Source organism: Danio rerio, chromosome 4 (genome assembly GCF_049306965.1).
Source record: "Danio rerio strain Tuebingen ecotype United States chromosome 4, GRCz12tu, whole genome shotgun sequence".
In the NCBI taxonomy this organism is placed as follows: Eukaryota; Metazoa; Chordata; class Actinopteri; order Cypriniformes; family Danionidae; genus Danio; species Danio rerio.
The window spans coordinates 69,884,476-70,028,654 of NC_133179.1; the positions used below are offsets into that span (position 1 = coordinate 69,884,476).

A 144,179-nucleotide genomic window follows, 5' to 3' on the forward strand; every position below is an offset into this window, starting at 1 on the left:
GAAACTCAAAATATGCACACGTCTATTTGCGCACGAATAGCGCAATTTATTTGCATCCGCGTCTTGTGTGAACACTGCATCAGAAGCACTAAGAAGCTGTTTACACTGCCAGTTAAATGTGACCCAATTCCGATGTTTTGCTCATATGTGACACCAATCGGATCTGTTCTATGACTGTGTAAACACACACAAAAAAAAAAAAACGCAAACATTTGGATATTCAGAGATTGGGCCTTCTTCATATGACGAAATTAATAGGATATATGACAATGCGACTCATATAAACAGGCAGATCAGATTTATTCATGGAATTACATTTCGTACGTTAATTAACTTGCGACAATGAGGTGCTTCTCTGCAGTTTAATGGCATAGGAGGAAGAGCATGTGTGGAGACGCAGACGCGGTAAACAACAAGAGAAAACACGGAGGAGGAAAGCGGTCAGTCGCCATAATTTGCTCCCACCAGACCTGACTTCTCTCTCATACCCCCAGATTCCTCTGAATGGTGGAGGTCATCATATTTAAACCATGAGCACAAGCTGCGATAACCCCTCTTTCCCTCCTACTCTGCCTCAAAATCATTTTAAAGTTGGGCGATCTTCGCATATTTCGCAGAGCTGAAAGCAAGACAATTTCCTCCATCGTGGCTAGAGTGTGGATGCTAGAACCTGCTTTTACGCATGCGCGATGCCATAAATTGTATGGCAAGTGTAAACGCATGAATCAGATATGGGTCACAATTAGAAGAACGTGTAAACAGACTGGCAAAAAAAAAAAAAAAAACGATAAAGGCAACAAATCGGAATTGGGCTTCAAGACCTGACAGTGTAAACGGGGCCTAAAGCCGGGTTTATACTTCTGCGTCAAGTGATCGGCGTGACCCACGGAGCAAGCCTTGCGTGTTGCCGTGCATTTATACTTCTTCACAATGGAATTTAATGCAGAGCTTCTTGTCCGGTCTGAGACCCACTTTGTATAGTATATCAATCAGGCAGTGAAGATCAGATTAAAAAAAAAAAAAAACAGATCTTAAACATGACCATTTTATAATGGAAAGCGCTGAGCCTGGCTGGCTGAAATTAAAAGTCTGTGTGCATATACCCCATTAGCATGTTGTACATGGGAAAAAAAAAAATTTAATTTAATTGTAATACACACACCGCTGTTTTGTTACACTGAAATATTCACATTTTGGTGTTTCTCAGTAGCAGAAGACGTCGTAGCTGGGTAAACTCAGTGCGCAGTGAATGGGAGAGTACAACTAACCGTACGTTCACACCGAAAGCGGCGAGAGCGTCAAAGTAGCTGGAAGTCATTCATTTTTAATGAGAGCCGGCGGCGAGGAGCAGCGCGGTGCGTCTTTGCTGGCGTGAGCGTCGAGGAGAGTTGAAATGAAGTCAACTTTATGGTAATGAGCTATGACGCGGTTCAGTGGCAAGCAATCAGAATGAAGACGTCCACCGCTTGATAGCAGTTCAGAGAACACAGACCTGTGAACTTTGGTTCCGACCACAGTTGTTCCCAAGGGTTTGATTATTGCGGTCGCCGGATTTCCAATTATTTACAATGTTTGCCTACAGGAACATACATTGAATAAGTTACTGGCGAGTTACTGATGTGCATTAATGTTTTATATATTTATCTTAAAAAAGCGGGAATCTCACGCGATACGACAGTACAAAACAGTACTGCTGCTTCAGGATATATCAGACATATGGACACATATTGGATAAATAGAGCAAAGCCACACCACACGCAACTTGATCTTCCATTGTTATATGAATTTGATAAGAAGTGCGCAACATTTTCACGCTAGAAACATGTTTAATGCAGGAATGTAACTGATATGCTGCAACGGCTCCTTTAAAAACGAGATTAATGTAGCGAGTTTTGACGCTCTCGCCGCCGGAGCTGAAGGCAGACAGCGTTGTCGCCGGAGCGACCTTGGACGCTCTCGCCGCTTTCGGTGTGAACGTGCGGTAATAATATTTAACAATCCTATGTGCTGAAATAATAAAAGAAAAACTCCACGATGGTGTTATCGAGACCTTTAGAAAAAGGAAAAAAAATTGTTCCAGACTGCTTACCGCAGCCAGAAGACAGATTACATCAATTTGACTCTCAGCCCCATGGACGCTGCATTAGAAACACCACACATAAGTGGTAATTGTTTTTGTAATTTGACGCAAAGATGGGATAATGCATTCATAAACGCATATAAATGTTCGTACGTTTTTTTAAAAAGCTAAATATTAAAAACTTAAGGATTTAAGATTATTAACAGCGATTAATAGCAGGCTTGTGAAAAGAGTAGGGATGTAACGATATCAGAATTTCAAGGTACGATAATACCTCGGTATGAATGGCACGGCACGGTATTTATTGAATCATTTACAGAAAAAAACAGAACTAATGAAAAGACTCGAAAAAAAATGCCAAAAGTGTTTATTTACCTTAGCGCTGAACATATCAATGACATACAAATTAGCCATCTATCTGTAAATTTTGAAACAGGAACTTCAATTTTTCAATTTTAATAACAAAAAAATTATTAAACCATGTAAAAAAATAAAGTGTCAATTTAGTATTGTTGAAAACTCATCACATTCAACATTTAATCACGCACTCACTTAGATAGGGATGGGTTTTTAAGGAAAATTATCATATAACTATAATCTGGTAAAAGCTGGGATCTCTGGGCATGTCCCCTGCAACAGAAAAACCCCTCTCATTTGGGACTGAGGTTTCTGGGACAGAGATATGATTCAGCCAAGGTTGACCGCAGTGGGTAACGCTGTTCATTGACTTTCCACCACTTGAGAGCCATGAGTGAGATAGAGATCTCTTTACGATACAAGTCAATGTCTGCATCAATCTAACAAGTGTGCTGTGTTCTGCAGACCCCATGACTGTTATTAGTCGTAATCCCCAACTTATATTTCACCACAGTCTGGCAGTGCCTGCATACTGTTTGTTTTTTTGTCACCTTTTCTCCTTTTTCGTATCTTTTTAGAAAGAAACCAAAATGCTTCCACACATCCGATTTAAAACCCACTTTAGGTCCGATCATTTCCAGCTCTTTTTCTTCACCGCTACTAGCAGCACACTCCATTTCCGCATTACTGGATCTGTAGTGACAACAGACCGCAAAGGATGATGGCCACGCCTAGGCTGATGGAAATTGTAGTTCCCGCTACCTCCCGTTCGCTTCATTCGCCTGAGCAAACTTTTCTCAGAAATATAGTTTTATTGAGTCATGCGCCTACGGTAATATTGAAAAAAATTACTATTGCGGTATGACGGTATTTACAATATTGTTACATCCCTAGAAAAGAGTTATATGGTTGATTAATTTTGTGGAAACCCTTTCACTCGTTGTGTTGCATCACACTAGGCATGTGACGATAACCGTTTTCAAGGTATATTGGAAAAGTCAAGGTTTTAATCATTTTCCGCTTTACTGTACCAGAGGTATGGGTAAGATTTTTTATTTACATTTTTTCCCCAGTTTTTTAGGCAAACAGTATCGCCTGCAGCAAAAAATATCCAAGATGCTATTATAAATTAACAAATCTGTGTTTGTAAGACTAATGAAGACAGCAGCCTGACATGTTTTCTGTAGGGCTGGGCGATTTGGCAAAAAAAAAAAAAATCTAGGTTTTTTTATAAAGTTCGACCGATTCACGATTTCGATTTTTTTTTATTGTGTCACTAGTCTTCTCAAAACATTACAACAACATGACGGAAGTAACACTCTCTTTAAAAGTAACTTGAAAAAGCATCTGGTTGAGGAACTTTGTATTTTTAATGGCCATGTCATACAAAAATCGGTCAAGATTTAAACAAATGTAAAACAAATTCACGAGTTAAATAGCGTTGCTGAAGATCTGAATAAGAAATCTTTGTGTAAATATTGCAGTTGCAGGAATACAGAGGTATTTTTTTGCAAGTTTTGCTGAGCCTGGGAAAGATTGGCCTTTTTCTTAAAAAGATACAGTGGAAGAAAAGGACTGAACATGGAAACTGTAAAGCCTAATTTAACCCAATGTGTGAAGTTGTGGACGTATAGCAGGAGCAAATACAAGCACCAGATGTGTGTCTGATATAAATTAATATATTTAATCTATTTTTCTTTTTTCCCCTTTTAAACACCGATAATTTGATGCGCTTTGCTCCACTCTCTATTATGCTGGCTGATCTGGCTGGTTTTCAACTAGGTCCGCTAAATGACGTCATGGGGGTGGGTACTTCCATTTTCACTGCTACAGTCCCTCACCTCTTCTCGTGTTCAAACCAAAAGATCGGCGCGTTTTTTCACATGGCAGGCTTTTACGTCCTTCATACATGTTGAGATCGAGTGAAAGAAATATCCATGCAGTCACTCTTCAAATACTCTGTTTTCTAACTGTGTCTTATCTTATTGTAAGTTGACCCTGTACTAAACGCCTTGACGTTGCGCCTTGACATTCTTGAGCAATGGATAAAATTGTTCTGCCTAACTGAGCTGAATATTTGCACGTATTCATAGCCCATGTAACCCTGAGTATGATGTATAAAAGCTGGGAATACCCCAGACTTCTTTAGAAGAGAGCAATAAACTGTTGGATTCACATCTCTCAGTTGTTGTTGCCTTCCTGGAGCTCCAGCTTACTGAGGAAATACACAGACGATCTGCAATTTATCCCAACAACTTGGTGACCCCCGACGTGATGAAGCTGATCAGGTAAGACATGAATTTGGCTTTGACTACCTGATAAGCTTCATTACTGAACTGAGTAATCCTTGGCTGGGATTTTCCCTGAAAAGCCAAGAAGAGCGCGCTATACAAAAGTAAAACGATCATTCTGTGTGTTTTCTAGTAAGTATTTACTAACATGGGTGGTTCATACACCAAGCCTGAGATAGGGGAAGGCCCTAAAGATTGGATGTATCGATGTGGGTGGGGATATTACACTAATCCATGGTTAGATAATCTAGCAGGGTGGACTGAGGCACAAGCGATGCGTCCCTACCCTAGAGGTGGGTCATTTGACCCCCATGTGCTAAAACGGGCTCACAAATTAATTTATGAAAGTGAAGGAGATACCGAATGGGACCATGATTACATGAGAAAGGGTTATGAAATCTGGATGACGATGATGAGTGTGTGGAGTGTGAGTTATCGACTTGATGCGGGAATGTCTTGACAATCCACGCAGACGTGACTCAGACTAATGCAACAAGTAAAATCCTACATGACTTCACGCTTTAACAGACAGTTAAGCAGGTCGCACACCAGAAGCGCCGCGATACAGCGCACATGACAGTTTAAACTATCACACACCAAACGCGCACATTCGCATGATATTTAACATGAAACTAATCAGATGGCGCTCTGTGGCGCGGCTGACATATGAACTGCGTCGTGACTCGTGGCTGGGCGGCGCCAGTGTGTTTAGAACCTGTTTAGAATTCTAAAATCCATGGCGCTGTGTGGTGCTGCGCGGCGCCGAGAGGCGCTTCTGGTGTGCTTCCTGCTTCAGAGTGAACCAAAGCGCATTGGTGCCATTATAAAGTATTAAATATATATATATTTAAAAATCACGATTTCTCGATTTGATTCAAAATTAAATCGTCTTAAAATGTAAACTCGAATTAATCGAAAAAATCGCCCAGCCCTAGTTAACTGCTCCACAATATTCCTGTTTCTATAAATAAAATATATTGTGGGAAAAACGTTTTCGTTTTTTTTTCAGGGTGTCCGCAGGGTCTTAAATTTTACAAACTAAATTGAAGGCCTTACCATAAAGACAAAAATAAAAATAATTCACATAAATATGCTGTTGTGGGTCTTAAATAATTTTAAACAGGTCCTATATTTTCACTAATTCTGAATGTAAAGCTATAGTCAATCAGTACAACCAACAAATCCATCTAAAAAAAACGTTTAACAACATTGACATTTTATTAACGATTTAGCAATATGGTTTCGTTGTCTTCCTTACATGCTTACAAAAACATTTGTTTAAAAGTTCTCCGTGTTTTCATGCATACATTTATGTTGTGCGTAAATGTTGTTTATTACAGCTTTGAAAACTTTGAGACATTCTGATGGTCTTTAATATTGTTTACGCTGCATTGCGCTCATGAGAAATAATCTGTTTGGCTTTGATTTTCAGAAGACCTTTAGATTTGTCTCATTGTGAGTGTCGATTAAATAAATGACAGCAAAAACATCGTTTTTTATGTAGCATTTTAAAATAATCTAGAAGTTAAAGGTAAAGTTACCCTCAAAATAAGTCTTAACCCTAATTTAGACCTCAGAATTCTGAAAATATTTTACTGAACAGGAGAAAAAATTACTTCTGCATTGTTTTGCATGAATTTTGTTGGTTATAGCTTTTAAAACCTTTTTAAAGAAAGGTTGTGCTGATAAAAAATATATGTACTGTATATAACTGGAGTTTGCTTGTTTTGACACGTTATTTAAAATATGTGGCAAAGAAATAACTGAGTTTTAATTTTAATAGGGCAAGTAAAACAATTTCACTGATTATTACAGAAAATGATTAGCGTTTTGCCCTCTGATAGTCTGAAATTTCATTGATAACGGTGTTAAAAATTTGACGTGATGAAACCTGTAGAAACCCTGACATTTAAAAAGAATGTATTTCAGAGCAGTAATCAAGATACCGTCGAACATCATTAGTTTATTTTCTCTTTTCCTCTATCTCCCCTTCTACTTACTACTACTATTATTTGTTATTATTATTATATATTATTATTATTACTTGTCCTCTCCCTGATTTCCCATCCTCCCCTCTCCTCGACACCTTTGTCATAAATGGTATTACTTTTATTTTTTGAAATCATTATTATTATTATTATTACTGTTCTGACTTGTCCTGTTATCTTTCCATTATCATTATTACAAGTATTTATACCATTATCATTATTAAGGTTGCAGTTGTAGCGGTAGTAGTTGTAGTAGTAGTAGTTGTAGTTGAAGTAGTAGACAGTGTAATAGTATCGATTGTTATTGAGTAATTGTTACGGAGATTTTTGAAGTAGTAGTTCATGTAAGTAGTAGCAGAAGTAGTAATGGTGTGGTAGTTACAGTAGTAGTAGTAGTAGTTGTTGGTGTAGTAAATATCAGTAGTAGATGTTGTTGATGTAGAGGTAGTGGAAGTGATTGTGGTGGTGGTAGTAGCAGTAGTAGTAGTAGTAGTAGTAGCAGTAGACGTTGTTGTATTAGTTGTAGCAAACGCTATAGTAGTATCAGTAGTGGTAGTCGTTGTAGTAGTATCAGTATTAGTAGACTTTGTAGTAGTAGTAGTCGTGGTTGTGGCTGTAGTAGAAGCAGTAGTAGTTGTAATATAAGTAACTTTTTGTAGTAGTAGTTGGTGTAGCACTTGTGATTTATTATTATTGTTGTCAGTTATTACTGTTGTCCTTTCTTTCTTTTTACTCAAATTTCTACTATCATACATTAATAAGCATTGTTGTTACTCCCTACCTCTGACTGGTTTCTTTCTGTATGTTTTATCTATATCTGTGACACTTGCTTCATTTATTGACTGTTATTGTTCCTTATGTATGTACTCTGACCTGTCCACCAAGTTACCTTTACATGCATACACACGCTCACACACACACACATACCAGTACATGACTATATTGTTGTTGTTTTTGTTTTGTTTCGTTGCTTTGTATTTGTTGACGTTTTCTTGTATTTGTATGATTTTTGCATATTCTAAAAAAATAAAATAAAAAAAAGATACCGTCGAACAGTGATATTTTTATCCAAGGATATCATACCTTCAGAATCTTATACCGGCCCATGCCAACATCACACTGCATCAATGCAGACCCAAATCACTGAATATGGTGAATTTGATCAGCATTCAATAGAGACGTCAAATGTTTTTCACAACAGCAACTATTTTCACCTTTTTTTTCTCTAATTCACCATGTGACCTGCTGCAAAAGCAGACATTTCATCAAATGTTGATCTTTGAGAAAGAAAACCAACCTGTTTGTTCCTCTGGATCTTCATGTTTGACTGTGAATGTGTCTTCAATCTTCAGGTCTTCACTCTCCTCTTTAATAAACGCCATCTTTATAACAGTGTGGAGATCAGTCGCTTCAGCAGGAGTTTTCCTCTGTGTTTGAACACTTTGTCCTGTATAAAATGAGAACAATGTACAGAAATAAAATAGATACACACTTAATCTGCTGTCTGGTTTACTATTCAGTGCACTACTGAGGGAGTCAGACTGAGGGAGAGACGATTGACTTAAATCACCCGAGTAGATTAAACAAACACATAGAGAATACAAATTACACTTAAGTACATCAGCACCAAACAATTGTATAAAATGGAAACGACTCGAAGTTTGTAAAGCTCCGTTTTCCTCATCTCCACTCGTCAGTGACTGAATGTTTACTAACAGATTCAAGACCGACAAATGAGACGCGCCCCTTTTGAGTGTGCTTCTAAGGTAAACGTTAGATAAACTATTGCATTTTAATGAAGGTTATTGTTTTAGCATTTATTGTTGAAGCGAGTATAACTTGAATATATATTTGTTTCACGCACAAACCTTTTGTTTTGTTGGACCGCTAAGCGGTATTACGGCGCGATTGTATGACGGCACACACCCACACCAAAATAAAAGTCTTACACGCTATAAAGACATTTATGGAAGCCCGTTCCCACCACTGAATAAAAACATACAATGTAAAAAAAAAAATAAGAAAGTCGGAGTTCTGAGTTGTAAAGTCAGAAATCTGAGCTAAAGTCAGAATTGCCAGTTATAAAGTCAAATGTGAGTTATGAAGTAAGAATTGTGAGTTATAATGTCAGAATTCTAAGATATAAAGTCACAATTCGGAGTTACAAAATCAGAATTCAGAGTTATTAAGTCAGAATTGCGAGTTATTAAGTCAGAATTCAAAGTTATTAAGTCAGAATGCAGAGTAAAGTCAGATTTGCGAGTTATAGTCAGAATTGCATGTTATTAAGTCAGAATTGCATGTTTTTAAGTCAGAATTCAGAGTTATTAAGTCAAAATTCAGATTTATTAAGTCAGAATTGCATGTTATTAAGTCAGAATTCAGAGTTATTAAGTCAAAATTCAGAGTTAAGTCAGAGTTCAGAGTTATAAAGTCAGAATTGCGTGTTATTAAGTCAGAATCCAGAGTTAAGTCAGATTTGCGAGTTATAAAGTCAGAATTGCGATTTATTAAGTCAGAATTGCGAGTTATGGGCCCAGTTTCACAAACAGGGCTTAGGTTAAGCCAGTTAAGCTAGGCCTTAGTTAAATTAGGCTATTTAAGACACATTTATTAAAATGGCCATAGAAAAATAATACTAGTGTGCACCTGGAGACAAAAAAATGACACTGACAAATTTTAAGACACCTCTCCGCAAGTTAATTGAGTTGAGACAGCTCAAACATGCAATTTTATCTTGACTAGCCTATAACCTTGTTTGTGAAACCGGGGTATAAAGTCAGAATTGCGAGTTATAACGGCAGTATTCAGAGTTATTACGTCAAAATTGCAAACTTAATAACTTGACTTAATAACTCTGAATTCTGACTTAATGATTTAACTTGCAATTCTGACTTTATAATTTTTTTTGTATTAATTTATTTTATTCAGTGGCGAGTACAGGCTTCCATAGGATATTCGAGTGAAAGAAAAAAACTACAAATAATGAGATGACAGAATTATATTGGGAGATAAATTATAGATTTCCAAAGTCACCAATATCAATTTTTTACTACCAAACTTTAACTAAACGTAAATGTGTAATTTTGATGTATTAAATAAAAAAATTTCAATGAATCGGTTTACAAAAAGAATGAAAAAAGTGAAGAATGGAAATAACTTATTTTAAATTTAAAATATATTTTTTGTTGTTGCAGAAATAAATGCTTTATTTAAATAATGAACTCTTAAATTTATCAGTGTATAAACCTTATTCAATTTGTTTATAACAAAAAGGCAAACAAAAAAAAAGGAGGAAAGATTAAAAACAAAAATCCATTAAAAAAAACAAAGACCATAAATTGATATTGTCTGAATGGATAACATGTAAATGCCTAAAAAAAAATCATTTTTATGGAGGAAAGTTACATCTTTAAAGTTTTACTTCATACAACTGGCAAAATAAAATATAACATAAATAATTTAAATATTAAGGTCTCAGATGTCCTTTAGTGGAAACTGCTAAAAAAAATATTGTTTTCCTCCCCATAAATGTCCTCTAAAAAAGAAACATAAACATACTGCCTTTAACTTTATTGATTTCAGCGTTGTTGCACTTTATATAAGGAAATAAAACACCATTTTATTTTACACTATAAAGAAACAATCATTAAACGTAAGATTTTTTTAAATAAATGTTTTTAATAACAAGTATTACTCTTAAACTATACATTTTAACAGTGAATTTATGTCTGAAGTATATCAGTCACCACTGTACAGAAAAATCAATAAATAGAAATATCCATAAATAAAAGCCAGAGTTAAAGGAGTTAAAGGAATATAAGCCAGAGTGTTCAGGAGTTTCAATGAAGTAAAGAGCAGGGCTTGGCTGAATGTTGGCCGAGATGAACTGCAGTCTTAAGGCCGTGGCCGTCACTGACGTGCACCTCTCAAAAATTGTAACTACACGTCGCAACGACACGTAGCGTAAGCTCTGTGATTGGTCGGCTTGGTAGCGCTGACGAGTCTGGGCGGGACCGAGAGCCGCGCGAATAGCGCGAGCGATTGTTTACAAGTGTGGAGTCCCGTGAAGGAGCTCCTGATGGAAAGTTTTGTTTTGTGTTTACCTCATAGTTAAAGTTGTTGCACGTCCGCCGGTTCCTGCCTCAAAATGAGCGAGTTTGAGCCACTTGTACATCCCGGAAGTGTTCAGGAAAAGCAAAAAAGCAGCGAAGGAACTCGACACAGAGGAACATTTACACCTCACTGCCAACTAGCGTTTCGGAAGTGTTAATGCAGACCGACAGAGACAGCGCGCAGAAGTATAAATGCACAGCCACGCGCGTTGCATGCACCGTGGGTTACGCCGCTCACTTGATGCAGAAGTATAAATCAGGCTTTAGGCCCAATCCCAAATCTATTTTTTTACCCCAACCCTTTCCCCTTGGCCCTTAAAACAGAGTGTGAAGTGGAAGGGCTTCAAAATTTACACCTAAGATTTGGGACAGCACACGTCATCATATGTCATCGTGAGCTCTTGCTTCATATGAGATCAGACGATCGCGACTGCTGTAGTTATTCCAGTTGTGTTATTTCTTGGTATTTATCTTCAGGAAATCACTGAAGCCATATATTATGTTATCATAACGATATCATGTGGCAATAAGATCGTGACTGTACTGTGTTTTTACACAGTGGCCATATTCATCTATGTAAACACACGAATACAACACTAACATTATAGCAGACACTGTAAAAAGCTCATTCTCAGCTACCAGACTTTTCTGACAGGGTATTCGTGTTTCATCGAGTGTCAGAATGTTGTGGGACTGCTATACAGGGGTTATGATTAGGAATTATAGATCGCAAAATTGTGCTTTTTTTTTTTAAAAAGCATGATGGTAAAACATGAACGCACTTATAAATATATTAAAACATATGTTTATTTGTCGTAAAACTTCATAATAATGACAAAATAAATACTAATTTGTGGATCTCCTTACTTCTGGGTTCAGCCATGCTGCCGTTGTGGCTGGTGTATTCTTGGAAATTTTCTTACCCCTTGGTTTCAAGTGTGGTCCTGAAAAATTTTTGTTCAAAGGGCTATTCACCCCTTAGCCCTACGCCTTCAAGCTAAAAAGAATTGGGACACCCCTACCCCTTAACGTGAATGCGCAAAACGAGGGGTAAGGGGAAGGGCTAAGGGGTAGAATTAGGATTGGGCCTTAAAGTCAATTACTGAAGTTTAGACAGAACCGCACATTCGTTGAATAATTTTATTCCAATTATAGAGATCATTCTTTGAATATGTAGGATGATGTTGACATTTATGCTCACCTTCGCTTCAAAAAATAGGGATAATACTATAGTAATATATAGTAATAACGAAAATACTGCGCATACCAGACTTGATATTCAACTTGAAACTGCGCTCGCGCTCCTCGAGTCTACAAATGTGCAATGCTTTACGTTTTTTTGCAACAACTTAATTGGCCATGGCATACAGATCATACGGATGTCAGACCTGGCAGTGTCTCTGAGGAAATGGTGCGGGTGCATTGGAAAGGTGCTACTCAAACCTTCACAAAAGGTCTCAATCCTGAAGCAATTTTTCATCCCGTGGCTCTTCTACTTGGTTTATCACTGCGAAGCCGGTGACGTACTCCGGAGCCTGGCTGGTGACTTGGAATTGGCTGCTGTACGCCAGAAACAGCAATGGCGGTCTCTGTATCTCTTCGCTCACACGGCACATCCCATCATTCCAGGTAAGATGAATCTTCCGCCAAGCTAACTCTTCAGATCCGCTTGTGAGAGTCAAGGTGGCCAGCGATAGGCTCAAGAAGCAGGCAGGGAAGCAGGCACTACATCACTGGGCTACATTTATGCAAGGGCGTTTACCCTACCCTTGTGTTCCAATGTAGGGGTAGGAGCAAAAAAGTTGCAGCCTGCCGGCGTTGCTCATGAAGGATGGAATCTGTCCCCACATGCTCAGTCAATGTCCGGCGGTGCAAGTGACCAGAATCAACTGGCAAAACAAGCTGTGTAACCACCTCAGGGATGGACATTGAGGACTGCGACAACTTGAACTGGTGCTCTTCCATGATTCCGAAGCCCATGTGATGGTACAGTACGAGAGATGGTCAATTACTTTGGCCTACACAAAGATACGATCGTTTGGGAGCTGGGCGTGAGTAAGCTTGAGATGCACAATTTCCATTGGGTGCACGTGGACAGGCAAATTGTTTGGATGAACTAAAATTGGACGTAGGGTGGGAATGGGAGAGTGTGTTAAGTGTTTCGCAGCTCAGAGAGTACGAGTCTCAGTGCTGGGTTGTAGCTGGAAGGGCATCCACTGTGTGAAATATATGGCCAGAAATTGAGGATTTATTCCCTAATAAGCCAAATAGGAACAAGCCGAAGGACAGTAAATGAACGATCTGTTACCTCACATTGTTTTAATCCAAGTACACTCTTTAATCATGCAGGCAGCAAGTGCACCCAAACGGAAGATGTGACAATGTCTGACTTTCAGTTGTCAAGAAAGATTTCTATTATTGTAGCTACTGAGTGTGTGAGACACTAGACGGGGTGAAAGAGCGCTCAACAGTTTTTAGCTGTAGCGATGCGAGAGCTACAATCACTCCTTGTGTCTCACACACAATAAAATCCCTACTTTTGATGCGTCTCTATTGACAGTCACATCCAGAATATAAAGAGTTTTACTATAAAGCTACCACTGGGTTCAGATATGAGTAGTGTGTACATGGCAACAGTATAACACCTGCGTCAATGTCATGAAACAATTGACTGTTTACTTTACCTAAAGTATTTATTTATATATGCAACGCATTCTCATAGGCGAAGGGTAATCAGGTACATGCAGAGGCGGGGTGCACTTGAAACCTGTTACTTGAGCACCTGCACCTTCCCCCCCCACTTTTCACTTGGCAATCTCCCCTCGAAAGGTCTCTGCGCGGCCCTGAGGGTAATCATCACTTGAGTGTCATATATTGGAAGCAAAGCTAGACCAGGCAAAGGTCCTAGCAGATAAAATGCCAACTTCCATTTGCCATGCAGCTCTAAAGTGCAACCAGTTCTCGAAACCGAACTCTATTGATCAAATATAAACGGCTCTTTTCCAGCGTGAGTCCTCAAGTGGGAATCAAGGTTGCCTTTCTGTGAAAAACTCCTTCCACATTGAGAGCAAATGTACGGTCTCTCTCCAGTGTGTACTCTCATGTGGATTTCAAGGCATTTCTTTTGACTGAAGCCCTTTCCACACTGTTGGCAGTGGAAAGGTCTCTCTCCAGTGTGAGTCCTCATGTGGTAATCAAGGTTGGCTTTCTGTGTAAAACTCTTCCCACATTGTGAGCAAGTGTAAGGTCTCTCTCCTGTGTGAAGTCTCATGTGGTAATCAAGTTTGCTTTTCTGTGTAAAGCTCCTTTCGCATTGAGAGCAAGTGTAAGGTTTCTCTCCAGTGTGAACTCTCATGTGGATTTTAAGGGTACCCTTTTGAGCAAAACGTTTTCCACATTGCTGGCAAAGGAAAGACTTTATCGTCTCGATGTCTTTATTGTGAACCTTCATGTGCGTTTCAAGTCTTTGTTTTTGAACGAAGCTCATTCCACACTGAGGGCAGGCATAAGGCTTCTCTCCGGTGTGAAGTTTGATGTGATTTTTAAGGATTTGAATTTGCCTGAATCTCTTTCCGCACTGTTGGCAGGCGTAAGGCCTCTCCCTCGTGTGAGTGCTCGTATGAATATCAAGTCTTGATTTTTGTCTGAAACTCTTTCCACACTGATCACATGAGAAAGGCTTCTCTCCGGTGTGAATTCTCATGTGAATTGCAATATTATGCTTTTGTTTGAAACTCTTTCCACACTCGGGACATGAGTAAGGCCTCTCTCTGATGTGAGTACTCATGTGCGATACGAGTCTTGACTTTCCAATGAAACTCTTTCCACACTGATCGCATGAGAAAGGCTTCTCTCCAGTGTGAATTCTATTATGGACTATAAGGTTGTGTCTTTGAGTAAATCTTTTTCCACATTGACTGCAGGTAAATCTACCATTAGATTTGGTTTCCTGAGCTCTTTTATGAGGTGAAGTCTTTTTTGTCTTGGTAGATTTTTCATCAGTCATTACATCTTGGTGTTCCTCAAACTGATCTTTCTCTTCCATTTCTTCCGTCTCTTCTTTCATCACCATCAGCTCTAAAGAGAAAAATACAACAGGTTAACTCAAATTCTTTAATTTTTATTAAAGTATTAAAACCAATAACAAGAACAAGTAAGGTCTTATCATCGCTAAGAGATGCTGAAAGAGGTCTAACTATCTCAGAGTGTTTTGATACTGAGTGGCCACGGATCCCTCAAAAGTCTTGAATTCAGATTCAATAGGTCTTGCATATGAAAAGTGAAAGTATGACATGAGGCTAAGTTTGATGTGACCCATACTCGGAATTTGTGCTCAGCATTTAACCCATTCAGTTGCACACACTGCAGTGAACACACATTGCTGTGGTGCCCGGGGAGAAGTAAGGGGATTGTGCCCACTATCACTGGTAACTACTATGTCGGGCTGTAGCAGGTTCACGCTTTTAGAATAAAGTTGTCAATCAAAATGTCGGGCTCGGACCATGTCAGGCTTAACTCCTAAGGCCTGATTAAAGCTCTAATAAAGGGGTCACCAATCTTTGTCCTGGAGGGCCGGTGTCCCTGCAGGGTTTAGCTCCAACTTGCCTTGACACACCTGCCTGGGTGTTTCAAGTATACCTAGTAAGATCTGATTAGCACGTTAACGTGTGTTTGATTAACGTTGGAGCTAAAATCTGCAGACACTGACCCTCCAGGAACAAGTTTAGGGTGCTTTCACATCTGTAGTTCGCTTCGTTTGGTCCGGACCAAGGGTAATAAATGAAACATTGTTGCATCTTCTGCCGTCTTTGGGTCGTTTTCACACCACACTGCTGGCTTTGGTCCGAACCAGTTGAAACAAACCAAAATGCAGTCATCTGACAAAATCCACATCTCTCATTGGCCAGATGTTGTTGAACATATTTCCTAAACTGCATATTGATTGGTCAGAATTCACGTGCGGGAAAATGCCAGTGAACTCCCGCAGGTAAACAAAACCTACTCTGGAGGAACGACTGCGCTGGCTGATTGTATCCCTACTTTAGACAAACTACACATTACGAGAATGAAGCGCAACCGCGGCTGGAAAACAGTGTTTAATGCATCGCTCGTCACTTCAGGAGGAGCCGTGAATTAATTTAGCTAAACTGCGACATGGTCATCTTGCGGAAATATAACCAACAATCCATCAGGTAATGTTTTCCCCTCTCTCTCTCTCTCTCTGTTGGTAAAGCGCTGTCAACAAATATTTTCCCTCCATATCCCATAATGCACAGCGCATCGGCGTACGGCAGCTGGATTAGTCCAAAACACGCAGTACTTTTTGCGGTTGGACCTGTTTTAGTACGGATCATATTCTCACCACAAACGAACCGCTCCAGGGTTCGTTTGAAAGCGTACCGAGACCATCTCTTCAAGCAGGTCTCAGTACGCTTATTTGGTCCACTTTTGGTGCGCACTCGAGTGCGATTGCTGCATTCTCACCTGCCCAAACGAACCGCACCAAAAGGGGAAACGAACTCTAGTGCGATTCAATCGAACTAAATAAGGCAGGTGTGAAAGCACCCTTAGTGACCCTCGCTCTAATACTTATCACCTTCTACAAGGGAACCATCGAGTATGTGCTGACCAGTTATATATCTGTCTCATATGGAACGGCATTTCCAATCGGCATCTGCGTGATATTCTGTGACTTGAACCAAAAATATCCCTGTCCTGTCTGGAATAGACCTTTTAAAATTCCATGATATTCCAGATATTCCATGACCCATGGGACCCTGGAGTGCAGTGGTTCTCAATTTCAGTCCTCAGGCCCCCTACCCTGCACTTTTTGTATGTTTCCTTAGCTTAACACACCTGATTCAGATCATTAGCTGGTTAATAGACAAATCTATGAACTGATCCTTGTGTGTCAAATAAAAGAGACATACAAATTGTGCAGGGTGGAGGCTTGAGGATGGAAATTAAGAACCACTGCTGTAGTGCTTGTGTAAGGCAGTGGTGTCCAAACTAGGTCCTGGAGACCCGGTGTCCAGCATATTTTAGTTCCAACCCCAATTAATCACACCTGAACCGGCTAATCAAGCTCTTTCTAGGTATACTACACTTCCAGGCAGGTGTGTTGGAGGAAGCTGGAGCTAAACTATGCAGGACACCGGCCCTCCAGGACCAAGTCTGGACACCCCTGGTGCAAGGTTTTCGAGAAGCCATTGTGCTTACGCCAAGGTTTTTGATATTTGCCTCATAAATGTGGACCTTCGTGTGAGATCTGAAGCTGCTTCTGTGATAGAAACTCTTTCCACACTGACCACACATGTACGGCTCCTCTCCAGTGTGAATCCTCATGTGAGTATTAACACAGTTAAGGCTTCTCTCTGGTGTAAGTTCTAATATGGACTATTAGGTTATTTTGAGTAAAAATTTTCCCTCATTGACAGCAGGTAAAAATCACCATTACCTCTGGCTTTCTGAGCTCTTTTATGAGGTGAAGTCTTTTTCGTCTGAGTAGATTTCTCATCAGTCATTAAGTCTTGGTTGTTATCAAACTGATCTTTCTCCTCCATTTCATTCAGTTCTTCAGTCTCTTCTTTCAGCAGCATCAGCTCTAAAGAGAAAAATAAAACAAGCTAAACTCAATTACTTCAGGACGCATTAATGCCGCTCTGAAGGTCTAATCGCTGTTTTAAGTTATCCAGAGCTGGATGAATGTACAAATCATGAATACCACAATAGTATTAAATATTACAATTACAACAACACAGACAGCAACACTTTTGCACAATCGATACCCAGCTGATTCAGTCGTTTCATGAGAGGACCGCGCCTCTTTTTTTCCTCCTTGTCAACATAAAGGCAGTGAGGTGTGCCTTGTATTCGGCCCCTTGTTTAACTGCAAGGCATACTTATTTCGCGGGACGATAACGTGTAACCCGTGACTACAGACACATTTGCTAAAGAAGAAAAATGGAAGAAGAATATTGCTGTTTAATACAGACGTGTTGATGCTGCAGCGCTTATGTTGACCTGGATCTGTGTAATAAACGCAACAAATAGGCTTTACCTTTTATTTTACAGCTTATAAAGCATGTATGCACATTAATGCAATATCATATTTTAACAACAAAACTGTTTACAAAAAGTCTACATATGCGCGCGTGTTGTTGTCTTTTCATCAGGCAGCGCGCGCACTTGAACCACGAGGGAGAGAGAGGAAACCATAGGCTATATCAGGACATAATCTTTAAAATAATGATTTCTATTAAAAATGTAAAAGGTTTTGTGATTATAATAATAACAGCGGGGGATTAAATAAATGCATATTTACCGTGAAGCGGGCAATTTGAGGAAGTCTGCGATTTTTATTTGACGGAAGAAAAAACATGATTGGAAAAAAAAGCCTATGCCGGATATTAAAAAGAATCAGTATTTTCGTTTTGTAATATAAATTAATTATTTAAGTGAAAATAATTTAGGGCAGTCCTATTTATTTTATTCATTTTATTTAGATTGCTCTTCTGTGCTAAACACTGCAGGTGCGTGAAGATCCTCTGTTGTTATGTTCTATTATTAATATGCTAACATATAAAAATAAATTAGTATTTTAAAATGCAATATTTAATGTGTCAGACACAAAATAGACACGTCAATTTGTTTAATGTAAAATTAATAGTAATCTGACCAGTTAACCGTTAATAACCGATTAATGAGCGGCGGTTGTCGGTTAGCAAAATTAACCGAAATGAGCATCCCTAGTAGCCATTTAATTTACTTTTTCTATGTAAGAGAACTTGATTGAAAAAGAATTTTCAACATGCTTGAACCATCTACACAATGGAGTTTAGTTCTGTTTGGTTTTTCAACAGTATTTTGTTACAAAGAAAACAAAAGTGATATAGCTTTGGCTATTTAATTATTTTATATATGGCTATTTATGTTGTTAATAACTTGCATAGGTAATATTGTTCTTTGATTTAGTTTATAAAGATTTTTCAAATGTTATTTAATAAAAAAAAGTTTTAAAAATCTTTTTTTTCCCCACCCCACAAAAAAATAAAAAGAAATAAAATAAAGTAAAAATCGTGATACGAACCGAATCGTGGGTTTGGTGTATCGTTACAGCCCTAATTAAGATGTATCAATTTATGTGTTTTAAGCAGCAAAAAATGAACCAAATTTGCTGCAAATTTTGTGAAACAGCTCACTTTTGTGAAATTTGGAGATTTCCCTTCACATACAAAATAAAAGCTCTTCATAATGTGTGGTCAACCCCAACAGAAGACCTGCAATGAACTGCTGAGCTGATGGATGGAGATCTAAAAGCATTCAGGATTTAATGGCATGCTGTAAAAGCAGACATTTAATGAAATGAGTGATCTTCGAGAAAGAAAACTAACCTGTTTGTTCCTCAGAATCTTCATGTTTGATCGTGAATGTGTCTTCAATCTTCAGGTCTTCACTCTCCTCTTTAATAAACGCCATCTTTGCTTCAGCAGGAGTTTTTCTCTGTGTTTGGACACTTCGTCCTGTTTAAAATGAGAACAATGAACAGAAACAAAAGAAATCCACACTCAAACAATGACGTTAAATCATCCGAGTAGATAAAAATACTCAAAACTAGTTTTACAAAGGTATGAAATATTACAAAATATAGTTATACACTCAATATTAGCTATATAATTTCTATATATGATGTTTTTCCTCGAACAAACATTAACATTTGGTCAGTAAAACTTGTCTCTCCACATCAGTTGTGGATTAACATTTTAAATGAATGTTAAAAATTGCTAAAAGTAGCCAAATGAAGGTTAAAATTGCTAAAAGCAGCCAAATGAAGGCTAACAATTGCTAAAAGTAGCCAAACGAATGTTAAACATTGCTAAAAGTAGCCAGACTAATGTTAAACATTGCTAAAAGTAGCCAGACTAATGTTAAACATTGCTAAAAGTAGCCAGACTAATGTTAAACATTGCTAAAAGTAGCCAAATGAAGGGTAGAAATGGCTAAATTTGTTGCTAGGTGCTTATTGAAAAAAAAAAGTTGCTAGAGTAGTAAAGTTGCTAAATCTAGCAACAAAATTGCTAATTTGGCAACACTGCGTCAGCGTGCGGTGATGCGACTCAAAAATGATTCATTTTGAGGACAAGGTTGATTCAAATGACTCGGAGTCTACCCGCCCGTGCCTGAACTCATGTTTACTAACAGATTGACGATACGGAGAGAGAAATCAGACGCAGCTTTTCCGTTATCAAGTATATAAATTGTTGCGTTACATTTTCTGTCAAGTTATTGTTTTATAGCATCGACTGGAAACACAAAGTAGCTAACGAATATATGTTTTTTATTAAACCTTAAAATCCTTAAAGCACAAACCTTTCGTTGGACAACAGAGACAGGAGTATGTCGCAGTCTATCGCCTCACACGCTCACAACCAAAATAAAAGTCTTATCACAATGAATAATATCAAAATCAACATTTCTAAAAGGATAAAAAGATATTACAAAATTTAAAATTAATTGGTTGCTTAGAAACGTATTTTATTATTTTAACTATTTATTAATTGTTCAACTTAAAAGCTACCACAGTAAATGCATCATACTCAATTTCTCACAAGAATATGAAGGGAAATGAAAAATAAAAAAATAGAAAGTGTATTACATAAAATGACCATTAATTTTGTCTTCAATATAATAAATACTTTAAAAGCAACCTTTACATTTGCATGTTTACTTCTCAGGTTACCTTTATAAAAACTGATTTAAAACTGCTAGTTTTAAACTGCTAGTTTAAAACTTTATAAAAACTGATTTAAAACTGCTAGAATTTAGTGGAAACAGAAAACATTATTTTAGTCCCCATCAACCTCCTCTAAAAGAGAAAACGCACAATGAAAAGTCAAAATAAACATTCTGTCATTGACAGGATTTCAGTGGTGAAGCTTTTTTTATATATAAGGAATTGTGTAATAACAATTGATTAATCATTTAAAACCAGAAAGCAGTTATAGGATGGCATGTTTAAATCAATTATTCATCTGACTTCATTAAAGTTGTTTATCATCATTGATAAAAATAAATATTATCAACGCCTTAAAGCAGGCAAAGTTGTTTATCAAGTTTGACATTTAGATATACAGACAGTAGAATTAAACAAACTTACATACTGTATAGAGAAACTGTACTGTAACATATGCACTGTTGTGCAACAAAGACATTGGCTGCGCCCGAAACCGCATACTTCCATACTATATAGTACGCTAAAATCAGTATGCGAGCGGAGAAAATCAGTATGCGAGAAGAACCCGGATGACTTACTACTTCCGGCGAGATTCTGGAGTGCGTATCCCATGCACGCTGCACTATCCCATGATGCCCCGCAAGCAAATTCATGAATGGGAGTAAAGCGACACAACTGACGCAAGTGGGTCCCGTGACCATGACAAAATAGCGGATGTACTGTATACTGCATAGAACGTACTTTTCTAACGGATGAGTAGTACGTTTAAATTCAAATACAGTACCTACTGAGTAGTAGGCAGTTTTGAACACAGCCATTGATTCTTAAAGTAGGCTGCCTATTTCTTTATGGCCCATTTCCACTAAGTGGTACAGTATGGTACGGGTCACTTTTATTAGGTTTGCGTTTCCACTGCAAAAAGGGTACCAATTGGCGAGTTGTAAGACAGAACATTTCAGTCACCGTCATTCTTACTCGAGAGGATGTCTCATCATGCACATATCATATGAGAAGCACTTCTCACAAAACAGGCTTTGTGGCTGTTCATCAAGACGGCGACGAGGTTTTGTTTGAGCTCGGGTTGACCATGGCTTGTTATTATATGTATATATTATTACAGTGTAATGTCTAGGCTGTGTATTTAAAAAAGGCTTCCTTTGTTTTCATTCTCTAAGCTTGTGCATGTGCTAGCGACGTATCTCTGTAAAACAATTGAGTTCAACTGTGCGTCTATCTCCACCTTTTGGTACCTTTTTGCCATGCTAGGTACCCTTTGGGAGGAGCACAACGTATCTGAAGAGCTGGGGGGGCGGGGGGGGGGGGGGGGGGGGGGGGTCTGCGCGACGTATTTGAGCGGAGGCAGGGAGTGGTAGTGATGGGGTTGCGCACGACATATCTGAATAGCAGGGAGGGATGCATTGGAGAAGGGAGCGACGTATTTGAGGACCGGGGAGGAGACGCGTGATTTCCAGGAGATTATCATTCCTTTGCGGGAATCTGGGAGTCCCTATTTATATGTGGGTGACTCCCGACTTGGGATGTCTGCATAGTTCGATTAACGTCACCACGCTGGTTTCCTCCAGAGCAGGGGTCACCAAACTTGTTCCTGGAGGGCCGGTGTCCTGCAGATTTTAACTCCAACCCGAATCAAACACACCTGAACAAGCTAATCAAGGTCTTACTTGAAAGGTCATACTTGAAACATCCAGGCAGGTTTGTTGAGGCAAGTTGGAGCTAAACCCAGGTGGGCAAACAAACAAGCCACCTCTGCCATTTAATTCACTAACGTGTTATTCATGCCTCATGTGTGTTGGATACCATCATTTATTACCATAGTTAAAGAAACCAGGATCCTCTATTCAATATTTCTTAGTCAGAGTTTTGTTTAGGACTTTTGTTTAGGAGGGTGATTTATTTACAACATTTCCAGAAGGTAATTGTAGATGAAAGGCAAGTAGTGCTTGGAGAAAGACTTCTGGATGGCGAGTAGGGTGAATCGGGAGTTTGTAGCTAACTGAAGCTCTGGTGCCGTCTGCTTATGTACTCTCCCTCTGATTGGCTGCAGGTGCTGGTGATGAGTGCTGATGGGACCAGGTGACTGGGATATCTCTAGCGATATCAGAGAGGAGTACCCGCCACAGTGTAGGGCGGGGGTCACCAATCTCGGTCCTGGAGGGCCGGTGTCCCTGCAGGGTTTAGCTCCAACTTGCCTCAACAAACCTGCCTGGATGTTTCAAGAATACCTAGTAAGACCTTGATTAGCTTGTTCAGGTGTGTTTGATTAGGGATGGAGCTAAAATCTGCAGGACACCGGACCTCCAGGAACAAGTTTGGTGACCCCTGGTGTAGGGTGTGGACGGGGGAATGTGTGAGTGTTTTCTAGTTCTGAGAGTACAAGTCTCAGTGTTGGGTTGTAGCTGGAAGGGCATCCACTGTGTGAAAAAAAACTGGTGGTTCGTCCCACTGTAGCGTACCCTGACGTAGCAAGGAATAAGCCGAAGGAAAGTGAGTGAACAATGTTTCCTTTTCAAGGGTTCACCCTTAGTTAATGATTGATAATAAAGCGTATTGGGCATGCTGTCCCAGAAGAGAACCCTGAGCTCAAAAGATCCTCGATCCTGGGGCTCTCTCCCGATAGAAGGGTGAGAGGGTAGTTTGAGCTCGAGTAGATCTCAAGAACTCCCCCGCTTATGAATGGCAAATTATGGATTGCTATGGAAATATACTGCTGACTAGACCTCTTCTATAGTCCTAATTTGTTGGTTTGGTCAATTCACCTATGTCGCATGTCTTTGGACTGTGGGAGGAAACCTGGGGGAGACTCATGCGAGCACAGGGAGAACATGTAAACTTCGCACTCTTCCCCCCGCTCTTCCCTTTGCGATCGATCTCCCCTTTAAAGGTATCTGCACGGCCCTGAGGGTAATCATCACTTGAGTGTCATATTTTGGGGGCAAAATTTAACCTTACAAAGGTCCTGGCAGATAGTTACAGCTGTAAAATGACAACTGCCATTTGCCATGCATGTCTGAAACGGAAACAGTACTCGATGCAGAACTCTACTGACCAAATATAAACGGCTTCTCTCCAGCGTGAGTCCTCATGTGAGAATCAAGGTTGCCTTTCTGTGAAAAACTCCTTCCGCATTGACAGCAAATGTACGGTCTCTCTCCAGTGTGAACTCTCATGTGGATTTCAAGGCATTTCTTTTGACTGAAACTCTTTCCACACTGTTGGCAGAGGAAAGGTTTCTTTTCAGCGTGAGTCCTCATGTGAGAATTAAGGTTGCCTTTCTGAGTAAAACTCTTTCCACATTGAGAGCAAGTGTAAGGTCTCTCTCCATTGTGAAGTCTCATGTGGATTTCAAGGCATTTCTTTTGACTGAAACTATTTCCACACTGTTGGCAAGGGAAAGGTTTCTCTCCAGTGTGAGTTACCATGTGGTATTTAAGGTTGCTTTTCTGTGTAAAACTCTTCCCGCATTGTGAGCAAGTGTACGGTTTCTCTCCAGTGTGAACTCTCATGTGGATTTTAAGGGTACCCTTTTGAACAAAACCTTTTCCACATTGCTGGCAAAGGAAAGGCTTTATCGCCTCTATGGCTTTATTGTGAACCTTCATGTGCGTTTCAAGCCTTTGTTTATGAATGAATCTCATTCCACACTGAGGGCAGGCACAAGGCTTCTCTCCAGTGTGAAGTTTGATGTGATTTCTGAGGATTTTAATTTGCCTGAATCTCTTTCCACACTGTTGGCAGGCGTAAGGTTTCTCGTTGGAGTGAACGTTCATGTGAGCCTTAAGGTAATGTGCTTGACTGAAACTCATGTCACACTGATCACACGAGAAAGGCTTCTCTCCAGTGTGAGTTCTCATGTGAATTGCAAGATTTTGCTTTTGTTTGAAACCTTTTCCACACTCGGGACATGAGTGAGGCCTTACATTGGTATGAGTACTCATGTGGGATACAAGTTTTGATTTTTCAATGAATCTCTTTCCACACTGTTCACACGAGTAAGGCTTCTCTCCAGTGTGAACTCGAATGTGAACTCTAAGCTTGTATTTTTGAGTAAAACTTTTTCCACACTGACTGCAGGTGAAGTTACCAACAGGTTTGATTTCCTGGTCTCTTTTCCGAGGTGAAGTCTTTTTTGTCATGGTGGACATTTCAGCAGTCATTAAGTCTTGGTTTTTTTCTTCCATTTCCTTCAGTTCTTGAGTCTCTTCTTTCATCACCATCGGCTCTAAAGAGAAATATAAAACAGGTTAACTCACATTTAAAGCACAAAGGAACATGAGAAAAGCAAAATAAACAACAACAACAACATGTAAGATCTTATAAGTACTAAGTTGCGGAAAGTGGTGGGTCCAATAACTGGACAGACCAGCACAGTTTTTCCCTGCAATATTTACAACTTTATCAGAGAGAACTGAGGTAGCAGAAGTGATGTGATCCACAGTTTTCTAAAAGATCTTGCAGAGCTTCCTCACAAGCAGATCTGTTTCCCTCTCGCAGAAGCCATCTACCATGTGTGGATTCATGCATGAACTTGGTTTTGTTTTTCATGGACTAGAGTGGAGGCAAGTTAGCATTTTAAGATTTCATCATTCCAAGGTCAATGGATTATTTAAGTGGGATTTAAGTTAAAGTGCTTAAAGTTTGTGGATAGCATAAACACAAGGCACTTTCAGGTTTAATTGTACAACAGGGGTCACCAAACCTGTTCCTGGGACAGTGGTGGTGTCTTTCAGAGTTTAGCGCCATCCCTAATCAAACACACCTGAGCAAACTAATCAAGGACTTAAGCTGTGGTCACACTAGAGCAGTGGTCACCAAACTTGTTCCTGGAGGTCCGGTGTCCTGCAGATTTTAGCTCCAACCCTTATCAAACACACCTGAACAAGCTAATCAAGGGCTGTTTCTCAATATGCGTTCTTCAGCGGTCTTGCGTTCTCGTGTAACGTCATCATCAGCTGCCTAAGTTCAGTTCCAATACTCAAGACCGCAAGTACGGAGGACGCGTGAAACTTCCCGGATGTGTTCTTGATATCGAGGACGCACCGATGCAGACTTGAGCACCGAACTCGCTCTGGAAGTCCCAGACGTCATTGCGACTGGAGGTGGGAAGCGCTGCATTTTATTTAGATTTATTATTAAAGTTCAGAGATATCACTTATTTACCTCAGGAGTTTCCCTAAATATAACGGTGGAAGTAAACATTAACATGAATATCTTAATAAAGGAATAAATGCATTAAGGATTGTTTGTTTGTTGAAATTCGTATTAAAATTTGTTTTATTTATAGTGTGCAGAGTATATTTATAATGTTTTTATGCAAAGTATATATTTTGAAGAAGGGGGAAACAATAAATCGTTGTATGTGTGCTTTAATGTTTAAATAATTTCCATTTAAAACACGTGAAGGTCACATGACCATCAGGAAGAACGCAGCATCCCATTTCTCAAAGGACGCATTCTCTGCCCTCGCGGTCTCCTGAGTTCGTTCTTCCGAGGACACCTGGCAAGACCGGTCTCCACAAGGACGCAAGTCCATTCTCTGCGTTCTTGGAATTGAGAAACAGCCAGAGTCTTACTAGGTATACTTAAAACACCCAGACAGGTGTGTTGAGGCAAGTTGGAGCTAAACCCTGCAGGGACACCGGCCCTCCAGGATCAAGATTGGTGACCCCTGCACTAGAGTTTGAGCTTGCGAAAAGGGGCGGGATTAAACAAGATGATTAGACCTTTAAAAAAGCAAACGATTGGTCCATATTTAAGATTTCTGTCCATTTATGTGCGCGAATGAGGTGGTGCGGATCGAGTGGTTTGCGCGTGAATCCCTCAAGTTGCAAAATCTGAACTTTAAGTCTTCAGAAATCTTTAGAAAACTTTAGAAATCTTCATGCCAACACCAGACAACAGCTCATCAAACCGGGCTCGTCTTAATCTGAAGCACCGCTGAAAGCTTCAATCACCCAGGTATAGTTTCTGGAGGAGCTGATGAACTCAGAGCTGGGTGCACCTCTGAATGGATCTAGTGGACTTAGACAAGGCGCTGAACAAATCTACACTGTTTATCAGCCTTCCTAAAGCACAAAGCACAGCTACTCTCTCAGCAAACTCCATGTTAGCCATTTTAGCATCAAAGTGTCACAGGGCAGACAGAAGCCCTGCCCATGAATCTGCGTCTATTGTGAAGTGAGTGTGACGGGTTAGGAATGAAGCGAGTAAACTCAAAAGCTTTTAAAGCTTGCGTTGTTGTGTTATTAGGTTTGTAGATTTGACTGTTTTTCAAGTATTTTCAAAACTACTTTGTAGCATTTTCTAATTGCGCATTCACATTGTGGGTGGGTCGCAATCATCAGTCATTAAATCTTGGTGTCCCTCAAACTGACCTTTCTCTTCTATTCCATTCAGTTCTTCAGTCTCTTCTTTCAGCACCATCAGCTCTACAGAGAAAAATAAGACAAGACTCAATTTACAGGCACAAAAAACAACATCTAATACACAACATGAAAGAATTATGTATTAAATCTAAAAACGTGACTAAACGTATAGGCCAGAGGTGTCAAACTCAATTCCTGGAGGGCCGTAGCCCAGTAAAGTTTAGTTGCAACCCTGCTCCAAAACACGTACCTGTATGTTTCAAACAAGCCTGAAGAACTCAATTAGTTTCATCAGATGTGTTTAATTAGGTGTAATGAAGTTCACGGCCCTTTGGCCACCGGGAAGGAGGCGGCGGAGAACCGACGCAGTTTTAAAATGATTTATTAATAACAGGGTTGTGGGGTTTTGGCGCCACAGCACCCGCGAGACCTATATGAGACAGGCCGAGAGAAAAGGAGAAGGAAAAAAAGGAGGAAAGACAGAGTAGACCGAGAAAGGGAAGAGAAGAAAAAGAAAAAAAATTGGGGTTCGGTTCTCCAGACACGCTGCCACTCGGTCCTCCACCAGCTGAGAGATGCGACGACGTGCTGGGAGCCCTGTGGAGGAATCTATCCACCCGTCCGTCTTCTGGCGTCCGGCGGCGGTTCTCCTGGCTGGCTGGCGGCATCTCTGGTCTCCTGCTCCGCTCCCGCTTCGTTGGATGGATGCAGGCTCTGGCATCATAGCGGATCGCGGCGACTCCCCCGGGTTCTGTGGGATGGCTCCCTTCAGCACTTTCCCCTCCGGTGGTGAGCCCCGCGTCCCCTGCTCCTCCCCATGCTGGGAGACAGCAGCAGGCAGATCCTTTCCTCGCAAGCCTCAGGCCACCCTGGCACTCTGGGCAGACGAACGGGTTTCTCCCCCACTCGGGTTAACTCCCAAACACTCGCCCCCTCTCCCGGGCTTCGGCACCACTGTAATGAAGTTCACGGCCCTTTGGCCCCCGGGAAGGAGGAGGCGAAGAACCGACGCAGTTTTAAAATGATTTATTAATAACAGGGACGGCAGCTCCTCACGGAGACTGCCGTCAAACTGAAAGCAAACGTAAAACAATATGCCCGAGCCCGGTCCTCTCTCGGCTTCCTCTGCCATCAGTCCTCCTTTTATGGTCCAGAGCTCCTTCCGTGGGATTCGAGGCAGGTGCGCACCGCAGGTGTATCCACTTACGCGGTGATCTCACTTCGTTCCCACGGCTCTCGGCCACGCCCCCTCGCCACATTAGGGTTGGAACTAAACTGTGCAGAGCTGCGGCCCTCCAGGAACTGAGTTTGACACCTGTGTTATAAGCATTAAGATGCTAAATATGAATTTCATGTAATCTCAGCATGTTTTCATATTTTAAACTCGTTATTTAAGATACAAGATCGTATAGTTGTCAAACCCATTATCACCGAAAACAGGATAACTGGTTAATTACTGGTTAATAACTGGACACAGAATAACACAAATAATAAATCAGGACTATAAAAAAATATAAAAATGTAGAACTTTACTTTTTATTTATTAACCCATTACATCTAACTGTTGAGGGGACAATAGATTTTTTTGAAGGGCGCACAAACAATTTAGCTAAAACTGCATGTATGTTAGGCTGCGTTCACACCAGATGAAGCATCAAGCGCGAGTGATTTACATGTTGAGTCAACGCAAAGATGCGAATAGACATCCTGCAGCGCCATTCGCACAAATGAAACGGCGCGAGTTGAGAATTTTACACGTTTGACGCTCGTATCACGTGAATCGCTCAAGTTGAAAAATCTACTTCATCGGACATTCGCGCCACGTTTCCCAATTATGAGCTTTCTTTTGAACAGGCTTGATGATGATAATGATGAAGAGTCTGTTGTTGGTCTCCCGAGGGGAAATCCTCTTTATATTATTTTAATATAGTCATTCGTGAACTGAGGTGGGCCGGTCTAAAGCTTGAAACTCCAGGGCTGAAAAGGAGTCCCACTCCGGCCCTGTGCCGTGCGGTATAAATTCCATTAAAACAACACTCTTCCAGCAGTTGTCACATGCATGAAATGTTCCTGAATTAAAGTAAAAGTGCCAAACTGCAGTTAAAGTCGACAAATTAAAAATGAAACACCCGAAATAACATGAAACTCCAGAGGAAATGTGGATAGCGCGGTGACACAACAACGTAAATCAGAATATGTACTATAACAACGTAAAACGTGATCATGAAAGGAACATTCAAATAGCAACTCATGTAAACACGATCATCATATTATTGTCTTATTCAGATTTACGTAAATAATCTGATTCCTGATGTCCATATAAACATAGTCAGCGTTTGCTTTACAAAACGTACTAAGATCAATGTTTCTCGAGGTTAAACATTTGATAGACATTTTCAAGTAGCAAAACAATAGACTGATTTCACGCGGCCGCCATTTTTAAAAGCGAAATCGAGGCTGCTGTGGGAAGAAACCCGGAAGTATCGCTTGGAGTTACATATGAAAGTTGTGTACGTGGTTGTATACCTTATCAGCGAAGAAAATGGGACACAAATTTATTATTTAATCGCCTTCCGAGTGACCCGAAGGTCCGTTCTGAATGAATGGTGAAAATAAAAAGAGATGTCAGAGCTCATTTTCAGCTAAGGGAAGTGGCGCTAGTTAGCTAACGTTTTCTTTTCCGAACCCACATTTTAGATGCCAATTAAACTCGAGTTAATGAACTGTTTCTTACACAATATTAAGCGTATAAAATGTATTAGCCAGAGCGATTTAGAGCAACTTGAGATTTCCCTTCACATATAAAATAAACAAACTCACTGGAGACCTAAAGGCATTCAGGAATTACCGAGTGACCTGCTGTAAAAGCAGACATTCAATTAAAGGTTGACCTTACCTGTTTGTTCGGGATCTTCCTGTTTGACTGTGAATGTGTTTTCAATCTTCAGGTCTTCACTCTCCTCTTTAATAAACGCCATCTTTATAACAGTGTGGAGATCAGTCGCTTCAGCAGGAGTTTTCCTCTGTGTTTGGACACTTTGTCCTGTTTAAAATGAGAATAATGAACGGAAAATAAAAGAAATACACACTCAATCAGCTCACTAGCTCAGTGCACTGCTGAGGGACTCAGATAAAACTAGAGTAAATTGAGTAGCTCTCAAATTTTATTATAATATTACAATATATACATACTCGTACAATTAGTTATAGACTTTCACTATGTGATCTATAATGTTCTGTGTTAGTTTTCCATGAAGACACTCGCAGTTGGTCAGTAAAAGTCTCTCAACATTTCTGTTGTTTTTGTTTAACACTATTTTAATCAGCAGCTTTGACAGAATTAATCATTCTAAACGATTTAATTGACTCGGAGTTTTGTAAATCTCCCTTTTCCCTCATCTCCACTCGCCAGTGACTGAATTCATGTTTACTAAACAGAGTCACGATACAGAAATGAGACGCGCCTGTTCTGCTAACGTTACTCTCGCTTGCACAAATAAGTTATGATTAAAGTCCTTAAAGATTATGTCAGGTAGCGAATATCATTCAAGATTTCCTGACGAATGTTAAATTTGGCGTCGTTTATGTAAAAAAATCTACAACGTCGACTGTTTGTTCCGATATTTAAACCTTTAAAGCACAAACCTTTCGTTGCACTGAAGACTCGGGAGCGCAGTCATATGACGTCACAGAACTACGCCAAAATAAAAGCCTGGCATGCTATAACACAATTCACAAACACTAGTTAGTGAAACAGCAGATTATTATTAGGGAATAAACCAGATTCCCAAGGACATAAATTTCTAGTTTCCAGGCTTTATGTAAAAAATAAACATGTAAAGTTAAAGTGCGCTATATTAAGAGAAGTGACCATAAATGTATACAATCCAAATGAAAAACAATATTAAAAATGGTCAAATATTTTGGCGCATTAAAAAAAATCTTTACATTTCCAAGTTAATTATTAAGCTTTATTTTACTTTAAAGTTTTTAGTTCACTAACAAAACATCCTCTAAAATAAGATCTGACAAATATGTATATGTATGTATGTGTGTGTGTGTGTGTGTATATACCTATATCTATCTATCTATCTATCTATCTATCTATCTATCTATCTATCTATCTATCTATCTATCTCTCTCTCTCTCTCTCTCTCTCTCTCTCTCTCTCTCTCTCTCTCTATATATATATATATATATATATATATATATATATATATATATATAGATAGATAGATAGAATATATATATATATATATATATATATATATATATATATATATATATATATATATATACACATACATACATACACACACACACACACACACACACAAATACATTTTAGAATAAAAACTGTTGCTAGAATAAGATATATTAGATCTCTATAACTATCTGGAAAGTTTAACTTCGACCATCAACCAGCTGTAATGGAGAACATTGGACGATGGAAATAAAGGATCCATGTGCAGTTTATTTTGAGCTTAGTCAATTAGGCAAAAGTCAGAACAGAAGCAAACAGGAGCATGAGGGTTATCCAAAGAGTGAACGTTATAAACAGGCAGATGGTCAGAACAGGCGGCAAAGAATCAACAAATGGTAAATTTGGCAAAGATCAAAAGACAAGGGAGGACAAACAGGAAAATACAGATTTAATTGCTTAACTAGAAAAACAAGACTCAGCAATGTGTGTGAGAGGGGTGAATTTAAAGTCCAGCTAATCAGTCAGGGATGAGTTACTAGCTGTGTGGGTGTAATCAGAGGCAAACAGGAACCGGTGTGTGCAAGGTGCATGCTGGAAGCTGTAGTTCGTTACTGTGCCATGTGTGTAGTTCTCCAGCAATCTGCAACTGCAGATCGCTGGCGATCACAACACCAGCACATGAGTAATGATTAACATTAATTATATTGTTAAACCTTTTAGCAATGTGAACAATACGTCATGGGCAGCAATTGGTAATCATTGGCACCTCACAGGAAAAGTTAGCTGGTCCGAGTCCTGGCTGGAGGAGGTCTTTCTGCATTGAGTTTGCATGTTCTCACTGTGCCTACGTGTATTTCCATCTGGTGCTCCAGTTTCCCCCAAAGACAAGCAAATTGTTTGGATAAACTAAAATTGGACATAGGGTGTAAATGGGAGAGTGTGTGTGTGTTGCCCAGCTCCTAAAGTACAAGCCTCAGTGCGGGGTGGTAGCTAAAAGGGCATCCACTGTTTGAAATTTATGGCCAGAAACTAGGGGTTTATTCCATTACGGTGACCCCTGACGTGGACGAAAGTGAAGAGGGGGGGGAGGGTTTTGTGGGGCGGTCGTGGGCCCCTAATAATATCTCTGAGGGCCCCCTAAATGTGTGGGCCCTTAGAATTGGTCTAACCAAGGTGAAAGATAATCAGGCACGTGCAGAGGCGGGTTGCTTTTAAAACTTGTTCCTTGAGGACCTGTACTCCTCCTTATTTTTCGGATGTTTCTGTGCAGGCACACAACCTGACGTGTAGCTTGTCTACCTTGCTACGGATGACGACTATAAATCGGTGTGATTTTGTATGTACGGCGCTTCTGACTGCCTGAAATCTGAAAAAGCTTTATTCACTTGATAAGTGAATAAAGCTTTATTCACTTGACTGCCTCCGGCTAACTTAAAGGGCCATGACACCCCCCACTTTCGGTTAAAGTCTACTTCAGAAATTTTTTTAAAAGATGCATGAATAATGGGCGTGGAGCTCTGCGAGCATCGGGCAGGAGTGGGCGTGGCCAGCGGGGGAAGGGGAGCGAACAACTGTTGTTGTCAGTGGGCTCACAAATTGAGACAAACCGTGAGGAGACGCATGAGTTTATAGTTTACAAAGTTAAAATGCAAAGAAACAGTGATTTAATGCCCTGCTACATTTGTTATTCCTAATTTCATATACAGACAACCACAATTTATATCATTATAAAGATAAGTGTGTTCATATAAACACTATAAATGAGAACTTCTCCCTCAATCCCTGGGTCTGAATCATAGATCTGAATGCAGACTCAGTGCAGCAGGTCTCCTGACCTGTCTATTTTAACCATTAGTCCTGCTGGTAATCTGGAGGATTTAGGCAAACACAGCAGCACGGCGATGTATCTATATGTTAATGAACTCCTGATACAAGACAACATCCACCGTTCTCCAATTCGCGTGCTGCTCTCCCGACAAAAATGCTTGCATCAAACACACAGCTTTTCTGTATGATCGGCCCTGACAGGATCGCGGGGAAAAACATGCAACAAACCCGTGGATCATGGAAACAAACACATACAAGCCTTCATAAACGGCTACTGCGTGCCGTGGGTCCGTGTCTCACAGCTTGAGCTTGGCACTGCCTGGCAGGTCTGCATCTGCCTTGCCTTTGGAAAGCATGTGCTGAATAATTAAGCAGCCGGCTCTTCTCATAGGATAGGGAAACTCCGCTTTGAATATTAATGAGAAACCGACGCGTCATCATTGCACTTGCAGTACTTCGCTACGTCGCCGACTATGATCCCTCCCCAAAAATCATTTTAAACCCAGAAGCTGAAATTAGCTGACAAAAGCTCAAAATTATCCAGTTTTCCCCACAATTAAAGCTGACAGGTGCTAACATTGTCTTAACTGATGCTCAACATACACAAATCTGTTAATATATTTAAAAAAAAGTTCTTCAGTGTGTCCTGAACCTTTAATCAGCATACGGAGAACTTGGGGAAAGTCCAATACTTTGCACGGCCCTGAGGGTAATTATCACTTGAGTGTCATATTTTGGGAGCAAATCTTAACCGGTCAAAGGTCCTGGCAGATAGATACGGCTGTAAAATGCCAACTGCCATGCAGTTCTAAAACGGAGCCAGTTCTCGAAACTGAACTCTACTGGCCAACTATAAAAGGCTTCTCTAAAGTGTGAGTCCTCATGTGGGAATCAAGGTTGCCTTTCTGTGTAAAACTCCTTCCGCATTCAGTGCAAGTGTAAGGTCTCTCTCCAGTGTGAGTCCTCATGTGGTAATCAAGGTTGCCTTTCTGGGTAAAACTCTTCCCACATTGAGAGCAGGTGTACGGTCTCTCTCCAGTGTGAACTCTCATGTGGATTTCAAGGCATTTCTTTTGACTGAAACTCTTTCCACACTGTTGGCAGAGGAAAGGTTTCTCTCCAGTGTGGAGTCTCATGTGGTAATCAAGCTTGCTTTTCTGTGTAAAACTCTTCCCGCATTGAGAGCAAGTGTAAGGTTTCTCTCCAGTGTGAACTCTCATGTGGATTTTAAGGGTACCATTCTGAGCAAAACTTTTTCCACACTGCTGGCAAATGAAAGGCTTTATTGTCTCTATTGCTTTATTGTGAACCTTCATGTGCCTATTAAGTCTTTGTTTATGAACGAAGCTCATTCCACACTGAGGGCAGGCACAAGGCTTCTCTCCGGTGTGAAGTTGGATGTGAAGTTGAAGGATTTGAATTTGCCTGAATCTCTTTCCGCACTGTTGGCAGGCGTAAGGCCTGTCCCTGTTGTGAACTTTCATGTGGGCTTTAAGGTTTTGTGTTTGATTAAAACTCATGTCACACTGATCACATGAGAAAGGCTTCTCTCCAGTGTGAATTCTCATGTGAATTGCAAGATTTTGCTTTTGTTTGAAACCTTTTCCGCACTCGGGACATGAGTAAGGCTTCTCTCTGGTATGAGTGCTCATGTGGGATACAAGTCTCGTGTTTTCAATGAATCTCTTTCCACACTGTTCACACGAGTAAGGCTTCTCTCCAGTGTGAACTCGAATGTGAACTCTAAGCTTGTATTTTTGAGTAAAACTTTTTCCACATTGACTGCAGGTGAAGTTACCATTAGATTTAATTTCCTGATCTCTTTCACGAGGTGAAGTCTTTTTTGTCATGGTAGACATTTCAGCAGTCGTTAAGTCTTGGTTTTCCTCAAACTGATCTTTGTCTTCCATTTCCTTCAGTTTTTGAGTCTCCTCTTTCATCAACATCGGCTCTAAAAAGAAACAAGTTAACACAGATTTAAAGCGCGAAAGAACATGTGAAAAACAAAATGAACAACAAGATATTGTAGGTACTTTCACACCTACACTTTTGTTTCGGAACGTGTCTCGATTGCCCAGTTAGCGCGGTTCGTTTGGCATATGCGAACAGGGTAATCGCGCTCTGTTCTGCGCCAAAGTAATCGCTCCGAGATCGCTTGAGTGAGGTGGTCTCGGCTCGATTGAAACGAACCCTGGAGCGGTACGATTACAGTGAGAAAGCGATCCGATCCAAGCGCGGTTATGTCACAGTGTTTTATGGATATGTAATAGGCTTACGGCTATATGAAGAGAGAATTATGAGTAGGGCAGGAAGTTTCGCGAGTCTCCGGATGCCCGCAAACGAGTGATGATCTCCCGGTAATCTCGCATCTCCCTCCCGATCTTCAAATAGGCATCGTTGCGCACCCTTCTCACCCCTCCCCACAGCATCTCTCCTCAGACACGTCGCGCGCGCACCCTGTCAATCACCAACAAACCACCACCTCTCCAGACAGCTTAGCAGGACGCTGCAAAATAAATCCTGACACTCTGACCAATGTGAGAAGAGTTTACTCGCATGTGACTTGTTTTAGCTATTTTGGTCCGATTAGAAACTTTGCAGTGTGAAAGCGAACCGCTCCAAGAGCAAAGAGCAACAATGAAACAATTGTAATCTCTGTTTCAGAACAACTGAATCGATTCACAGGTGTGAAAGCACCCTAAGTTGCTGAAAATGGTGGGCCCAATAACTGGCCAGATCAACAGTTTTCCCTGCATTAGATACAACTTTATCAGAGAGAACTGAGGTAGCAGATTGAAGCTACAATGTGTAGTCCCAATGTGTAGCCAATCAAGCTCATCAGTAACTTTATTTATTTATTTGAATCTCTGACTCTGGCTCTTCTTCATCTGACAGACTGGTCATTCTTTGGGTTAAAACTGTTAATCCCTACACCTGTGCCTGAATTTGTGCACACGACCCACTAATGAATGACCTCGGGAGCTAGGGTGCTGATTGAGAAACAGGACTTAGATAAGAGGTACTCAGTCATATTCCCGGACATCTACTTTCCTGCAAAGTTCAGCTGCAACACTTATCAAATGCTTATCAAATTCAAGGGCTCCTTTAGATCCTGCTTATGCCACCATCTCATTTTAACCCGTAGACTTCCATTCATACACATGCGAATGCAACAGATTAGAAACGCAAGCTCGTGCAACAAGTTTCACATCTTGCTGCATCGGAAAGTTCAAGCTTGGTGACACGGACCTACGAATTCACATCTTGTGGAAATCAATCGAAGATCAAAACATGACCTCTCTGGACAGAAGTGTAAAATATGGACCAATCGCTTGTTTTTAATGTCTAATCATCTTGTTTAATCCCGCCCCTTCTCGCAGCACCGTATGACAGAATTTTGCATGCTCAAACTCTAGTGTGATTGCGGCTTTAGTTGGTTTAGTTGTGTTTGATCAGGGTTGGAGCTGAACTCTGCAAGGAACTTGAGCTCCACAGACATTTTCTATACAGACGCTCTACAGTTTCTCAATTCCAAAGTAGTGCAATTGAGGAAAACATTTCACACTGACTGCAGGTAAAATTACCATCAGATTTGGTTTCCTGACCTTTTTCTGTCTTAATAGATTTTCCATCAGTCTTCGAATCTTGGTGTTTCTGACCGTTCTCTTCAGTTTCATTCAGTTCTTCAGTCTCTTCTTTCAGCACCAACAGCTCTACAGAGAAAAATAAGACAAGCTAAACTCAATTTCAGGCACAAAAGACATCACAATTGAATTTAGGCATTAAATCCAAAAACATGAATGAACTTATAAGCACTAAGATGCTAAATACGCATGTAATCTTAGAATGTTTTCATATTTTAAACTCGTTATTTAAAACACACAAGACGAACAGTTACCGAACCCATTATTACCTGACATAGGATGTCTAGGTTTATTAAAGATAATGTGTTGTCACGATGACAAACGTTTTACTTTGATCTGGTGTCTAAATTAAATATCACAACACTAATAATAAATCAGTATTCTAAAAAAATAACATAGATCTTTCTTTTTATTTATTAACCCAAAGCAGGGGCGTACATGTCATCTTACTGTAGGAGGGGACAATAGGTTTTTTAAGGGGACACAAATAATACAGTTAAAATTGCTAAATGTAAATATTATGCTACGTTCACACCAGACGCAGATGAAGCGTAAAGCGCAAGTGACTTGCATGTTAAGACGCAAAGAAGCAAATAGACATCCTGCAGCAAGATTTGCGGGAGTTCACTCGAGCTGGAAAATCTGAACTTCAGCGGACATTTGCGTCATGTTAACAAATCATGAGCTTGCTCTTGAGGAGCGTGATTATGATGTAGTGCCTGTTGTTGGTGTCCCTAAAGGAAATCCACCTGCTGACAACAGCTCGTCAACCTGGGCTCAGCTCAGTCTGAAGCACCGCTGAAAGCCTCCATCATCCAGGTATAGTTTCTGGAGGAGTCGATGAACTCACAGAGTTGGGAGCATCTCTTAAGGATCTAGTGGACTCAGACACGGCGCAGAACGAATCTACGCTGTTTATCAGCCTTCATAAAGCACATTAAGCACAACTACACTCTTAAAAATAACCATGTGAGCCATTTAGCAACAAAGTTAGATACGCGAATGAGGCGGTGCAAATGACAGGATATGCGCGAGTGAGGCGGTACGAATGACACGATATGCGCGAATGAGGCGGTGCAAATGACAGGATATGCGCGAGTGAGGCGGTACGAATGACACGATATGCGCGTATGAGGCGGTGCAAATGACAGGATGTGCGCGAGTGAGGCGGTGCGAATGACATGATATACGCGAATGAGGCGGTGCAAATGACAGGATATGCGCGAATGAGGCGGTGCAAATGACCCAATATGCGCGAATGAGGCGGTTGGAATGACGCTATATGTGCGAATGAGGCGGTGCGAATGACACGATATGCGCGAGTGAGGCGGTGCGAATGACACGATATGCGCGTATGAGGCGGTGCAAATGACAGGATGTGCGCGAGTGAGGCGGTGCGAATGACATGATATACGCGAATGAGGCGGTGCAAATGACAGGATATGCGCGAATGAGGCGGTGTAAATGACCCAATATGCGCGAATGAGGCGGTTCGAATGACGCTATATGTGCGAATGAGGCGGTGCGAATGACACGATATGCGCGAGAGAGGCGGTGCGAATGACACGATATGCGCGAATGAGGTGGTGCGAATGACAGGATATGCGTGAATAAGGTGGTGCGAATGACAGGATATGTCCAAGTGAGGTGGTGCGAATGACACGATATGCGCGAATGAGGTGGTGCAAATGACACGATATGCGTGAACGAGGCGGTGCAAATGACACAATATGCGCGAATGAGGCGGTGCAAATGACAGGATATGCGTGAATGAGGTGGTGCACATGACACGATATGCGCAAGTGAGGCGGTGCGAATGGCAGGATATGTCCAAGTGAGGTGGTGCGAATGACACGATATGCGCGAATGAGGCGGTGCGAATGACACGATATGCGTGAACGAGGCGGTGCAAATTACACAATATGCGCGAATGAGGCGGTGCAAATGACAGGATATGCGCAAGTGAGGTGGTGCGAATGACACGATATGCGCGAATGAGGCGGTGCGAATGACACGATATGCGTGAACGAGGCGGTGCAAATGACACGATATGCGCAAGTGAGGTGGTGCGAATGACACGATATGCGCGAATGAGGCGGTGCGAATGACAGGATATGCTTGAATGAGGCGGTGCAAATGACACGATATGCGCGAATGAGGCGGTGCGAATGACACGATATGCGTGAACGAGGCGGTGCAAATGACACGATATGCGCAAGTGAGGTGGTGCGAATGACACGATATGCGCGAATGAGGCGGTGCGAATGACAGGATATGCGTGAATGAGGCGGTGCAAACGACACGATATGCGCAAATGAGGCGGTGCAAATGACACGATATGCGCAAGTGAGGCGGTGCGAATGACACGATATGTCCAAGTGAGGTGGTGCGAATGACACGATATGCGTGAATGAGGTGGTGCGAATGACACGATATGCGCAAATGAGGTTGTGCGAATGACACGATATGCGTGAACGAGGCGGTGCGAATGACACAATATGCGCGAATGAGGCGGTGCAAATGACAGGATATGCGCAAGTGAGGTGGTGCGAATGACACGATATGCGCGAATGAGGCGGTGCGAATGACAGGATATGTCCAAGTGAGGTGGTGCGAATGACACGATATGCGCGAATGAGGCGGTGCGAATGACAGGATATGTGCAAGTGAGGTGGTGCGAATGACACGATATGCGCGAATGAGGTGGTGCGAATGACACGATATGCGCGAATGAGGCGGTGCGAATGACAGGATATGTGCAAGTGAGGTGGTGCGAATGACACGATATGCACGAATGAGGCGGTGCAAATGACGCGATATGCACGAATGAGGCGGTGCGAATGACCCGATTTGCACGAATGAGGCGGTGCGTATGACGTGATATGCACGAATTAGGCGGTGCGAATGAAGTGATATGCACGAATAAGGCGGTGCGAATGACGCGATATGCGCGAGTGAGGTGGTGCAAATGACACGATACGCAGGAATGACACGATATGCGCGAATGAGGCGGTGCGAATGACGCTATATGCATGAATGAGGTGGTGCGAATGACGCTATATGCGTGAATGAGGTGGTGCGAATGACACGATACGCAGGAATGACACGATATGTGCGAATGAGGCGGTGCGAATGACACAATATGCGTGAATGAGGCGGTGCAAATGACACGATATGCGCAAGTGAGGCGGTGCGAATGACAGGATATGTCCAAGTGAGGCGGTGCGAATGACAGGATATGTCCAAGTGAGGCGGTGCGAATGACAGGATATGTCCAAGTGAGGCGGTGCGAATGACAGGATATGTCCAAGTGAGGCGGTGCGAATGACAGGATATGTCCAAGTGAGGTGGTGCGAATGACACGATATGCGTGAACGAGGCGGTGCAAATGACACAATATGCGTGAACGAGGCGGTGCAAATGACACGATATGCGTGAACGAGGCGGTGCAAATGACAGGATATGCGCAAGTGAGGTGGTGCGAATGACACGATATGCGCGAATGAGGTGGTGCGAATGACACGATATGCGCGAATGAGGCGGTGCGAATGACATGATATGCGCGAATGAGGTGGTGCGAATGACATGATATGCGTGAATGAGGTGGTGCACATGACACGATATGCGCAAGTGAGGCGGTGCGAATGACAGAATATGTCCAAGTGAGGTGGTGCGAATGACAGGATATGTCCAAGTGAGGTGGTGCGAATGACACGATATGCGCGAATGAGGCGGTGCGAATGACACGATATGCGTGAACGAGGCGGTGCAAATTACACAATATGCGCGAATGAGGCGGTGCAAATGACAGGATATGCGCAAGTGAGGTGGTGCGAATGACACGATATTCGCGAATGAGGCGGTGCGAATGACACGATATGCGTGAACGAGGCGGTGCAAATGACACGATATGCGCAAGTGAGGTGGTGCGAATGACACGATATGCGCGAATGAGGCGGTGCGAATGACAGGATATGCTTGAATGAGGCGGTGCAAATGACACGATATGCGCGAATGAGGCGGTGCGAATGACACGATATGCGTGAACGAGGCGGTGCAAATGACACGATATGCGCAAGTGAGGTGGTGCGAATGACACGATATGCGCGAATGAGGCGGTGCGAATGACAGGATATGCGTGAATGAGGCGGTGCAAACGACACGATATGCGCAAATGAGGCGGTGCAAATGACACGATATGCGCAAGTGAGGCGGTGCGAATGACACGATATGTCCAAGTGAGGTGGTGCGAATGACACGATATGCATGAATGAGGTGGTGCGAATGACACGATATGCGCAAATGAGGTTGTGCGAATGACACGATATGCGTGAACGAGGCGGTGCGAATGACACAATATGCGCGAATGAGGCGGTGCAAATGACAGGATATGCGCAAGTGAGGTGGTGCGAATGACACGATATGCGCGAATGAGGCGGTGCGAATGACAGGATATGTGCAAGTGAGGTGGTGCGAATGACACGATATGCGCGAATGAGGTGGTGCGAATGACACGATATGCGCGAATGAGGCGGTGCGAATGACAGGATATGTGCAAGTGAGGTGGTGCGAATGACACGATATGCACGAATGAGGCGGTGCAAATGACGCGATATGCACGAATGAGGCGGTGCGAATGACCCGATATGCACGAATTAGGCGGTGCGAATGAAGTGATATGCACGAATAAGGCGGTGCGAATGACGCGATATGCGCGAGTGAGGTGGTGCAAATGACACGATACGCAGGAATGACACGATATGCGCGAATGAGGCGGTGCGAATGACGCTATATGCGTGAATGAGGTGGTGCGAATGACGCTATATGCGTGAATGAGGTGGTGCGAATGACACGATACGCAGGAATGACACGATATGTGCGAATGAGGCGGTGCGAATGACACAATATGCGTGAATGAGGCGGTGCAAATGACACGATATGCGCAAGTGAGGCGGTGCGAATGACAGGATATGTCCAAGTGAGGCGGTGCGAATGACAGGATATGTCCAAGTGAGGCGGTGCGAATGACAGGATATGTCCAAGTGAGGTGGTGCGAATTACACGATATGCGTGAACGAGGCGGTGCAAATGACACAATATGCGTGAACGAGGCGGTGCAAATGACACGATATGCGTGAACGAGGCGGTGCAAATGACACGATATGCGCGAATGAGGCGGTGCAAATGACAGGATATGCGCAAGTGAGGTGGTGCGAATGACACGATATGCGCGAATGAGGTGGTGCGAATGACACGATATGCGCGAATGAGGCGGTGCGAATGACATGATATGCGCGAATGAGGTGGTGCGAATGACATGATATGCGCGAATGAGGCGGTGCGAATGACATGATATGCGCGAATGAGGCGGTGCGAATGACAGGATATGTGCAAGTGAGGTGGTGCGAATGACACGATATGCACGAATGAGGTGGTGCGAATGACACGATATGCACGAATGAGGTGGTGCGAATGACACGATATGCGCGAATGAGGCGGTGCGAATGACATGATATGCGCGAATGAGGTGGTGCGAATGACATGATATGCGCGAATGAGGCGGTGCGAATGACAGGATATGTGCAAGTGAGGTGGTGCGAATGACACGATATGCGCGAATGAGGTGGTGCGAATGACACGATATGCGCGAATGAGGCGGTGCGAATGACATGATATGCGCGAATGAGGTGGTGCGAATGACATGATATGCGCGAATGAGGCGGTGCGAATGACAGGATATGTGCAAGTGAGGTGGTGCGAATGACGCGATATGCACGAATGAGCCGGTGCGTATGACGTGATATGCACAAATTAGGCGGTGCGAATGACACCATATGCACGAATGAGGTGGTGCGAATGAAGTGATATGCACGAATGAGGCGGTGCGAATGACGCGATATGCGCGAGTGAGGTGGTGCGAATGACACGATACGCAGGAATGACACGATATGCGCGAATAAGCCGGTGCGAATGACGCTATATGCGTGAATGAGGTGGTGCGAATGACACGATACGCAGGAATGACACGATATGCGCGAATGAGGTGGTGCAAATGATGCGATATGCGCAAATGAGGTGGTGCGAATGACACGATATGGGCGAATTTTACTCCGCATTAACCAATCAGGAGCTTTTTCCTGTAGGGGCGTGCTTATGAAGTAATACCTGTTGTTGGTGTCAAAGGGGGAAATCCTCCTGCCGACACGAACAACAGTTGATTAAACTGGGCTCGACTTAGTCGCAAGCACCGCTAAATGCTTCCATCACCAAGGTTAAGTTTCTGAAGGAGTTGATGAACAGCTGGGTGCACCTCTGAAAGGTAACCCAGCTATTCTCTCGATAAAATCCATGTTAGCCATTTAGCAACGAAGCTACAGTAACCGGGCAGACAGAAGCCTTGCCCATCACGCAAATGAAGTGAATTTGACGCGCGAATAAAGCGTATTTTGACGCACGAAGCAGATTTTGATGCGCAGACACCAAAATTTTAACAACTTATAAAAACTTTATAATTTTCTGCCTATCGAATATTGGGCATGGTTATTTACAGTTGAAGTCAAAATTATTATTCCTCCTGTTTATTTTCTTCCCCAATTTCTGTTTAACTGCCTTTTTTTTAAACATTTCTAAACATAATCGTTTTACTCTCTAATAACTGATTTATTTTATCTTCGCCATGATGACAGTAAATAATATTATTAGACTGGATATTCTTCAAGACACTACTATACAGCTTAAATGACATTTAAAGGCTTAACTAGGTTAATTGGGTTAACTAGGCAGGTTAGGGTAATTAGGCAAGTTATTGTATAACGATGGTTTGTTCTGTAGACTATTGAAAAAGAGAGCCTAAAGGGACTAATAATATTGACCTTAAAATGGTGTTTAAAAAATTAATAACTGCTTTTATCCTAGCCGAAATAAAACAAATAAGACTTTCTCTAGAAGAAAAAATATTATCAGACATACTATGAAAATTTCCTTGCTCTGATGAACATCATTTGGGAAATATTTAAAAAAATAAAAAAAAAATAAAGGGGGGCTAATAATTCAGACTTCAACTGTATTTTTATATATATATATATATATATATATATATATATATATATATATATATATATATATATATATATATATAGCCTTCGTGATATTCAGAAATATTACAGCACTCTGTAAACGTTTATTATTACCATTTGTTAAGTCTCCTCATTCAGTTTGATAGAGCGCCTAGACCAGGAAGCTGCTTCGCTTGACATCACACTTAACAAGTGGAGAGTAGCTGTTGTTGTTGTTTTTTTCTGCTCTTCTCTATGGACTTTAATCGTTACAGGTTTTCAGCATTATTCAGAATATCTTCTTTTGTGTTCAGCAAACAATTTTTTTCAGGTTTAAAACATGTTAACAGAATTTTCCTTTTTTGGTGAACTGTCACTTTAACTCCAGTTTCTCTCAGTGTTTCCTTTACAAAACACATTAAGATCAATGCATCTCGGGGTCAAACATTTGATGGAGATATGAATATTTTCAAGTAGCACAACAATGAAAAGAATTTTCCAGAGCACTTTGAGATTTCCCTTTAGATATAAAATCAAAGCTCCTAATAGACGTGATTGATGAAGCAGACAAACTCACCGAAGACCTAAATGCATTCAGGATTTACCGTGTGACCTGCTGTAAAAGCAGACATTCAATCAAAAATTGACCTTACCAGTTTGTTCGGGAACTTCCTGTTTGACTGTGAATGTGTCTTCAATCTTCAGGTCTTCACTCTCCTCTTTAATAAACGCCATCTTTATAACAGTGTGGAGATCCGTCGCTTCAGCAGGAGTTTTCCTCAGTGTTTGGACACTTTAAAATGAAAACAACGAACAGAAATAAAAGAAACACACACTCAATCTGTCTCAATCAGCTCTCTAGTTCACTATTAAGTGTACTGTTGAGGGAGTCAGATAAAAAAATCACATGAGTAGATTAAAATAAACTAGTAGCTCTCGAATTTTATAATAACACATATGCGCACTATCAGTTATAGACTTTCACTATGTGATCTATAATGTTCTGTGTTAGTTTTCCAGGAAAACACCCGCAGTTGGTCAGTAAAAGTCACTTAACATTTCTGTTGTTTTTGTTTAACACTATTTTAATCAGCAGCTTTGACAGAATTAATCATTTTAAACGATTTAATTGACTCGGAGTTTTGTAAATCTCCCTTTTCCCTCATCTCCACTCGCCAGTGACTGAGTTCATGTTTACTAAACAGAGTCACGATACAGAAATGAGACGCGCCTGTTCTGCTGCTCACCTGTACGCTTGAGCTAATTAGTTATGATTGAAGTCTTTGTCAGATAACATATTACACGCGAGACTTCTTACAAATATTTAATTTGGCATCGCTTATTAAACAACAACGCCGAATGATCGTTTGTCCCGATATTCAAGCCTTTAAAGCACAAACCCCTTTGATGAACCGCGGCGCGCATACCCATGACGTCACACGGCTACGCCAAAATAAAAGCCTTGAATATTGTAATAAAACTCACAAACACATACACTGAATGACTACAGTTATTTAGACAGCAGATTTTTACTTTACACGTTTATTTTCACATAAAACCTGAAAACTAGAAATTGGTATCTTTGATAATCTGTGGTTCATGCCCTAAAAAAAGTGTGTTATATTAAGAGAATTGACCATAAATGTATAAATGCAAATGGAAAACAATATTAAAAATGGTTAAATACTTTAGTGCATAACAAAAACTTCTACATTATTTTAACATTATTAAAACATTATTTATACATTTATATTAATGACTTCCTAAGTTAATTAACTTTTTTGTTTAAATGTTTTAGTTTACTCCACACAATCATCCTCTAAAAGAGGAAAGAGAAACACTGAAAAGTTCAAACAAATACTGTCTTTGACTTTACTGATTTCAGTGGTAATGCTCTTTCATATAATGAACTATCAAACAATTATTTTACGTTGGGTTATATACTCACCGGCCACTTTATTAGGCACACCTTCCCAGCCAATCACATGGCAGCAACTCAATGCATTCAGGCATGTAGATATGGTCAGGACGATCTGCTGCTGTTTAAACCGAGCATCAGAATGGGGAAGAATGGGGATTTAAGGGACTTTGAACGTGGCATGCTTGTTAGTGCCAAACAAGTTGGGCTGAGTGTTTCAGAAACTGTTGATCTGCTGGGATTTTCACACACAACCATCTCTAGGGTTTACAGAGAATGGTCCAAAAAAAGAGGAAATATCCAGCGAGCAGCAGATCTGTGGGCGCAAAAGTCAGACTGCCTGAACTCTGAGTAATTAAAGTCTGCCAGAGGTCAGAGGAGAATGGCCAGACTGGTTCCAGCTGATAGAAAGGAAACAGTAACTCAAAAAAGCACTCGTTACAACTGAGGTCTGGAGAAGAGCATCTCTGAACACACAACACGTCCAACCTTGTAAGCGGACGAGCTACAGCAGCAGAAGACCACATCGGGTGCCGCTTCTGTCAGCTAAGAACAGGAAACTGTTTATGTATTAAATAAAGCACTAGGCATGCAGATTACACCTTGTCATGTGCCTAATGAGATCTACCCACAATCATTTTAATGGGTTGTTTTTTTTCCCCCGGGTATGAACAAATGTGATGTTTAGTGGGCAACATTTGTGAAACAATAAAAATAATGTGGATGTTTTCTAATACATTTCAAATGAACAGATCCTTGTTGGGAAACCGATAGTTTTAACCCGAGCTGAAGAGCCGGAGTCAGGGATTCAATTAAAAGAAAGTTTACTGAAAATACTTTACAGTTTCATCGGCAGAAGCCAGCGTCAACACTAGCAAAGAGTTCATAGGCTGCTTTGCATACAATCTCAAAACATCTACAATTATACTCTTATATAATGTCATTTCATATACCTCAAGGTCTCCTTGACCTCTTGAAGTTCCTGAGGAAACAAATAACTTGGCATACAGAAAAATCAATGACACACATATCATCAAAGTTTTACCCTGAAGAGGGATGACACTAAGGCAGTGGTGTCCAAATTCGGTCCTCAAGGGCCGGTGTCTTGCATATCTTAGTCCTAACACTAATTAAACACACCTGAACCAGCTAATCAAGCTCTTTCTAGGTATACTAGAAACTCACAAGCAAGTGTGTTGAAGGTAGTTGGAGCTAGACTATGCCGGACACCGCACTACAGGATCAAGTTTGAACACCCCTGCACTAAGGTCATCATATAATCTAGGCCAGGGGTGTCAAACTCAATTCCTGGAGGGCCGAAGCCCTGCACAGTTTAGTTCCAACCCTGCTCTAACACACTTACCTGTAGGTTTCAAACAAGCCTGAAGGGCTCAATTAGTTTGATCAGGTGTGTTTAAAATAAAGAGTTTGACACCTGTGATCTAGGCCAACGGTTCTCAAACTCAGACCTGGAGGTGTAGTATCCTGCAAATTTTAGCTCCAACCCTAATTAGACACACCTGGGCTAGCTAATCAAGCTCTTGGTAGGCCAAGGGTGCCCGAACTCAGTCCTGGAGGGTTTGTGTCCTGCAGATTTTAGCTCCAAATTGCCTCAACACACCAGCAGGGATGTTTCTAGAAAGCCTAGTACAGGGGTGTCCAGACTTGGTCCTGGAGGGTTGGTGTCCTGCAGATTTTAGCTCTAACTTGCCTCAACACACCCGCAGGGAAGTTTTTAGAACGCCTAGTACAGGGGTGTCCAAACTTGGTCCTGGAGGGTTGGTGTCCTGCAGCTTTTAGCTCCAAATTGCCTCAACACACCTGCAGGGAAGTTTTTAGAACGCCTAGTACAGGGGTGTCCAGACTTGGTTCTGGAGGGTTGGTGTCCTGCAGTTTTTAGCTCCAACTTGCCTCAACACACCTGCAGGGAAGTTTCTTGAAAGCCTAGGTACAGGAGTGTCCAAACTTGGTCCTGGAGGGCCGGTGTCCTGGAGAGTTTAGCTCCAACCCTAATCAAACACACCTGAACCAGCTAATCAAGCTCTTACTAGATATGCTAGAAACTTCCTGACAGGTGTGTTGAGGCAAGTTGAAGCTAAACTCAGCAGGACACCGACCCTCCAAGACCGAGTTTGGACACCCCTGGAATAGGCTTTCTAGAAACACCCTTGGCAGGTATGTTAAGGCAAGTTGGAGCTAAACCATGCAGGACACCACACTCCAGGATCAAGTTTGGACACCCCTGCACTAAGGTCATCATATAATCTAGGCCAACGGTTCCCAATCTCAGTCCTGGAGGTCTAGTATCCTGCAGATTTTAGCTCCAACCCTAATTAGACACACCTGGGCTAGCTAATCAAGCTCTTGGTAGGCCAAGGGTGCCCGAACTCAGTCCTGGAGGGTTTGTGTCCTGCAGATTTAGCTCTAACTTGCCTCAACACACCTGCAGGGAAGTTTCTAGAAAGCCTAGGTACAGGGGTGTCCAGACTTGGTCCTGGAGGGCCGGTGTCCTAGAGAGTTCAGCTCCAACCCTACCCAAACACACCTGAACCAGCTAATCAAGCTCTTACTAGATATGCTAGAAACTTCCTGACAGGTGTGTTGAGGCAAGTTGAAGATAAACTCTCCAGGACACCGACCCTCCAAGACCGAGTTTGGACACCCCTGGAATAGGCTTTCTAGAAACACCCTTGGCAGGTATGTTGAGGCAAGTTGGAGCTAAAATTTGCAGGACGCTGAACCCCCAGGATTGAGTTTGAGAACCCATGACATAAGAAAAGATTACTTGGGAGTGGACATCCATCAGACAATTCACACCATCGTCCCTCAGTTTAAACATCAGAAAATCAAGATTATTGTTTCTCGACCTTATAAAGAAGGTTGTGTAATAAAGAATGTGTATCTAGTAATATAGCGGTGACTATTTAACATCGTGACTAAATCATCATGTTACGTTTTTGGTTTCTTCTACGTGGAGCTTCAAGTGTTGGCTGAGGTTGCCTCTGTGACAGTAACTCTTTCCACACTGACCACATATAAACGGCCTCTCTCTGGTGTGAGTCCTCATGTGAGCATTGAGGTAGTATTTATATGTAAAGCTTTTGCCGCACTCCGTGCAAATGTAAGGCTTATCCCCGGTGTGAAATTTCATGTGGTAATTGAGGTTGTTTCTCTGTGTGAAACTCTTCCCGCATTGAGCGCAAGTGTAAGGTCTCTCCCCAGTGTGAATCATCGTGTGGACTGCAAGGCGCTGCTTTTGACTGAAACTCTTTCCGCACAGTTGGCAGGCGAAAGGTTTCTCTCCGGTGTGAATTTTCATGTGTTGTTTAAGGTTATGTTTTTGAGCAAAGCATTTTCCACATTGCTGGCAAACGAACGGCTTCTCTGTACTGTGGACCGCCATGTGCGTGTCAAGTCTTTGTTTTTTAATGAACCTCATTTCACACTGAGTGCAGGCATAAGGCCTCTCTCCAGTGTGAAGTTTGAAGTGAAGTTGAAGGATGTGTAACAGTCTGAACCTCTTTCCGCACTGTTGGCAGGCGTACGGCTTCTCCCCGGTGTGAATGCTCATGTGGATTACGAGGTTGTGTTTTTGAGTAAAACTTTTTCCGCACTCACTGCAGGGAAAGTTACCATTGGATTTGGATTTCTTTTTTGCCACAGTGGATTGTTCAGCGGCCATTAAATCTCGGTGTTCCTCATTCTGAATATTCTCCTCCGTTTCATTCAGTCCTGGAGTCTCTTCTTTCCGCAACATCAGCTCTAAAAAGACATATAAAACAAGTTAACCCAAATTTACAGGCACAAAGCAACATGTAAAAGGCAACATGAAGGCATTTAAGTATCAAAACCCATCAACATCTAAGATAAGATCTTAAATGCTGAAAGAGAAGTTACATGTCAACTCAAGAGTGTCTTAATACAGGGTGGCCATAGGTCATTAAAAGCTTTGAATTCAAAACCAATAGGTTTTAAGCTGCGGTCACACTGCATTTTTCTCCCCATAGACATCCATTCATACGCACATGACTGCGTCAGACTGGAAATGCAAATTTCGGAGCTTGCTGCATTGGAAAGTTCAAGCTTGGTGAACTCTAACCTGCGAAATTGCATCACATGACTGCGTGAGACCAATCGAAGGTTAAAGCACGATCTCTCTTTACAGGAATTTTAAATACTGACCAATCGCTTGCTTTTATGTCTAATCACCTTGTTTAATCCCACCCCTTCTCGCAGCACCATACGGCAGAATTTCGCAAGCTCAAACTCTAGTGTGACCTAGGTTTTAATGTGTGAACCCCTAGGATAATGACCTTCTAAGAGCTAATTAGAGCCAGGAGTCAGCCAATCTGGAGTCGAACCAATGTGATGAGATTGGATGTGTTAGTCAAAGCTGCCTTTACACCAGTTTTGACTTTGCTTTTCTCAAGAAGCATTGCCTGATGTGAGCCATCCCTTGCACAAAAGACTTCTCAAAGGACCTGCGAGGATCTAGAATCTAGACAGGGCTTCTGTCTGCCCGGTGACTCTAGTTTCATTGCTAATTGGCTAACATGGATTTTATTGAGAGAATAGCTGTGCTTATGTGCTTTAGGAAGACTGAAAAACAGTGTAGATTCTTTCGGCAACATGTCTGAGTCAACTACATCCTTTCAGAGTTGAACCCAGCTCTGTGAGTTCATAAAGTTTCCTCCAGAAACTATACCTGGATGATGGAGACTTTCAGCGGAGCCAAGCCCAGTTTGATGAGGTATTGTCCGGTGTCGGCAAGGGGATTTCCCCTCAGGAAACCAACAACAGGCAATATTTCATAATCACACCTCTACAAGAAAAAGTTCCAGACTGGTTAATGCGGCGCGAATGTCTGCTGAAGTTCATATTTTCCAACTCGAGTGTTTCACATGTTAAACTTGTCATTTGCGCATATTGCGCCGCAGAATGTCTATTCGCATCTCTGCATTGATTTAACATTTAATTACTCGCACTTGGCGCTTCATCCGCGTCTGTTGTGAACGCAGCATAAGATACTGTTCACACATGGAGAAAGTTCAGCACTGTTGCTACTCTCCCAAGGTATGGTTGTCCTGTGAAAATGACCACAGTGCAGAATGCTCGATGAAGTGAAGAAGAATCCTAGAGTGTCAGCTAAAGACTTTTTGGCACATTAAACTAGAACGTAATTCATGCTAGGACACCACGGAGGAAACCACTGCTGACCAAAGAAACATTGCAGCACATTTGAAGTTTGCAAAACAGCCGAGTTGTTTAGAAACAACACACAATGTTACGCGTAGATAAAAAAGGTAGAGCACACCAACATCAAAACCTCCTCCCAGCTGCTTCGCTGCCTCAGGGCTTAGACCGGGGGTGTCCAAACTCAGCCCTTGAGGGCTGGTGTCCTGCATATTTTAGCTCCAACTTGCCTCAACACCCCTGCATGGATGTTTCTGGAAAGCTTAGTCAGAGCTTGATTAGCTAGCCCAGGTGTGTCTGTTTGGGGTTGGAACTTGTGGCAAATAAAATGTTCTCTCATTTTCTCAAAGTGCCACTAGGAGGCGCTGCTCTGTTCTGCCCTCCCTCGAGCTTCCAAAACCTTACTTCCGGGGTCGGGAGAAAGCGGAAGGTCAGGTACACAATAGAAGACCATAAAAGGGGGTGTTGAGGGTTGCTCCGGGTGGTTGTTGTTGTGGTTGTTAGAGCTGCTGTAGGAGTTGCTGTTTTCTTTCGTGTGTTGGTGGTGAAATCGTGGGGAGAGAAAAGACGAGAAACAAGAAAGATACAAAGGTGAAGAGCTGTTGACTTTGAAGATGGAGGTGTGACGATAAATACTGTGGTGTGAAAGTGATGGTGGACAGGCTGACCAGAAAACTACACGAGCGATTAAGTGCGAGGGGTCTGCAGGATCTTACGGGGATCGAAAGCCAAGGTGGACCTGTACCGAATCAGCGTTGCTTGCCGGGTCAGTTATTTAGGTCCAGGCCCGGCGCTACGGGGGGGCAAAGGGGGGCATTGCCCCCTCAGAAAGATTTTGTGCCCCCCCAGTTTTTATAAAGGATTGTTCACTCAAACTGAAAAGTCATTAATTATTAACACCCCCGTCGTTCCAACCTTAAGAACACACATTTAAATATTTTAAAATATATGACATAGCAATTGAATTATGAAAATAGTGATATTAAAGCTAGTCCTATAGTTCAGAGATCCGGTCCTCGCGTCAGGTCAGGTGCGCCCGTAAATAGTCTTTAAAACGCGCACACGGCGATGGAGGCGCACTCAACTCACAAGGGAGAAAAGTGGGTGACATGATAGGAGCAGCTTAATTCATTACATGCTTTGGTTAACTAATTATTTAAACACAACTCTCTTGAGCTCTAAAAGGAAAAAACACATAAGAAACTTGCTGTTAAATTAATTTTAGCAGAGACGCAACTGCCAGTCATTTATTAGTTCGGGAAGATGTAGCCTAATAAAAATGTTTTAATAAAAACAAATAGTTCACTGCACAGTCCCACAGTAGGCTACACTATAAATAATATTTTTTATTTATTTATTAATATTATTATTAATATTATTACAATTAAACTAAAATTGACAACGCAGAACTCTCTGAATGTTTGCTTTCATTTTGCTAAAAAGCGCACTTTTACAGTTGTGTAGAGAAACATCCCATTATGCAGCAGCTGTCAAGGTATAACACATAATAAATGCCTTTTGCGTTTATTAAGTCAAGTTTGCAGTGTTATAAATGGAATATAGTGCTTAAGTGGATTTATCGCGGATCAACCGAGAAACCTCACGTGCTGCAGGTAGGCTGAATGATAATCTTTTAAAAATGTCATTTATGCTATACTGCTATTTGCTCATGCAAAATTAAACAACATAAAATATATTGTAGTTCTATTTTAAGAGCTAAAATACAACATATTGAGTTTGTTTTGACTTGTAGCCCTAAAATGAAAATAACCTGAAAACAAGTTATTAAAAAAGCTATTAATAAATAAAATAAATAATAAATAAAATGACGGGTAGGCTTAGTAACCTAATGGTTTATGATGGTTTACAATATCACGAAAAAAAGCACACTTATGATAGCCTAAGATAAATCTTTGTTTTTACATTTAAAATGATGAAAAAAAAGTTGTAGGCTATAGCATGTTGAGTTGCGTGTTATCCGTGCCAAAATTTAACCAATTTTAACGGTAATAACATGTGAATTTTGGTATCTTTTTAGGTATTTTTCTGGCTACACTAATGCATTAAAATGAAACTAAGTAATTGTTTTAAATGACAGTAGATTGTAACATTTAGGTTTTCCCTAACACTGATGTTGGTTGGATAATATAGGCTACGTGAAGCGGGATGACTCGGTTAAGCTGATTTCACTATATTTATTTATCGGTTAAATTAATAGTCTGATCGTGGGTCAGCTTGCATGCGTGGGGATAATTTGACGTCTTTACCTAAAACTTTAAACATTCATAGGCCTGTTATTTAAAATAAAACGGATATAAGGAGAATAACATGTGATTTAAAGCACTCGTTTGGCACTGAAGCTATGATCCGTCTGCATTAATAAGCGGTATGCATTACCATCGTTAATAAAATTCGTAATAGCGAAACTGCATATTATTATTACTATTAAAACGTAGCCTATATTACTGCCTTAGGTCAGTAACTTAGGCAGTAATGCAAGGTAATAATAAATTTGAATAAATAGCCTAAATGAAAGAAACAAGAGACCAAAATCAGTCACCAGGTCTAGTGCCCCCCTATGGATTTAAAGTGCCCCCTCAGTTTTGACTTCCTGGCGCCGGGCCTGTTTAGGTCATTTACATTTATTCATACACCCATACAATCCACACCCATTGCTACTCAATTTCACAAACTTTCTTTAAATTTATCTTTCTCTCTGGTTTCTGTTACCTCAGCCACACGTTATTATTGTTTGTTTGATTGATTGTTTGTTTGAAGTTTTCTTTCTTTTATTTTATTGACTTATCTAAGCAGTGATAAAAATAATTAGTTATTATTTAGAAAATATATTTGTTGTACTGTGTGTTAAAAATACAACAGTTGATTTCATTTAAAGTGTGTTGCGTTGTTATTATTAATCCTTTTCTTTTGCATTGTGTATGGTGGTTGAATGCCGGCTGTGGCTAATCAGGATATTAGTAAATGTTTTTCTTTTTGGCAAGGTAATTTTGTCTGGCGCCCAAAGTTTAATTAAAAATATTGATAACTAATTTTTTTTGTTTGTCTGAGGTCCGCTGGGAGTGAGATTAAGGGCCGTGAAAATCTGAAACTTCCTAGTGATCACGTGGACTAGGGGTTGAGTGTTGGACCGAGGTGCAGACGGGCCCGAGTTCGAATCCCACAAAAACTGGTTTTTGAAATTTATTTTTATTTTTCTTCATTCAAATTATATTTAAACTGAATTATTACTACCAGCCACCGTTACAAACTAAACTTTGCAGGACACCGGCCCTCCAGGACCAAGTTTGGACACCCCTGGCCTAGACCATAGGTCAATTCCTGGAGGGCCGCAGCTCTGCTGAGTTTTGCTTGGAGGTGGTTAAAGCTTAACTGTGCAGAGACGTGGCCCTCCAGGAATTTAGTTTAAGACCACTGACCTAGAAGGATTGCTTTAATTGACGGAAAAATGAATTTCAAAGTTTAATCAAGACATTTTAGAGGAAAACCTAAGACCATCTGTCCACCAACTGAAGCTCAACAGAGGGGTGATGCAACAGGACAACAACCCAAGACACTGAATTATACCAACAACAGAATGACTTCAACAGAAGTGGGGATGATGATATATCGGCGGCCATATCGTTATCATCCGACAAATGATGTTACGTAATTGTTGTCAGTCTGATAAAGTTATGTTGATATCTTTACGGAGATAAAATTCATATTATTTGCATTGGCTAAACAAGCTTCCTGCCTGCCACTAAGTTGAACATCGCCTTTGTGACGTAGCACAAATCAAGCTTGGGCTTTACACTACACTACAAAGAAGATGTCAGCAGTGTGAGAGTTTTTCATCGTGAAAAAAAGAGGATACCCGAATTGCAATGTTCAAATCTACAAATCTTTTAAGTCATCTGAAGTTTAACCAATCCTGAAATTTACAGGATGATTTAAAAAGAATACCACAACTTTGAAAATTGAGAACTCTGCAAAGAATAAAAGGAGAGCTAAGCTCATTTTGTCGTCAATTTAAGTAAGCTCTGAAGTTTCATTGGTTGCTCACTTGGTGACTAGGAATGCTGTTGGCCCATATAACCTTCATTTCTGTTGTTAATGCAAAGACGGCAACTGCTCAACAGAAGCTTTTTGTGTTATCGAGTACTGCAGAAGTATCGATGACAGTTGTCAAGCGTGCATTTCGAAACAAAGCATGGTGTTCATCCTCCTAAAAGATAACGTATCAAACATTGTTATTAACAATTCACAGAGAAAGAGTGTTTGGGCAAAGGGAAAAGTTCCGGACGGAAAATGTTGACCACATTCAGCATGCATGTCCGAGAAAATCGACCCGCCAAGCTAGCAGAGAGCTGCAAATTCCGCAACCAACCATCTGGAGAGTCAAAAGGTTAGTAATGAAACTTTATCGTCTGAAATTGGTTCAAGCCCTTTCCGAGGCTTATAAGGTGAAAAGAATAGAGTTCTGCAAACTTGTCCTTGAGCAAATGGAAACAGATGACTTGTTCATTTTGAAGCTAGTGTTTAGCAATGAAGCTACATTTCACACAAACTGGAAAGTCAATCGACACAATGTCCATATTTAGGGCACTGAGAAATCGCAAGAAACAATTCAGCATGAACGCGATTCACCTAAGATGAACGTTTTCTGCGCCATTTCAGTCAATAAAGTTTTAGGTCCTTTATTTCTTGGAAGGTGCAACTGTAATCTGGAAATGTTGCAGAATTGGCTGTTTCCTCAACTCGATTCCTCACTTCCTTGATGTTTTGCTCCCGGTTTTGTAAAATGAAATGGCAGCTCACATTAATACTACTGACATATGGAGCTCAGGTGTCCAGTGTGTATATTGAGCCTTACTGCTCAGTGGAATAGGTCAAACTTTGAGATGACGAGAGGTATACTGCATGCGCAAATGCCGCAGGTCTTACACAGGCACTGCTATAGCAAGGAAACTCGAGAGTATGCTCGGTCACTGGAAAATGTACATGTTGTGATGCGAGATAATAGCCCTAATAAGGGGTTCTGAGCCAGCAGAGCATTTCTGACTGTATGGCTATAGGCAGAAAGATAGTCAGGCACTTCAAACATTTACACCGTACCATTTCCCCAATTGGAGAGATACTGGCAGAGCTAGGACTGTCAAACAAAAGGGGCTGCAAAAAGACACTCCGACACGTTGGAACAGTTTACATATAGGGTAGAATTCGAGCATTGCTTGCGCCATTCGAAGAGCTGACGGGAGAAATAAACGCAACACAAGACAACTGCTTTAGACATGATTCCTTCTGACAGATAGCGCTGTCAAGACAATAAAAGCTACTCTGCTGTAGGTATAAACACTGAGCCATTGTGCTTCTAAGCAGCGATTCTGGACCTATGGCACAAAGATCGCTTATTTGATCAAGCCACCAAAGAGCGAGCCACAGAAATGCTATTGACACAACTGAACAAGACGACAGATCCTGAAAACAGCACAGAGAAAAGCAATAGCAAGATTGAGCACCCTTTAAAAAAAGGTGCACCGAGAGCAACAGAGGCGCAACGTCACTGCTTGATAAATATGGTAAAATTCTAGAGCAGGGGTGTCCATAGTCAGTTCTGGAGGGCCAGTGTCCTGCTTACTTTAGTTCCAACCCCAATTAAACACTCCTGAACCAGCTAATTAGGCTCTTTCCAGGTTGACTAGAAGCGTTCAGAGCTAAGCTATGCAGGATACCGGCCCTCCAGGACCAAGTTTGGACACCCCTGTTCTAGGGGAAAACATGACTAAAGAACACCAGCTGCGGTAAATATCTCCTAGAGGACACCAGGTAAATAGTTTTCTCCCTTGTTTAAATGCATAACAGCAAAAGAAGAAACTATCTGAATGCTTAAGCCGGCAGCTAACTCTCACATGGTCGCCCACTGAAGCTAAGCAGGGCTGTGCAGAGTCAGTACCTGGATGGGAGACCACATGGGAACGCTAGGTTGCTGTCCAAGGTGGTGTTAGTGAGTCCAGCAGGGGGCGCCCAACCTGTGATCTGTGTGGGTCCCAACGCCCCAGTATACTTATGGGGACTCGATATTGCTCAGTGCTCGGAATAGACGTTAAACCGAGGTCCTGACTCTCTGTGGTCATTAAAAATCCCAAATTTGCCCACTGGCCTCTCCATCATGGCCTCCTAACCATCCCCTCTCTGGCTCTCGGGCTCTGAGTATTCGCAGGTGCAGCTGATTATGTTGGGACGGATCATGATTGGCGCTTGGATTGGCGGCGGCTATATAAACCTGCAGAGAACATGGGTTCGATGGCTCCCCGCTCTCTCTCGATTTCCCCGCTTGTATTCAGTGGAGAAAGTGATAAATTGAGTGTTTGCTTGTATCTCTTTGTGGCTTTGTGAGATGCCGTTGTGATAATTTTTAACCGGCAATTGAAGTCCGGCTTTCTGTCTCCCTGTCGGGCTTGGAGCATGCAGGGAGGTTTGGTGCCTTATTTGTTATTTTCATTTTCTCCTGTGTTTGTTAGTAGGGAGGTAAGTTTTCTGTATTTTATTTTATTTGTTTTCAAGGGAAGTTTAATCAAATTTAGTTAGCTTGGTTTATTGTCATTTATTTTGGCTGAACCCCTCCTGATGTTGTTTTTGCTCCTTATTTCTGTAAATAAATCATATACTTTCTTGTTAATTCTCAGTGGTTGTGTTTTTGGTATATATTTTGGGGAGAAAGAGTGCGGGGGCACCAGGGATTATATTTTTAATCCCTGTTATTTTGTTGCCTTTTGGTTAAATCGTCTTTTGATTAAGGATTTTTAATTTAATTCGTAACATATACGATTAAAAAGTTTAAGAGCAGTTTCTTGACGTTTTACAAAACTTCAGACGTGCCATGGCCTCATATACCTGCAACTATCATGAATAAAGCTGCGGCCACACTAGATTGAGCATGCGAAATTCTGTTCAAACAAAATGATTAGATATTTTAAAAAGCGAGTGATTGGTCCATATTTAAAAATTCTGTCCAGAGAGGTCATGTTTTGATCCTCGATTGGTCTCACGCAGTCAAGGGGTGCGATATCTTTCCAACGCAGCGAACTGTGAAACTTGTCGCATAAGCTTGCGTTTCCAGTCTGACGCATTCGTGTGCATATGAGTGGAAGTCTGTGGGGAGAAAAGTCCAGTGTGACCACAGCTTAACTCTTATCTCGTACTTCTCTTATCTTGTAAGCTTCCTAGAGTTTGTAGATACTGAACATTGTACCTTTTTTTTTTTTAAATGATAACCAGCCTTTCTGCTCCTTGTTTGTTTGGACTACTTTAAAGGGCACCTATGGTAGAAAATCTACTTTTCAAGCTGTTTGGACAGTACTGTGTGTTGGTATAGTGTATAGATCGTCATACTGGGGTGATATGAACACACCCAGTCCTTTTTTATCAATTTAACTACAAAAAAAAAGGGTCGGCCAATTGGAGCTGTTTTCAAATCGATCGCACCATTACGTAGGTGTGCGATTCCCCCTGCCCACCGAATTGATTGACAGCTGCACGCATTAACATGTTCCTGTAGTCGCGTGTATAATCATGTCAACAAGACCAGGCAGACATACGCAGAGCAACCGGGAATAAAAGGTCTGTTCTGTTCGCTAGGATCAGCAATCATCATCAAATGTGATTAAGAGTGAGTTTCACATGTTTAAATTTAAAACAGAATATGTGTGTAATTAATTACAGCGTTTTACTTCAGCTTTACTTCATCAGCACAGCCGCGTGTCAGAACAATTATAAAAGAAGACGCTTCAATCCCGGTTTGTGGAAGTTAAATCAGGTTTATTTTGTACATTAGCATAACAGATATCCACACTTGAGGTTAGCCTTAACTAGGCTAAGCGCGCTTTGTCTGTCTGCCTGCCTGCGTGTGTGTGTGTGTGTGTGTGTGTGTGTGCGCGTTAACTTTGTAACGATATTGTGTGTGACTCATCAATGCAACTTCACAATACTGATTAGTAAAGGTTAGTTCTTACTGTAGTATCTCACAAACGCTACGTGAGACCTTCTTCCTTTAAGTCTGTCTGTTGTCTGACGCAGCTGAGGGAGGAGGCATGTAGAAACAGTGGGTGGGAAAGAAAAAGCTTAAAGGCGCAGTACGACAAAACCACCCCCTGCTGGAAATCAGTATAAGACAGCATCTTGTAAAAGGTATAATGAAAAATCTGATGGGTATTTTGATCTGAAACTTTATTAACACATTCTAGAGACGCAAAAGACTTATATTAAACCTGAAAAAAGGGGTAACCTAGGTGCCCTTTAAAGGATAGTGTCTGAACGGCTTCCACTTCCTTGTAATAAAAAACATTGATAATATTTATAAATTATTTTGTACCTTTCTCTGAAAGTCTTTTATTTTCACATGCGTCAGTTGTTCAAAAAATTCATTCATAATGAAATGGGTTTGTTCTTTTAAATGATTTGACATGAGCTATTTAATATCTGTAACGTGGATCTACAAACTTTTTTGAAGGTTTTAAAATAAGAAAAACGTTTATGTGTTTTACTATTGATTTTGCAGTCATGAAATCTTGAAAAAATTATATTTTAATTAATCGGTATCCTTATATAAAAAGTTATCGATTATCGATATCTGCCAAAATTTCCAAATCGGTGCATCACTAAACAGAAGAAAATACAACACAAGTCCTGACCTCAACCTGATTGAGATGCTGTGGCATGACCTCAAGAGAGGGATGCACACCGGACCACCCAAGAATATTGCTGAACTGAAACAGTTTTGTAAAGAGGAATGGTCCATAATCCCGCCAGATCATTGTCCGGGTCTGATTGGCAACTACAGGAAACCCTTGGTTGAGGTTATTGCTGCTAAAGGAGGGTCAACCAGTTATTAACCTCAAAGATTCACATCCTTTGCCCACCCTGCACTGTAAACGTTTACATGTTCTTCATTCATTTATTTTCTTTTTGGCTCAGTCCCTTTATAAATCTGGGTTCGCCACAGCTTACTAGACCCGCCAACGTATCCAGCATATGTTTTACACAGCGGATGCCCTTTCAGCTGCAACCCATCACTGATAATGGCCAATTTAGCTAACACAATTCACCTGTACCATACGTCTTTGGACTATGGGGGAAACCGGAGCACCCGGAGGAAACCCACACCAACATGAGGAGAACATGCAAACTCCACACAGAAACGCCAACTGACCCAGCCGAGACTCAACGACCTTCTTGCTGTGAGGCGATTGTGCTATGCATGGCGCCCTTGTTCACATGTTGTGTTCAATAAACGCACATCATATTTGTGTGGTATTGGTTTTCTATTGTTGTGACTTTAGATGAAGATCTGAACATTTTATGCCAAAAGTAATCCCGAAGGGTTCACATACTTTTTCTTGCAAAAGGAAGCCCTTTTACAATACATTCAGTATTAACCGACACGGTAGTAAATGTTTTACCATTTTGAACATTGACCTGGCTGGAAGTGCTTTGTTTTCCGTGTGGTTTTAGGTGCAATTTGTAAACAGCCTACTAGTCAGAGAGCTACAAACTTTGTGGAATCAACACAACATACAGCTAAATATTTTACAAAATACAGAGAACAAGAAGCCAAGCATTTTAAAATCACATTTACAATTGCAGGTTGGGATCTGGAGGAACAAGAAACTGCTCCATATAAATGGTGTACTGAAAAATGCTCCTCTCAAAATCTGTCCCAAGTCATTTTCTGGTAAACCATTCATTCATACGTCACAACAAAATGACCCTAGTACGAATATCCTTGTTTTAGCCTGAAATGGCAAGTAGGAGGCACAGTTTAGTCTATATATCTGCCAATTTGGTCCTCAGAAACACCTTTACACAGTAGGAATCTGATTAAAGAGCTCCGTTAGTGCCATAGTGGAGTCCGACAACAGAGTGAATCTGGCTTAGTGACATCTGAGAGTCACAACACTACTGACCACAGAGCTGTGCGATCGGATCTCTGACTTCAAATCTTCAAATCCATCCCAGAAAGGATCAACATTTATCCTTTTCCTCATTACTTTATTCATATGATTATTTGAATCAGCATTTAATCTCTGAAGGGATTTTGACAGATGAATAAACGTGAAACATTACCCAATTTCGGATTATGTTTAGGAATGTAATTTTCCAGAAAAGTCTGTGCGCGCGAAAGGGTCTTTGATCTCTATAGGGTATATGCGGAAGTATGCTAAAGGACTTTTCATTTGCCAGTAACCTGGGTTAAGCGCTTCTGGTGAACTGTGTGACACTGCAAAATCGGCACGTTTGAGGTCTGTTTACTGTAAAAATCAGCGATCTTCAGGTTGTACAAGAAGCACTGCATTAAACCACATTTTCCCCCGGCATGTGTTTATAATACGAGCATTTATTTTACCTCAGTATAGTCAATGGAGCTTCTGCGCTAGCCTGACGGGCGCGTTCGAGTAAATGACTTTTTGCCTTGTTTTACACTTGAGCAACTAAATGAATGCCAAAATCTGATTGTATTTTAAATAAATTACAACGTTGATGCTGTAAAAGGAACCATTTAAAAGTCACATAACCATTCACCGGAAGTGTATCAGTATGGGACGAAACACCAGTGGTGTAAAGTACTTAAGTAAATGGACTTTCTTACTTTACTTAAGTATTTTTTTGGCTAATTTGTACTTGTACTGAGTATTAAAATGAAATCAACTTTTACTCTCTACTTGATTACATTTTTGATTGAATATGTACTCTTCACTACATTTGATCGGACACATTGTTACTCGTTACATTGTGATTGTGCGCGACAAGTCGCGATCTTTATCTACCAAGGCTAATTTGTTAGCGGACGAGGCGATATCGCCATCTGCAGGGTGCTGAAGGTACTGTATGCTATTTATGAGCTTAAACACCTGGGGCCTCATGTATCAACGCTGCGTACGCCAGGTTTCGCGCTCAGAATCGCTCACGTTTGGATTTACTAACGATGATATGATTGTGGGAATGTGCGCAGCTCCACGCCAGCTTTATGGCAGGCGTACGCACAATTTTTGTGCGTGTCTGTTTTGTTTCCATTGGCGACTCCTAGAGGCAGTTGTGTTAAATTGCACTCTACAAAGTGTCCGAGCCTTGCAATGGCAGCTGTATGAGACGGGTTCATGATCATCTAGCAGGTATATAAGGTTTCCATGCCATGCAGTTGACCAGCTAAACATTAAAGCACAATTTGCTGCGGTCGCCTGTTTTCCCAATGTAATCTGAGTGATCTACTGCACGCACATTGCTATAAAGACACTATCTGAAGATGAATTTGCATACGTGAATCAGAAACATTTCCATTCACTAAATGTGCAAATAAAATATGATGCACAGACTTATTAATGATTCCTACTTGTCTTTCTCGTGATAAATAGTTGGCAAAATCTGATATGTAGCGGGGGAAAAAAGAAGAAAGAGTTCATCAGACGCTGGGTTCGAACCGAGTTCATGCTCGAACGTGTCAAAACATGTTGACATGCGTCTTACGAGCTGCGCCACTGAGACTATTAAGGGTACTACAACATTTTACACCTATAAATCACACTATTTCTTTCTGTTCAAAGTTTCTCTTCTTGCTTGCTTTTGCCGTTGCTTTTTTGTTGGGTTTTTGCCAAAGTAGAGTCATTAGCATATTCATACGGGGGCGGAGGCAAGGAGGGGTTTTGTGCTCGTGCATGTTGCGCTCAGTTTCATGTACATTCGGATGTACAAAAGAATATGCGTGGGATGCGTGGGATTTGGCGTACGCAGTGTTTCATACATCTGAATTTTTTTCTGCGTACGCACATTTACAGCTTTGTGCCTACGCAATGTTTTAGTATGATTTCCACGCAAGTCTTAGTACATGAGGCCCCAGGGGCCTCATGTATCAACGCTGCGTACACACAAAAACTTTGCGTACGCCAGGTTTCACGCTCAGAATCGCTAACGTTTGGATTTACTAACGATGAAATTAACGTGAGAAGCTCCACGCCAGCTTTATGGCTGGCGTACTCACATTTTTTGTACGTGTCTGTTTTATTTCCATTGGCGACTCCTAGAGGCAGTTGCGTTAAATTGCACTCTACAAAGTGTCTTCTCAGCTGTATGAGACGAGTTCATCCGCATGTCTAGTATATAAGGTTTCCGTACAATACTGTTGACCATCCAAACATTAAAGCGCTATTTGCAGCGGTCGCCGGTTTTCCCAATGTAATCTGAGCGATCTACCGCACGCACATTGCTATAAAAGCACCATCTAAGGATGAAATGGCATACGTGAATCAGAAACATTTCTAATCAATAAATGTGCAAATAAAATATGATGCACAGACTTATTAATGATTCCTACTTGTCTTTTTCGTGATAAAGAGTATATAGACAAAATCTGATATGTAGCGGGGGAAATAAAGAATAAGTTCATCAGCCGCTGGATTCGAACAGAGTTCATGCTTGAACATGTCAAAACGTGTTGACATGCGTTTAACGAGCTGCGCCACTTAGGATGTTTGAGACGCTACAAAATTTTACACCTATAGATCTCACTATTTCTTTTTTAATCCACTCAGTGCGATGTTCAGACCCAACTGTGTTAACCGCATCAGCTAAACTCTCCCCACTATAAAAAAAAAACTCTCCCATTCTATTTTTTCTTTTGTTATCAATTCTGGAGAACAAACTTGCAAATAAAACAGTTTTTCTCCGGTCTACCTCCGAAAGCAGCACCTTCAATTCACATTCTGTTCAAAGTTTCTCTTCTTGCTTGCTTTTGCCGTTGCTTTTTCGTTGGGTTTTTGCCAAAGTCGAGTCATTAGCATATTCATACGGGGGAGGAGGCAGGGAGGGGTTTTGTGCTCGTGCATGTTGCGCTCAGTTTCACGTTCATTCAGATGTACAAAAGAATATGCGTGAGATTCGGCGTACGCAGTGTTTCATACATCTGAATTTTTTTCTGCATACGCACATTTACAGCTTTGTGCGTACGCAATGTTTTAGTATGATTTCCACGCAAGTTTTAGTACATGAGGCCAGCACTGATGACCATCCATGGCCTTATCTGAAAGAAATGTTTTTATTTGCCGATATGTCTATTTAATGTTAATTTAATGTGAATTTAATACAGTTACTGATATGGCAAAAACCACTGAGACATGACTATTTGTGATGTATTTTTCATTGAATTTATATGTAGTTTACTAAGTTGAAAAATAACACTGCTTCTCTTTGTTTAATTTAAATAAAGAGAAAACATCCTAATCAATAGAAAAACTACTCAAAATAAAAGTGTCAGATTGAAACTTATAATTCTAACGCCCCATTCACACGGGGCTTCAGCGTCAATGCTTGCCATTCACTTTGAATGGGTGATGTCAGGCGTTGCCGAACTGCATTGTGGATCCATCGGCGCCGCTTGAGAAGCGTTGCTCGCTGCAGAAGTTGGGACTTAGTCAACTTTTCAAGCAGCGACGGAAGCGTCAGCCAATCAGATGGCTTCATGCAAATACACCAGCTCAGACAGAGACCTATTGCTAACTAATTTCATTGGCTGACGCTGCTATGACGATCGCGTCAGCCCCAACTTCAGACACGCCCTCTGTCAAGCGTTGACGCTGAAGCCACATGTGAATGGGGCATAAGGTGACGAAATGGCAGAGATGTGTACTGGAGCTGTGAGGACTCATCCTAGGACGAATGTCCCTTCAGTCCTTCCTTAGCATAATAGAGGTAAATATGGTTTTATATTCGCATATTCCTTCAGAGACAACTTGTGACACACTCGCTATATTGTTTACCACGATACTTTGAATATTCGGTCTGAAATAATCTGCAAGTGTGACTTGAAAACAACATTAGCACTGTTTATTTGACGGTGAACACTGTTGTACTTTAATGGTCATTGGCTGCTAATATGATTTCGCTATTTAAAATTAGCAAATAACACTTTTTAAATTACCTTATTAAGGAGAAAGTCCAAATGTGTGAATATTAAATATACATTACCTAAATATTAGCATTGAAAGGATAGTGTATAATACTTTAGCAGTTCACAGAACTACTAGTGTCTTTCTATTTCCTGCTTTTTTTAGCCCATCGTTGAGTATTTATTTACTCATAGAATCGTTCATAAATATATACGTTCAGTTATGTTAATTTCAGTAATAATATGGACTAATGCAGTAAAGTAATATTTTCTTTCTTTTAGTGCAGTGGTTCTCAAACTTTTTTCACCCAAGTACCACCTCAGAAAAAAATAGTCTCTCCAAGTACCACCATGATGACCAGTATTAAAGTACAGTAGCGTGCCCTGTACACCCCAAAGGTCTCATTTCCAAAATGTACAACCTGATTATGACATTCCGTAACATAACACTGGAGAAGATTAAAATGGAATGGATAGAAGAACTAGGAATTAATATTTCAGAACAAACTTGGGATAAACCAGACTTTATCATGTGCGCGTCTTAATCTGATTCAGATGAAAACTCTTTACCGTATTCACTACAGCAAAACCAAACCGGCTAAAATCTACCCCAATATAGATGAAGCATGCGATCGTTGCAAACTCATGCAAGGCAGACCTAACCCATATGTTCTGGTCATGTGACAAACTGAGACGATTTTGGTCTTTAATATTTGAGCTTTTAAACGCCTTCAATTTAAGGGTGCTTTCACACCTACACTTTTGTTTCCGAACGCGTCTCGTTTGCCCAGTTAGCGCGGTTCGTTTGGCATATGTGAACAGGGCAATCGCGCTCTGTTCCGCGCCAAAGTAATCGCTCCGAGATCTCTTGAATGAGGTGGTCTCGGCTCGATTGAAACGAACCCTGGCGCGGGTTTGATTTCAGTGAGAAAGCGATACGATCCGAGCGCGGCTATATCACAGTGTTTTATGGATATGTAATAGGCTTACGGCTATATGAAGAGAGAATTATGAGTAGGGCGGGAAGTTTCGTGAGTCTCCAGATGCCCGCAAACGAGTGATGATCTCCTGGTAATCTCGCGTCTCCCTCCCGGTCCTCAAATAGGCATCGTCGCGCACCCTTCTCACCCCTCCCCACCGCATCTCTCCTCAGACACGTCTCGCGCGCGCACCCTGTCAATCACCACCAAACCACCACCTCTCCTGACAGGTTAGCGGGACTCTGCAAAATAAACCCTGACACTCTGACCAATGTAAGGAGAGTTAACTCACACGTGACTTGTTTTAGCTCTTTCGGTCCGATTAGAAACTTTGCAGTGTGAAAGCGAACCGCTCCAAGAGCAAAGAGCAACAATGTAACATTTGTAATCTCTGTTTCGGAACAACTGAATCGATTCACAGGTGTGAAAGCACCCTAAGAATTCAACGTAATCCAGAAATGGCTGTTTGGAGTAGCAAATGAGGACATCCATGAAGCCAAAGATATAGAAAACGCCTTTGCCTTTGTAACATTAATAGCCAGAAGAAGAATTCTTATGGAGTGGAAATCACCAATGCCACCTAATCTGTCACTTTGGCTTAGTGATGTAATGCTATTTTTGAAAACAGAAAAAAAAATTCTCAGAGGATCAACCAAAACATTTTTCAAAACATGGGACCCTCTAATAATTCATATTGAGACTAATGTACTCCTCCAACAATAAATTACCAACCCCAAACCCCCTACCCCCCACCCCCCAAACTGTTTTTTTTTTTGTAAATTAATTTTTATTTTATTCTCATTTTTATTATTTTATCATATTATTAATATTTTTTTATTTCATCCATTTCCTTTTTATAATAATTTTATTTTGTTCATTTGTCTCGGTTTCAAATTAATGTATGGTTCAAAAAAAAAAAAAAACGAAAATACCTGTCTTTGAATACCTGTAATGTATTGTACCTTTTGACAAAAACACACTACAAATTTTTTAAAACACAGTAGCGTAGCAGGCCTAATTAAGCAGCTACAGCTCTGACAGTTCAAAAACAAGGCAAATTTATTCCCATTATTATGAATATTGATTATTGTGAGCCACGAACATACGAACATCATAAATATTTTGAACATTAACACTGCACTGTGCTTACAGGTAAAAAAAAAAAAAAGTAATGTTTTAATTAAAACGTGCTTTTAAAAGTTGATTAAAAAGACACTTCCTAACAAAGAAATGTAATGTAAAATATTAACATATAGTAGCCTGTTCATCAAAACCTGGAAATATTCTTTGCACGTCATAAATATAGGCTATATGTCATCATATTTATATATAAACTTTTGTTTGGATAAATTTTAAAATATATGTGGCATGTATACATGACTTATTTGTGCATCTTTGAAATCTAAACTTGTGTTTTAAATATATGAATTGGATTTACATATTTAAATTAGAAATTAATTCTGCTTGCTGCGCGTTAGAGTAGGCTTTGTGTCTCATTAAACCATAACTGTCAACGCTGGGATATAAAAATACGGGCCCTTTTAGGTAAATTACCATCCTATCTTTCTAATTTGCTAACATTTCAACTAAATAACCAGCACAGTAGATCTGGTTCGTGTGTTCGTCTAACAGTCCCAAGGGTACTGTCAGAACTTGGCAACCGTGCTTTTTCCGTTTACGCTCACAGGGCTTGGAATGACCTGCAAAATTGGCTCAATCTTGACACTCTTTCAACTCTGAGTACTTTTAAACATCTTTTATACGACATCTTAAAGAACACTAGTAATTGTTTTTTTATGATCTGATGTTTTATGAACGGTCTTCTTGTAACTTTGTGGTATTGTTTTTGTGATTTTTATGTGAAACCTTATGTGCTGCCTGCCATCTTGACCAGGTCTCACTGGAAGAAGAGACAGAACTGTCTTCTCCTGGCTAAATAAAGGAAATAATAATAATAATAATAATAATAATAATAATATGCCCCAACAACCGTTACAAATATGGGTTCAACCGATAGAATACATAACAATTATATATATATATATATATATATATATATATATATATATATATATATATATATATATATATATATAAAGGAAAATAAATAAAAAGGTTTCGCCTCATAAAATCAATTTACTGATCACATCGGTGTTATTGTGCGTATTAAAGGGTTAAAAGTGTGTTAATTTTTTTTTACATTAAAGGGTCACGAAACACTAAAACACATTTTTTGAGCTGTTGACAGTCGTATATGTGTCCCACACTGCTAAAAACACTATTAGGACACCTATATTTCACTAAAAAGTGTAAATTGGTTGTTTTTGCGTTATTTTAAGCAAATTCGTACTTCCGGTTTGAAAAAATTTTTGAAGCTGCGTCACGGTCATGACATAATAGCGTGTATTCCAGCGTGCAGACTGGACGTCTGTGCCAGAGTGTGTCTTATTACATCTTACAGTGTGATGCATTAATGCATGAGTAAAGCTTGATTCAAACCAATCAGCGCGCTCTATTGTGCAACTTCATTAATATTCATTACTGTCACAGTGTTTAGACGACAGAGACGCCACGTTGTGTTGGCAAAACAAGCGTGAAGTGTTGCTTTTATAGTTTGCTGCAGTTAAGTTTTGTTTTCATTTTCTCTCTGTGAGAGCGCAGCTGGAGTCACGTGTGGATTAACAGTGTACGCGACGCTCGACAACAATAACTTACGTGTCTAAGGAGGATTATTGTTTACCTGAGAGCTGTTCTCATCTGCAAACGCTGAGATCCGGATTCGCTTGTAATCTCCTCTTAATAAAGACGCGGCTCTAGTTGCTGGGGATTGTCCTGTCTCTACAGATTTGGTAAGTGAGCGACCAGTGCTCTTTGTTTATTCAGTTCCTATTTTATTCGGATCGAAAAAACTATTGCACCGAGTGTAAACAAGTTAGCACCACAACCAAACTCTAACCTCGTGTTGGATTTTGTGACCGGAATAACACACGCGGCTTTCTGACGCTACCTGCCGTGTGCATCTAAGTTTCCGGGAAATGCTGAGGGTTTTTTTTCTCTCATTCGCCTTGCGGGATCAAACATTGCATGAAAATACACGCTTACAGCAGTTCCTCGAATCAAATATCTCGTTTGTCGCGAGGGACATGAATGAATTCCCTGAATGAAAGAGCCAAACTGCAGTTAAAGTCCAACATTTAATAATTTGGCAAATAATTCGACAACAGATGTCCTTGTAAACACAGTCACTTTGTCCGCTGTGGTTGTGTGTTTTGACTCTGAAAGTCAGCACGCCCAAATAGACACTCCCACACCAAGCCTCTTTTCTTCCTCCGACACTCCCCCCTAAACAGAGCTGGACACGCCCACTTTTCAGACTTTTTCCAAAGTAGAGGTTTGAAAACCCCCTGCTGAAACGGGGGGTTTCATGCCCCTTTAATTATTCAGCGATTACTCCGCGTACCACTATAAGAAAGCCTGCGTATCACTAGTGGTACACATACCACAGTTTGAGAACCACTGTTTTAGTAGATATGTGAGACTTTTAATTGTAAAAAAGTGGTTTATTAATTTGTTTTACATTTTAGTTATTATGCTCCACAAATGATTTCACATAAATCAAGATTTTAAATAATTATGTGTGGAAATAGGTCGAAAATATGATTTGAGAAAGAAAACCAACCTGTTTGTTCCTCTGGATCTTCATGTTTGACTGTGAATGTGTCTTCGATGATCAGGTCTTCACTCTCCACTTTAATAAACGCCATCTTTATAACAGTATGAAGATCAGTCGCTTCAGCAGGAGTTTTCCTCTGTGTTTGGACACTGTTAAAAATGAGAACAATGAACAGAAATAAAAGAAACACACACTCAGTCTGCGTCTCAATCAGCTCTCTAGTTCACTTCTCACTGTGGCGAGAGAGACTTAAACCACCTGAGTAGAAAACAAGCAGTTAAATCCTGCTCTACAAATGTATAAATACACTACGATACATATGTTTAACATAACTTTTGTTCTCTAACAACGCCGTTGGTCAGTAAAAAGTGTCACGGCACATGTTTTGTTGATTAGCATACAGCTTTCATTAGCGGTGATTCGAGCGAATCAAATATGAATCATTTTCATAAAAGGTTGATTCAATTGACTCGGAGTCTACTCGCCCATGACTGAACTCATGTTTACCAACAGATTCACGCTACAAAGAGAGAAATGAGACGCGCTTTAAAAGTCGTCAGATGAGGTGTTGCGGTACATTTTCTGTCAAATAATTAGTTTAGCATCGCCTATATCTGAACAAATGTTTCGTTTTTAAACCTTAAACTCTTCAAAGCACAAACCTTCTGTGGGACCGCTCCGGGCCGCACACAGCAGTACGACGCCGTCTAGTGACGTCACATAATCACACCAAAACAAAAGTCTTGTCGCGTTGAATCTTATTTAATAATACTCGTACACAGCCAAAATGCTTTTCTTACTTACATTCTTACTTAGATATTTTGTCTTGTTTCTAGTCCAAATATTTTCAAATTCTTAAATCAAGAAGCATTTTAGAGACAAGCAAAACATATTGTCTTGTTTTAAGAAATAATATGCCAAAATGAAGTGAGTTTTTCCCTAAATCAAGCAACATAATCTGCCAATGGGGTTAGCAAAATAATCTTATTTTTCAATTTGTGATAAGATTATTTTGCTTCCCCCCATTATTTTGCTTGATTTAAGGAAAAACACTTCATTTTGGCATATTATTTCTTAAAACAAGACAATATGTTTTGCTTGTCTAGAAAATGCTTCTTGATTTGACAACTTTTAGATATTTGGACTAGAAACAAGACAAAAAAATCTAAGTAAGAAAAGCATTTTTGCAGTGTATAATAGGGCATGTGCACACAGACTTTTAATTTTCCGCCAGCCAGCCTGACGGGTTCCAGTGAACTGTCTTTCCATTACAAGATCGATGTTTTAAGATCTGTTTTCTTTAAAAATCTGTGATCTTCCCAGCCTAGATATACGATATAAAGTTCATTTTCCCCCGACCATGTCTTTAACCCTTTCATGCATGAATTATAAAAAACTTTAATATGCCACTAAAATTGAAATCTGTTTTCATTTTTACAAAATTTTGTTCACACACATACACTACGGACAATTTAGCTAACCCAATTTACCTTAGCGCATGTCTTTGGACTTGTGGGGGAAACCGGAGCACTTGGAGGAAACCACGCCAAGACAGGGAAAACACGCAAACTCCACACATCAACGCCAACTGAACCAGCCGCGGCACGAACCAGCGACCTTCTTGCTGTGAGGCGAACGTGGCAGCCCATAACAGTAGTTTCATCCTTATCTTACTACATGTAAAATCATCTCAGTTGTTGTATTTTAAGTTGAAACTGGTTTCTTAACAGCACGCAGGAAATTATTCTCATTTAGTGTGAAAGCCTTTAAAGCAGTCAGGACACAGGGCAACCTGACATTGGACGCAGATGTATCTGGCCAGTGCTTCCCAATGCCATACCGCACCACAGGGGGAGTGTTCACCTGGTTTCTTCTCTTGGGTGTCTGGGTCAGAAATTAAATAATTGCCATTTAATGTGATTTTAAATTACTATTTATGTCGATATATTTGTTAAATGTCTGTTTTATTACAATACAAGACAATTTATAACATTTAAAAAAAGCAGAATAGATATACTTGCAGGCTTCAGAAATAAAAAGACTTTTATGCAATCATTATGGACAGTTGGTTTTTGGTAAACTACATTTTACCCTAATTTATTTTTTTTAATTACTAACATATTCGTCATACTTTAGTGTTCATGCTGATTTTTTTATACCTGAATTGACCTCCTTGAATAAACGTTTTTCACAGACATGCCTGAGGCATTTAGCACACAGCCATCTTTGTCAACCATCTTGGATTATTGATGTCATCAAGCTAAGAATAACTGGAACGCAAGAGAGTAGCCACTGTGACAATCCTGCTGACAGTCTACCGACACTTAGGGGCGGCTGACGTGAAACTGACAATTCGACACAGTGTTGAGATCCCGAAGCGCAAGTGTTTAAAAACACTGCATCGAAGCATGATCCGAAACACCCAAGTCACGTGGCTAAAGTGTTTTGAAACACCTGTGCTGTGTCCCAATCCGCTTACTATGCGTCGTAAGTATTATTTGAAAATAGAATTAATATGTACCATAGTACAAACCATAGTATGTTGAAAAGAGTGTGCCTGAAAATCCCGGAAGGTTTGCTATTTCCAGGTAAAAAAAAATTGTGTAGAGGCGTCCCTACTCTAACCACGAATATTGCCTGAAATACATTGAGCATTGGACGTGAATTTGATTGGAACTTCAAACAGGGCCGGAGCAAGCTGAACTGCCGCTCTAGGCTAAAGAAGGTCACGCCGCCCTCAACTCTAAAGTGAGGGGGGGCGGACGCCGCCCTCTTTATTTTGCTGCACTAGACACGGATATAACTGAGGGCACGGGTGGTGAGGGTAGTGTCGCGGACGCCGCCCTCTCTATTCTGCCGTCCCAGACGCGGATATAACTGAGGGCGCTGGTGGTGAGGGTAGTTTCGGGAACCCCGCTCTCTCTATTCTGCTGCCCTAGACGCGGATATAACTGAGTGCGCGGGTGGTGAGGGTAGTGTCGGGGACGCCGCTCTCTCTATTCTGCTGCCCCAGACGCGGATATAACTGAGGGCGCGGGTGGTGAGGGTAGTGTCGCGGACACCGCCCTCTCTGTTCTGCCGCCCCAGACGCGGATATAACTGAGGGCGCGTGTGGTGAGGGTAGTTTCGGGAACCCCGCTCTCTCTATTCTGCTGCCCTAGACGCGGATATAACTGAGGGCGCGGGTGGTGAGGGTAGTGTTGCGGACACCGCCCTCTCTATTCTGCCACCCCAGACGCGGAAATAACTGAGGGCGCGGGTGGTGAGGGTAGTGTCGCGGACGCCGCCCTCTCTGTTCTGCCGCCCCAGACGCGGATATAACTGAGGGCGCGGGTGGTGAGGGTAGTGTCGGGGACGCCACTCTCTCTATTGTGCCGCCCCAGACGCGGATATAACTGAGGGCGCGGGTGGTGAGGGTAGTGTCGGGGACGCCGCTCTCTCTATTCTGCCGCCCTAGATGCGGATATAACTGAGTGCGCGGGTGGTGAGGGTAGTGTCGGGGACGCTGCTCTCTCTATTCTGCCGCCCCAGACGCGGATATAACTGAGGGCGCGGGTGGCGAGGGTAGTTTCGGGGACGCCGCCCTCTCTTTTCTGCCGCCCCAGACGCGGATATTACTGAGGGCGCTGGTGGTGAGGGTAGTTTCGGGAACGCCGCTCTCTCTATTCTGCTACCCTAGATGTGAATATAACTGAGGGCTCGTGTGGCGAGGGTAGTTTCGGGGAAGCCGCCCTCTCTATTCTGCCGCCCTAAATGCGTATATAACTGAGGGCGTGGGTGGTGAGGGTAGTGTCGCGGACGCCACCCTCTCTATTCTGCCGCCCCAGACGCGGATATATCTGAGTGCGCGGGTGGTGAGGGTAGTGTCGGGGACGCTGCTCTCTCTATTCTGCCACCCCAGACGCAGATATAATTGAGGGCGCGGGTGGTGAGGGAAGTGTCGCGGACGCCGCCCTCTCTATTCTGCCGCCCCAGACGCGGATATAACTGAGGGCGCGGGTGGTGAGGGTAGTTTCGGGAACCCCGCTCTCTCTATTCTGCTGCCCTAGACGCGGATATAACTGAGGGCGTGGGTGGTGAGGGTAGTGTCGCGGACACCGCCGTCTCTATTCTGCCACCCCAGACGCGGATATAACTGAGGGCGCGGGTGGTGAGGGTAGTGTCGCGGATGCCGCCCTCTCTGTTCTGCCGCCCCAGACGCGGATATAACTGAGGGCGCGAGTGGTGAGGGTAGTGTCGGGGACGCCACTCTCTCTATTCTGCCGCCCCAGACGCGGATATAACTGAGGGCGCGGGTGGTGAGGGTAGTTTCGGTAACCCCACTCTCTCTATTCTGCTGCCCTAGATGCGGATATAACTGAGTGCGCGGGTGGTGAGGGTTGTGTCAGGGACGCTGCTCTCTCTATTCTGCCGCCCCAGACGCGGATATAACTGAGGGCGCGGGTGGCGAGGGTAGTGTCGCGGACGCCGCCCTCTCTGTTCTGCCGCCCCAGACGCGGATATAACTGAGGGCGCGGGTGGTGAGGGTAGTGTCGGGGACGCCACTTTCTCTATTCTGCCGCCCCAGACGCGGATATAACTGAGGGCGCGGGTGGTGAGGGTAGTGTCAGGGACGCCGCTCTCTCTATTCTGCCGCCCTAGATGCGGATATAACTGAGTGCGCGGGTGGTGAGGGTAGTGTCGGGGACGCTGCTCTCTCTATTCTGCCGCCCCAGACGCGGATATAACTGAGGGCGCGGGTGGCGAGGGTAGTTTCGGGGACGCCGCCCTCTCTTTTCTGCCGCCCCAGACGCGGATATTACTGAGGGCGCTGGTGGTGAGGGTAGTTTCGGGAACGCTGCTCTCTCTATTCTGCTACCCTAGATGTGAATATAACTGAGGGCTCGTGTGGCGAGGGTAGTTTCGGGGAAGCCGCCCTCTCTATTCTGCCGCCCTAAATGCGTATATAACTGAGGGCGCGGGTGGTGAGGGTAGTGTCGCGGACGCCGCCCTCTCTATTCTGCCGCCCCAGACGCGGATATATCTGAGGGCGCGGGTGGTGAGGGTAGTGTCGGGGACGCTGCTCTCTCTATTCTGCCACCCCAGACGCAGATATAATTGAGGGCGCGGGTGGTGAGGGTAGTGTCGCGGACGCCGCCCTCTCTATTCTGCCGCCCCAGACGCGGATATAACGGAGGGCGCGGGTGGTGAGGGTAGTTTCGGGAACCCCGCTCTCTCTATTCTGCTGCCCCAGACGCGGATATAACTGAGGGCGTGGGTGGTGAGGGTAGTGTCGCGGACACCGCCCTCTCTATTCTGCCACCCCAGACGCGGATATAACTGAGGGCGCGGGTGGTGAGGGTAGGGTCGCGGACGCCGCCCTCTCTGTTCTGCCGCCCCAGGCGCGGATATAACTGAGGGTGCGGGTGGTGAGGGTAGTGTCGGGGACGCCACTCTCTCTATTCTGCCGCCCCAGACGCGGATATAACTAAGGGCGCGGGTGGTGAGGGTAGTTTCGGGAACCCCACTCTCTCTATTCTGCTGCCCTAGATGCGGATATAACTGAGTGCGCGGGTGGTGAGGGTAGTGTCAGGGACGCTGCTCTCTCTATTCTGCCGCCCCAGACGCGGATATAACTGAGGGCGCGGGTGGCGAGGGTAGTTTCGGGGACGCCGCCCTCTCTGTTCTGCCGCCCCAGACGCGGATATAACTGAGGGCGCGGGTGGTGAGGGTAGTGTCGGGGACGCCACTCTCTCTATTCTGCCGCCCCAGACGCGGATATAACTGAGGGCGCAGGTGGTGAGGGTAGTTTCGGGAACCCCACTCTCTCTATTCTGCTGCCCTAGATGCGGATATAACTGAGTGCGCGGGTGGTGAGGGTAGTGTCAGGGACGCTGCTCTCTCTATTTTGCCGCCCCAGACGCGGATATAACTGAGGGCGCGGGTGGCGAGGGTAGTTTCGGGGACGCCGCCCTCTCTTTTCTGCCGCCCCAGATGCGGATATTACTGAGGGCGCGGGTGGTGAGGGTAGTTTCGGGAACGCCGCTCTCTCTATTCTGCTGCCCTAGATGTAAATATATCACTGAGGGCTCGTGTGGCGAGGGTAGTTTCGGGGAAGCCGCCCTCTCTATTCTGCCGCCCTAAATGCGTATATAACTTAGGGCGAGGGTAGTTTCACGGACGCCGCCTCTTTATTCTGCCACCCTAGACGCGGATATAACTGAAGGCACAGGTGACGAGAGAAGTTTTGCGGACGCCGCCCTCTCTATTCTGCCTCCTAGGTCGCCTCTATGGACGAGCCGGCCCTGACTACAAACGTGTGTGAAAAGCATAACTAAACTACAAACATGATGGACGCAAAAGACCAACAGTCAAGTAAGTCAATATTTAGCCCACTGGAAAATATTTAAATCGCATTATCTGTGTTATATTTCATCTGCAACAACAACACTGACCACACGACCTTGAAAGACTCGTGAATGGGAGATTAACCTGCTGCTGCTTCTCCAATAAGTTAGGACAATTCTAAGGGCCCATACATTTAGGAGGGCCCCAGAGTCATTATAAAGGGCCCGCCAATATCCGCGATCTCCCCTAACCCCCATCACCAACCCCCAAAACAAAAACAAATATTGTATCGAAACAAAACGATACAAGAACAGAGCATTTCAAACGGACATTAAGCATTCAAAATAGCTATATCAGTCTGGACTCAAACCCACTATGCCTGCATGGTAGTCAGGAACCCTCACCGCTCCACTAAATCAACTGAAGGTTTGATTCTACAAAGTGGGGTTTAATACCTTAATTTGCTCGACTATTCTTTGCTGAAGCTGTTCCAGCGCAATACATAAAAAATGACCACTTGGTGTCACTGTAGAGTAGGGTTTCGAAACGTTTCGAAGCTTCGCCACATTTGCTTCGACTGTTTCAATGTTTCATGAAGCCTCGCTTTGCCCACCACTGACACTGGCCTCAAGTGGTTTGGAGAAAATTAATATGATTAATGACATGCATAAAAGTGTTATTGAATTTTTTTTACCTCAGTATTTTGAATGGAGTTTCTGCACTCGCCTGCTGATCCTGCTAGCGGTTGAGCGGTCCTTCATCTTGTTTTACGCATTAACGACTAAATGAATGCTGAAGTCTATTTAACTTGATGTATTTTAATTACATTATGATGTTGATGCTGTAGAAGGAACCTTATAAAATTTTAAATAGTCACAGAAACCTTTAACCGGAGGTTTACCATTAGCTGAAAAACACAAGCACAAGCGCATTGAAAAACCTTTTTTAAAAAGTGAGAAAACGGACTTTAAACTACAGATTCCCGAAGACATCACCTTTTTAAGCTTCTGGCTTTTGTCTGAGAGAAAAGTAAAGCGTTTCATTTTAATATTATTTAAATTAGCATAAACTTAACATGTATTTGTGGTTGCAGAGAAAACTACTTCACTTGTTAACTATTTAATTTGTTAACTCATTAAAAGTCACCGCAGTGTAAACATCTCACTAAAATACCAGCCTGATCTCATGAGAAAACGAATTTGACGTTTTGTCAGTTTAGTGGCTAATTAGTACGAGTTCTGTCGTACGAAATTGTACGATTTTAAAAAGGAGGCGTGGCACCTAACCCCACCCCTAAACCCAACCGTCATTGGACAATGAGCAAATCGTACTAAATTGTACGAATTAGATCGTTCAAATTCATACGAATTAGCCACTAAATTAAAAAGTTACGAATTGCTGTGAGATGAAAATACAGTATGTCACAGAAGTGGGTACACCGCCCTTAAATTTTTGTATTTAATCATATCTTTTCACGTGAAAACACTGAAGAAATACACTTTGCTACAACGTAGTGAGTATACATCCTGTTTAACAGTGTAAATTTGCTGTCCCCTCAAAATAACAACATGCGGCCATTAATGTCAAAACCGCTAACCGCTAAAGTGAGTATAACCTTAAGTGAAAATGCCCAAAATGGACCCAATGTGCCAATATTTTGTGTGGCCACCATTATTTTCCAGCCCTGCCTTACCCCTCTTGGGCATTGAGATCATCAGAGCTTCACAGGAAAACCATGAAAAGTAAAAATAAATAAAATATTTCATTACATAAGAAGTATCCGGAGTAGAGCCCCGGATAAGCGGCAGACACTTCATGGATAGATGGATGAATGTGGGGAGAACATACCTGTTCATTGTTTATGACTTTGTTGTTGTCCTTTCTCATCTTCCACCACAACAACATCTGAACATGAGTTAAAATAAAACTAATTACTCACCCTCAAGTGGTTATAAACCTTTATGACTCTCTTCTTCTTTTACACATGTATCATTTTATTGTATATTGGGGGTAAAATATAAATTCTTTGTAAACAGTAAAACAGATATGCATAGACCCACATCTCTAATGAAATGTGGTCAATTTGGGGTGTCTGCCTAATGCCGAGTTCAGACTGCATGATTTTCAAAGTAGTCGTGTCACGGATGTTTTCACACTGCATGACCATCTGGGCTAGCGTTTCGTCGCTGCTTTGTTTACACTGCAAGATGGATCGGCGACAGGGACTTTCACATTGCATGACTTTACTATAGGAAGAATCGCCGACAACTTCGTCCAAACTACGTCTCATAGACAAAAACACGTAGTATATCTTTTGTTATTAACTACATAATGAGAAAGAAGCCTTTAATGGGTAGAACATGTACATGTTTGCACACCTGGGTGAAAGGTCCAGCTGAAATCTCCAGGAGCAAGGTTGGTCATCCCTGATTTATACTTTTGCACTTCACTTTATTCTTTCAGTAATTGTTTTAGAAGTCATCTGTTTTTGGATATTTGCTTCTGTTCTTCACTGTGGGACTTCATATGATATCTCAGGCTGCCTCTGTGATAGAAACTCTTTCCACACTGACCACATACAAACGGCTTCTCTCCAGTGTGAGTCCTCATGTGAGACTTGAGGTAGGTTTTACTGGTATAGCTTTTACCACACCGCGTGCAAGTGTACGTCTGCTCTCCAGTGTGTGCTCTCCTGTGGACTTTAAGGACACTTCTCTTCGCAAAACTCTGTCCACACTCAGCGCAAGCGTAAGGTTTCTTCTCAGTGTGAGTCCTCATGTGAGCATCAAGAGAGCTTTGACTTGTAAGGTTTCTGCCGCACTTTGTGCAAGTGTAGGGTCTCTCTCGGGCGTGAGTTCTCATGTGGTGATCAAGGTTGCCTTTCTGTGTAAAACTCTTCCCGCATTGAGAGCAAATGTAAGGTCTCTCTCCAGTGTGAACTCTCATGTGGACTTCAACTTGTTGTTTGTGATTGAAACTCTTTCCGCACTGCTGGCAGACGAAAGGTTTCTCTCCGGTGTGAATTTTCATGTGTTGTTTAAGGTTTAGGTTTAGAGTAAAACTTTTCCCGCATTGTGGGCAAACGAATGGCTTGTCTTCATTGTGAACTGCCATGTGCTTTTCAAGTCTTTGTTTATGGATGTATCTCACTCCGCACTGAGGGCAGGCATAAGGCTTCTCTCCAGTGTGAAGTCTGATGTGATGTCGAAGGATTATCGATTGCCTGAAACTCTTCCCACACTGATCACACGAGAAAGGCTTCTCTCCGGTGTGAATTCTCATGTGAACAGCAAGGTATTGCTTCCGTCTGAAACTCTTTCCACACTCAGGACACAAGTGAGGCTTCTCTCTGGTGTGAGCACTCATGTGGACTCTAAGGTTGTGTTTTTGAGCAAAACTTTTCCCACACTGACTGCAGGTAAAGTTACCAGTAGATTTGGTTTCCTGATCTCTTTTATGAGGTGGAGTCCTTTTTATTTTTGTGGATTTTTCAACGGTGTTTAAATCTTGATCCTTCTCTTCCGTTTCATTCAGTTCTTGAGTCTCTTCTTTCAGCACCGTCAGCTCTAAAGAGAAATATAAAACAGGTTAACCCAAAAGCAACACATGTAAAAACCAACATGAAAGAATGCAAGTATTAAAACCAACAACAGCTCTTACAAGTACTAAGATGCTAAAAGAGGCGTTACATAGAACCTAAGAGTGTCTTAATACAGGATGGCCTTTGGTCCTCGAAAAGTCCTGAATTCAGAATCATTCATTTATTCATTCATTTTCTTCCCTGCTAAAAAAATCCAGCTTAAACCAGCCTAGGCTGGTTTTAGCTGGTCGACCAGCCTTATTTTAGAGGGGTTTTGGCCACTTCCAGGCTGCTTTCCAGCCATTTCCAGCCTGGTCTTAGCTGGTCAGGCTGGGAGATGACCAGCTAAAACCAACTTGATCAGCCTAGCCAAGCTGGGAGTCCAGCCAAAACCAGCTATATCCAGCTTAAACCAGGCTGGTTGAGCTGGTTTTAGCTGGATTAGGCTGGTCGTTTTCCAACCTGACCAGCTAGGACCAGGCTGGAAATGGGTGGAAACCAGCCTGGAAATGGCCAAAAACCCTCTAAAACCAGGCTGGTCGACCAGCTAAAACCAGCCAAACAGCCTAGGCTGGTTTAAGCTGGATTTTTCAGCAGGGTTTTCGGCTTAGTCCCTCTATTAATCTGGGGTCGCCACAGCGAAATGAACCGTCATCTTATCCAGCACATGTTTCACGCAGAGGATGCCCTTCCAGCCAAATCCCAACATTGGGAAACACAAACAGACTCTTGCATTCACACATACACACTACGGCCAATTTTGCGTACCCAACTCACCTAAAGCCCATGTGTTTGGACTGTGGGAGCACCCTGAGGAAACCCATGGGAACATGGGGAGAACATGCAAACTCCACACAGAAATGCCAAGTGACCCAGCCGGGGCTCGAACGAGCGACCTTCTTGTGAGATGTGAGGCGATCGTGCTACCCACTGCACCACCGTGACACCTGAATTCAGCATCGATAGGTCTTAAATATTTTGGTAATGTTACCACACAAAAAAAAGAAACGTCATTCAGATGAACCCACTGATATTATTGGACAGCACGTTTTTGCTGATATATCTGATCCATATCACTGCATGCATTACACTTACATTACCAAGGCAACAACTGATGCATTATTATTACATTTAACCTCATGAAAACGAATCCAAGCTCCGCTTCCTTGGGCTAAGGTAGTGCACACTTGTGTGTTTTAAACATTTTATTACCTTCTTACATCTACAAGTTACCAAACACATCCAAAGTGCCGACCACTGATCACTGGTTGACGCGGTGTAATTCCAGAGTTCAGACTCTGGTATTACACACAGACACAATAGCCCCTTTCACACAGTGATACCGGTAAATATATGGAAAATTTCCGGAAAGACTTTACCGGTAAATTCAAAAAAAGCGCTGTTCACACGGGCGAGGACAATATGGAATTTTTCCGGAAAAGACCGTTCAAACATCCATTCCAAAAAAGCGGTAAATTCTGACATCATTAACCAGAAATGACCTCTAAGCGGCTGTGCTTGTGTTTGTAAACATTTGACTACATCACAAACTCTGTGGATGGATCAGTATTGTGAACAACTTCGATAAAAACATATAGAGAAACACTTTCGCATGTCCAGATGTACATGATATGTGTGTGTGCTGGCGCTCATAGACTGTTTATGGGCACACGCAAAGCTTGAAGGTAAACAAACAACGGCTTATCATAAGCATCTTATCGATAATTAATTACACAGTTGGCATTAAGATGAACATATAAACATTATCTGACTAACTTCTAGCAGCTAAATGTGTCTGGAAAAATATTCAAAGGCTTTTATTCTCATAAACCGCGCGGACGTGAATGCCTCTGACTGTTCTGATTGGCTAACGCAGACGTCTCACGTCAGCACGTTCTAGACGTGCACGCGCTCTTTCCGGCAATCTTCCTTTTGCGTTCACACAGCGCAGCATTCCGGCAAATTACCGGTAATGTTACAACTTCTCTTTGCGGAAAATAGCCAGAACGAATTTACCGGTATTTACAAAAAGAGCCTGTTCACACATACACACCTTTCCGGAAAATTGCCGGTAATTTTCCGGAAAGGTGTGTATGTGTGAAAGGGGCTAATGGCTGTTTCTCAATATGCATTCTTCAGCGATCTTGCCTCCTCGTGTAACATCATCATCAACTGCCAGAGTTTGGTACCAAGACTCAAGAATGGAGCACGCGTGAAACTTCTCGTCTTTGTGATATCGAGAAGGCTTCGATGCAGACTTGAGCACCAAACTCGCTCTAGAAGTCCCAGAAGTGACTGGAGGTGGAAGCGCAGCATTTTGTATAGGTTTATTATTAAAGTTCAGAGATAGAACTTATTTACCTCAGGAGTTTCATTAAATGAAGTGGTAAATGTATGACAATCTTAATAAAGGAATAAACACAATAAGGGTGTTTATTTGCTGAAATTCGTATTAAAATCTGTTTAATTTCTATTGTGCCACGTATATTTGTAAGGTCTTTATGCATAGTATATATTTTGAAAATGGGAAAAACAAAAAAATCGTATGAATTCTGTAATGTTTAAATAATTTTACATTAAAAACACGTGAAGGTCACGTGACGATCAGGAAGAACGCAGCATCTCATTCCTCACACGACGCGTTCTCTGTTCTCGTGGTCTACCGAGTTCTCTCTTCCGAGGTGACCTGGCAAGACCGCTCTTCACAAGAACGCAAGTCCGTTCTCTGCGTTCTTGGAATGGAGAAACAGTCAATATATCACAGGTCTCACACTCAATTCCCCAACCCTAATCTAGCTAATCAAGGTAATCCAAGACTGCTAGACACCTTGATAGGTTTTATCAGCTTTGTTTGATTAGGATTGGAGCAAAACTGCAGAGCTGCTGCCCTCCGGGAATTAAGCTTGAGACCTATGCAATATATTATATATTGGGACCTGACTGATCACTTCAAATATAGACCCAAACACGCACAGGTTTCGAGTCCAATGTGAAGACCTCTACTCGCAAGGAGACAGTAAGCTGAAGTCCCAAAAACAGAGCTTACATAACACAGTCGTGCCACTCTGTGGTATGACTCCACTCTTGCACTAACCTGGCTTATTATTAGGATTCCCGTGACATTAGGCCATCACTCCACTAGCAGTTTTGCGCTACTTCACCGATTTTGATCCCACCCCAAACATTATTTTAAACCCGTATGATGAAATTAGCTGCTCAAAATTATCTAGTTTTCCCCACATTAAAAGCTGACAGATGCTAACGTTTTCTTAAATGATGCTCAACTCACACAAATATGTTACAATTTTTTAAAAACTTTAACCTTTAAGGGCAGCCTGAACCAACAGGTGGCGATAATGACACTTACGTGCTGGGGGTTTTGGGGGGTAGGTTGAGCATTATTCTATCAAAAGATGCCTCAAAACGGGGGATCACCAAACTTGTTCCTTGAGGGCCGGTGTTGGTGACGTATGTAATACTGTTTCCGGGTCCAAGCCGCCATTCATTTGAGTGGAGAAATCATTCGTTTATGATCACGTTGTATTCCTATCACATATTAAAGTTAATTTTATATAAAATCATAGTGTTCACAACAATCTCTGGGCTTGCTGCATAATGCTGTGTTCACACCACACGCGGAACGCGCGGATAAATTGCGCTATTCGCGTGTAAATAGTCGCATGAACATTTGAGGTTACTCGCTTCATTCGCGTGTCAAATTCACCTCAGAACAGACGCGGATTCGCGTGATGGGCAGGGCTTCTGTCTGCCCCGTGACTCTAGCTTCATAGCTAAAGGGCTAACATGGATTTTATGAAGAAAATAACAGTGTTTATGTGCTTTATGAAGGATGATAAACAGCGTCGATACATTTAGAGCCATGTTTGAGTCCACTACATCCTTTCAGAGGTGCATACAGCTCTTTAAGCTCATAGACTGGCCATCGGATATTAGGCATGGATATATATATATATATATATATTGCGAACGTGACTTTCGAAACTATTAAATCGCTTTGTAAACGTTTATTATTACCATTTCATGAGTCTCCCCATTCAGTTGAATAGAGCGCTTGGACCCGGAAGCCACTTCGCGTGACGTCACACTTAACAAGCGGATTGGCTGTGGATAGTGTTCAGCTTTTTTCTGATGACGACTCCCTCAAAATTTCGTTGGCTGAGGTTTGGTAGCTTGAGTGAGTTGTTGGCAAATGAGTTGTTGTCAGATCATGTAGTGTGTGTGACCGCCCTCTAGTGGATCATTTACGTAGTGTCGCGTAGTGTAAACACCACAACGATTTAAAGACACAAGATCAAGTCATGTAGTGCGAATGGCACAGCGATCTGTCGATGTTTAAAGTCCTGTAGTGTGAACTACTACGTTTTGTCGTATATCTAACAAACAGTGAAGATTAAAGATTTTTAAAGAAAACAGATCTTAAACGTGACAATTTTGTAATGGAAAAACAATTCACTAGAAGCGATTAGGGTTTTAGCATCTTTTTCGATAGTTTAAACCATTTTTAACGGTTTCTTAACTTAATTCCCTACTGAAAAAACCAGCTTAAACCAGCCTAGGCTGGTTGGCTGGTTTTAGCTGGCCAACCAGGCTGGTTTTAGAGGGGTTTTGGCCATTTCCAGTCATTTCCAGCCTGGTCTTAGCTAGTCTAGCTGGGAGATGACCAGCTAAAACCAGCTTGACCAGCCTAGCCAGGCTGGGAGCCCAGCCAAAACCAGCTATGTCCAGCTTAAACCAGGCTGGTCAAGCTGGTCATTTTCCAGCCTGACTAGCTAAGACCAGGCTGGAATTGACTGGAAACCAGCCTGGAAATGGCCAAAACCCCTCTAAAACCAGCCTGGTCGGCCAGCTAAAACCAGCCAAACAGCCTAGGCTGGTATAAGCTGAATTTTTCAGCAGGGAATAAAAACGTATCTTTCCATATTTACAATGTGACCTGCTGTAAAAGCAGACATTTATTCAAAATGTGCCCTTACCTGTTTGACCAGGATCTTCCTGTTTGATTGTGAATGTGTCTTCAATCTTCAGGTCTTCACTCTCCTCTTTAATAAACGCCATCTTTATAACAGTGTGGAGATCAGTCACTTCAGCAGGAGTTTTCCTCTGTGTTTGGACACTTTGTCCTGTTTAAAATGAGAACAACGAACAGAAATAAAAGAAATACACACTCAATCTGCTCTCTAGTTCACTACTCAGTGCACTGCTGAGGGAGTCAGCCTGAGGGAATGACCTTAAATCACCCGAGTAGAGTAAATAAACACTCACAACCAGCTCTACAAATAAATAACATATAAATATGGTAAGTAAACGATTGTCAATCCACATGTTTGTTGATTTCGTTTCATTTACACCGTTATAAACATCAACTGACGTCAGCGCGCGGTGATTCGAGCGACTCAAAAGTGAATCATTTGGACAAACATTTGATTCAATTGACTCGTCAGTGACTGAAGTCGTGTTTACTAACAGATTTACGATACAGGGATAGAAATGAGACGCGCTTTCTGCCACTCACGTGCACTTTATGCTCAAATAAGTGAACTTATTTTTTAAGATTTACAAAATGTATGTTAAAGCATTGCATGTTGCGTTTTGCTTACTTTAGTATCGCTTGTAAAAAGAAAGACTGGATGTCTGTTACCATTTTAAAACCTTCTAATCTTTAAAGCATAAACCTTTTCAACATATTTAAACCTTAAAATATCTGCACAAACCTTTTGTTAAACACAGTAGTGCGGCGCAGTTTTATGACGTCATGCAACCACGCCAAAATAAAAGTCTTACACACTATGAAGAAATCGATAGAAATGTAGCAGATCAAAACAAACACAGTCAGCGGAGTAATTTCAGGGGCTAAACCACAGATTCGATATCTATGTTTTTATTTTATCTAAAATATTGGCTTTTATGAGGTATTAATTTAGTCGTTTTAATACTATTTAAATTAATGTTAATCAGCTTTTTATGTTCTCAAAATAATGAAAATAAGTAAATGTCACAAACTCAAAATTTAAGATTAATAATTTGTGGTTATTGTAGAGGATATGAACTTTACTTAATTTAATTTATTACCTGTTTAATTCATTTAAATGTATCGCAGCATTTCTCTCGAATTAAAATGCCAACAAAATGCGTTATATTAAAAGAACTATGACTATAAATTGATATTATCTGAATGGAAACCATCATTAAAAATTGTTAAAAAATAATTTATCAGCAAAAAAAAGTCCTTTAGTTTGAACTAAAAAAATTTGACTCGAATACATCCTATAAAAGAGCAAAAATATAAACATTAAACTGTCAAAATAAACATTATCCTTAAATTTTATATAAAAAATGGCACTATTTTATATTGAACTATAAACAAAATGTTCATCAATTAAAACCTTACATTACCACGTTTTGACTCTTCATTTGTAAAATTTAAGAGTGAATTTATATTCAATTTTAAACAACTCCACAACCATATCAGTCACAGTGGCACAGGAGTACAGAAATGTTCAGCCAATGTTAAAGTTAAAATCTCAATCTGCAGTGAAATGATTTCTTCTTTTTTGTAAAACACATGTTTTTTTTTTGTGTGTCAAACACACCTGAACACGGTAATCCGTGGCTGCGTCCGATATCATCTACTACTCACCAGGTACTGTATTTGAATTTAAACATACTACTCGGTCTTTAGAAAAGTACGTTCTATACAGTATGAATGTGAGAAGTATGAATGGAATTCGAACATACTACATCCGCCATTTTGTCATGGTATTGTGACCTACCTGCGTCAGTTGCGTCGCTTCACTCCTATTCATGAATTCTCTCGCGGGGCATCATGGGATAGTGCAGCGTGCATGGAATGCGCACTTCAGAATCTCGCCGGAAGTAGTAAGTCATCCGGGTACTTCTCGCATACTGATTTTCGAATTCTACGAATTCAGACTTGCATACTGTTTCTAGCGAACTAAATAGTATGGAAGTATGCGATTTCGGACGCAGCCAGTGTCTTCACTTGCCTTTTTTCACTTTACGATAAATAAAGCCTTTTGTTTTTGTGGCTGCGTCTGGATCCTTCTGTCTGGCCCCTTGAAGTGGGTAGGACTTGAGCTCCAAATAGACTGCACAAACCTACTGCAGTTTTTTCAATGATTTATTGAACATCTTTTATATGGCATGGGGTCCAACTTATTTTTTTTATTAACATCTACATCTTCACAAGGGGGTCACCAAACTTGTTCCTGGAGGGCTGGTGTCTTGCAGATTTTAGCTCCAACTCTAATCAAACACACCTGAACAAGCTAATCAAGGTCTTACTAGGTATACTTGAAACATCCAGGCAGGTGTGTTGAGGCAAGTTGGAGCTAAACCCTGCAGGGCACCAGACCTCGAGGATCGAGATTGGTGACCCCTGATCTACACCTACCCCAACCTCAGAGTCCCCTGTGTTATTACCATCTATGTAACAATCCTACTTACCCTAGCTAATTAAGTACAGCAGAGACTCTCCAACGCCCCTGCTGATTACACCCAACTTCTTTCCTCAGTAAACCAGATCCTCAGTTCCCTCCACCAGCTTGTGTGGGATGTGGAAGGCGTCTGCTGCATTACCATTCCAGTCTCCAACCTAGTTCCTATAGCCCTGGAGGGCATCTCTGAAATTGCCTTCGAAAGCAGCTATGATTTGGCCCATGAGACAGTTCCAGTGGCCCCAGAGGACATCTCAGATTTAGCCCCTGAGCACAGTCCTGTATCGACTCTAGGTCCAGAGTGAAGGCCAGCGATGATTTCAGCCCAAGAGCACACACCAGTGATGGTTCCAGCCCCAAAGTAGAGTATTTACAGTCCTTATTTTTGCATTACATGTGCACAAATGTTTTCTGGTAGCTTCATGATATTCTGATTGAAGCACTGAATACAGATGAACTGTGTAACGTGTAGTCCGGAAGTGAAATTCCATTGTTACCCCTAAAAGGGTCAGGGTTCGATCTACGAGAGTCTGCCGGTGAAAGTCACTCGGTGACATCTTATCTACCAAGATGCTGACGGGAACTAGAGCTGTCCTATCTTCAAATAGATTCCAATGACAAAAACCCTCCATCCTGGGACACACACTATTGAAATGGACTCATAGAAATCTCAAAATTCAGCCCAAAATGCATGTAAAGGTACAGGTCTGTAACCTGTGTGTTCTCTTCCTTAGTTCTCTCTTAATTCTTACACTTTTCACAAACCAAGAATGCATGAATGATGTGTAATGTATTTCTAAAAGTGGCATGTTTGGTGTCGTTCTTGTCCGTACTTAATTCTACAGCTCATGATCTAAGACAGGGATCACCAAACTCGTTCCTGGAGGTCCGGTGTCCTGCAGATTTTAGCTCCAAGGTCAATCAAGGTCTTACCAGGTATACTTGGAACACCCAGGCAGGTGTGCTGAGGCAAGTTGGAGCTAAACCCTGCAGGGTACCGGACCTCCAGGAACGAGATTGGTGAACTCTGATATAAGACATAGGATGATAACTTGTATCCTTGGTATAGTTTTAAACCATGAGTTAAAGTTTTGTCTGTCTGTCTGTCTTGGGACAGTACAGACCAGCAAGGAGGAACAAAGAAAGACTTCCCGTGCGATACTTAAGGGTGAAGAGGCTGTACGAGTGCTGTTATTTGCAGAATATGGCACGGCTACCTGCCAATCAGATTTAAGATCTAGACAGAACTGTTGAATAACTATAAATATGTCCTACTTTTATAGTAGTATTCTACTATGTTCTACTTAGTATTATAAACATACTGCATCGCTATTTATTTATTTTCTGCACCATAAATATTCAAACTACGCCTATAAGAGCACACTCATGGCTTAATTTATAATGAGCCATAAAGCTTATCTTGTCTTTATCGGGTTTGGCAGATTTTGCTGATAAATGTTTGAAATTCGGCAATACATCAAACTCCACCAAAAGTAGACAACTATACAAGTATTTTACCCGCAGTTTTTTCTCTCTCTGGTTCGTGCAGCGTGAATGTCTCTCTCATCAATCGGTTGGAGTCATAGACTGTAAGGTGCTTTCACACCTACACTTTTGTTTCGGAACGTGTCTCGTTTGCCCAGTTAGCGCGGTTCGTTTGGCATATGTGAACAGGACAATCGCGCTCTGTTCCGCACCAAAGTAATCGCGCCGAGATCGCTTGAATGAGGTGGTCTCGGCTCGATTGAAACGAACCCTGGAGCGGTTCGATTGCAGTGAGAAAGCGATCTGATCCAAGCGCGGTTATATCACAGTGTTTTATGGATATGTAATAGGCTTACGGCTATATGAAGAGAGAATTATGAGTATGGCAGGAAGTTTCTCGAGTCTCCGGATGCCCGCAAACGAGTGATGATCTCCCGGTAATCTCGCGTCTCCCTCTCGGTCCTCAAATAGGCATCGTCGCGCACCCTTCTCACCCCTCCCCACCGCACGCATCTCTCCTAAGACACGTCGCGCGCGCACACCCTGTCAATCACCACCAAATCACCACCTCTCCTGACAGGTTAGCGGGACTCTGCAAAATAAACCTTGACACTCTGACCAATGTGAGCAGAGTTTACTCGCACATGACTTGTTTTAGCTTTTTTGGTCCGATTAGAAACTTTGCAGTGTGAAAGCGAACCGCTCCAAGAGCAAAGAGCAACAATGTAACAATTGTAATCTCGGTTTCGGAACAACTGAATCGATTTACAGGTGTGAAAGCCCCCTAAAGCAGTGGTCCTCAACCCCCGAGCCACAGACCGGTACCGGTCTATGGATCAACTGGTACCAGGCCGCACAAAAAATGAGTAACTATTTCCATTATCCAAGTCTGAACGATCTTTTATTTTGAAAAATGACTGTATTCTGTGGGGCGAGGCAGTGGCGCAGTAGGTAGTGCTGTTGCCTCACAGCAAGAAGATCGCTGGGTCGCGGCTCAGTTGGCGTTTCTATGTGGAGTTTGCATGTTCTCCCTGCCTTCACGTGGGTTTCCTCCGGGTGCTCCGGTTTCCCCCACAGTCCAAAGACATGCTGTACAGGTGAATTGGGTAGGCTAAATTGTCCGTAGTGTATGAGTGTGTGTGTGTGTGTGTGAATGTGAGTGTGGATGTTTCCCAGAGATGGGTTGCGGCTGGAAGGGCATCCGCTGCGTAAAAAACTTGCTGGATAAGTTGGCGGTTAATTCCGCTGTGGCGACCTCGGATTAATAAAGGGACTAAGCCGACAAGAAAATGAATGAATGAACTGTATTCTGTCGGTTACATCTTGGTCACTTGAGCACACAGTCTAACCCACAGCTAGCAAACTAAGTAAAACAACAGACATCTGTGGAAAGTTTCTTTTCGAAGGGGAGAAGGTCAAGTGAAGGACCCATGAACTGCCAAGGAATGGATCAAAAAACCCATTTGTCAACAAATCAGGTGGATCCACCATAGCTGTGCAAGAAGAACATCAACTGCTAGAGATCGTAAAATGACGGCGACTGTTCACATATCTCGTCTTTTCCACAAGTTTGTTTTTCCAATGGCGGCTTGCATATCTTGCGCCTGGACCCAGTTAAAAACAACTCTAGTTTTCAGAATGCCGCTAGCGACAAGAACTGACCAATCAGCTTTATACTTTGTATGGAATATGCACATTTCGGTAGACTAATTACAAATCACTGCAGTGTTTTTTTATTTACTTCAGAAATAAAACTTGTATCAGAATTGCAGCCATTTTTGTCAGCTTGTCATGCCCTAAAGCTGTGTTCACACTAGACAAGGAACGCGCGGATAAATCGCGATATTCGCGCAGACACGTCAAAATCTGCTTCATTCACTTGTCGAATTCCCTTCACAACAGACGCGGATTCGCATGATGGGCAGGGATTCTTTCTGCCCAGTGACTCTAGCTTTGTTTCTAATGCCTCTTTTACACTGACTGGTACAATACGGTACGGTTCGGGTCACCGCTCACATATCATAATGAGCAGCACTTCTCAAAAAACAGGTGCTTTACACACATAAATACTTGTGTATAAATGTTTATTACTAACTTTTCTATGAACATGAGTTGATTATAACTGCAGATCAATGACAGTGCGAAATAGCCTAGTGTAACGTCTGTATTATATAAAATAAATACATAAATGCAATATGTATGAACACATACAGCCTCTTTCAGTCTCCGATATATTATTCATTACCGAAAAATTACACACAGCAGACATTTAGTACTAATTTGAGTTCAAAAACGCACGCAATATAGCCCACAGCCAGCGCAAACCTCTCACTTGTGTCTGTAATCTTCACCAGCACATGTAAGCTTTGTTCGAGAGTAATTTTGTCATTCCCAGTTCATAATTATCCAAAAGGCGAAGATAAACATGGCAGTTTGTTCATGATTCAGGTTGCTAAAACACTTTTGCTCCTGTGTTTTGACGGCTTCTCTTTTTTTTCTCCGCATTTCACTCCCGCTTTACTCTTGCGCTTGTCCTTTTTTTTTCTGAATGGATCAGATGACGGAGACACTTCAATAATCACGTACACGTTATTATCAACAGCTCAAGAAGTTCGTTATATCAAATATAGAATCGATCGCAAGCTCCCGGAAGAAAGCGAATACCCTTCGCACTTTTAGACGGGCTTGTAAAACAACAACAGGACACGGCAGATTGTTCTTCTTGGCTGTGTGTCTGTTCATCGAGACGACGACAAGGTTAGTTTGAGCCCGGGTCATTCCATTATTATATGCATATAGTATTTTCATGTAATGTCTCGGCTTTGTACTTTAAAAAAAAACATGGCGGTTCCTTTGTTTACGTTCTGTGTAGCTCGAGCTTGTGACGTATCTCTATAACCAATCAGCGTTCAGCTGCACGTCTAGCTCCACCTTTTGGTACCCTTTCTCCTGTTTGGTACCCTGAAAAAGTGGTACGGTACGGTTTGGTACGCTTACTGACAGTGGAAACGGCCATAAAAGCGTACCAAACCGAACCACTCAGTGGAAACGGGCCATGAATGGCTAACATGGATTTTATTGAGGGAATAACTGTGTTTATGTGCTTTATGAAGGCTAAAAAACAGCGTCGATACATTTGGAGCAGTGTCTTGAGTCCACTACATCCTTTCAAAGGTGCACCCAGCTCTGAGTTCATAAACTCCTCCTGAAACTTAACCTGGATGATGGAAGCATTCAGCGGTGCTTCTGACTGAGCCGAGCCCAGTTTGATCAACTGTTGTCGATGTCGGCAAGAGGATTTCTCCCCGGGACACCAACAACAGGCACTACGTCATAGGCACGCCCCTATAGACCAATTACCAACCTACATCACACATGACGTCACACGGGTCCCCGGTTGCAAAAAACAGACAGGCTGCAATGGGAAAGATGTCGTGTTGTGCGGTAGGATGCCGAATTCGAGTCCAAAAATAGAAAACGTAACTTTTACCATACACCACACACTGCTTTAATACCGACTGCTGACGTCTTTGGCTAAATGGGAGCTGAATGAAGTAAGGAGCTAGTTAGAAATGCTGGACTCTGCAGTTCTCATGTCATATCAGGTCAGGTCACGCTATGCTGAATCAGACACATCACTCGTTTTTGATTGCAGAAATGATTCCAGCAAAAACAGTTACATATGGTGAATTAAACTGCGGACGCTGAATGCTAAGAGTGAAACGTAAAGGTTTCGTTTGTTAAGGTAAACTTAGTCTTATATTCACACATTCATTCAGTGACAACTTGTGACAAACTCCCTATATTGTTTACCACGGCACTTTGAATATTCGGTCTGAAATAACCTGCAAGTGTGACTTGAAAACAACATTAGCACTGTTTATTTGACTGTGAACAATGTTGTACTTTGATAGTCATTGGCTGCTAATATGATTTCGCTATTTAGAGTTTGCAAATAATATTTTTATGAAATTATATTATTAAGGAGAAAGTCTGAATGTGCGAATATAAAACCGACTTTACCTCTATGTGTAAGTTCACATACCCTGCCGTACAGGTGCAGTTTACTGTCAGAATGCAGTTGCATTGCACACCATTGCGTGTTGGTGATTAATTACCCAGGCCTTGTATAATGTTAGTCCGTCTTGTTTCCTTGTCTTTGGCTAGGTGGAATCTCGGTGTTTAGCTCTTGAATCTGGTCATCATGGAGCATTATTTCTTGCACATGACCACAAAGAACAAAATTGTTGGCACCTAAAGACTTGTAGACCTTTAACTTCTCTCTTGTAAAATCACTCGTAGCTTCATTGAGATTGTATATTTCGGGCTGGATGCTCAGTCACTTCGTCTTATCCAATATTCATTGGGTGGGTGCTATCGCAAATGGAGCTGTCAGATGAACGCCGCTCGCTTTAACGTTAATTTTGCTGAATCACTGTGCCGATCACTGGGTGACGAGCTGTTATAATTTGCTGTAAGCATTATGTTAATAATAAGTAATATATCTTATTTCTAAGACAACAACAAACTGCACCGCATCTGATGTCATTCCCTCGCTGTAAATGCTAGGGCTCCCGGTTGCTTTCTGCCCCCTCCCTGCGCGCGCATCCTGAATGTTTACAAACATGGTAATTGGTCTATAAGAGAAAGCTCCTGATTGGTTAACACAAATGTCCGCTAAAGTTCAATTTTTTGTTCAACTCAAGCGATTTGCGAGTTAAGCGTGTCAATCACGCCAAATGCGCAAAACGCTCAACTCGCGATGCTTCATTCGCGCCGCCTTATTTGCGCATATCGCGCCGCAGGATGTCTATTAGCGCCTTTGCATTGACTATCAAGTAAATCACTCGCGCTTGACGCTTCTTTCGCGTCAGGTGTGAACGCAGCATGAGAAAACAGTTAATGGTCGCCTAGCAATCTACGTAGACCCTACACTACAGTCCCCTTTCCCTCGTTGCAATATTTTATCCACTTATTAATTTAGATTTTTTTTATTTACCTAGTAGCGCATTTGATTTAAAATGTAGCGAAATACAATACTTGAGGAAGATACTTAACATAATTACAGATTTTAAACTCTACTTTAAAACGTACAAAACTACTCAACTACAGTAACGTTGAGTAAATGTAACTCGTTACTTTCCACCTCTGCATTTTGGATATTCTTTTCTTTAACGTGGAGCTTCATGTGTTGGCTGAGGTTGCGTCTCTGACAGTAACTCTTTCCACACTGACCACAAATAAACGGCCTCTCTCCGGTGTGGGTCCTCATGTGAGCAGTTAGGTAGTTATTACATGTAAAGTGTTTACCACATATTGAGCAGGTGTAAGGCTTCTCTCCGGTGTGAGTTCTCATGTGGTAATTAAGGTTGTTTTTCTGGGTAAAACTCTTCCCGCATTGAGCGCAAATGTAAGGTTTCTCTCCGGTGTGGACTCTCATGTGGACTTTAAGGCATTGTCTTCGATTGAAACTCTTCCCGCACTGTTGGCAGGCGAAAGGTTTCTCTCCGCTGTGAATTTTCATGTGTATTGTCAGGTAATCTTTATGAGCGAAGTTTCCTCCGCATTGGTGGCAAGCGAACGGCCTCTCTGTATTGTGGACCGCCATGTGCGCTTCAAGTTTTTGTTTTTGAATGAAGCTCATTCCACACTGTGCGCAGGCGTAAGGCCTCTCTCCAGTGTGAAGTTTGATGTGATTTTTAAGGATCTGAATTTGCCTGAACCTCTTTCCACACTGTTGGCAGGCGTACGGCCTCTCCCCGGTGTGAATTCTCCTGTGGATCTTCATATTTTTCTGCAGATTGAAACTCTTTCCGCACAGATCGCACGAGAAAGGCTTCTCTCCGGTGTGAACTCTCATGTGAACAGCAAGGATGTGCTTTTTTCTGAATCCCTTTCCACACTCAGGACACGGGTACGGCTTCTCTTCGCTGTGAGCACTCATGTGGTCTACAAGGTTGTTTTTTTGTGTAAAACTCATTCCACCCTGACTGCAGGTCAAGTTACCGTCAGATTTGGTTTTCTGAGCTCTTTTATGAGGTGAAGCCTTTTTTGTCTCCGCAGATATTTCGTCGGTCATTAATTCTTGGTGTTTCTCAAACTGATCTTTCTCTTCAGTTTCATTTAGTTCTTCACTCTCTTCTTTCATCACCATCAGATCTAAAGAGAAAAGTAAAACAAGTCAACAACGTGCAAGTTTGTGTATGATGCGTTGTTTCTTTAAGACATGCAAAGACTTTCCACACCTCTTACTACCTGACACAGGATAGCTGGGAGCAGCCATGTCCTTATGATTAGAGAGATGGATTTGCAATCCAAACGTTACAGGTTTGAGTCCCGGTACCACCTCAATACAATGAGCTGAGGTGATACCCTTGAACAAGGCACCAAAGCCGAAAACCGCTCCCTGGGTGTGTGTTTATGGGTGTAAGTCGCTTTGGAAAGCGTCGTGAATGCCCTGCTGAAAAATCCAGCTTAAACCAGCCTAGGCTGGTTGGCTGGTTTTAGCTGGTCGACCAGCCTGGTTTTAGAGAGGTTTTGGCCACTTCCAGGCTGGTTTCCAGCAGGGTTTTAGCTGGACAGGCTGGGAAATGACCAGCTTGACCAGTCTAGCCAGGCTGGGAGCCCAGCTATGTCCAGCTTAAACCAGTCTGGTCAAGCTGGTTTTAAATGGTTTTAGCTGGTCACTTTCCAGCCTGACCAGCTAAGACTAGGCTGGAAACCAGGCTAGAAATGGCCAAAACCCCTTTAAAACCAGCCTGGTCAACCAGCTAAAACCAGCTAACCATCCTAGGCTGGTTTAAGCTGGATTTTTCAGCAGGGTGTAAATGTAGTGTTGTCACAATATCAATACTAAATTGTGATACTACGGCCATTAAAAAACTTCCAGGTTGACGCCTGCCTAACTGAAAAGCGTTGCTTCTACGGGTAACCAATAACCCTTGTTATTGGAGGAGGTGCTCTCATGCAGTGTTTAACAACCACGTTCCTGAAGGAACACCTGGTCTTCATATTGTCTATGTCTCCTTAACTAAACACACTGGTCTCAGATCATCAGCTCATTAGGAGAGACTGAAAGACCTGTAATAGACTGATTTCACGCGGCCGCCATTTTAAAAGTGAAATTGAGTCTGTGGTGGGAAGAAACCTGGAAGTATCGCTTGGAGTCACATGGGAATATTGTCCGCCTGGCTGTATATCTTATCGGCAAAGAGAAAGCGACAAATTTATCATTTCACCACCTTCCGAGTGACCTGAAGGTCAGTTCTGAATGGATAATGAAAATAAAAAGGGATTTCAGACCTCATTTTCAGCTAAGTTAAGGGAAATGGCACTAGTTAGCTAAGGGTTTTCAACCTAAACATACATTTTAGATGCCATTTATCCATTGTTTTATCGCTCACTGGGTTGCATAGGCCAGGGCTCAACAATAAGCACTGCCCAATGGCCCGGGGCCAGCGTGAGAGATGCTCGGGATAGTAGATGGATTCGTGCAGCCTTGTCACTAAATCGAAATTTTCCTGCGACTATTTGTCTATTGCGACCAAATACAGTCTTAGAATCGAGAAACAATTTGTGCTATAAGCATCTGTGAGGTCGTAAATATTATACTGTTTCTAACGTTGTGGAAACAGACATTTACATGGGTACAATACGACGAAAGAAATGTAGTGATGTTTTGCAGTCACTTTTAAGTCGGCCACCTTTTGTTTTGCGATAAAGTACCTGCACATTTTTTCATACGGATACATTTTATTGCTAAATAATTTAACATTTAAAAAAATGTAAATTCGAGATTCACAGACATTATTTTTGACACATTATTTAAAATATGTGGCTAAGAAATTAACTTAAAAATAAAAATAAACTTTTTTTTTGTTTTTTGTATTTTGGCAGGGCAAGAAAAATCTGAACCACTGGTCCAATTGGGCCAGTAGAAAATATCCTTAGCGGTGTTTATCTGGTGCCATGAACTGAAGCCTAGGAGGACACTTAAGCGTATTACTCTTAAAGAGATTGTGATTTTATTTTTTATTATTATTTAACATCTCTGCAGTTTATGAATAGGGTTGGGCCGATAGACGATGTCATAGTCTGATGTCATAGTAAGACTTTTGGCCAGCGGAGAAATTAAAATGGTCGCGCCCAACTGAGTCTGGTTCTCTCAAAGTTTTTTTTCTCTCTCCGCTGTCGCCACTGGCTCGCATGGTTCAGGATTGGTAGAGCTACGCATCGATGAATTTGCTCTTCAGTGTTTGAACTCTCAGTAATGATTAAATCACACTGAACTGAGCTAAACTGAACTGAATTGAACTTAAACACTAAAACCTGAACCACACTGTTCCAGTTACTATGACCATTTATGTGAAGCTGCTTTGACACAATCTACATTGTAAAAGCGCTATGCAAATAAAGCTGAATTGAATTGAATTGAATTGTCCATCGCCGATGGTCAACAGACAACACAATGCTGAGCAGGCATCGCCGATCCTCTGCCCCGCCCCTGTCGCAAAACCCGCTCGCGAAAAATACACACTTGAGCCCCGTTTACACTAATACGTCTTAGTGTTGAAATGGCATTTTAGAACGAAAATGATCCACGCCGTGTTTTACCTAGCATTTCTGAACAGCCCTTCATCCACTGAAAACGCACATCACATGACCACACACACACACACAGCCAGACACTGTCATGCACTCTTCTGTGCTCCAGAGAACAGTGCACGTCGGACAGTTTATCAAGGATGTACTGCTGGATCGCATCTCACTATAGTTCAGGGGACACCAAACTTGTTCCTGGAGGGCCGGTGTCCAGCAGATTTTAGCTCCAACCCTAATCAAACACACCTGAACAAGCTAATCAAGGTCTTACTAGGTATACTTGAAACATCCAGGCAGGTGTGTTGAGGCAAGTTGGAGCTAAACCCTGCAGGGACTCCGGCCCTCCAGAACCGAGATTGGTGGCTCCTGCTATAGCTGTTCAACATTCAACGCACCCTTCCACCCCTGGATCCCTCCTCGCTCTTCAGACACACTCTGCACACTGTTTAAACACATATTGATTTTTACATGCAGGCAGCTTTTAACTCTTGCAAGGTCTAAATATGATGATGATGATGATAGTAATAATAATGATTAATTAATTGTTAAGCATTTGGCCCAATCGGTGACGGCCGGTTGGTTTTGAGAAGGGACCGACCCAATCAGAGGTTACGCGAACATAATCAAAATCTGGCGAGAATGTCAATAATTGTCAGAGATGGACCATAAAAAATAAGGAAAGGCGTTGCCAAAAAGCTCCAACAAAGCAAAAAAGAGCTTTGAAATCAGACGCTGCAATAATTAACTGAAATAACCTTAAAAGGTTTAAATACGGCAGCTGCATTGGGGGACAATAGCGCGGTAGAGGAGGAAATAATACTCATAGATTAAAGTCAGTATACTAAAATATACTAAGTAAGCATAGCATAGAACTCCCGTACATTTTAAAATGTCATTATCAGCAGATAATGTGGGAAAGAGGGTATACAGAATGCTGTATGCTACTGTACTAGAAATATAGTCTAAGGCCGTACTCACACTAGGTACAGTTGCCTCGAACCAAGCCAAAGCACGCTAGTCCCCCTTCCTGTCTCCCCCGACGGCCCGCGCTCAAACCAAGAACGGGCCTCGGCACGCTTACGTCATCGCTGCTGCGCTGTCCTGTAAGAAGCGCTCTCTCACTCAGCAGCACAGTGGAGATTTTTCTAGTTATATCGTTTCATTCGTTTGATATGCCGTCAAATATTTCGCCAAACAGTCCTTGGGGATGCGGGGACACACAGTCAGATATTTCACCGGACAGATCCGCCACTTTTGGCGCTCATAAACAATCATAAAGCCCTCGTGCTGCAGGAATGAGGAGGTCTGCTGAAGGTGCAGCTGTCGTGCAGTGAGGAGTTCTCGTCTTTAATAAACTACGGCAGTTTGCGTTCACTGAACAGTAAGAATGATTAATAAATCCATATGAAACAACCCCTTAAAAGTCACGTCTCGCTTTCAGTTTCGGGCTTTGGTGCGTTTTGCACTCACACACAAGCGTACCGCGCCAAAGCCCAAGTGAACCACGCTCAAGCAGACCTCTTCCAACCGGGCCAGGGCCGGCCAAGTGAACCGTGCTTGAGCCCGATTCAGCGCACTCACACTTCTCAAACGATCCGGGAAACGGGCCTGGGCACGGTACGGACGGCATAGTGTGAGTATGCCCAAACATGCAAAGCTATAGCCTGGAGGCATTTGTAGTGATACATCTGGTCTTTAAAGTAAGCATTAAATACACGCATAGATTACAGTATGCATTTAATCCTCAGGTAGAGGCAAGGAGAATGACAACAGGTTGTTTTTGTTTTGTTGTAATGTGCCCATGCGCACCGCTAAGTTTTAAGCCTGATTTATACTTCTGCGTCAGGTGACCGGCGTAACCCACGGCGCATGCAACGCGCGTAGCTGTGCATTTATACTTCTGCTCGCTGTCTCTGTCGGTCTGCATTAACACTTCTGAAACGCTAGTGGGCAGTGAAGTGTAAATGTTCCTCTGTGTCGAGTTTCTTCGCGGCTTTTTTGCTTTTCCTGAACACTTCCGGGATGTACAAGTGGCTCAAACTCGCTCATTTTGAGGCAGGAACCGGTGGACGTGCAACAACTTTAACTATGAGGAAAACACAAAACAAAACTTTCCATCCGGAGCTCCTTCACGGGACTCCACACTTGTAAACAATCGCTCGCGCCATTCGCGTGGCTTTCGGTCCCGCCCAGACTCGTCAGCACTACCAAGCCGACCAATCACAGAGCTTACGCTACGCGTCGTTGCGACGTGTAGTTACATTTTTTGAGAGGTGCACGTCAGTGACAGCGACGGCCACGGCGAAGGGCTATGCGTCAACGCCGTAGCATACGCCGACGTTTGACGCAGAAGTATAAATCAGCCTTTACAGTGCAGTGCTGACTTGTGGAAAGTATTAGTATTCTTCCTTTACACTGAACTTCACCATTTTATATAACTTTCAAATCCATTTCTCCATGACTGATGTAGTACAAGAGTTTGAAATATGTCAAAAATATAATGAGCCATCATTTGTGCGGCCTTGTGCTAAATCAATGCAGACACAGTCACTGCTTATAATAGAGGCTATCATTTGTTCAATAGTTCATACTATTTTCTTCACCTTACATAGACTACTTCAACTTATTTTTTCATCATTTAACATGTGTCATGTGATGTGAAAAGCAGTAAATTAATCAAAACTTACCTGTTTGTTCCTGCAGATCTTCTTGTTTGATTATTATTTCTTCAATCTTCAGGTCTTCACTCTCCTCTTTAATAAACGCCATCTTTACAACAGTGTGGAGATCAGTCGCTTCAGGAGTTTTCCCTCTGTGTTTGGACACTTTGTCCTGTTTAAAATGAGAAAAATGAACAGAAATAAAAGAAACACACACTCAATCTGTGGCTGCCTCTCAACGTCAGTTCAGTCAGTCTGAGGGAGAGACAATCACCTCATTGGATTCAAACAATCTCAAAACCAGCTCTAGAAACGTATAATATATTACAAAATATACGTATTTGTAATATATATGATCTGTAAATCGTGTTCAAAAGTACATTTTCGTCAAAACATTTGCAGTTGGTGAGTAGAAGTGGTCACATTTACACTGTTTTGATCTGCAGGTGATGGGAGCGCGCGGTGATTCGAGCGACTCGAAAGAGAATCGTTTAGTGACCATTTGATTCAAATGACTCGGAGATTTGTAAAGCTCCGTTTTCCTCATCTCCACTCGCCAGTGACTGTTTACTAATAGATTCACGACAGAGAAAGAGAAACAAGACGCGCCTTTTATTTTACTTACGCGGGCTTTAACTCTTATTAACGTAATAAATTAACTTCACATGTTTATTAAATGGACGTTAGTCGTATTAGATGTTACAATTCCTGACATGTAACCGTTACATCGCTTGTTAAAGACATTTAGGAAATTTTACTTAAAGTTTAATGGGATTTAAAACGTTAAAATCTTTAAAACACAAACCTTTTGCCCGTAGGAGTAGATTATAACGAAGCACACTGTAATGGGTAATTTTATAAACAGTTTTCGTCAGGAGCTGTAGCAACAACCACACACAGGAGCGCGGCGCAGGCTTTTGACTTCACACACAACAAAATAAAAGTCGCGAACTGTTAAAAAAATCTACAAATAGTGAGACAGCATAATAATTTTAGGAGACAGATTTGAGAAGACATTAATACCTATTTTAGCTTCAAGCGTTTATCTAATAATATGTGTATTTTAATTTAACATCCAGTGTTACATTACTAGTCTATATTAACTGTAAATTACATATTTACTTAAAAAAATACTGTTATTTTATTGTTGTTACTAGCAAAACTGAAGGGGCTGATTAAATACAAAAAAAAGTATTGTTTCATTAGTATTTTAATTTATAATGTAATATATAATGTTTACAGAAATGTTTATTATATTGTAATTTTTATGTTCATATTATAATCATAATACTTTAAGAAAAATCAAAGGTCTTCGAAAAAAAACATGCTATACTATAGTGATCTAAAAAATAATTATTTGACAGAATCAAAAATATCCTATAGAAAAAAAGTGAAATTTCATAAATAAATAAAAAATCACAGTCCAATAATTCTAAAAATCAAAATCAGATCTTAAAAACAAAGTGGAAATTCCAATAAATTAAGTCATAATGCCCAAAATTATTTAAAAATCCTACAGGACAAAGTGAAAATCTAATTTAAAAATTCTGAATGTCCATTACAATTTTAGGAATCCTTAAAGATCCTATAGGATCCTGACAAGGAAGGGATACCTTTCCCAATGGGTTGTAGCTGGAAAGGCATCCGCTGGGTAAAGCATATGCTGGATAAGTTGCCGGTTCATTCTGCGGTGGCGACCGCAGATTAATAAACGGACTGAGCCAAAAAGAAAATGAATGAATGAATGTTATTATTAACTGCTTCACATCATCCAGTGACAATACAGACTTTAAAATGCAGACGTCTTTTCCTTACAAATGAAAACAAGTTTCCCTTGAATCCACAATCAGGGGAAATAAAATAAAGCAATAATTATAGTAAAGTAGTAATAATAAATTATAATAAAAATGTATTAACGTTGGCGCCAATAGCCTAGTGGTGAAGTGCGCTGACATATAGCACCATGGTGCTCACGGCGACCCGAGTTCAATTCCCGGCTCAAGGTCCTCTGCCGACCCTTCCCCTCTCTCTCTCTGATCCCAATACTTTCCTGTCTGTAACCTTCACTATCCGATCCAAATTAAAGGTGAAAAACCCCTAAAAAATGTATTAACACGACAAATAAACAAATGGTAACAGTCGATTAATTAACTACCCTGCTGAAAAAAAAACTACTGAAAACAGCCTAGGTTAGCCTGGTTTTAGAGAAGATTTGGTCATTTCCAGCCTGGTCTTTGTTGGTCAGGCTGGAAAATGGCCAACTAAATCCAGCTTGACCAGGCTGGTTTGAGCTGGTCAAGCTGGTTTTAGCTGGTCATCTTTCAGCCCGACAAGCTAAGACCAGGCTGGAAATGGTCAAAACCCCTCTAAAACCAGGCTGGTCAACCACCTAGGCTGATTTAAGCAGTTTTTTTCAGTAGGGTAATAATCAATAAAATGATTAAATGAATGACTAATTATTATAAATATTGTATGATTAAAATAATTAAATGGAGAATAATTTAATATAAACCAATAAAAATAAATCATCACAAAAGGAATGATTTACCGTGCAACAAGGATTCTCAGATCCTTTGTTAGATTCTACAGTGATAGCAACAAAAATAATGATGACAACAGCACGATTTATTGTTTTAGTTGAAGTCTTTAATACATTAAATCAGTGTAATACTAAATACACCTTTGATGAACAATTTGTTCTGAGACGGAGGCCCATAAACAATTTTTTTAAATAGCTAAAGATACTTCATACACACAAATAAATAAATGGATGAACCAATATTTGCACAGCTCACCATTCCTTTAAATCAACAATCAATTTCTACAGCAAAAATGGACTGCAAAAACCGCAAAACTTTCAAAGAGCCCCTATAATACATTGAATAGGGTCGTATGTTGGTTTTAAGGGTCTCCAACATCATGCAAGGTCAAAAAACACTTTCATGGTCTTATAATCTGCATTTATTCTTACCTGCTTATCCCAGCGACTCCCCTATGATCCGTTCAGCGATTCATTTGTTCCCAAACCCCTCCTTAGCGTGAAGCTAATCTGCGCTGATTGGACCGATGACAGCCTGTTGCGATTGGTCGACAATGACAGCGTTCAAGACAAGAGTGAAATGCCCAGCACAGCTTATCAACAACATAGAAGTAGTCAGAGTAGTAATAATAATATTAAATCTTATTTATGTTGCACTTTTGTCAGACTCAAGAGCATCAAAACACAGTAGAACATGAAATACACAAAAAAGTAAGAATAATAAATAAATAAAAGGAAGCCGCATAAGTAATGAGCAGTAGTAAAAAGATGAGTTTTAAGAAGTTTTTTCTTAAAACAGTCCAGGAGTGTCAGTGCCAATAGCCTAGTGGATAAGTGCGCCAACATATAGCACCATGGTGCTCACGAGTTCGATTCCCGGCTCGAGGTCCTTTGCCGTCCCTACCCCTCTCTCTCTGCTCCCAATATTTTCCTGTCTGCAACATCTACTGTCCTTTCCAAATTAAAGTAAAAAATAAAACTAAAAACTATATATATATATATATATATATATATATATATATATATATATTTAAAAAAAAACAGTCCAGGGAACTGTTTAGTTTGTGTGGACAGCACTCCACAATTTAGTTGCTCGATAAGAAAATTCCCTACCTCCCATGGTGCTAAGTTTGCAACCAGGCTGAAACGAGGTGAGCCTTGAAGCGGAACATAGATTACGAGAGACGAGGTAGATATAATGCTGCGTTCACACCAGACGCGTCAAGCGCGAGTGATTTATGTAGAAAAGGCTGTGATGTGAATATATGGAACAATAGCGCCCTCTTGTGCCTTTACTAAGCATTACATTCATGACGCACCTTCCCCTTTAAATGATCCCTTTAATAGTTAAAAGGGAAACAGTTCAGAGCACGGACAGACTTCGCTAGCATCACATTGTTATTGCCGAGTGCGTTCAAATACAAGTGAGTGCCCCTTTAAAGTGTTATTTGTAGTGTTATTTATCATTTATATAGCAAAATGTTTAGCTGTCTATGCCTAGGTTCAGTATAATCACTGATTACTGATTATAATCATATAAGTGTGTCACGGGCGTCGAGTATTGCATCATCCATCGGCTCGCTAATGAATACTTATGTGAGATGAGTTAAAGGGAATATTTGGGTTTAATATTGTTAACTGTTCATCACTTTGAGTATTTACATATTGTTACTTTATGTTAGAAGTGATATTTATGGTGAGAGTTAAACCACAATAACTGATTCTCTCAAGTTTACATGTTAGTGTATATAATGCCGATTCACAAGTGTTATTTAATGTCATACATGTCTGAATATATCAGTATGTTGTTATTCTGCTGCCTTATATTATAATATCTGACTAAGAGCTATCTATGTGTAGCATATTGTCATTATATTATTGTTTCTGTTCAGCACTAATAGATATTTGTTATTTCTGTTCATTTAGAACCACTCATATTAAGCTACACTTCAAAGCATTGTGCTGCTCTGCTGTACTTCCAAATCCAAGGACTGTAAACTCTCAACTAGTATCTGTTTATTAAAGTGTTCTTCGTCTCTGACCGGACGACTTATGTCTGCTCAATTTCCACCAGCACCCACACTAGTCTACTTTACAATTTACATGTTAAGTCAATGCAAACGCGGGAATAGACATTAGACATAGACAACAGGCGCGAATGACGAGAACTGCGCGGTGCGCATGGCGTGGCGCGAATTGAGCGTTTTGCGCGTTTGACGCGAATCACTCGAGTTCGAAAATCTGAACTTCAGTGGACATTCGCGCCGCGTTAACCAATCAGGAGCTTGCTCTTGTGGGGGCATTATTGTGACGTATCACCTGTTGTCGGTGTCCCAGGGGAAATCCCCCAGCAGACACTGACAAGAAGTTCACCAAACTGGGCTGGGCTCAGTCAGAAGCACCGTTGAAAACCTCCATCAGCCAGGTTCAGTTTCTGGAGGAGCCTATGAGCTTAAAGAGCTAAATGCACCTCTGAAAGGATGTAGTGGACTCAGACACGGTCCTAAACGTATCGACGCAGTTTTTCATCCTTCATAAAGCACATAAACACTGTTATTTTCTTCATAAAATCCATGTTAGCCCTTTAGCTATGAAGCTAGAGTCATGGGGCAGACAGAAGCCCTGCCCATCACGCGAATCCGCGTCTGTTCTGAAGTGAATTTGACGCGCGAATGAAGTGAGTAACCTCAAATGTTTACGCGGCTATTTACGCGGGTTCCGCATCTGGTGTGAACACAGCATAAGATCACATATATAATCAGGAGCAGAACCGTGAACAGCTTCATAACTGTTGAAGTACAGGGGTAATGTGAGAGCGAGATGATGTGTGGGTTAACACACGTGCGGCTGAGTTTTGAACATATTGGAAAATCTATATATATTTGTCCCCGACTCGGTCCCAGTCATTCCCCTCGCTGGCCAGCAGAGGTCACCATCCACGGACTATTAACCATTACGTCATCCACTTACACTGATAGCCTGCACACCTGAAGCGCATCCACTTAATCACCTACGCTCACGCATATAAGCAGCACACAAACATTCACTCATTGCCAAGTCTTGTTCTGCCCTGGCTAACACTACTGAGCGCAGGGCCGGAGCAAGCTAAACTGCCGCTCTAGGCAAAGGACGGTCACGCCGTCTATTCTGCCGCCCTAGACGCGGCTATAACTGAGGCGCGGGTGGCGAGGGTAGTTTAGGGGACGCCACCCTCTCTATTCTGCCTTGCTAGACGCGGATATAACAGAAGCGCGGGTGGCGAGGGTAGTTTCGGGGACGCCGCTCTCTTTATTCTGCCTCCCTAGACGCGGATATAATTGTGGGCGCGGGTGGCAAGGATAGTTTTGGGGACGCCGCTCTCTCTATTCTGCCACCCTAGACGCGGATAAGGGGGTGGGTGGTGAGAGTAGTTTCGGGGATGCTGCCCTCTCTATTCTGCCGCCCTAGGCGGCCGCCTAGGTCACCTCTATTAAAGCGCCGGCCCTGACTGAGTGTTTCTCTACACTGCCTGCTTTCCCGTTGCTTACCTTGCCTTGTTCCTCGACCTCGTCCTGCCAGCGGCCTGCCTTGAACTCTAGCCTGAACACCGACCTTGATATTCGCCGCCTGCCTCAGACCCATGCCTGAACATTCATACTGTGGTTACCTGCCGTCAACCCTGCAACGTAACACTATTGTGTTTGAGGCGAGTTCGCACACGCATTACATCTGTCTGCTTGTCTTTATTAAACTGTGTTTAATAAATATACTGCAAATGGATCCCTCTGTGTCGGCCCCTTCATTACAAAACTATACATATTAGTTACTAACATCATAGTACACAGTACCCGGTTCTTACCAGTGTTATCAGGACCGGCGACGTGTCCATAGAGATAGTAGGCGGCATAATAGTGAGGGCGGCGTCCGCGAATCCCCTGGATTTCACTTTTATCCGCGACACCCACCCCCTTCCTCCCGGCCCTCACTTTCATCCGCAAATCGCCGTTCGCCTAAAGCGCCAGTTCAGCTTGCTCCGGCTCTGTTATTCAGACACCTCACCCTGAACCTAACCCCCCCAGGTCTCCCGGATTCTCAGGGACAGATGTTGGCAGGTATGTGTGTGCAGTTAAACACCAGCATATTGCTCTGTTCTTAACCATGACACACATGCAGTATTAATCCACACAGTGGCAACAGCTGAACTATTCTGAAACATGATCGCTGCAAGTATGTCGGAACAGCTGATGATGGCCATAGCAATGACAAACAGAAGGGGAACGCGAGCTCATGAATGCATTTAAATGCGTAAACAAAGCGGCACGCGTCGTGTTTTCAATGTAGCTTTAGACGCGATATCACAATATGAAGCATTAACCTGATACAGTACAAGCGGTTACAAGTAACAAAACACAATTAAATACATCATTTGCAAGCTAGAGAAAACAAGGAGGCAGCCATTTTAATCGTATATACTTGCACTTGTGAAATGGAGGGATCCATGTGCTGACATAGTCCTTCACATTGATCGCGTTTTCTGATCCTTCCTTTAACAAACGGCCGACGAATCCTCCGTTGTAAGCATGTCGTTTCCAGAAGCACCCGAACTGCACATAGCTGGGCTATGATGCTGAGGTATTTTTGCAAAAATAAACCTCAACCACTGACTCTTCAATTACATCTTTGGGTAGGGAAAACAGCACTAACTTTCTCCTCACACTTCTATTAATATTTAGCAGAGCACAGTGTTGATTCAACCAGAGTCTGCTACAGTGTGTGTGTAGCCTCTTTTTCTTTGCTACTGTGCCAGTGGGCGGGTTTCAACTTTCCAGAGTTTGCGTGTGCAACAACTGGGCGGGGCTTAGATTCATATCCACGTCACGCCGAAACGGCTAAAGACTCGTTATCGAGATGATTCATTTGAAGCACTATGAGTCGACTCTTTTGCAAATGAATCAATAATTTTAAACACTGTGCGCTTTCAGATTTACACCTACGCTGGATATTTCACTTCACTTAGAGCTGTGATACACACTACATGGAAGGTCATTCTCAAAAAACCCTTAATGGAGGCTCTTTAAAAGAAACAATGATCACTATAAGAGAGTTACTAATCAACAGAATTTATTGACAAAGGAAAAAATACTCAGGCCAAAATAATAATCAAAACAATCCTTCATTTAACCTTTACCTTGCCTGTAAAGAAAGATGAAAACAAAGCAAACACATTTAGAAAAGTTTTGATGAATTCTGTCACATCCATTTATTAAAACAAAAAGCAAGTAACCTTAAAATCAAACGGAGAAGTAGGAAGTTTAAGGAAGTATGTCATATCATTAATATTTTTAAACTGATTATTTTCATAAATTATTTGAATGATTATAAACATTTTTATAACAATTCAAGACCTTTTTTAATCAAACGTTGATGCATCGCTTGCTTTTGTTCATATCTCAGACAGGTCTACCTATTAAAGTTTATTAAAATATTAATGACAACAGAACATTGGTTGCTCTACAAATAATTTTTTATCGTAGAATAAAGAATAAATCATTATGACCAATAGAGTTCAGAAAAACGGCATCAGTATGTTGTAAACCGATCCTTAATTATAGTTTTGTAACTATTAAAGGGCACCTAGGTTACCCCTTTTTTCAGATTTAATATAAGTCTTTTGCATCTCTAGAATGTGTTTATAAAGTTTCAGCTCAAAACACCCCTCAGATTTTTCATTATACCTTTTACAAGATCCTGTTTTATACACATTTCCAGCAGGGGGTGGTTTTGTCGTACTGCGCCTTTAAGGCGAGTTCTGCATTTCTACGTGTTTCTACGTGTCTCTGTTTCTACGTGCCTTCCCGTGTGCTTTAATCTCCTCCCTCTTTAATCTCCTCCTCCCCGTCTTCTTTTACAAATGTTCGGACACGCGGCTGTGCTGATGAAGTAAAGCTGAAGTAAAACGCTGTAATTAATTACACACATGCACTGTTTTAAAACACTTTAAACATGTGAAACTTACTCTTAATCACATTTGATGATGATTGCTGATCCAAGCGAACAGAACAGACCTTTTATACCCGGTTGCTTTGCGTATGTCTGTCTGGTCTTGTTGACATATACACGCGACTACAGGAACATGTTAATGCGCGCAGCTGTCAATCAATTCGGTGGGTGGGGGGATTGCACTTCTACGTAAAGTTGCAGTCGCTCTGAAAACCAGAGTCTGGTCCACCGTTTTTATGAAAAAAAAAGGACTGGGTGTGTTTATATCACCCCAATATGATGGTCTATACACTATATATACACATGTTTGTCCAAATAGCTTGAAAAGTAGATTTTTCACCATAGGTGCCCTTTAAATTATTTTTCAAATTTCAAAACGAATGGTGAAAAAACATATTTCTATAATTAAATGATCTATTTTGGCTTTAACAAACGTATCCCTCAGGTTTTTCCAAAAACTTTTCTCCTTTCCCACTGCTGTTGCATTTTTTAGCCAATAATTATCGTTCATCTGGTTTTCACTATGATCGTACCTGTTTCAGATAAAATCTCTTCAAAATGATTCATTATTCAACTCAAATGAAACAAGACGCTGAGCGAACTGTTCGCTCGAGTCTCAAAAAATTGGATGCGCTCCGCCAGCCGAAATCATGTCGCGAGCACCCAAATCAAACCTCTGCAAACACCGCGATGATGTCACAATCACCGCGCGCACTCAAGCGAGCTAGTGGACTCATCGAATAAAAACCAGGCTTAAGGAGAAGGGCTAGATAGCCTTTGAAATAGATTTTTCAGGACCACACTCAAATGCAAGGGGTATGAAAATTTCCCAGAATACACCATCTACAACGGCAACGGAGTCAGAAGATGCAGAAATTAGTCATTTTATTTATTATAACTAATTTTTACAACAAACAAACATATCTTTTAATACAATCATAACAGCGTTAGTGTTTTACCGTCATGCTTTAAAAAAAAACCCTGCTAAATTTCGCTAACTATAGTCCATAATACATACCTGCCAACACCCCTTTTTTTCCCGGGAGTCTCCTGTATATCAGACCTATCTACCATTTTGTCATTTTTCCCGGAAAACTCCCGAAATTTCACCCTTCCCCTGTTCCTCAGCTTTTTGGTACAAAATCACTCCTGGATCGATGAATATTCCGATGACAGCGGCTGTTACCCAGTGCGCAGGACAAAACGGGGCACCCCTTTCAGGTCGCTCTGCACCGCATAGACACATCCTCCTTAACCTACCTGCCCCCTCCACTTTTCGTTTTTTTTGAGCCTCTGTAAACTCTCTGAACAGTACAGGATACAGACATATCCTCCCCCCTGCCCCACTGTTCGGTATTTTGGCAAACACATGCCCCCCCCGGTCTCCCGGCAGGTATGCATAATAGTAACTCCTGTATAGTCGTCCCACAACATACTTTCACACCTGTCACTCGAAGACAGTCGAATTCCCGGTCAGAATAGTCTAGTGCAGGGGCGGCCAACCCTGTTCCTGGAGAGCCACCTTCCTGCAGATTTCAGTTGCTACCCATATCAAACACACCTGAACCAATTAATAAGGACCTGAACACCACGCGGTAATTACAGGCAGGTGTGTTTGATATGGGTTGCAACTGAAATCTGCAGAAAGGTGGCTCTCCAGGAACAGGGTTGGCCACCCATGATCTAGTGGCTACGAATGAGCTTTTTACAGTGTCTGGAATAACGTTAATTCTGTTGTCTTGTGTTTTCATAGTTACTATCATACAGTTACGATCTTATTGCCACATTAATGTTATGATGACATGATTAGGGCTGCAACAACGAATCAATTAAATCAACAACTAAAAGCTTTGGCAACGAATTTCATAATCAATTCGTCATGTTGCATGACGCATAGACATTTGATTATTAGAAAAACTTTAGTTGAGCACAGAGCAGAGTGATTGCACTCTGTCTCTCTCGTGCACTAATGCCAGCAGAGTTCAGCGCCTCATAGACAGGATGGAGCAAAAAAAAAAAAACGAGCGGAGGTAACGTTAGAGGAAAGATACTGTACATGGCGAAGGCAGAGAAATCTGTGCGACCCTAGTCATCCAAGGTTTAGGAGCATTTTACACCAAATAAACAAAAGTGTGTTATCGGCCAAGTATGGAAAAGTGATGACGGCAGCACCACGGCAATGATTCAGCACCTGGAACGCAAAAAAAATCTGATTCATCGATTAATCGGAAAAATAATCGTCAGGTTAACCGATTATTAAAATAATCGTTAGTTGCAGCCCTAAACAGGATATCGTTGCCTTCAGTGACTTCCAAGAGATTCTGATGACCTATGATGACGTGTGCAGGTGCTGTAGTGCTGTCTCATTCCTTAGGGGTAAATTTGAAGACCTTGCCCTTCAAACTCTGTTTCAAGGGCCAAGGGGAACGAAAATAGAACTGGAATTGGACCCTAATCAAGTATTCCAAACAAATGTGATCTAAAAGTATCTAAAAGTGAAGTACTTCAGTCATTACTTCTCAAAGTCCGAGTACTTGAGCAAAGTGTTTGGACACTCACCTCTGTTCTCCAGTGTGGAGCTTCATGTGAGACTTGAAGGTATTTTTATTTCCGAAACTCTTTCCACACTGATCACATGTGAACGGCTTTTCACCAGAGTGAGTTCTCATGTGGCAATTAAAGTTGCTAATATGAGCAAAACGTTTTCCACACTGCGGACAACTGTACGGTTTCTCTCCGGTGTGAATCCTCATGTGGGCTTTCATGTATTCCGAATGAGTGAAGCTCTTTCCGCACTGTTCACACTTAAACAGCTTCTCTCCAGTGTGAGTCCTCATGTGGCAATTAAGAGAGTTTTTACAGGTATAGTTCTTGCCGCACTGTGTGCAAGTGAAAGGCTTCTCTCCGGTGTGAGTTCTCCTGTGGACATAAAGGTTGGTCCTGTGAGCAAAAGTCTTCCCACATTGAGAACAAGTGTAAGGTTTCTCCCCGGTGTGAACTCTCATGTGGGCTTTCATGTATTCTGAATGAGTGAAGCTCTTTCCACACTGTTCGCAGGTGAAAGGCTTCTCCCCGGTGTGAGTTCTTGTGTGTGTTCTGAAGGCTGCTTGATAAGCGAACCGCTTCCCACATTGTTGGCATGCGAATGGTTTCTCTCCGGTGTGAACTCTCGTGTGTCCTTCAAGTTGTTTTTTGGCACGGAAACTCTTTCCGCACTCAGAACACGAGTAGGGCTTCTCTGCAGTGTGAATGCTCATGTGGGCTTTGAGGTTTGGCTTTTGGCTAAATCTCCTTCCGCAGTGATCACACGAGAAGGGCTTCTCTCCCGTGTGAATCCTGATGTGGATTTCAAGTGCTTGTCTTTCGCGGAAACTTTTTTCACACTGTGGGCAGGTATACATCCTCTCTCCAGTGGGAATTCTCTCGCACTTCTTCTTTAGTGATTTCTCATCATGTGTTAAATCTTGGTGTTTGTCATACTGACATTTCTGTTGGGTTTCATTCCGGTCTTGAGTCTCTTCTTTCATCACCATCAGCTCTGAAGACAAGGGAACCCCAAATTTAATGACACAAAGCAGCACACATCAAAACCAAAATGAAAGCATTTAGGCATCAAAACTAACTTGGCCGCAAATCAGAATGAATGCACCTTGTACATTCGAAAAAGTTGTGCGAACCAAACTGGTGATTTCAGCAGTTGGAGTAAGGGTACTCAAAATAATACCTTTACCAAATCCTACCAAAGTACCATTACTTGTCGGCACTGATAGCCCAGTGGTTCAAGAGTTCTCACTTAGCTGATTATAAAGCTTGTTTGGGATGCTGTCCCAGGAGAGAGCCCTGAGCTCATAAGATCCTCGAGCCTGGGGCTCCCTCCCGTTTGCAAGGAGGAGTTTGAGCTCAGGTAGATCTCGAGAACTCCCTTGCTGTAGTAGCTAACAAACAGATAGGGATTACTCATAAGAGATAACTACTTACTAGGAGCATGTCCATGGTGCCAATTTGGATTACTCAATTAACCTAAGTTGCATGTTTTTGGGAGGAAACCCGGGGGAAACCCACGTGAGCAAGGGGAGAATGAGTAAACTATGCACAGAAAAGTCGGCTGGCTTGGTAAGGACTAGAACCAGTGACGTTCTTGCTGCGAGGCAACAGTGCTAACCACTGGGCCATCGTGTCTCCCATGTAGGAAAGAAGGAGGAGTAGGGGTGGAAGGAGGGATTCTTTTAAACGTAGATGGTTGTTATATGGAACTTAAGGTATTTATAGTGGCTTAGGAATCGTCTGATTGGTAAATCATGAATTGGATAATGCGGGACCAGCTGCAAGCAATCATAAGCACGTGATCCTCTCGAAATTAGTTTATAAATAAACTGCACTTAGTGAGACATGTAGCACAGCAGTGTTCCGGGTGCCTTGAGTGGAAATATAGTCAGTCTTGTGGAACTTTCTCGACCCCATCCCAAAAACACAGCTGCTCATCTTCACTCCAGGGGGCATTCAAGAATGCAGGGTGTGTAAAATACACGGGCAAGTTTCATATTTAACCAACTGTCAATAACAAAAGTTCGGCTTTCTGTTGAGAATGTCTTTTGTGTTCATGGTTAATTGACTGCACTTACTCTCAGCAGAGATTTTGGCACTGATGTACCTCAAGTTGGAAGGTTTACGCCTGATTAACACAGGGCGTCATCGCCAACACTTCCTATTCACTTTCAATGGATGTCTTCAAGCATTGCAAAACAAAATTGTGGGTGTTGCTTGCTGCAAAAAGTTGGGAATTTCTCAACTTTTCAAGCTCCAACGGAAGCATCAGCCCATCAGATACCTCAGCTCAGAAAGTAGCCAATTGCGACCCAATTACATTGGCTGATGCTGCTATGACCAAGCCTATGCACCAAGCTACAGACATGCCCCCCTTGTCGATGCCCGTGTTATTTGTGTCCTACTGTGAGTTCAGAGTTTAGCAGATGGTAAGTTAACCCTGCTACTTGGAATACACCCCAGCTTTAACATCTGTAATTGGTCCGCGGCTCGAGATTGCTCCCGTAGCCTGATCAGCTTAGTGGGTTCCTCTCTTGGGCACGCTGATTTGTACTCATTCCATGGCTTTCTCAAGCCCCGTGCACACTAATTTGTTTTAGTTTTACAGCGTTTTAGAACGAAAACAATCCACATCCACACTGGTGTTTTACCTAGCGTTCCTGAAAAGATCTCAGTCCACATTAAACCGCTGAAAACGGACATCTCGTGACCACACACATTAATTCCTTACATTTATGTAGCGCTTTTCGGGCCACTCAGAGCGCTTTACACAATGGGGGGAATCTCCTCATCCACCACCAGTGTGCAGCATCCACCTGGATGACGCGACGGCAGCCATTTAGCACCAGACCGCACACCACACACCAGCTGATTGGTGGAGAGGAGACAGTGATGAAGCCAATTGGGATATGGGGATGGTTAGGAGGCCATGATGGACAGAGGCCAGTGGGCAGATTTGGCCAGGATGCCGGGAATAAACCCCTACTCTTTTTCGAAGGACATCCTGGGATTTTTAACGTCTCATCCGAAAGACGGCACTCACTGAGCAGTATAGAGTCCCCGTCACTATACTGGGGCATTAGGACCCACACAGACCGCAGGTTGGGCGCCCCCTGCTGGCCTCACTAACACCACTTCCGGCAGCAACCTGGCTTTCCCATGTGGTCTCCCATCCAGGTACTGACCGGCGGCAGCCCTGCTTAGCTTTAGTGGGTGACCATGTGAGAGTTCCAGAGAGCTAGCTGCCGGCTATAACACACTGCCGGCCACACACACTCAGGCATGCACTGCAGCGTATGTGGACATCTGAGCTCCAGGCAGTCAGCAGGTGCTTTGAGCACACCTACCCAGGTGAGAGCAGCGCATGTTGGACAGTTCACCAAGGATCTACCGCAGGATCTCATCTCACTATAGTTGTTAAACGTGATATTTAATTTATCTGGTCTCGATCTAACGACTCTTTTGTCTTTTGAATCTATTACTTGTTCTCAGGGAACGTGTTTTGAGCGCAAAGATAAGTTATGCATACAGTGAAGATGACGCTCATATATGGGCAGCCCCATACTTATTACATTTTTTTTTTACCATGTGACCATGCTGTAAAAACCGACAGTTAATCAAATAAATCGATCTTTGAGAAAGAAAACTAACCTGTTTGTTCCTGAGGATCTTCATGTTTGACCACAAATGTGTCTTCAATCTTCAGGTCTTCACTTTCCTCTTTAATAAACGCCATCTTTATAACAGTGTGGAGATTAGTCGCTTCAGCAGGAGTTTTCCTCTGTGTTTGGACACTTTGTCCTGTTAAAAATGAAAACGACAAACAAAAATAAAAGAAATACACACTCAATCTGCGTCTCAATCTGCTCTCTAGTTCACTACTCAGTGCACTGCTGAGGGAGTTAATTTTTGTAATAATTCATATACAGTATAAATTATATACATAATTTGTAAATTGTTTAATACAGTGGTTCTCAAACTGTGGTACGTGTACCACTAGTGGTACGCTGGCTTACTTCTAGTGGTACGCGAAGGAATCTCTGAGTAATAAAAGAAAAAAATTAATACAGTTTTAATCATTTGATGCGTACGATGACACAGATGTGATCTGCACTGGCTGTTCTTTACAGCCTACGATCAAAGCGATGTGCTTGGAATGTTTACTTTAGTGTATCGCGTCATCAGCTGCTAAAAATCAATCAAATAGAAAGAGAACCAGAGAAAGAGGCTCGAGGCTCGAGTCCCCAGCCCCTAGGCTACAGACCGGCACCGGTCTGTCGATCAATTGGTTCCTTGCCGCACAAGAAATCGTTAATTATTTCCGTTTTATTTATTATAGTCTGAACAATTTTTTATATTGAAAAATGACCGTATTCTCTTGTTACATCTCGATCACCTGAGCGGCAAAATTTAACCCACAGGCTAGCAAAGTGAGTGGTGCCAACGAATGGATATGCAACCCATTTATCAACAAGTCAGGTGAATCCAGCATGTCTGTGCTAAAGATCAACTGCTGGAGATCGCAAATAATGGCGGCTGTTCTCATATCGCACAGGTTTATTATTCGTAATGAAGGCGCAAGCAGTGCGACGCGTTTGCGTATTCCAGGCGTGCGCAGTTGAAAACATGTCAGCTTTTAAGAATGCGAGTCACATGACAATAACAGACCGATCAGCTACATATTTTGTATGGAATATTATTTTGGCTGACTAATTATCTCAGACAAACACAGAACGCTAAAATCACGACAGTGCTTTTAATTTTCTCTATGAATAAAACTTGAATCAGTGAATTAATCTGCCTCGTTACTGAACTGTGCAGTGCTCTAGATGCTTTATTAAGCCTACTACGCTACTGTACTTTAATAGTACTGATAGTAAATTTTTATTAGTAATGCGCTTCTCTTAGGGTGCTTTCACACTTGGTTCATTTGCCTGGACCGTACCCAAGTTCGATTGTCCCCCCTCCCTTGCCAACTTTTCGGTCGGTTTGTGTTCACACTGTCTTTTATCCTTCTGAACCCTGGTACGCTTGCGTCATCGAGCTGCTGTTTTGCTTACGGTTGTTGCTAGGTGACGGTCACGAAAGCAAAGCGCCGAAATGGAAAGACGCCCGCACATCGCGGTCATTCTGCCTTTACTGAAGCTTTTGGCTTTGGACATACAGAAAGCGACTCGCGTCCATCTGCCGCAAAAAATATTCATACAGAACATCTGCAGAAGCTGTTTTTGGAGGAGACGAGCAGAAATGATCACCGTGTTTGCCTTGGCTCAGTTCCGCTTGTCACCAAGGTACGATACGTGACACACACACGAAACACCGCTATGAAAACGATAGTTTGCTGTATAGTTGGCGGTTCACTTCGGTTATTTGGCTGTGGCTAGGTGTAAAGTCACGAAAGCAAAGCGCCAAAATGGAAAGACTTCCGCACATCCCAGTCGATTTGCGGTTCGCATTCTGCGTGAATGTCTCCTAAATCTGCGTGTGCGGTGAACGTTTTGCAGTGAAAACTGGTCGCACGGCACCAATTTGTTGCAGTCGCACAAATGCTCCAAAATATATTTTGAAGTCGCATGGATAAAATCTTGGGCGCATATGTGACCAAAACGGTCGCATTTTGAGCCCTGTCGCATTAACCGTACCCCAGACCACCTCTTTCAGGCGGACTCGGGTACGGTTCACCAGTGCGCACCAGAGTTCAGAAGATACGTTCACACTAGCTAAACGTACCGTACTATGACGTCGAATAAACCCGGGTGCGGACCAAAAGTGCTAGTGTGAAAGCATCCCTTATGCTGCGTTCACACCAGACGCGGAACACGCGTGAGCGATTTACATGTTAAGCCAATGCAAACGCGCGAATAGACATCCTGCGGCGCGATATGCGCGAATGACGCGGCACGAATTGAGCGTTTTGAGTTCTAAAATCTGAACTTCAGCGGACATTCGCGCCGCGTTAACCAATCAGAAGCTTGCTCTTGTGGGGGCCTGATTATGACGTCGAAACTGTTGATGGTGTCCTGGGGGAAATCCTCCAGGCGACACCGGCAACAAGTCATCAAACTGGGTTTGGCTTAGTCAGAAGCACCGCTGAAAGCCTCCGTGATCCAGGTTCAGTTTCTGGAGGAGTTTATGAGCTCACAGAGCTGGATGCACCTCTTAAAGCATGTAGTGGACTCAGACACGACCCTAAACGTATCGATGCTGTTTTTCAGCCTTCATAAAGCACATAAACACTGTTATTTTCTCAATAAAATCCACGTTAGCCATTTAGCTATGAAGCTAGAGTCACCGGGCAGACAGAAGCCCTGCCCATCACGCGAATCCGCGTCTGTTCTGAAGTGAATTTGACACGCGAATGATGGGGATTTCACGCGCAAATGAAGCGAGTAAACTCAAATGTTCACGCAGCTATTTACGCGCGAATAGCACAATTTATCCGCGCTTTCCGCGTCTGGTGTGAACACAGCATCAGACTCAAAGCACTACAATGCTAACACTAGCAGAAAGAGCACAACAATAAAAAGATACAACAAAACAATAAAAATATAAACCATGAAATAGTATAAAACAGTTAACAAAAATAAACATAATAAGTTAAAAGTAATGCTAAAAAGGAAACAGTCCAGAAAAGCGGCATTCCACAGCTTCAGCGCACTGTATGAAAAAGCCCTGCCACCCATGGTCTTAAGTGTACAGCGTGGCTGATACAGGGTAAGTCCCGATGCCGAATGAAGACTCCAAGCTGGAGCGGCGAGAGTTACCAGGTCACAAATGCAACCAGGCGCTAGCCCATGCACTGCTTTGAAGGTTAAAATCAAAATCTTAAAATCAATCCGTGACCTAATAGGAAGCCACTGTAGTTATTGAAGTACAGGAGTAATATGGTGGCCTGATGATGAGTGTGTCAGAATTTTGAATATACTATAATCTTCTGAAAAACCCTAAAAAAGTGAATTACAGAAATCAAGACGTGATGTGATAAAGGCATGGATAAGCCTCTCCGCATCAGGTGAGGAGAGAAATGGTTGGTTTTATATTCGCCTGTTTGTTCGGTGACAACTTTATCATTGGTACTTTTGAATATTCGGTCTGAAATCACATGTAAGAATGACTTCAAAACAACATTAGCACTTTGTTTGACCTTGACCGATGCTGTACTTTAAAAGTCATTGGCTGCTAGTCGAATTTCACTATTAAGAACTTGCAGAGAATACTGTTATGAATAATGTTATTAAGGGGAAAGTGCAAATGTGTGAAATTAAAACCAACTGTACCTCACTGTTTATGCTGCTAATCATTTGGAACCCAGGCGGGCACAGCTCTTCACCAATGAATCGATAGCAAAAACACTTAGATGTACATTTGTTTAAACACTAAGAATTTATAATCTGAAGAAATCCTCATAAATCATCTGTAAATATAATATAAGGTGTATTTAAGACATATATTTTGAAAAATGTATACATAAAATCGATGTTTTCTTTGTTTATAATCTAAGGAGGTTTGTATTACTCTATATTGTTAAGTAAAATAAATATTAGCCAGTGACTAAATTCGTTTTTAATAACAGATTTGGGATACTAAAGAACAAAATGTAGCGATTTTTGTGTCTAGTGTGCTTTATGCTAGCACAAATAAACTTGTTTTTCATTAGTAACGTAGTACATCGCGTGTAAAAGCATTATAGCCATGAATAAACGTTTCGATTTATAAACCTCATCATTTTGAAGCACAAACCTTTTGATGGACCGCAGACACAGCAGCGCGACGCAACCTTATGACGTCACACACTCACGCCAAAATAAAAGTCTTTAAAACGCTGTAAACAAATTCACAAATAGAAAAAATCCTAATAATAATTTAACAATATGTCGATTCCTAAAGTCGGCTATACAGATTTAAGCTTCTGCATTAATCTAATGTAAATGTGCAAAGTTTTCTGAATTATTAATCTGCAAAGCATTTAATATTTTGCAGGTTTCAAGTCAAATTTAAGACTCTTTTAAGACCAGTATTAATAAAATTTTTGATTTACACAGCGCTAAATACTAATGATTATTTTTAATGGCCTGATTTTCCACAATAAAAAAAACAACAACAAAAGATTTAAATATTTTTTTTCTTAGCGACATATTTTAATGTGTCAATACAAGAAAACTTTAGTTCATTCATTCATTTTCTATTTGACTAAGTCCCTAATCTGGGGTCGCCACAGTGGAATGAAACACCAACTATCCAGCATATGTTTTACGCAGCAGATGCCCTTCCAGCTGCAACCCATCTCTGGGAAACATCCATTCACACTCATACACCATCGTCAATTTAGCCTACCCAATTCACCTATACTACATGTCTTTGTACTGTGGGGGAAATCGGAGCACCCGGAGGAAACCCACACGAATGTGGGGAGAACATGCAAACTCCACACAGAAATGCAAATCGTTCCAGGCTCGAATCAGCGACCTTCTTGCTGCGAGGCGACAGCACTACCTACTGCGCTCCCGCGTCACCCGCGATTTTCTTTTTTTAAATGACATGTTAAACATTATTTAAAGTATCATTATTGTGGAGGTAATTACATAAATAATCAAAATATATATTTGTTGGCTTTTGGTCCAAATTGATTGAGTATATTCAACTTAATGCATTTCTGTTATTATCACAAGACAATATGTATATCTGTTATTATCACAGTGTAATAGTTGATTTTATTAACATGGATTGTTGGTGATTAGATGGATGTCGGCCTAATTGGCTAGCCTTATTAGGACAGAGGAAAATTAAGACCTGTTTAAACATACAACACAAATATTTCAGTGAATTTAAGACTTTTTAAGACCCCGCGGACACCCCGATTCTCAAAAAAGTGAGATCTGGATAAACTCTACCACTCCACAATGTGCATGGGAATAAACAGCCATAGATGTTTACACTGACGCAGTGTTGGGCAAGCTACTTGAAAAACGTAGTGAGCTGAGCTATTAGCTACTCTATTTAAAATGTAGCTGAACTGCACTAAAAGCTACCCCCTGGGAAATGTAGCAAGCTAAGCTAAAAGCTACAAGGCAAAAGTAGTTTAGTTAAGTTATTGCATCCAGGGCCGGCGCTTCCATAGAGGCGACCTAGGCGGTCGCCTAGGGCAGCAGAATAGAGAGGGCGGTGTCCCTGAAACTACCCTCACCACCTGCGCCCTTATCCGCGTCTAGGGTGGCAGAATAGAGAGAGCGGCGTCCCCGAAACTACCCTCACCACCCGCGCCTCAGTTATATCCGCGTCTAGCGCGGCAGAATAGAGAGGGTGGCGTCCCCAAAACTACCCTCACCACCCACGCCTTAGTTATATCTGCGTCTAGCGCGGCAGAATAGAGAGGGTGGCGTCCCCTAAACTACCCTCACCACCTGCGCCCTTATCCGCGTCTAGGGTGGCAGAATAGAGAGAGCGACGTCCCCGAAACTATCCTCACCACCTGCGCCCACAATTATATGTGCGTCTAGGGTGGCAGAATATAGAGAGCGGCGTCCCCGAAACTACCCTCACCACCCGCACCTCAGTTATATCCGCGTCTAGCGCGGCAGAATAGAGAGGGTGGCGTCCCCTAAACTACCCTCGCCACCCGCGCCGCAGTTATAGCCGCGTCTAGGGCGGTTTCACTTTAGGTTTAACGGGGGCAGTTCAGCTTGCTCCGGCCCTGATTGCATCGTAACTTACTTCTCGAGGTATGGTCACGAGGAATCCTGCTTCAGAAATAACTCCTCTCCCTCAGTCATCTTTTTATCAAGCAAGTTTCACCGGAGCTAGCAGTAACGCACCAGAAACATTGTTATGGAGCAGGGCCGGAGTGGGACTCTTTTTCAGCCCTGGAGTTTCAAGCCACAGACCGGCCCACCTCAGTTCACGACTGACTATATTAAAATAAAGTCATTTCCGATTCAATTAATTGAATTATAAGGACACTATCCCGTCTTTTTCAAGAAAACAGCTGCTTTAGAACTTCAAATTGTCAACAACCTTACAGTTTTATATGTATTAACAATTAAAAAAACAAACAACAAAAAAAGAATTACTTAGGTGAGGATCGAACACGGATCGACGACGTCGGAACACAACATGCTGACCACTGCACCACATTGGCGCTGTTACACTTGTGTGGCCGGAATGATAGTTAGATCATCAATACCCTGCAGGCTGCATTTTGCTCATAAGGCTGCGAGACAAAAAATTAGAAGAGCGGAGCTGCGGCAAGATAATGAATAAAAAGAGTGAGGCTATGGTCAAATAAATAAATAAATGAAAAAAAGTGCGACTGCTGAGAGTGCAAGCAGCAAGAAACACCGGCCCTCGCGGCCAAAAGATGGACCGGAACTCTCCCGGTCCTCCCGATTGGCCAATCCAAGCCTGTTGTCGAACACCGTAAAACAGGAAGAAGAATATATCGTCATTCTCGCCATCATATGGATTTACTTCCATTGGGTAGACACAGGCCTCACAGCTCCGTGAATGTCGGTGCAGTCACTTAATGGTCTGCGATCGGCAAATGTAGCTTGTGTGCACGCTACTGCGCTACTTGACTAATAAAATAGCTTCGCTACTGAGAAATGTAGTGAAGCTAGTAGCGTCACTACTTGTAGCGAGACTACTGCCCAACACTGCACTGACGGTTCATTAGACTTCGACAAGTTTATCTTTATTAAACCTTGTGCCTAAAATCAAATGTAAAATATTCAAATAATTAATTATTAGGCTTATTATAATGTTAATTATTAATTTCCTTTACAGATGACTGATTTACAAAACATATTTTTACTCCCCATAAAAGTCCTAGACGAGTAAACAGATTAACACTGAAAAGTTAAAATAAACATGCTGTCTTTAACTATTGATTTCTGTAGTATGTTCATTTATAGAAGGAATAATGTTAAAATACAATCTTATATAGCAATATAAGGAAGTATTGTTAATTGACTAAAGGCTTAATTTCTATGCTAACGCTCAGTTATTACTCTTAATCTACAAATATCCATTCATTCATTTTCTTTTCGACTTAGTCCCTTTATTAATCAGGGGTCGCCACAGCGGAATGAACCGCTAACTTATCCAGCAGCAAATGCCCTTCCAGCTGCAACCCATCAGTGGGATATCTCTAGATCAGGGTTGTCCAAACTTGGTCTCGGAGGTCCGGGGTGTCCTGCAGATTTTAGCTCCAACTTGTCTCAACACACCTGTATGGATGTTTCTAGACAGCCTAGTAAGAGCTTGATTTTGCTAGCTCAGGTTTGTCTGATTGGGGTTGGAACTTAACTTTGCAGGACACCGGCCCTCCAGGACCGAGTTTGGGCACCCCTGCTCCGGACGTTTAAGTTATAAAATTCTTTCACAACCAGTTGAAGAAAAGTTGAAGAAAGTAGTAAAGTTCAAGATAAAATACCCTTAATCGCCTGTTAGTGTTGCTAACACAGTTCCAGACATCCCAAGTCTCCCGGAAGTTCCAGGAGTCTCCTACAAATTCATAGACTCTCAGATGCCCGTAAATGAATGATAATCTCCAGGCAATCACGAGTCTCCTGCCCAGTCCTTAACATTGCGCACAACTCTCCACCGCATCTTTCCCAGCTCTTCAGGTACGTCGCATGCACTGTGACAGTAATGAATATTAATGAAGTTGCACAATAGAGCGCGCTGATTGGTTTGAACCAAGCCTTACTCATGCATTAATGCATCACACTGTAAGACGTAATAAGACACACTCTGGCACAGACGTCCAGTCTGCACGCTAGAATACACGCTATTATGTCATGTCCGTGACGCAGCTTCAAAAATTCGTTTCAAACCGGAAGTACGAATTTGCTTGAAATAACGCAAAAACAACCAATTTACACTTTTTAGTGAAATATAGGTGTCCTAATAGTGTTTTTAGCAGTGTGGGACACATATACGACTGTCAACAGCTCAAAAAATGTGTTTTGGTGTTTCGTGACCCTTTAAAGCACCTACCGTTCGTGGGATCAAGAGGAGCGCAGCGCTTCGTTATGACATCACACTCTTAAACCAAAATAAAAGTCTTACCGACAAAAAATCTAGCTTTAATGTAAACGTAAAAGTCTTTATGATCATTCAGAACGTAAAGAATTACAGTCTTAATATTACAAAGGAATCTATTACTCTTAAAGTATTTAATTCATTAACTTTTATACTAAATGCGATCACAGATACATTTTATTCAGAAACAAATAGCAAAATAAAAACTGAATTTAAAAAGAGGACAAAAAGGCACATAAACATTCATAAAAATCAAATAAAAAAACACACAATCAAGTTAATAACGAAGTCTAACTTTTCATTTTCTGTAGTGTTAACTGGTTGATATAATTTTTCTCCCCATAAAAGCCCAAGATGAAAAACACTATGTGCAGTTGCCTTGAACCATGCCGAAGCACGCTTGTCTTCCTTCCCGTCTCCACGACAGCCCGCACTCACATTGGATCCGAACCGGACCACGTTTACTTCACCGATTATGCGCTGTTCAGTTTAACAGAAGAAAAGTGCTCTCGCTCAGCACAGTGGAGATTCCTTTGGTTATATCATTTTAGTCGCTTGGAATGCAAATATTTTGGCATGCAGATCGGCCACTTTTGACGCTCATAAATAATCATAAAACTCCTGATGCTCCAGGTATAGGAGGTTTGCTAAAGGTGCAACTGTCGTGCAGTGAGGGATCTTTAATAAACTACGACAGTTTGCATTCATTAAACAGCAAAGACCCATGCACATGGGACGCTTTTTGTTCGCGTTTTCCGTCAACGTTTAACGCCTTGTGACTAAATAAAGGGCGTCAATGTGATCGTGCAAACCAACGAGCAAAACGGCATGTATAAAAGCATTACTTTTAAAGAAATGCCTCGTGCTTATTTTTTTGTCTTGAAGTGCCACGTCTAAACCTTCCCCACCAATCAGATTGGCACTTTTGATCACGTGCACGGAGCTGCTGCAGTTACAGTAAACAGCACTTGGAGGCGCTCAAACGCAAAACTGTCAATGCGAGCGCATATTGAAGAAGATGCCCAGAGGCGATATGAACGTGGAGCTGCTTATTGCTCTGGTGAACAATAATCCTTTCTTCATCACTACAGCGGCTACTTGAACCATTCATGCTTGTTCAAATCACTAGTAACTTTAACATCAAGCGTGTCAACTTTCTGTCTTCCTCTATGTTACAAGCGGGTGTCAGAAGCTTAAAGTTGTGTAGCGCCATCTAACGTCAAGGAGTGATTCTGCGTACTCTTTTGCTCGACACCAGTGAAAATAGTTTGGGTTTGAATCTGGAAAAACGACTTGAAAAACGCTGTCGATAAACGCAAACGAAAAGTGTAGGTGTGTCCAAGCCTTAAGAATGGTTGGCTGCATTCCATTCAAGTACTTTATTCCCTACATCTGCTAACTTTCCTCTTTCTCGTTCCTTCGGATGTATGTCATTATGTTACACAAGTGTCATCTACTCAAGGACCATCTGAATGAGTTTAAATCATGGGTCTCAAACTCAACTCCTCGAGGGCCGCAGCTCTGCACAGTTTTGCTCCAACCCTAATCAAACACAGCTGATCCATCTAATCAAGTTGTTCAAAAGAGTCTCGGACACCTTGATTAGTTGCCTCAGTTGTATTTGATTAGGATTGGAGCAAAACTGTGCAGAGCTGCGATCCTCCAGCAATAAGTTTGAGACCCATGGTTTAAATCAGGGGTGACCAAACTCTATCCTGGAGGGCCGGTGTCCTGGCGAGTTTAGCTCCAACCATAATCAAACACACCTGAAGCGGCTAATCAAGCTCTTACTAGATATACTAGAATCTTCCTGGCAGGGGTGTTGAAGCAAGTTGGAGCTAAACTATGCAGGACACTGGCCCTCCAGGACCGAGTTTGGACACCCCTGGTTTAAATGGAATGGCCTAAACTCTTGAGCACTTGATGCCACAATTGTACTGCATTCTGGGATATATAGGTGCTGGAGTGGACATAAAATGTCGACTCGTTCTCTCAGTCAAAATTGAGGGATCGAGGATATGTTGAGGATATGTATTCAAAATGGCGTTGGGAAAGACAAGAAGGAATGTTTGCAAGTGCATGTCTAAAAGTGAACTGGAACACAGCCGAACTCTGGAAAGTTACTTTTGTTTGGTGTTTACCAGTTCCCTCCTCTTTCTTTCCTGAATTAATGTGAGAGTTACTACAGCAGTCTTGCACACATTTCCAGTGAAAACCCAAAACACGGGCTAAGAAACATGACACAGTGTAAGATAGAAACCCCACTGACTACTAGTGTTCCAGAAGTGTTACTGCAGAGCAGCAAGGACAGAATGCAGAAGTATAAATGCTCACAATGGCATCAGCTATGAACAAAATATGTACCGTAAGGATACAGAAGTACAGATCACATAAGTAGAATCAGGTTTTAGCCAAAAACATGTACCATAGCTAACAGAAAGATCATACTACCATAGTAGCAATAAAATTATTAGTGCTCACTCATCTTAAAGGTGCAGTAGATGATTGTCTTCAGAAACATTTTTTTGTTGTGCTGGTTGAAAGTCTCTTCACAGTCCAATAATAATGATGACAGTAAATGATCTAAATGTGCTTATATGTATTTTTATAATCTGGGTAAAGCATAAAACTAAAAAATGTTTATCCAATTAAATAGAGTCGGACCGTCATCTCCCTTAATTCCGGCTCAAACTCGCTCATTTTGAGGCAGGAACCGGCGGACGTGCAACAACTTTAACTATGAGGTAAACACAAAACAAAACTTTCCATCCGGAGTTCCTTCACGGGACTCCACACTTGTAAACAATCGCTCGCGCCATTCGCGCGGTTCTCGGTCCCGCCCAGACTCGTCAGCGCTACCAAGCCGACCAATCACAGAGCTTGCGCTACGCGTCGTTGCGGCGTGTAGTTACATTTTTTGAGAGGTGCACGTCAGTGACGGCCACGGCGAAGGGCTATGCGTCAGCGCCGTAGCATACGCCGGCGTTTGACGCAGAAGTATAAATCAGCCTTTAGCGCGTGCCTGTCTGCTTCACAAACGCATGCGCTCCGAGCGAGCTGCGGGCCGCTCGCAGATGCCGAGTCAAAGGCGTCGAAGGACAACCGAGCTCGGGCCGATTACTGTAAAGCCAGGCGCGGGTATATTTCACCCTTAAAGCGGCCGCGCAGTCACAAGACGGACCGGGAGAAATCAAAAGCTGAATTGAAACTTTTAAAAACCTGAATCATATTGGAGTTACTTTAGCACGTTGGAGGAAGGATGACACCATGGCTGAAGTATTACTGTTAGACAGGTAATGTTCTGTTTCGAAACCATTTTATGTTAGATAGTGTTGTGTTATGAATGACTTATTTGCACAGACGTGTTGTTCTGCCACTGAAATCTCCCGGTGAAAGATTGATGTGATTATTTTCAGTTTCATAAGGTTGTTTGACAGCATCTATAATGTAGATTTATATTTAGTTTAACAACAAAACACCAGTAAATAGCGCTATTCCGCCTAGCCTGCTTTATTGAGCTGAAGTTGCTTTTATGTTCACATTGGGTCATTTTTAAACAATGATAGCCTTCCTATACTGTTTGCCATGCTACTCTGAATATTCGCTCTGAAATAGCATGTAAGTGTGGCAAAGTATTTCATGTAATTCCTGCACGGCGCTGGCACTAACTAACTGGCGAATGACATGAACTAGTGGGTTGTCTGTCGGCTGTTGTGACGCGGTGTGCACACTCGTGATTTCAGGGGGTGGGGCTTTGAATCACAGTCCCTCCCCGCCTTCCAAAGATAATATGCTAAGCGGTTAGCATTTTGGCAGATCACCTACTGCACCTTTAAATTGTGCTTTCGAATAATCCAACCAAAATGGAGTGCAAATTCGTAACTCAAATTCTGAGAAATTAAACTTGTTTGAATCTCATTGGCTTTCTAATAATTTTTCTAAGCAATTTTTTAGATGTTTGCTGCATTGGTTAAAAAAATCTGCCACAGAAAAGTCGTCACATTATAAGAGATCCTATAATTTTTATCGTCATTCACAACAGCAATACAGAATCAGAAAACAAGTCTATTACTTTATATATGTATAAAATGTATATGTAAAACTATTATTAAAACAGTAAACAAAAAAATATCCAGTGGACCCCAACCCTTAGGCCACGAACAGGTACAGTTCTGTGGATCAATTGGTACAAGGCCACATAAGAATTTCTGTTTTATTTATTATCTGACTCTGAATGATCTTTTATTTTGAAAGGTCTTTTATTATGAAAAATGACCGTATTCTCTTGGTTACATTTCGGTCACTTAAGCACCAAAATTTAACCCACAAGCAGCAAAATGAATAAGAAACAAGAAGTCTTTGGAAAGTTTCATTGCGAAGAGGAAAAGTCCCAGTGAAGGACCCACAAACTGCCAAGGAGCGGATCCGCATCAAATCAGGTGAATCCAGCATGTCTCTGGCAAGATCAACTGCCGGAGATTGCAAATGATGGCGGCCATTCACATATTGCATCTTTCCATGTGCAAGTCTGTTATTTCTAATGGAGCCGCGTGGCTTGCGCGTCAGTGGTGGAATTAGGCATGGGCAATATGGGCGATTGACCAAGGTGGCATCTTGTTAGGGGCGGCATGGAGAAAGGCCCACCCTCCAACCCCCTCCCCGCTTTTTATTTTCGGTCGTGAATGCACCAATCCCCCACCACCACCAAACACCCCTCCACTCCAAACTTAGGTCAGTGACAACCTCACTCCACCCTTGCTGTTTACTTTCGTCCGCGACAACCCACCTAGCCCCTCCACAACAACAACTCCGGCTCACTTTTGTCCGTGACCCGTCTACCAACCCCCCACTACTAGTTTTCACTTGCGTGAGGGTCTTATGAGCACCGTGAGGGCAGCACAGTAATCGTTTGCCTAGAGCAGGCATGTCCAAACTTGGTCCTGAAGGGCCGGTGTCTCCAATCAGACACATCTGGGTTAGCTAACCAAGCTCTTACTAGGCTTTCTAGAAACAACCTTCGAGGTGTGTTGAGGCAAGCTGGAGCTAAAATATGCAGGACACCGGCCCTCCACGGCCGAGTTAGGACACCACTGGCCTAGAGCACCAGTTAGGCTAGCACTGCTCCGGTTGTGCGCATATTAGGATCGGAGCACCCTTCCAGGCACATACGATTGAAAAAATCTCCAGAATGCCACAACCGTGTTGCGAGTCACATGACAAGAACTGACCAATTAGCTTCATACTTTGTATGGAATATGCAAATTTCAGTAGACTAATTATGTCAGATAAACACTGCAGTGATTTTTTTACTTAAAAAAAACTTGTATCAGAGTTGCAGCAATGTTTTGTCAGCTTGTCAACTTCTGAGAAAACGGTTGATGGTCAACTGGTTTGTGGTCAAATTGGCAATCGTTGATGGGTGAGTAGTGATAAAAAGGTTGGGGACCACTGTTGTAGGCTACAACACAAGTATTAGACTAAACCGTACACGACTCTAGCGTTCAAATGATTTCTTAATAGTTTTAACCTGTTTAAAACTCAGATAATGTTTGTTTTGTGTTTCATGACCAAGTGTAAAGTTTCTCTCGGTGAACGCTCATGTTTTGAAATCGACTGAAACTATTTCGACCGTGTTCACAGGTGTAAGGCTTTCCGCCCAGTGTGAACTCTCGTGTGTCCTGAAGACTGATTTATAAGCGAAACATTTTCCACAGTGTTGGCATATGAACGGTTTCTCACCGGTGTGAACTCTAGTGTGGACTCTGAGGTTTGGTCTTTGAGTGAAACTCTTCCCACAGTGAATGCAAGAGAAAGGTTTCTCTCCCGTGTGAATCCTGATGTGGTCTTTAAGCACTGCTTTTCGACAGAAACTCTTTCCGCACTGAGGGCAGGCATAAGACTTCTCTCCGGTGTGAATGCTCATGTGGACTTTGAGGTTTTGCTTCTGATTGAAACGCTTCCCACAGTGAGCACACGAGAAAGGCTTCTCTCCTGTGTGAACTCTGGTGTGTATTTGAAGTGCTTGTTTCGAACTAAACTTCTTTTCACATTGAGGGCAGGGTGTGTTATTGCGTGATAAGTACTTCTTTGGTGGTTTTTTATCAATCGTTAAATGTTGGCGTTTCTCGAACTGATCCCTCTCTTCAAGGTCTTGAGTCTCTACTTTCAGCACCATCAGCTCTAAAGAGAAATATAAATAAATGAAAAGTTAACCCCAGTTTAGATGCACGAACACGAAAGTATTTAGACATTGAAATAAAAATTATTTCTTTTGTTTTTTAAATCTTTGTTTATGATTGTATTATCGTTAGTTATGCAGATAAAACCGTTTTTTATTTTCCTTTAGTTTTTAGTTATTGAAAAAAAATAATATTGTCATAATAACGTTGATCTCGTAATACGTTCGTAATAGATTTGTTTATGGAAAATCTATTTACTTTTTTTTTTCTTTTTTTTCTATTTCTGTTTTGCTATAAAACATCTTGGAAGTTTCAAAACTCAAAAAAAAAAAAAAAAGTGTGAAACCAATGCGGCGTCCATCCTTAATAGTCGAAAGTAAAACTAGTAGTCCCAATGGTATGGTTGAAAAGAGAATGCCAAAGGTTCCCGGATGATTTACTATTTCCGGTAAAAAATTGAAGTGTGGAAGCGTCCCTAACCGCTAATTTTGCCCAATACATTGGAGGTTGGATGTACATTTGATTAGAACTACAAACCTGGGTAAAAACTGTAAATAAACTGCAAACATGGTGGACGCACGAGACCAACTGTCAACCTTAGTAAAGTTTTTTGAATGACCGTTAATTAATATCTAGCAAATTGGGAGAAAAGTAAATCACGGTTTTCATTGCCAACATTCGTTCATTTTCCTTTAGCTTAGTCCCTTATTTATCAGGGGTCGCCACAGCAGAATGAACCGCCAACTATTCCAATATATGTTTCACACTTTTAGCCACAACCCAGTACTGAGTCACATTCACACATACATGTACGCAATTCACCTATAGCGCATGTTTTTGGACTTGTGGGGGGAAACATCCGGAAGAAACCCACGCCAACACGGGGTGAACATGCAAACTCCACACAGAAATGCCAACTGGGACTTGAAACCCCAGCCCGGACTTGAATCAGCGACCTTCTTGCAGTGCTAACCACTGTTCTACCATGCCACCCTTGCCAACATTCATAAGGCAACTAAAAATGTCTCTTCCGTTGAGCACATTGGTACATCCTTAAAAAAATAATGTATTCCTTAATTCCTCCTTATTCTAGTTTACACTTTATTGAGCCTTTATGATCAATTACTTCATGCCTTAAGTAACGGAGGCCAGCTAGTGAGTGCTGTGCAGGTAAACCTCACTTCTCTGACCTCTAAAGGTGCTCTAGCGACAGACGCTAGAGGCCATGGTCTTTAACCTCCTTGTTAGAGCAACCGACTCCCATGCGGAAGGTCGCCGGTTCGATACCAGCTCGGAGCAGGTTGGGTTGCGCAGGACTGGCGGGGTTACATTGGTGCCGTGACCCGGATGGGAGTGAGGCTTAGGGGGGTGAGTGTAACGGAGGCCAGCTAGTGTGTGGTGTGCAGGTAAACCTCACTCCTCTGACCTCTAAAGGTGCTCTAGCGACAAACGCTAGAGGCCATGGTCTTTAGCCTCCTTGGTAGAGCAACCAACTCTCATGCGGAAGGTCGCCGGTTCGATACCAGCTCGGAGCGGGTTGGGTGGTGCAGGATTGGTTAAGTTACACTTACTTCTTTGTAAGTCACTTTGAGTGAATGCATCCACTGAAAAACTAAATGTAAATAAACCACAAGGGCTTGAAATACGTCAAAAACATGGTCGCACTGCATGAATTTAGACACTATCACTGCTTATATTGGATTTGATCAAATTTCAAATCTTTATAGTGCGTTTTTGTGTTGTTTTTAACTTTTTTTATGATCTATTTCATTAAATTTTGCATAATTAACCATGTGACATGCTGTAAAAGCAGACATTTAATCAAATGTTGATCTTTGATAAACTAACCTGTTTGTTTAGGATCTTCATGTTTGACCACAAATGTGTCTTCAATCTTCAGGTCTTCACTCTCCTCTTTAATAAACGGCATCTTTATAACAGCGTGGAGATCAGTCGCTTCAGCAGTAGTTTTCCTCTGTGACACTTTGTCCTGTTCAAAATGAGAACAATGAACAGAAATAAAAGAAATCCATACTCTCAATCCGCTCACTATTCAGTGCACTGCTGAGGGAGTGATTCTGAGGAAGAGACAATGGCCTTAAATCACCTGAATAGATTTAAAAACACTCAAAACCAGCTCCAGAAAGTTATAAAACATTACAAAATATACACGTAATATTAGTTATAATATTTATGATCAATATTACACTTCAACACTGCAATATATCATTACTGCAGTGAAATAAAGGGATATGTGTCTAATTAAAGTGAAAGAAACTACTTTCTTCAGACTGTATTAGCCTGGCTATATCACTTTAGCCTCATAAAACAACCAGCGTTTGAACTCATTCATTCCATCAGTGTATGCGTATTGTATCATGCATGAGTATTGTAAACTCTGTAACTTCAGTTATAATTTGAATGATAATATTCCTGATATAAAGTGTGATGGGGCAAACGGCATGAAAATGTGAAAAAGTAAAGCCCTTTAATCAAATTATTGTGATTTCTTAGGAAGGATATATAAATATCTTGGAGAGACCGTCAGGGGCGCAGCGGACATTTTAAAAGTGAGGGGGACCGCTGAATGAGATCCAAAATTTCCAAGATTTTTGAGGTGAACTAACCCTTTAAAGGCAAAAAGCACCCTGCTGAAAAATGCAGCTTAAACCAGCCTAGGCTGGTTGGCTGGTTTTAGCTGGTCGACCAGCCTGGTTTTAGAGGGGTTTTGGCCATTTCCATGCTGGTTTCCAGCCATTTCCAGCCTGGTCTTAGCTGGTCAGGCTGGAAAATGACCAGCTAAATCCAGATAAAACCAGCTTGACAAGCCTGGTTTAGGCTGGACATAGCTGGTTTTGGCTGGGCTCCCAGCCTGGCTAGGCTGGTCAAGCTGGTTTTAGCTGGTTATCTTCCAGCCTGACCAGCTAAGACCAGGCTGGAAATAGCTGGAAACCAGCCTGGAAATGGCCAAAACCCCTCTAAAACCAGCCTGGTCGACCAGCTAAAACCAGCCAACCAGCCTAGGCTGGTTTAAGCTGGATTTTTCAGTGAAGAGGACGAGAACAGAACGCAAACAAATCCTAAAATGGCTACTTGTCGACAATAATGAGGTAACGTTGGCTTTATGTTCGCACATTCGTTCATATTTGAACACTTTTATCCTTATATTGTTTGACGTCACCATGTTACTTTGAATATTCGGTTTGAAATGTAAGTATGACTTCAAAACAACATTAGCACTATTTAATTGACTGTGAACTATGTTGTGCTTTGATAGTTGTTGGCTGCTAATATGATTTGACTATTTATGTTAGAATTGGAATATTCTGAAATTTAATTTATTCAGGTGAAAGCCCGAACATGTGAATATAAAACCAACTTCACATCAAAGTTGACCACAATTAGCTTCGTCATAACCTTAACTGCAGAGGTATTCACAAATGCCAAATGTGTGTTTTTAAATATACTTTTAGGGTGCTTTCACACCTACACTTTCGTTTCGGAACGTATCTCGTTTGCCCAGTTAGTGCGGTTCGATTGGCATATGTGAACAGGGCAATCGCGCTCTGTTCCGCGCCAAAGTAATCGCTCCGAGATCGCTTGAATGAGGTGGTCTCGGCTCGATTGAAACGAACCCTGGAGTGGTTCGATTGCAGTGAGAAAGCGATCCGATCCGAGCGCGGTTATATCACAGTGTTTTATGCATACGTAATAGGCTTACGGCTATATGAAGAGAGAATTATGAGTAGGGCTGGAAGTTTCGCGAGTCTCCGGATGTCAGCAAACGAGTGATGATCTCCCGGTAATCTTGCCTCTCCCTCCCTCAAATAGGCATCGTCGCGCACCCTTCTCACCCCTCCCCACCGCGTCTCTCCTCAGACATGTCGCGCGCGCACCCTGTCAATCACCACCAAACCACCACCTCTCCTGATAGCTTAGCCGGACGCTGCAAAATAAACCCTGACACTGACCAATGTGAGGAGAGTTTACTCGCACGTGACTTGTTTTAGCTCTTTTGGTCCATTTAGAAACTTTGCAGTGTGAAAGCGAAGCGCTCCAAGAGCAAAGAGCAACAATGTAACAATTGTAATCTCTGTTTCAGAACAACTGAATCGATTCACAGGTGTGAAAGCACCCTTAATGTACTTCAAAATATACAATAGATGTAAAATTGTAGGAAATGTTTATTTTAATACTCCTATAGTATTTTTTTCGCCAACCACAGCTATAAATATAATCCTTTGTGAAACGTATTTAGGATTTGAACAACCTGAGGGTGCAAAAATGATGGCAGAATTGAGATTATGAGGTGAAATACTGCTTTAAATTAGATTATCGAGTGATCAGTTTTTCCTTATCCATCCTCACCCTGCTGAAAAATCCAGCTTAAACCAGCCTAGGCTGGTTGGCTGGTTGACCAGCCTGGTTTTAGAGGGGTTTTGGCCATTTCCAGGCTGGTTTCCAGCCATTTCCAGCCTGGTCTTAGCTGGTCAGGCTGGAAAATGACCAGCCAAATCCAGCTAAAACCAGTTTGACCAGCCTGGTTCAAGCTGGACATAGCTGGTTTTGGCTGGACTGCCAGCTTGGCTAGGCTGGTCAAGCTGGTTTTAGCTGGTTATCTTCCAGCCTGACCAGCTAAGACCAGGCTGGAAATGTCTGGAAACCAGCTTGGAAGTGGCCAAAACCCCTCTAAAACCAGTCTGGTCGACCAGCTAATACCAGCCAACCAGCCTAGGCTGGTTTAAGCTGGATTTTTCAGCAGGGGAAGAATCAAAACGAAATGAAAAAGACGTTAATTTGCGTATAATATTCAGTGTTTTCTCTGTTTACAGTCTAAATCTCTCGCTGTGTGCAGGCTATTTTCGTTGTTTATGAATGTTTGTATTGTTGAATGGCGGTGAACATCTGGCGAGTGACTGAATTCATCTGGTAACGTTCCCAGGTTCGTAATGGGGAGCGAACGGACGAGCATCTTTCTGTACATTAAGTAGGCTGTATACTCGCGCAAATAAACTAGTTTTTAAAAGAATGTTAGATAAAGTCTTATATATGTTGCGTTTTGTGACAAATAATTAATTTAGCACCGCTTGTAAACGCTTATAACTACGACATACGTCGAGTTAAAACGGTAAAAACTTTAAAGCACTAACCTTTACTATGATCATAGGAGCGCAGCCGTATGACGTTCTCACAAACCAAAATAAAAGTCTTATAATAATATAATAATAAATTCATTTTAAGGGATAATATAGAGATTCTTAAAGTCATCTATACCAATTTATAAATCTATACATAATCTATGCATAAATCTATACAGCTTTATTAATCTGCAAAGTATTTGATATTCTTAAAAAACATGAAGATGCCTTAATATTACAAAAATACTGAATTTATTAGATTAGTATTTGACTTTTTATATATAAACAAAGTATTTCAGAGCAAGAGCAAGGAAATTTCTGAATTTATATGTCTGATAATATTATGTCGTCTGGAGAAAGTCCTATTTGTTTTATTTCGGTAAGAATAAAAGCAGTTTTTAATTTTTTAAACGCCATTGTAAGGACAAAATTAGCCACTTTATGCTGTATATTTTTTTCGAGTCTACAGAACCAACCATCATTATTCAATAACTTGCCTAAATACACTAACCTGCCCAGTTAACCTAAATAACCTAGTTAAGCCTTTAAATGTCACTTTAAACTGTATAGAAGTGTCTTGAAGAATATCTAGACAAATTTACTGTCATCATGGCAATGATAAAATAAATCAGTTATTAGAAATGAGTTATTAAAACTATTATGTTTAGAAATGTGTTGAAAAAATGTGCTCTCCGTTAAACAGAAATTGGGGGAAAACATAAACAGGTATAAAAATAAAAGTCTAATAATTCTGACTTCAACTGTATGTAAACTGAAATTCAAAAAAGGCTAAATATAGTAATAACATAGCCAAAAATGACAACACTGATGATACAACAGATTTGAACAAGTTTATCTTTATTAAAACTATCAAACCCTCTTTATTACCACCACAGATTGGAATTTGTGCTTAAAATCAAATAAAAGATTCATTAACTTTCCTTTGGCTTAGTCCCTTATTTCAAATAAAAGATAATTAATTTAATGATTAAGCTTACATGGCTAAGTAAAGTAGTATCCTTTAGTGTTAACTGATTTACAAACATCATTTTACTCCCTATTAAAGTCGTAGATTAACATTGAAAAGTTTAAATAAACATTATTGATTTTCGAAGTGTGTTCTTTTATATTATAACGCAGTTTTATATTACACTAAAAATAAATATTGTTCATTAATTAAAGCCTTAACTTCTAGGATAAAAAAACAGTTATTACTCTTCATCTAGAAATAATAAAATAATAATTTCCTGTTGATTTTTATTAAAGCGTCACACTTTACAATAAGGTTTCATTAGGTAATGTATTAACTCGCATGAACTAATTATGAATAATACTTGTACAGCATTTATTAATCATAGCTTAACATTTCCTAATGCATTAATTACTAACATCAGGATTCGTGTTTGCTGACATTAGCTAATGCAATATGAGTTAACGAACTGATCATGAACAATCCTATAATAAATGTATAGTTCATCGTCTGTTAGTAAATGCATTAACATTAACTAATTCAACTTTATAGGGAATATGCTGTAGGCTAATAGGGCTTTTAATTTGCCAGTAACCTGGGTTAGGTGCTTCCAGTGAAATCTATGCCATTGCAAAATCGGCGCGTTTAAGGTCTGTTTTCTTTGAAAAACTGCGATCTCCACTGGCTGAGTGATATCCGATATAAAGTGGGTCTCAAATTGTACAAGAAGCACTGCATTAAATTACATGTTTTCCCTGCCATGTCTTTAAAATGTGAGCATATATTTTACCCCAGTATATTCAATGGAGCTTCAGCGCTAGCCTGCCGATTCTGACGGCCGCGTGCGAGTAACTGCTTTTTGTCTCGTTTTACGCATGAGCAACTAAATGAATGGCAAAGTTTATTTAACTGAGTGTATTTTAATTATATTACAACATCGATGCTGTAAAAGGAATAAAACTCACAATAACAGGTCACCGGAACTTGATCAGTATGGGAACAACACTAGTTTTAAGTTTTACCTATTAAAGATATAGTAGCCATCTTAACACCTAATTGATCCATTGTCTAATTACATCAAAAGTTGTCACGACCGGGTCTTGAACCCGGGTCTCTGGTGTGGAAACCGATGTGTATAATCCAGACAAGGATTTATTAAAAAAAAAAAAAATCAACTTAGGTTCTTCTCAAAAATGAGGTAGCAAAACAGACAACTTAGGTTCTTCTCAGAATGAGGTATACAAAATACTCTAACAGTATAATAAACATGTAAAGAAAACTCCACGAGGGGAGAAAACAAACAGATAATTAATGCAGTCAGCAACAAGGAAAATAAAACACTCTTACTAGACGTAGCTCAGGAGATCAAGGGAAACGCAAGGCAAGTTCACCAGAGATGACTCAAACACCGAGTGAGGAACACAGACAAAGTGACAACTTAAATACACTGGCTGGAACAAGTCACAGGTGATCTAAATTAAGTAAACAAGAACACATGAGGAAGAACAAATACAGAGGGGAAACACGGGGACCTCTAGGGGAATGGAGACAAACTGCAGGATGGTGACAAAAGTAGATTATATTCATTGTATGTAATAGTACACACTAGCTAGTATCACTATTCCTTTTATTTGTGTGGCTTCTTTGCTGTACGTTCAAATCTTTTGGATTAAAAAGGAAAAGATATGAAATAAAGACTTTTTTTTGCAAGTGGAAATGGGTTCAACTAAAACGAAAGCCACTCATGAGACCTACGGACATGATCATCAAGTCCCCTTTATTTCTTTTGAGCTCTAAACAATACAGATTGCGTTTAAGTAGATTTGTAGAGATAAACAGGAAGAACGTGTGAAGTGTCATTGCTGAAAAAGAAATATCATACAGGACAATACAGGCATCAAAAAACAAACCAAACAAGGAACAGGTGGACCTAATCAAATTCTTTACTATTGTAAGGGCCGTTGTTATGGATCAACTGGGGTTAATGTTACTGGATGTACAGTGAGGCAAAAAAGTATTTAGTCAGCCGCCGACTTTTAGAATGAGAGGTAGGACAAATGGACAGAACAGCGGCGCAGCGTGTTACTGATGGCAGCCTTTGTTACTTTTGTCCCAGCTCTCTGCAGGTCATTCCCCTCGTGTTGTTCTGGTATTTTTGCACACACTTCTTGGGATCATTTTGACCCCACGAGATAAGATCTTGAAGATTATCAGTTGTCTTGTCTGTCTTCCGTTTTCTAATAATTTCCCCCACATCTGATTTCTTCACACCAAGCTGCTCACCTATTGCGTTTGAGGCTGTGAACAGGTGTCTTTTATATGGATAGCGAGTTTTTAACAGATGCCATTAATACAGGTAAGGAGTGGAGGACAGAGGAGCCTTTTAAAGAAGTTACAGGTCTGTAAGAGCCAGAAATCTTGTTCTCATTTTGTCTCTCATAGTTGAGGTATACCTATGATGAAAATTACAGACCCAGGGGCGGACTGGCCATCTGGCAATTCTGGCAAATGCCAGAAGGGCTGGACCATTTTTTTAAATGTGGGCCGGTAAGCTATTTTTTAAATTATTTTTTTATATGTATTGTTTTTACATGCAGGCAGATTTTATCTCTTGCAAGATTTGAATATTATGATGATGATGATAATAGTAATAATAATATAAATGTTAAGCATTGACAATCAGCAATGGCCAGCTGGTTACGAGATGGTCCGACCCAATCAGAGGTTACATGGGTGTAATCAAAATCTGGCAAGACTGTCAAACAACAAGTGCAACACAAGCTAATTGTCAGAGATGGACCGTAAAAAAGCAAAGGCGGTGCCGAAAAGCTCAGAGAAAGCAAAAAATTGCTCTAAAATCAGATGCTGCCAAATGCATAAAATTAACTGAAATAGTTAAGAAAAAGGGGCAGCACAGTGGGTAGCACTGTCGTCTCACTGCAAGAAGGTCGATGGTTCGAGCCTCGGCAGGGTCAGTTGGTGTTTCTGTGTGGAGTTTGCATATTCGCGTGGGTTTCCTCCTGGTTTCCCTCACAAGTCTAAACATGCGCTATCGGTGAATTGGGTAGGCCTAATTGTCTGTTGTACATGTATGTGAATGTGTGTGTATAGGGGTTTCCCAGTGATGGGTTGCTGCTTGGAGGGCATCCGCTCTGTAAAACATTTGGCGGATAAGTAGGCGGTTCATTCCGCTGTGGCAATCCCGTGTTAATAAAGGGACTATGCAGAAAGGAAAATATATGAATGAAATGATTGCTTGTATAAATTTGTTATAAACGGGTTGTTTTTGTTTCCGTCACAAACATTAAATGTTTAAATATCTATTACAGATGGTACTGCTTATATTATTTCACCATCTGTACACCAATATAAGTAGTGAATGTGTGTGTCCGTGGATGGGGCTGTGTCAGAGTGGCAATGTGGGGTTATATGGCTACACTGCCAGGGCTGATTTTTAGTCCCAGTCCACCCCTGTACAGACCCCTCTCATCTTTTTAAGTGGGAGAACTTGCACAATTAGTGCCTGACTAAATACTTTTTTGCCTCACTGTATGTACATAAATGACTATTAGTTTAACTTAATTTTCCAGCAGATGTTGAACGGCGGCAGATTTGTCCCATGGGTATTTTTAAACCCATGGCTTTTTCTACAGTTTCTCTGTGTGTTTGCACAAAAATGAACATATAAGATAACTAAACCTTTCTACAAACTATGGCCAGGGTGAAGATTTTCTGAAACTACAATGTACAGTGTTGTCATGTGGACAACACAACCTGAATTTTTACCTCATGAAGTCAGTGTGCGCGCTATCTTATCCTCTTTGATTGGCCAACACAGCTGAGCTCACATGTGAACCCAAATGAGGCAAATCCATTAGCGGCAAACATGTTACGTATTTCATGCCCTTCGTAGTGCAGGATGGTAATCCACCCCTCATGTTTTACCGCTGCCTGTTGGTTCAGCATACCCTTAACATACATCACAGTGGGTTTTAGCTTTTTGCGTACTTGTCGACACTTCCGTTTTTCCTGGTAGTCTCTCGTATTTCACACTAGAGATCTGCGCGGGACTAAATTTTGAATCCCGCTCCCGCCAGGTTTTAGCCCGAACCCGACCGCTCATATTCAGCATTTGTTGTCCCGCTGCCCAACCCGGCCGCAGATATCTCGCGGGAATGCAGACCTCGAATTCACACCCATCTACCGTCACCCTCCAGTTTATTTATTTCTCCCAGGAAACTCAACCGTCGTACAAGGGATTACATAATATACAAGATTAGCAAGATACTCCACAATCCATATGTGCATTTTTCTCTACTGAAAATAACTTCCCCACTTGGTAAACCCTTGTCTTCATCAGTTATTATATCAGTGTTAGCGAGATAAACTCATTAGGACTCACTCTAAATTATTCAAATTCCCAAATTGGTCATTCTGGGCCTAAGGTTATGTCTTTGGTGGTGCTTCTTCTCATAATTTGACTCAGTGGATGTGGAGTTTTCCATGAGGACCCTAGTGCCACATATGTAACCCTTAATACTGGAGGAAGGACACACAGATTTTACGCTTCTATTATTACAACCCTGAACCTCCAATTAAATGCTGAACCATGACTTCGAACTTCATCAAATACCTAAAGAATGACGTCCTACAAGGTGCTGAAATACTTGTTTGAAAGAGAGGGACCGTCGTTCAAAGTTAAATCAGTCGGCAAAGTGTTTAGTTCCCCATGCTTCTATAGACTTCCATGGATTGTTTATTTACTTTAAGTGGGATGGTACATATATTACTATGTCAAGAGCAAGATAAGCACGCACAGCTGGGTTAATAATTTCAGGATATGTTTTAGAGCAGGGGTGCCCAAACTTGGTCCTGAAGGGCCGATGTCCTGCAGAGCTTAGCTCCAACTTCCTTCAACACACCTGCCAAGACATTTCTAGCAAGCCTACTAAGAACTTATTTGGGTAGCCTAGGAGTGACTGATTGGGGTTGGATCTAAACTATGCAGGACACCGGCCCTCCAGGACCAAGTTTAGGCACCCTTGTTTTAGAGAGTTAAGAGTGAGTTTTGAGAGTATTTAGGGTGAACCCCGCAGAAAGTCCCACACCGTAAACACTCCCGGGAGTCTCCCGTATTTCAGACCCATCTCCCCCCACCCTCCCATTTTGCTATTTCTCCCGGAAAACTCCCGTAATTTCAGCCTGCCCCCGGTCCTTAGCTTTTTGGTACAGTCTGTAACACCTGCAGGTTGCCAACTTTGGTATTGTATCCAATAGTATCGACCGGCCACAACCTGGTCCATAGTACAGTTACTAACATCACAGTACACTTGCTAACCTAGTTCTCAACTGTGTTATTCAGAAAAACACACACCGCCAAGGTTGAGGTTAAGGTTGGATGACCGCGAGACTGACCTTACGAACATGACTTCTCTCCAGTGTGAGTCCTCATGTGGCAATTAAGAACGTATTTACGTGAGAAGGTTTTACCGCACTGTGTGCAGCTGTAGGACGGCTCTCCAGAGTGAGTTCTCATGTGAGAATTAAGATGACTTTTCATAGTAAAACCCTCACCACATTGAGAGCAAGTGTGACGTTTGTCTTCGGCGTGAAGTTTCATGTGGCTTTTCAGGCTGCCCCTATAACCAAACCTCTTTCCGCACTGTTGGCAGGGGAAAAGCTTCTCTTCAGCGTGAACTGTCATGTGCATTTCGAGTTTCTGTTTTTGGCAGTAAGTCTTGCTACACTGAGGGCAGGCGAAAGGCTTTTCTCCAGTGTGAGTTCTAAGATGCTCTTTAAGGACATGCAATTGCATGAATCTTTTCCCACACTCTTGGCAAGGGAAAGGCTTCTCTCCGGTGTGAACTCTGATGTGTACTTTAAGGTTTTCCTTTTGAGTGAAACTCTTCCCACACTGAGGACACGTGTAGGGCCTCTCTTTGGTGTGAACTCTCATGTGGACCTTGAGTTTTTCATTCTGACTGAAGCTCTTTCCACACTGATCGCATGAGTAAGGCTTCTCTTTGGTGTGAACTCTCATGTGGACTTTAAGTTTCGAATTTTGACCGAAACTCTTTCCACACTCATCACACGAGAAAGGCTTCTCTCCAGTGTGAGTGACCATGTGATGATTAAGATTGCTTTTACTTGCGAAGGCTTTATCGCACTCTGTGCAGATGTAAGGCTTCTCTTTAGCGTGTGGTTTGTCTTTAGTGTGGAGTTTCATGTGGATCCTCAGGCTGTCCTTTTGACCAAACCTCTTTCCACACTGTTGGCAGTCGAAAAGCTTCTCACCGGTGTGAACCGTCATGTGCTTTTCAAGTTTCTGCTTGTGATAGAAAGTCTTCCCACACACAGCGCAGGCATGAGGCCTTTCTCCAGTGTGAATTGTAACATGCTCTTTAAGAGCATGCAGTTGACTGAATCTCTTTCCACAATGCTGACAGGGAAACGGCTTCTCCCCGGTGTGAACTCTAATATGTACATTAAGGCTTTCTTTTTGAGTGAAACTCTTCCCACACTGAGGACACGTGTAGGGCCTCTCTTTGGTGTGAACTCTCATGTGCACTTTGAGTTTTTCGTTCTGACTGAAACTCTTTCCACACTGATCGCATGAGTAAGGCCTCTCTCCGCTGTGAACTCTCATGTGAACGATGAGGTTTGGTTGATGATTAAAACCTTTTCCACATTGACTGCAAATGAAATCCCTATTAGATTTGGTTTTTGGAGATCTCTTGCATGATGATTGTTCATCAGTCGTTAAATCTTGGTGTTTCTCGATCTGATCTTTCTCCTCCATTTCATTCATCTCTTGAGTCTCCTCTTTCAGAACCATCAGCTCTAAACAGAGAAAAATACCAATTAACCCTCGTTCAAAGGCGCAAAGCAGACCTTATATTAAAGTCTTGGTATATTAAACTCTTTGCTGACTTCAGGACACTTAAAAGTGGATAGTTATTAAACCCTTTACCACAGTGGTCACCAAACTTGTTCCTGGAGGGCCGGTGTCCTGCAGATTTTCACTCCAACCCTTATCAAACACACCTGAACAAGCTATTCAAGGTCTAGCTAGGTATACTTGAAACACCCAGGCAGGTGTGTTGAGGCAAGTTGGAGCTAAACCCTGCAGGGACACCGGCCCTCCAGGACCAAGATTGGTGACCCCTGCTTTACCGCTTGACACCAAATAAGTAGTTTATGATCAATAAAAAACAATGACTTCTCGACTATGTTCGGATTAACAGAGAAACCATGTTTTATTAATGACTTAAAGGTCACCTTTGATGAAAATCATCTTTTGTAAGCTGTTTGGACTGAACTGTGTAGGTATAGTGCCGGGAACTTGTTCCTGGAGGTCCGATGTCCTGCAGATTTTAGCTCCAACCCTAATCAAACACACCTGAACAAGCCAATCAAGGTCTTACTAGGTATACTTGAAACACCCAGGCAGGTGTGTTGAGGCAAGTTGGAGCTAAACCCTGCAGGGCATTGGACCTCCAGGAACGAGATTGGTGACCCCTGGTATAGCTTTTCAAAAGTAATCCACTAGAACTTTGGATAATGGGTAGGCCCACACAGAATCTGCGCACGCAGAATTCCGCAGATTTCTGGAGGTCTGCATTCCCGCCGCGGGACCCGACCAGATTTCTGCGGCGCGGGAATAAATTTCCGAATAAATCACGGGAGCGGTCGGTAACGGGTTTAATTTGGGACGGGAGCGGGCTGTCTAGCAATATCGCGGAAATTGCTATACGAATGAAAGAGAGAGAGCTTTGCCTGTGTGTCTGCTTGGTGCTTGTGTGTGTGTTTATACAGACAGCTTGGCTGTCTGGACTGTATATCTGGGTGATTTTCGGTTATGTTCTCCCCCGCTCTTTAGCGCGATCGGGCGCGGCGGGCAGAAAACGGGGCAGGTCGGGCACCGGCACAACAAATTCTTAATATAAGCGGGAGCTGTTGGGTTCAGGCTAAAAACTGGCGGGTGCGGGCGGAAGCGGGAGGGTTGTCGTCCAGAGGTGTGTGTGTGTGTGTGTGTGTGCGCATTTTCTGTTTGTGTGCATTTCACTCTCTGACTGAAGGCAGTCGACCAATCGCAACAGACTGTCATCGGTTCATTCAGCGCAGATTAGCTTCGCGCTAAGGAGGGGTTTGGGAACAAATGAATCACTGGACGATTCATACGGGAGTCGCTGGGATAATTAGGTAAAAATAAATGCAGATTATAAGACCATGAAAGTGTTTTTTGACCTTGCATGCATATGAGACTGTTGTTGGAGACCCTTACAACCAAGATATGACCCTATTTCATGTATAATATGGGCTCTTTAAAATAACTTCTTGTCATAATAATGATTAGCCTTTTCGGTAATAATGTTAGCCTATTCTCACACTGCAGAAGTGAGCCTGATTCTTGAAATAATAATAATAATACTACATTAAAGAAGGTGCACTATGAACATATACTGATCAGAATTATGTAAATAGCTAAGGAGATTGGCTAATAATAATCGCCTTTAGACTACACAGTAAACTTGCCTCAGCAAGTTGAGATGTATAACTGTTGGGGAAATTATTCATAAGCTTTTGATTCAATATTTATACTAAATCTAATTGTATCAGCAGACACTATTTGAAATGAGTGAGTTGATCTTTAGAAAGAAAACCAACCTGTTTGTTCGGGATCTTCCTGTTTGACTGTGAATGTGTCTTCAATCTTCAGGTCTTCACTCTCCTCTTTAATAAACGCCATCTTTATAACAGTATGAAGATTAGTCGCTTCAGCAGGAGTTTTCCTCAGTGTTTGGACACTGTTAAAAATGAGAACAATGAACAGAAATAAAAGAAATCCACACTCAATCTGCTCTCTAGTTCACTAATAAGTGCACTGCTGAGGGAGATATAATGGTCATGAAACCCCAAACACTTTAAGAAATTAAAGTTCTGTTATCGTTTACGCACCCTTTTTTAAACGTTTTTATAATTTCTTTCTTTTGTTGAACACAAAAGAAGAGAGTTTGAAGAATGTTGACTTCCATGGTGTTTGTTTGTCCTACTATGGACGTCAATGATTACAGGTTTCCAGCATTCTTCAAAAAAATGTACTAATAAGAAATAAATGAATACTTGTTTTTAACAAGTTTTTTGGTTTTGGGTGAACTATTCCTTTAAGAGGTATAGGCTACGTGTTCCCGATTTTCAAATATACAAATACACACACTCAACGGCCACTTTATTAGGTACACCTCTCCTACTGGTTCCAGATGACAGAAAGGCAACAGCAACTCAGTTA

General features: G+C 41.7%; 5 protein-coding genes across 11 annotated transcripts in view; all 5 read right to left on the reverse strand.

Moving 5' to 3' along the window:
* LOC103910998 (uncharacterized) overlaps positions 1 to 12,789 on the reverse strand; it is a 17,801-nt gene extending 5,012 nt beyond the window's left edge. Inside the window, exons 1-2 of one of the 2 annotated variants that reach the window (XM_073948823.1) lie at positions 12,275 to 12,789; positions 8,014 to 8,163 (exon numbers count right to left, since the gene is read on the reverse strand). In XM_073948823.1, the coding sequence (XP_073804924.1) occupies positions 8,014 to 8,163; positions 12,275 to 12,311 (187 nt within the window). In that variant the 5' untranslated portion in view covers positions 12,312 to 12,789. Of the gene's footprint in view, positions 1 to 8,013; positions 8,164 to 8,584; positions 8,647 to 12,274 lie in introns of those variants that run through there. The other variant, XM_068220534.2, reaches the window with a different exon arrangement.
* Positions 12,790 to 20,922: 8,133 nt separating this feature from the next.
* zgc:171551 lies at positions 20,923 to 30,588 on the reverse strand. Its single transcript, NM_001113638.1, is given in 5 exon segments — positions 20,923 to 21,501; positions 23,351 to 24,804; positions 26,957 to 27,010; positions 29,844 to 29,990; positions 30,492 to 30,588. Coding segments are annotated over 3 exon segments (1,317 nt in total). The 5' UTR covers positions 29,926 to 29,990; positions 30,492 to 30,588; the 3' UTR covers positions 20,923 to 21,501; positions 23,351 to 23,623.
* Positions 30,589 to 46,402: 15,814 nt separating this feature from the next.
* On the reverse strand, positions 46,403 to 78,206 carry si:dkey-262g12.10. The gene is made up of 4 exons (XM_021475813.3): positions 78,080 to 78,206; positions 77,550 to 77,606; positions 69,381 to 69,523; positions 46,403 to 49,357 (listed from the first exon to the last, which is right to left on the reverse strand). The coding sequence occupies exons 2-4, from the start codon at positions 77,555 to 77,557 to the stop codon at positions 48,540 to 48,542; spliced, it is 969 nt and encodes a 322-aa protein (XP_021331488.2). The 5' UTR covers positions 77,558 to 77,606; positions 78,080 to 78,206; the 3' UTR covers positions 46,403 to 48,539.
* si:dkey-262g12.3 lies at positions 77,672 to 93,338 on the reverse strand. Of its 4 annotated transcripts, XM_073948693.1 has the most exons (4): positions 87,783 to 93,338; positions 86,767 to 87,652; positions 84,276 to 84,422; positions 77,672 to 79,267 (listed from the first exon to the last, which is right to left on the reverse strand). In XM_073948693.1, exons 3-4 carry the CDS (start codon positions 84,355 to 84,357, stop codon positions 78,180 to 78,182), a joined length of 1,170 nt encoding a protein of 389 aa, XP_073804794.1. In that variant the 5' UTR covers positions 84,358 to 84,422; positions 86,767 to 87,652; positions 87,783 to 93,338; the 3' UTR covers positions 77,672 to 78,179. The 4 variants fall into 4 exon arrangements, with proteins under 4 accessions (XP_073804794.1, XP_073804792.1, XP_073804793.1 ...); XM_073948691.1 differs by having other exon boundaries at positions 86,767 to 92,689; XM_073948692.1 differs by lacking the exons at positions 86,767 to 87,652; positions 87,783 to 93,338 and adding an exon at positions 84,900 to 85,058.
* A 9,084-nt stretch (positions 93,339 to 102,422) lies between these two features.
* si:dkey-262g12.12 lies at positions 102,423 to 120,754 on the reverse strand. 3 transcript variants are annotated; one of them, XM_068218201.2, is made up of 4 exons: positions 118,305 to 118,346; positions 114,216 to 114,365; positions 110,580 to 111,558; positions 102,423 to 102,576 (listed from the first exon to the last, which is right to left on the reverse strand). In XM_068218201.2, the coding sequence occupies exons 2-4, from the start codon at positions 114,298 to 114,300 to the stop codon at positions 102,495 to 102,497; spliced, it is 1,146 nt and encodes a 381-aa protein (XP_068074302.2). In that variant the 5' UTR covers positions 114,301 to 114,365; positions 118,305 to 118,346; the 3' UTR covers positions 102,423 to 102,494. The 3 variants fall into 3 exon arrangements, with proteins under 3 accessions (XP_068074302.2, XP_073804778.1, XP_068074301.2); XM_073948677.1 differs by lacking the exons at positions 102,423 to 102,576; positions 118,305 to 118,346 and adding an exon at positions 120,632 to 120,754 and having other exon boundaries at positions 107,123 to 111,558; XM_068218200.2 differs by lacking the exon at positions 102,423 to 102,576 and having other exon boundaries at positions 107,123 to 111,558; positions 117,842 to 118,346.
* Between the last annotated feature and the right edge of the window lie 23,425 nt (positions 120,755 to 144,179).

Excerpts from the sequence above, each read along its gene's own strand:
- si:dkey-262g12.3 (XM_073948693.1), bottom strand. The coding sequence starts at position 84,357 with ATGGCGTTTATTAAAGAGGAGAGTGAAGACCTGAAGATTGAAGACACA. Across the intron at positions 79,268-84,275 it reads GGAAGATCCTGGTCAAACAG|AGCTGACGGTGCTGAAAGAA; the intron begins GTAAGGGCACAT and ends ATTTCTCTTTAG.
- si:dkey-262g12.10 (XM_021475813.3), bottom strand. Across the intron at positions 49,358-69,380 it reads AGATCCAGAGGAACAAACAG|AGCTGATGTTGCGGAAAGAA; the intron begins GTTGGTTTTCTT and ends ATGTCTTTTTAG.
- si:dkey-262g12.12 (XM_073948677.1), bottom strand. The coding sequence starts at position 120,695 with ATGTGGTGCAGTGGTCAGCATGTTGTGTTCCGACGTCGTCGATCCGTG. Across the intron at positions 114,366-120,631 it reads CGTGTTCGATCCTCACCTAA|GACAAAGTGTCCAAACACAG; the intron begins GTAATTCTTTTT and ends CATTTTTAACAG. Across the intron at positions 111,559-114,215 it reads AGATCCTCAGGAACAAACAG|AGCTGATGGTGATGAAAGAA; the intron begins GTTAGTTTTCTT and ends CCTTGTCTTCAG.